General features: G+C 43.9%; 4 protein-coding genes across 13 annotated transcripts; 2 read left to right on the top strand and 2 right to left on the bottom strand.

Moving 5' to 3' along the window:
* Nucleotides 1-32,138: 32,138 nt before the first annotated feature.
* ACADSB (acyl-CoA dehydrogenase short/branched chain) lies at nucleotides 32,139-73,772 on the bottom strand. Of its 3 annotated transcripts, none has more exons than XM_055300449.1 (11): nucleotides 73,649-73,772; nucleotides 51,331-51,490; nucleotides 51,015-51,115; nucleotides 48,339-48,545; nucleotides 47,748-47,918; nucleotides 46,483-46,608; nucleotides 44,860-44,952; nucleotides 42,289-42,378; nucleotides 38,480-38,617; nucleotides 36,318-36,417; nucleotides 32,139-35,625 (listed from the first exon to the last, which is right to left on the bottom strand). In XM_055300449.1, the coding sequence occupies exons 1-11, from the start codon at nucleotides 73,688-73,690 to the stop codon at nucleotides 35,555-35,557; spliced, it is 1,299 nt and encodes a 432-aa protein (XP_055156424.1). In that variant the 5' UTR covers nucleotides 73,691-73,772; the 3' UTR covers nucleotides 32,139-35,554. The 3 variants fall into 3 exon arrangements, with proteins under 3 accessions (XP_055156424.1, XP_055156425.1, XP_055156426.1); XM_055300450.1 differs by lacking the exon at nucleotides 73,649-73,772 and adding an exon at nucleotides 55,316-55,470; XM_055300451.1 differs by lacking the exons at nucleotides 51,015-51,115; nucleotides 73,649-73,772 and having other exon boundaries at nucleotides 51,331-51,469.
* A 178-nt stretch (nucleotides 73,773-73,950) lies between these two features.
* Nucleotides 73,951-91,060, top strand: IKZF5 (IKAROS family zinc finger 5). Of its 6 annotated transcripts, none has more exons than XM_055300144.1 (5): nucleotides 73,951-74,066; nucleotides 75,560-75,708; nucleotides 83,354-83,562; nucleotides 85,588-85,770; nucleotides 86,979-91,060. In XM_055300144.1, the coding sequence occupies exons 3-5, from the start codon at nucleotides 83,430-83,432 to the stop codon at nucleotides 87,920-87,922; spliced, it is 1,260 nt and encodes a 419-aa protein (XP_055156119.1). In that variant the 5' UTR covers nucleotides 73,951-74,066; nucleotides 75,560-75,708; nucleotides 83,354-83,429; the 3' UTR covers nucleotides 87,923-91,060. The 6 variants fall into 6 exon arrangements, with proteins under 6 accessions (XP_055156119.1, XP_055156118.1, XP_055156122.1 ...); XM_055300146.1 differs by lacking the exon at nucleotides 73,951-74,066 and adding an exon at nucleotides 74,264-74,314; XM_055300143.1 differs by lacking the exon at nucleotides 75,560-75,708 and having other exon boundaries at nucleotides 73,952-74,314.
* Nucleotides 91,061-91,544: 484 nt separating this feature from the next.
* Nucleotides 91,545-109,179, bottom strand: PSTK (phosphoseryl-tRNA kinase). Of its 2 annotated transcripts, none has more exons than XM_055346163.1 (6): nucleotides 109,036-109,179; nucleotides 98,873-99,164; nucleotides 98,431-98,629; nucleotides 95,606-95,681; nucleotides 95,049-95,142; nucleotides 91,545-91,766 (listed from the first exon to the last, which is right to left on the bottom strand). In XM_055346163.1, the coding sequence occupies exons 1-6, from the start codon at nucleotides 109,078-109,080 to the stop codon at nucleotides 91,567-91,569; spliced, it is 906 nt and encodes a 301-aa protein (XP_055202138.1). In that variant the 5' UTR covers nucleotides 109,081-109,179; the 3' UTR covers nucleotides 91,545-91,566. The 2 variants fall into 2 exon arrangements, with proteins under 2 accessions (XP_055202138.1, XP_055202137.1); XM_055346162.1 differs by lacking the exon at nucleotides 109,036-109,179 and adding an exon at nucleotides 102,295-104,809.
* A 658-nt stretch (nucleotides 109,180-109,837) lies between these two features.
* Nucleotides 109,838-129,333, top strand: LOC129523352 (ATPase PAAT-like). Of its 2 annotated transcripts, XR_008667099.1 has the most exons (7): nucleotides 109,838-110,239; nucleotides 110,902-111,105; nucleotides 112,254-112,323; nucleotides 116,448-116,654; nucleotides 121,027-121,481; nucleotides 125,943-126,097; nucleotides 126,627-126,742. XR_008667099.1 is itself a non-coding variant. In XM_055346161.1 (6 exons), the coding sequence occupies exons 1-6, from the start codon at nucleotides 110,076-110,078 to the stop codon at nucleotides 126,859-126,861; spliced, it is 1,335 nt and encodes a 444-aa protein (XP_055202136.1). In that variant the 5' UTR covers nucleotides 109,843-110,075; the 3' UTR covers nucleotides 126,862-129,333. The 2 variants fall into 2 exon arrangements, 1 of the variants encoding a protein (XP_055202136.1); XM_055346161.1 differs by lacking the exon at nucleotides 125,943-126,097 and having other exon boundaries at nucleotides 109,843-110,239; nucleotides 126,627-129,333.
* The last annotated feature ends 12,175 nt before the right edge of the window (nucleotides 129,334-141,508 follow it).

Raw genomic sequence — 141,508 nt, 5'->3', positions numbered from 1 at the left:
CTCTTACCCCACCTGGATCCTGCTTCCGTTTCCTGGAGCCACCTAGAACAGGCCTATCGAGCCCACTCACGGGAGTCATTTCTGTGTTTGGAAGTTCAGCGAGGTTCCCCACGTGCCCTCTTCTCCAGAGTAGACAACTCCAATTGTTTCAACAACTTTTTGTGGGACTGGAAAGGGTGACCCAGGGAGACACCAGCATCTGGCCGTGCTTCGTTGAGCAGCCAGGTCCCCAGAGGGAGGTTGGAGGGGTGGTGGCTAGGATGACGGAGAAATCAGGGTCCACGCTCAGCAAACTCGCTCACAGTAAGAACCCCACACTCTCCTAGTGCCTCCAGGTATGAGTGCTTCTAAGACTGCACTCATCGGCCCCATCTTACTGACAAAGAAACCACACAACGTGGGGCAGGCCCCGTGGCACGGAAGGGCAGAGCTGAACTTGATCTGTCTTCCAACCCCAAAGCTCTTGCCTTTCACATGAACTGAAAGGGGGATAGTTTGTCCAACAAATGAGGGTTTGGACCCCATTAGGTACAACCAGACCCATGGCGGGGAAATCCATCAGCCAAACTTCTCTTTCCATGTAGGAAAGGAACAGGGAAATGGTTGTGGCTCTTGCTCAGAAACCGTTGATTAATGGAACGGATATTGATCTGATTGGTCATCAATTAACACCTCACTGCAGGCCACGCTGCTGGACTTTCTTAACGGAGGCTCAAAGGGACGACTTTGTCCAGCAGCTTAAGTTGAAGAGAAAGAAAAAAAAAAGAAAGAAAAAAAAAAGCAGGAAAAAAAAAGAGGGGGTGGGGAGGTGAATATACAATAGCATGTTTAAAAACCCCATGCCCCCTTCTCAAGTGGAATACATAAGAATGTGGTGAAAATTTTAAGATAAATTATCTCTGATCACATTTCTCTATTGTACACTGGGTAAACATTTACAGTAAATCGTTTGTAAATTTCACCCTTGGAAAAACTACAGTGCAATCATGTTCGTTATTTCCCAGCTTCTAATACAGTCTTTGGTGGCAGACTTATATTTCTCGCATTACCTTGTTCCAAATGTGAGCTGGGGCAGCTGGCTCTTTTTCTTTCCTTACATTTTCATGATTTATATAAATACTTTTGCTGCTGTATTGTATTTTATTTTTATCCTTTGCATTTTATTGGTACCAAACTACTCGTGCATTTCCAGGGCTCCCATGCGAATATTCCTATTTATTCCATGATTATTTATTGAAAGCTATCTCATGCTCGGTTACTTTGCCACTTTCTTTTGCTTTAAACATTAAACAGATGCAGTATATTTTCAAATAATTTAAACAATACTTGATGAGTGAATTTTCCCTTTTGCCCTGCTAGGATTTTGTTACTTCTGGTCAAAATGGTAACATCTCTGTCTTTGCTGTCAGGCTGGCTGCAGTGTGAGAGACCCTCCCGATCTCCTATTTGGCTGATGCTAATGAAACAAGCTCGAGTTTTTGACCGAGAGAGACTTTTGGCACATGGAGAGGAGGGCAAGCTGAGAGGAGGGCTCAGCATGGTCCAAGAGGACTTTCTGAGGTGACAGACATGCTGCGTTATCCAACACGGGTCCACCAGCCGCAAGAACGGAAAAACCGAATTTTTAACTGGATTAAATTTTAATTTGCTTTTCGCAAATTTTTGCTTTTGCTTTTTAATTGCTTGTGGCCACGTGTTCCATGCTGGAGACAGCACTGGTCTAGATGGTCCTGTTGACGGGTTTGTTGGGCTCTGGGGGTGCTTTGGTGAGGAAAATGAGCTTCCGATGCACACAGAAGATCCAGGCTGGCCCAGCTAGTGCGGGGTGGGGGCCCTGGGACCATCGCCAGCTCCGCCCCTGCCCCCTCAGTGATCACACCTCAGCCCGGAGACCTCCTGGAGCCCTAAATTCCTCATCAGTAAAATAGTTATAATAGTCACAAACTCACATAGTTACCATGAGGATAAGATGTGATTAATACAAGTGAAAGTAGTTCTGAGCACAAATAAACTGTATTGAACATTTAGTGTCTGCTGGGTGATCTACTACTGCTACTGTGATTACAATGATCACTGGTCCCATTTTCGAGATAAGGACACTGAGGCTCTAAAACGCCAGTGATGCCCTCAGTCCCCCCCTCCCCCAGTTAGGAAGTAGGGGTGCTGCTTCTTGGGCCCGGGGGCTTTGCCACAGTGCCAGATGACCTCAGCAGCGAACCCTTTAGATGTCAGGCGTGATTAATCACAACACTCATTTCCAGTTGCCATAGCGCCTTTTGTCTTGAGGGATATGGGAACCAAACCCTCCACTGGAGAATGCCGCAGCTTCTGGGGTGAAGCGTGCTGACAATGGCACCCATCGACCAAGTGAAGCAGCAAAGCCCCTCAGCAGAAACCCCCACCCCGGAGTCCTCATCAGGTCCAGCTCCCCTTCTGTGCAGAAAAGTAACTTCCTCCTTTCTCGGTTTCTTTTGTTGGGCTGTGGTCATATTTCTACAACAGCATTTCTGGAAACTGGACGGCTCCCCAGAGTGTCCAGTAGGACTGTGGTCTGTGTTCCTTCACTGTCTCTGGTGGCCCCCAGGCCCAGTGAGGGGCGTCTGAAGGGATCTCTGCTAAGCCACGTCATTCCCCAAATCAGACTTGACCCTATTCATGCCAAAGAGCAGGCAAGCGGCACGTATAGCAGAGGAAGGTACTGGACCGGTTGTAGAACCTGCGGGTGGTGGTAGGTGAGCACAGCTCCAGCTGACTCTAGGTGGCAGGGGGTGGGCACTCGCCGATGGCAAAGATGGCCACAGCCTGTCTGCGGTGTCCCCCCTTTCTTTGAATGGCCCTGTCGATAGGCACATGAATATTTAACCCCGTGGGATTTTTGAGGCCACTGATAAAAGCACATGGTTGATTTCAGTGAATGACCATCATGTGACTGAATTTTGCCTTCAAGTAAAGACAGAGAGGCTGGATGTGCAGGCGGTGGCTCTACGCCCCATGCATTGGGCTTTCTGAAATATCCGTGTCACAGGGCTGTAGGCGGTAGCTTATGAGAGTGAAAATGGGGGCGTGAGGACAGATGGCAGGATGCCTGACCTTGGGGCCCTGGAGTGCAGCGGGAGAGGAGTGTTGGGGTGCTCAGTCAGAGGGCAGGATGGGCAGCAGTCTCAGGCAAGCGGGCTGCCAGTTCTCCTCTTCCTTCCCTGGGGAGGGGGGCAGGTGCGGGTGGTGGGGGTGGCAGGGGCTCTGGGTAGCACATCTGCCCCTCCAGTTCGTAAAGCGGGTTTCCCTCGGTTCCCCTGGGTGATTGTCTCAGCTCCCGGGAAGGCTTGAATTAGTGTCATCCCAATTTGGCAGATGAGGAAACCAAAGCCCAGGACAAAAATGACTCACCCGAGACCACCCTGCTGGCTAAGGAGCAAAGCCAGGACTCAGATACAGGTTTCCTGACCCCAATGCACTCATGTGGAGTCAAGTAGGTGAATTTCCCTACTGTCTCTTAGGGGACAGCAATCTGGTGGGGAGTCTCCAGCGCCCCAAAGGGAGCTCTGAAGGTAGTAAAGGTGTTCCCCGAAGCTGCCGATTTCATTGTTCTTATGGAAGGTTTGTGTCTTCTCTGAGCAGTTCTGGTTGTGCTTAATTTAATTTTATTTACAACGGAGCATTTTCACAGCCCCCTAGCAAAACTGTGTGTAATTACAGAGTGTAATGATGTAGGACTCCCTGAAAATCCTCACAGCAGTCCCTTCCTTGGGAAGGCAAAATTTCCTGAATGAAGTAGCCCACTGCTTCTTCATCAGGCCCCCCCCATTAGGGCACATTAAGGATGCAATGCCCGTAAAATTGGATTGTTTAAAAATAATGAAACTTTAAGCAGCAAAGGAAAAAAATTTTAACAATTAAAGATTTTCAAAGGGTGATTAAGAGAAGATTTCCTTCCAGTTCAAGCTGATTAAAATGCCACCGAGGGAAAAAGAGGCTGGGAAGGAATGACAGGGGCACCTTCACCCCTAGAACGTGGGTGAGACCGTGGGGAGCCCAAGACAGGGTGAGTTGTGAAGAGCTGGTCTCAGAAGCCTAGAGTGTGCCAACCATCGCCAGTTATGGTGAGATTATGGGTTGAAATATGGGTGCCAATTTTTGAAAGAAGCCTTTAGGGCTTCTTTGAAACATGCCTTTGGGGCTCTCTGTTTTAAACACTGGGAAAAATCAATGCAGTGCACCCAGCATGCCCAGCCTGGATCCATCACGCCAGCCACCACCCCTCTCGGTCCTGTCTGACCCCCAGGCACAGCCATCATCGTAACCCGCCCTGCATCACATCACGGTGGCATCTGGTTGGTCTCTTGGCCCCTTGGATGTCAAGCTCAGGATCAGAGAGAGGGAACCTTCCTCACAGCTCTGCTCCAGCAGCTTCTGAAAAGCTCTCTAGGGGGCCCCAGAAGTCAGCCCCATGAATGCTGAGTGCGGAAGAATGGGGGCAGGCCTGCTGCTCAGAGAAGGACTTCACTTTCTAGCTGAGGTTCCTCCTGATTGGGAGGTCCCCTCCTCGACCATCGTGCAAGATTGTTCTGGGTCTCAGCGGTGTTTTTATTCAATCACACATCCATTCACTCATTCACTCTTTGTGGAGTGGGTTCTCTGCGCAGACTCTGTGGGTACAGCTCTGAGTCCTGCACGCACCTACCTTCTAGAGGGAGAGGCAGACCATGGACAAGGGGAAAAATGCATAATTTCAGGCCGTGATTGGTGTCGAGAGGAAAGCGAGCAGGGATGATGTGGACGAGGCTGGGCTCCAAGTTCGAGAGGCCTGGGAGGAAGGAGTGACTGGGGGCCAGGAGAGGACCCCAAGAAGGTTTGCTGCTGGGGAGCACAGGCGTGTCCATAGTTAGGGTTCCTTCGCCGGTGGCAAACCCCGCATGTTTCCTGGCCCGATCGCCCCCAGGGCTGGCAGTGAGCAGTGGCTGGGGAGCGCAATCCCTCCTCTGAATCAAGCTCTTGGCTGGGAGGGCAGTGCTGCTCATCCCTGGGGGGTGGGATCAGGGGGACAGGCCATTCAAGGAGGCCCGGGCCTCTGGGAAGCAAAACACAGCCTTAGCGACATTTCGTAGGTAGCAGGGCCTTTCCAGACCAGTGTCCCCCAGGGTGTCCCTGGGTACAGCCAGGGGGAAAGTCCAGGTGGGAGCTGGTGCTCTGCTGCTGCTCCCACGCATGGCTAGGCTGCTGCCGGGGCCCCGATGTGCATGTGAACCTCTGAGGCCCTTGCAGAGCTGTCTGGGCCTCAGAGAACTAGGCGCAGGCGGGCGGGATGGGATTGGCTCCATTCCCACCGCACAGGGGAGGAAACTGAGGCTCAGACACCTGCCTGGTGTCCAGCTAGGACCCAGCAGGTACTAGGACTGAGTCCAGAGTTTATTCTCTTACAGTTCTGGAGGCCAGAAGTTTGAAATCAGTATGACTGGGCCCAAACCAAAGTGTTGTCAGGACCATTTTCCAGGCTCTAGAGGAGAATGCTGTTCCTTGCCTTGTCCGGCTTTGAGTGGCTGCCACCATTCCCTGGCTTGTGGTCACGTCACTCCCATCTTCAAGGCCAGTGTCTCTCTGCTCAGTCTTCATATTGTCATCTCGGTGTATAAAATCCCCTTCTGTCTCCCTCTTACAAGAATACATGTAATTGTATTTAGGGGCCACTGGAATAATCCAGAATCATCTCCCTATCTCAAGATCACATCCTCAAAGACCCTTTTTCCTTACAAGGACATTTTGCAGCCTCCAGGGACGGAACCTGATGTACTTGGGGACCATTATCCAGCCCACCATACCCTCCCACACCGCGGAGGCCACGACGTCAGAAACATCTTCCAGCTCCGCCTCGGCTTTGAGCTTAGGCTGATTTCCCCAGCAGCCATCCAGTCCTATTGGGTTAGGGCCTACCTCAATGACCTCATTTAAAGTTAAGTCTAGACCTATCTCTAAACACAGTCCCCTTCTGAGATCCTACAGGTCAGGACTTCGGCACGTGAATTTGAGGGGAAACAATTCAGCCCATAACATGACCTCGCATGCCCTTCCCTTACCCATGTGCATTTTCCCACTTGACCTTCAAGGCTCAGTTCCATTGGGGCACCTCCTCTGTAAAGCTCTCCTAGAATTCCTCAGTAGAGGTCTTCACGGCAGGTTGGTGTTCACACTGCTGGCACAGGTCCCACAGTGCATCTCACAGCTGCTCACAAGCCCTCAGGGCCTGGGGCCCCTTCCCCTTGGCCTTACCTCAGGGCTCCTGGCTCAGGGTCTGGTATGGAGGACATGCTCGCTAGACATTTGCCAAACAAAATAAAATGCCAGATCCTCTCCTCTAGACTCCACGCTCTGGGGTCTCTCTCCTTCTTGACTATGGTTCTGGGTGGGAGTTCTGTACACATTCCAGTCTCTGGTGCACCTCTGAGAACCTCCAGCTTCAGCATGGGTCATGGGGTATCTGAGAGCTACCAAACAGAACATTTAGGGGAACATGCCATCTTGTCTATTGCCTGCTTCCATATTGGAGGCTCTCTGATTTATTGATGATTCTGCTTAATGCAGAATTAATTACTACAGTGCTTCAGTTTAATTGTTCTCAAAGAAGGGACACAGTGACATGTGATGATTCAGAACGCTCTGGAGGGCATGGCAGCCCTGCAGGGCCACCACAATGCTCCCTGGTTATCACAGAAGCCACGTTGAGTGGCGTTTGGTACTCATGGTCATGCTTGGCAGGGGCAAGGCCGGCTAAGTCCCATTTCCCTGTAGCACTTAGACTCCTTACCCACAGCCTTAGCCCACCTCTTCTCCCCACATTTAGCAGACAGTGACCTGGCTCTGCTTCTACATCCTGAGTGACCTCAGGCCAGCCTAACCTCCCTGTGCCTGGAACATCTTCCAAACAGATCATCACACTTGTCCTGAGGCTCTCCTGGGCCTCTTGTGAGGGTTCAAGGAGCTAACATACACAAAAGAGCTTTGAAAACAGTTGTTTGAGTATGTGATTCAAGATCATCATGATTGGGAGTGGCCGGAGGGCAAAGTTGGTTAAACGTCTAACTCTTGGTTTCAGCTCAAGTCATGATCTCAGGGTGGTGAGGTCGAGCCCCACGTGGGGCTCTGTGCTCAGCATGGAGTCTGCTTGGGGTTTTCTCTCTTCCTCTCTCTCTCTGCCCCCCACACATGTGCTCTCTCTTTCTCTCTCTCTGAATAAATAAAATCTTTTAAAATATCATCATAATTGTGAGAAATCCCCACATAACCCGTGCCCACACCCCAGAGACCTGCGAGCTGCAGGAGAGAATCCTGCCCTCAGAGCCAGGGCACCAGGCTGCAGAAAGACACACCTCAGACTCACAGCCTCTGTGCCCACTTGCTCAGTCCATCCCGAGACAAGGGCTGGACCAGGCAAGAAGGACCCCCTGTCACTCACCCGGGGGCCTGGAGCGGAGCTCTGGGGTGAGGCCATCTGCATGCAAACCCGAGGACAGATGAGACATTTAAATTTTACCAGCTCTCGGTTATGAGCTTGACATAGAGAAATGGCTGCGATTCTTTTTATCAGCTGGGAGAACAGGCATTAAACGACAAAATATTACCCAGGGTCTGGATTCAGGGAGCCCACAAGTCAGATGGCCGCTTCGTGGAACGTGGGCTGGAGGCTGGGCCTGGCCTCCCAGCAGCGGCGCCTTCCCCGCCTTCCCCTCCTGGTCCTGGGTAGCCATTGTTTCCCCCAACCACTTTCTTCATCTGTCTGTTGGTGTTCACTCATTTTTTAAAAATTTTAATTCTTATTTATAGACTGACCTTAATAAACTCTCTTCAAGTACCGCAGATTTGTCACTGTCACGGATGAAAACGTTATTCATGGCAGGCTTGGTGACCGAGGACGACAGCTGCCCTTTGCGCTCCCCGCCGCGGCCCAGACTGCAGCAGCCCGGCTGGGGACAGGCCCGTGGTCGATGGGGCCGGGGTCAGCCAGGGTGGCCCGTCATTAACCGGCGCCCTTCCCAGCCGCACACCAACCCAGCCCGCCCGCAGGTGGAGCGTTCTGCTCCCGCCCTGGTGAGCCAACCCCAGCGTGCAGGTGCACCGAACACTCACAGCAGTGACCCTGGCCTATTTGCCTAAAATAAAGACAAATAAATGGGAAGGGGAGGCAGCCAGTGAAGAAGAATGAATCTGATGTCTCCCCGAGGTGAGGAGCCAACGGGGAGCATGGGGAATGATCTGGGCCAGGTTCGGGGTGTGCGATGCGGGACACCTAAACCCTCTCCCATGAGCTGCCACAGCCAAACTGTCCTGGCCTTAAACAACAGGAACTCCTAGGGGTGCCTGGCTGGGTCAGTCGGAAAAGCATGCAACGTTTAATCTCCAGGTCATGAGTTTGAGCCCCACATTGGGTGTGGAGTTTCCAAAAAAAAAAAAAAAGAAACGTATAAAAAAAAAAAAAAGAAAGAAAGAAAACTCCTAAAGAAAGATTTGAGGCTTGGATCCTGCTGCCCAGGTCAGGGACAATGTATGCTTCAGGCCCAGAGCCCAGGGCCCACGGAATGTTCTCATGTCATTACAAACCAGAAGCAGAAGCAAAAACATTAATAGAACAGTAAAAACTACATAGTCGTGGATTCAGCCTAGATTTTATTTGTCTTGATACCAATGTACTCAAAAAATATAATTAAAAAATATATATACTATATACTTATAGACATATGCTTTTATATATTTAAAATTATATATCCATAATGGAGGAAGCAGCCCACAAAAGCAAAGGCACCTATGCTTTTGCATGACCCGTGAAAGTCCAAATGCAGCCACTGGTCCAAGCCCCGGGTTCCAAACTACATCTACACTCCTCTTCCCATAGGGCAACCCGTGATCTCATTAAAAGGCATCCCCAGCTTTGCGGCCTTCTCTTGTTCCCCGAGATAAATGTTCCAAAGATGCTGGCTTGGCAGGGTAGGAAAACGTTGCGTCAAATTGTAAATCAAGGCTGCTCCCATTAGCCTAAGGATCAGATATTCCTCTTTTTATTTTTTTTTAAAGATTTTATTTATTTATTTGAGAGAGAGCGCGAGAGAGCGAATGAGCTGGGGGAGTGGCAGAGGCAGACTTCCCGCTGAGCAAGGATGCGTCCGCAGGGCTCGATCCCACCACCACCCGAACGGAGCCGGAGGCAGACCCCTAACCCACTGAGCCACCCTGGCGCCCCGAGATCAGACATGTCTATGTGAGGTGTCGGGCCCCTTCGTAACGTGCCGGTCACGAGTGGGACTGAGTACGGAACCGGCTGAATCCTTCCTGCTGCCAATCTGCGTGAAATATCCACCTGTTTGCCTAGCAACTTAAAAGCTGCCAAACCGCGATTGGGCCGAGTTATCTCACACAGCCCTTATTTTCCATCTCAGCAGAGGCCTGCCCTGTCCGGTGACACGACTGGGGCGTTAAAGACCCAGCCGAAGGGCTAGCTAAGTCGGTCGTGGCTTCCCCAAGCGCACGGCCACTTGGACGAGGGGAGTCCTCCCCGGCCACCACCGGGCCCGGAGCCGGCGAGGTAAATCACACCACGTCCCCATTAACGTCTCCTGTTGTCGCAGGGTGGTAATTTTGACAGCAAAATAAGCCACGAAACTGCATATGCTATTGGGTGACATGTAATTTTAACTTCATTCAGGAGCAAGACTTTTGAGACATTGTTACCTGCGGGAGCAAGCTATAAAACAAGGATGTACAAGAATGTGTCAAATAGAGGACCTTCCTAAATTACGCCGGGAGGCACAGATTAATACATTTAATATATTCTGGTCATGAGTGAAGTGCTCATAGCAGAACAGCTGCTCCTTCAGCGATATCATTCATGGGAATGAACTACAGTCGCAATGACAGCCTGGAAAAATGCCCCCACTTTTCAAACTGTACAAATGGTGGTTGGACACAGTAACTCAAAACTGGACACTTCATTTCAAGTTTAAAGCTAGTGGCCCAGCCACAAACTATTACTCCATCTTCTTTATTTGTGGTCCATGGTTTTGTACTCTTTAAGAATCAAATAAATACTGGTGTAATGGTTAGCAACTGCCAGTTCAACGAAAAATACTGCTAAATTCACCAATAAGTCTTTTTTCCACACACACAAATTTATGCCCCAAGAACAGAGCCCGCTCCTGCCACAGGGTCTGGAGAGTTTTTTAATGTAGAGGGAGACTCACTTTAGTGATAAGAGTTTAAACCTGAACTCCTTTTTCCTTCCCTCTCGCTCATAGATCTGGCACTGGGAGCAGAGGGAGGTAAACGATCAATATATGTAAGTGGAGGCACATTAACTCCAGCCACTCACTGCCGGGCAGGCGCGGCCAGGACCCCTCCCCACCCCACTCCCAGCTCCACTTGGCTTCTGGAATTTCAATCGATGCTGGGAATCTTCCAGGGTGGTAGTAGCGGGGGGCATCCTTGGCGTCCACCATGCACCGGATCCTGGCCAGCATCAACATTGGACAGTATTGCTGTTGATAACAATGACTCTCGTTTTTCAGAAAGCCTTTTTTTTTTTTTTGCTTTTAAAAACCAGTTTTGTTGAGGTAAAATTCACATATCATAGAATTCACCCATCTAAAGTATACAGTTCAATGGGTTTTGATAAATCTGTAGATATGCGCAGCCATCACCACATTTTAGAATGTTTTGTCACCTCCAAAACCACAGTGACTGTGACTCCCCATTTCCTCTCCACCCTCAGCCCTAGAGAACCACAGATCTACTTATTGTCTCTGAAGATTTGCACATTCTGGATATTTCTCGTAAATGGGATCAAACAATGGGGCAGCCCGGGTGGCTCAGTGGTTTGGCGCCACCTTCAGCCCAGGGCCTGATCCTGGAGACCTGGGATCGAGTCCCGCGTCGGGCTCCCTCTGCCTCTGTCTCTGCCTCTCTCTCTCTCTCTCTCTCTCTCTCTCTGTCTCTGTGTGTCTCTCGAGAATAAATAAATAAAATCGTTTAAAAAAATGGGATCAAACAATACGCGGTCCTTTGTGACTGGTCCCTTTCACTGAGCATGTTTCCAAGGTTCATCCATGTCATAGCATGTGTCCGTACTTTATTCCTTTTTTATGGCTGAATGATGTTCTATTGCATGGGTAGACCACATTGTATTTACCCATTCATTGGGACCAGAGTGCCCTCCAAGCTTCCTTCCCTCGATTCCTCGCAGCTGGCCTGCTAGGCCTGCTATGTGCCAGAACGCAGCAAAGCCTGTGTTTATCCACGGCTTTGAGTTCTTGCGACATACACCAGGCACCCCACCAGGTACCATTAGCTCCTGGTTCTTTGACCAAAGCATCTCCAGCCAAGGGAACTGCCTCCTCATCCTACCTGGGGCAGCAGCTCTGAAAGGGACTTTCTGTTCAAGGATCGTTCTTCCACACGGGGGTTGATATGCCCTGAGCGGGGGCAGCCTGGTGACCTGGGAGATGTCAGCCTTAGGGAGGGAGGGAGGACGGTGGGCTGCTTGTTCTTCAGAAAGGTGGCCTCAGGGGCCCCCAGGGCTAAGTGCCCCGCAGAGGTCATGCAGGGTGAACAAGCTGCAGGATGCACAGATTTGGGGTTCAGCAGGGCTCCTCTCAATACCCACCCTTGGGTGAGGGGCTGGCTGTGACTCCGTCACCATCCTAAGGGTAGAAATCCCATCAGAGGCCAACGGAGACCGAGGAAGGGCTGGTTCTGACAAGGAAGCAAAGCAGAGATTTGGGTACTGCGGCCCTTGCTTCTCTGTATGCTGCACACAGGGAGCTGAGAAACCGTGCCCTGGGTAAAGGCTGTGTGTTCCTGTCTGACATCCATTCTCCCCTTCATCCTCTTCAGCAAAACCCTGACTACATCCAGGCATCAGGATGCCTGCTCAGAGACTACATTTCTGTGAGGGCTGGTCAGCGAGCAAACACAAAAGTTGACAAGGACCATCAGAACCAAACTTTCATTATGAAAATCTTCCAGCATGAAGATAGAGGGAGGCACCTGGCTGGCTCAGTCCATGGAGTCTGTGAACTCTCGACCTCGGGGTTGTGACTTTGAGCCCCATGTTGGGTACAGAGATTACTTTAAAGAAATAAATCTTAAAAGAAGGGAAAGAAAAGTAGAGGGACTAGGGTAATGGACATCCATATATACCCATTACCCAGATTCAATAGGTGCTAATAGTTTGCTATATTTGCCTCTTTTTTTTTTCTCAAAGTGATTAAATATAATTATAGACATGGGGCACCTGGCCGGCAGGTGGAGCATGCAGCTCTTGATCTTGGAGTTGTGATTTCAAGCTCCACGTTGGGTGTAAAGCCTACTTAAAAAATTATAGACCCCAATGACACTTTACATGCAAATATTTTAGGATGCATCTCCAAAAAAAGGATATTTTCTTTTTTTTTTGGATATTTTCTTATATAACCACAATACCTATCACATCTAATAAAATAAACAATGATTCCTTGTTATCTTCAAGGAATCAGCCCATATTTCAGTTAGGATATCTATTTAAAAGAGGCTGACTCTGATGGGAGGCAGGTGTCCTTTTGATCCTTCTCCCTCTATCTTTCTGCTTTTCTAAGTCCCAAACATGAAGGCTGGTGCTCCAGCAGCCATCTTGTGACTCTGAAGTCAACTGGAGGAGAAGCCAGGGGTAAAGTACCACAAAGTGGAAGGAGGAAAGGGTAGATTGCCAGATTAGCAAAACCAAACAAAAAACAAAAGCAAAGGAACAAGCAAATACACTAGCAAAAACCTATAAAATACCAGTTTAATTTGAATTATTTATTGTTTATCTGAAATTCAAATTTAACTGGGCAGGCATCCTGCATTTTGTATGGCTACTGCATAACGGACCTGTGTTCTTGGTGCCTATAGAGCTGCCACAAAAGCACTGGAATGTTGACCTTCTTGTCCTTGCATCTCATCTAATTAATTAATTTAATGAGCATCTATTTAAGCCTCTAGGATGCACTAGGTCTCAGGCAAAACCCTGTGGACACAGGCAACTGAGCACATAGAACTCATAATCTAGTGCGTAATACAGATATTAAGGCAAATGCCCAGGTACTATGAGATGAGCAATAAAAAGGGGGCGAGGGATTCTCTCCTCCCCCATACTCATCCTAACTGATTACTCCCAGGTCCCTGGTTTGTTTCCCACCTCTGGTTTCTGCCCCTCATTCTGGGATGTTCTCTTTCCATACAGCTGCTCCTTTCACTTCATTCATTCATTCGGCAAACTGGTGAAGCACCTGCTGTGCCATGTTCTGGGAAACAGAGGGCCTTGGCCTCTGGGGCTCACAGGCTGACTGCCCGTTGACAGTCTTCTACCGAGGTACGATGAGGCCAAGCAGACGAGGTCGCCGCACCCTGTGACTGGTCTCAGCCACGGCTCCTCCTCTCCTCTCCGTGGGGAGCCGGTCAGATCCAGGAGGTTTTCAGGTCTCCCCAGGGTACACAGAGCCCTGCCAGGGAACCAGACACCGTTTGCCTGCCTCTTGTTACACCACAGTCACATCCTGAACCTGTTTGAGCAAAAGCCCATCTGGGCGTGTGAGTCACCTGGTTGAGTGTTGTTGGCCCACTACATAATTCTCTGCAAAATGAGGCTGGAAGGCCCTGAGTTGGCACATTCTCCAGTCTCCTCTGCCATTTTTGGAGGCTTCCAGGCCGATGCTGGAAGGGATCTTCGCTGTGATCTGGTTCAACCACCCTCTTAACGGATGCATAAACAGAGCCACCAACGGGAAAGAATTTGCCCAAGGTCACATCCTGCAGCCTGGTCCAGCTCAGCTCTGCAGGAACCCAATTTCCCTGTCTTCTCATGTCCCTGCACACAGGTCCTTCCAATGGGATCTATGACAGAAATTACACCCAGTGAGCCATATATATATATATATATATATATATATAATATATAAAGATACCATCCATTTATGAGAGAGAAAGAGAGAGCAAGAGAGCCCACAAGCAGGGGTAAGGAGGGGCAGAGGAAGAAGGAGAAACAGGCTCCCTGCTGAGCAGGGAGCCTGGATACTCTAGGATCATGACCCAAGCCAAAGGCAGAGGCTTAGCTAACTGAGCCCCCCAGGAAACCCCCACCGCCCTGTGAGCATTGCAGCCCACTGTTTAGGGCACCCCATCAGCAGTCGGGTCCCTTTACGCACGGCCAGCTCTCTCAGGCAGCTCAGCGTGGTGACTGTCCGGAAGCACCAGCCACCTTAGAGGACGCGGACTGTGGCTCCGGAGCTGGCTGACTTTAGGAGGGGCCCCTGGCAGAGAGCCAGGGCATCCTTGACCCCTGCCCCCGGGGCCAGGGAAGAACCCCTTTCCAGCCTTATCTTCCTTTCCTTCCCCTGGGACTTGTCCTCCAACCCAGCTGTGGCCAAGGCCGGTTCTGCTGAGTGAGGGGGGAGGCAGATTTGGGGTTGCAGGCTCCTGGGGGCAGAGTATTCCAGGGCAGGCCAGGAGAGCGCGGGGTGGGTGGGGCTGCTTCCCCGGGCTGGGCTGCTGGGGAAAGGTGAGGACCAGGTGGCAAGGTTTCCTGGAGGGCAGCCCTGGCCCGGGGCTTAGAGGCCTCTAAAGACCTGCCCGACAGTCCCTGATCTCCGGACGAGGCCAGAGAGGACAAGCACCCGCAGACGGCACACAGCAGGGACCCCCGAGCTCCTGCCTCCCCCCTTCTCGGCCTGGGCTCTACCTTGGCCCCGAGCCCCGAGCCCTCGGGGAGCGCCAGCACCCCGCAGCCGGCCGGGCCATGGGAGGCGGCCCGCCTTCCCCGGCGCGTGGGGCATTACCCTTCATGGACTCAAAGGTTAGGTGCCGATTCCACCTTGCGGCGGGTGATGAAGAACACGGAAGACAAATGGAGGCTGCTCCCACTCCCAGGATGCTAATCCCGCTAACCAGTGGACCAGGAAATGGCCGGTCATCTGCGCCGGCAGGACTCCGGAGGCCGCCTCCAAGCGCACTTGTCTTTAACAAGCGGGCCCCCGTCCAGGGTCCCCGGAGCCCCTCTGCAGAGCCGCGACAGGAGGCCCGGGGCGAGTGACCTCAGTGTGGACCTTCGAGGGGACCCCAGGCGGCCCCGGGCCCCCGCACAGCCCCCTGCTCCTGTGCCCCTGTGCCCCCCCCCAGGGCAGTGGCCGGGACCAGGGGGCCAGGGGGTGACGGGGCTGCATCCAGGGCCGCGAGGCTCCTGGAAAAGACCAGAATTGCCATTGCCTAGCCTCGGCCCAGCGGTGGCCCCTGTCACCAGCTCCGGGGGCAGCAAGGCCACCCTGTCCTTGCAGATCTGTTTTCAGACAGTGCCGTGTGCCTGACGCCGAGTGGCTCCGTTCACTGTCCTCACTGCCCCAGGACTGTGGACTCGAGCCCAGTCCTTCTGGGCCCCTTCCCTCCTCCTCCTCCTCCTCCTTCTCTTCCTCCCCCTTCTTCTTCTTCTTCTTCTTCTTCTTCTTCTTCTTCTTCTTCTCCTTCTCCTTCTCCTTCTTCTTCTTCTTTTTCTTCTTTTTAAGATTTTATTTATTTATTAGAAAGAGTGAGCAAGCAGAGTGGGGTGGGGGTGGAGGGCAGAGGGAGAAGCAGGCTCCTTGCTGAGTGGGAAGCCTAGACACGGGGCTCGATCCCTGGACCCTGAGATCATGACCTGAGCTGAAGTCAGATGCTTGGCCAACAGAGCCACCCAGGCGCCCATCTTCCCTTCTGACCCCGTCACAGAAGTTTGCGCTGAGCCACCCGTGGGAGGCCCCCCAGGCTGGGAAAGCCCTCCCTGCCAAGCCCCAATGGCCCGCAGAGCCTGCCCCCCGGGACCCTGGGGACGAAAGCTCGGGGTGCTGGTTCTGCTGTGTGTGCTTCTCCGATCACTCTGGGCAAAGGCACGTAGAGAAAGGAGCTCCGCAGCTCCTGATGTGAGGGATCACCCGGGGTACGCGAGGGCCATGTCATCTTAGGAAAATTGGTGCTCGAAAGAGGCAATCTTAAATGGAGCTGCTTCAAACCAGGAACTCCTTTCCTGGCAATCGTGGTAACAAAAGAGGCTTGGAGGTGGAATTCATCTTAAAAACTTGAATATAAGATTTAAAATTTGTATGATGACTTATTAAAATAAATGTATCTTGTTTTTCAAATCCGGGCTGTAATTGCATCTATAATCTTAGACGGAGCAAAGAATGAACCCAATGTCGATTGGGGGATGTACGTTTTCAGCACAAAATTGTGTCATGCCTTACTCTGTACGCCTTTCTTTGTGGGTGATTTTCACAGCGTGGTCTTACAAAGGGTCGTTTTTGCGAAATTATCCAAAGGCTTCATGCATCTTCATGAGCGCATGTCTTAATCCCTGACACTCAGATCGTTCTTCTTGGGCTGTGCCCACGCCCTTGCCTATTTTTCTCTTCAAATCAAGAATGGCTAGATCCTCCTCCGCCAAGGGCCTTGCATTCGAACGCTTCCCCGGCACCGTTTTCACGTCTCCATGAAATCCTGCAATATCGTCACAGGTTGCAATCGATTTATACTTTGCAATTAATTGATAGATGCGGGTTTGCACAGGTGAGCAAAGGTGGACACTCGAGCTCAGCGGGAGGGGAGGTGTGGCACGGGTGGGCACGACTTTTACAGGTGGTCAGTTCCTTAGTGAACAGTGTGGTGATCACTTCTGCTGCCCCAAGGAAGCTACGTGACCTAGAGAGAGACTCAGGTACCGAATCCTAGGATAGTGAGGACCTATGTGTGGTGCTTCTCCTTTTCTGTATCCAGATCCTTTTCCAGACAAGAGGTAGGGGGTGGGGGCAACATGCTTCATCCTGTCTTATCTCTGCTGGTCCTTTATGGACCATATCTGAGACGCATCCTGAGAGAGGATAGGATCGTGCCTCTGAAAAGGATCAGGCCAGGTCTAAACAGCAGAGCTCTGTCAAAGAGAGCTCCACACACGACTGGGACCTCCTCCGATTGGGTTCCGGCAGCTTCTCACCCTTGGACAGGGCACAGGCCTCCATCTGAGATGATGCTTCCTGCGTCATTGTCCGGGAGCGACAGGCAGCGGGACTCAAGGACTCGAGGAGGCGATGAGGAGTACTTTGTACTTTGGGAAACTCACTTCCCTTAACACCAGTGGTCTTCCAGGCCATAAGTAATAATAGCAATAAATAAAATTTACTGAGTGTGTACTATGTGCCAGGTACTGCAGTAACCACTTTGCAAGTTTTATCTTAGTTAACACTAACTATACATTCAGTCGCACCCCTATTTTACAGTGGAGGAAATAAAGGCATAGAGAGAGGATTTTTTTTTCCAGGTCACACGGGTGGTAAATTGCAAATTGAGGTTTGAACCCAGGCAGTCTGACTCTCGATCTCATACTCTTGGCTAACATCGTACTGGGAAGTAACTCCGCTCTTCTCTTCTGTATTTGAATGATGTGGGGTGGGGGGCAGAACTGAGGTGTTGAGATTGTCTAGCCCTGCACCCTCATTTGATAAATGCAGCCTCCGACACCCAGAGCAAAGTGCAAATAAAAACCCAGGGTCTCCTGAACTAGTACGTGTACTTTATATTTAATCGTGAATCCATTTTGAAAAGTCTATGCGCAAGTCAAGAAACAGTCTGTCTGTCTTTTAGGAAAGGCGCCCCCAGAAAAGCTATTGTCGCCCAGTCTCAACAGGCATGGGAAATATTTTCTTGATGCCTCGTTTCTGGAAACTAATAAAATAATTGGGCTGAACATGCTCCATGCAGGCTTTCCCCTACCAGCGAGCTCTTTCACAGCCGCTGAAAAGTCACTTTTTGGGGGGCTCATTATCCCTCAAGATCTCGTGCTGCTCATTTGCATATGAAAGAGGAAGTTCATAAAAGCCCTTTCTTATTTTCTAATACGAGTTCAAATCAGGGGCCATTATCACCCTATAGAAAGACCCAAATGGCATATGGATCATTCTGGAGAAGGGTGAGCTCCTTTTAAGAGAATTGTTTTAGTTTTTGCAGGAAATTAATCAGAGGGATGGGCTTTGTGGAGCGGGAGCAAATCTAATCTGTCCTTTGTTCGAATTTGCCTTGCTCCAATTCCTAGCAATTGTAGACAACATGCTCTTTTGTTCAGGAGACACTTGTTACATGCATAATTAGAGACTGCAGTAGCTGTGTTTAAAGAAAAACTGTTTTCCAATGTAATGTGTGATCTTGATAATAGTATTTTCATCAAAGGTAGCAATTACATTCATTAAGCTGGGACTGGCGTGGCGGGCAAGGAAATTAAGTGGAAAGCGAATAGAAAGCTCCCCTCCCCCCTTTGTTATCTCCTTCTCTTTATAAGTTGAAATGCACCATGGTGAGCTGGGACTGAGAAATACATAGTGAATATAAAAAAATAAAGTCCTCCTTAACCTTTCTGAATAATGACCCTGCAGATATCCTAGGGACAGCAACTGTAGATGCACTTTTCAAATTAAAGGGCTTTATTCTACCTTAATTTCCTATGCAAGTTTTAAACGAGCTCAACATATGATTCAGGTCTTCAAAGGCTGCAGGGCTCTTTAGGATTAATTCACTGTTCTTTGCACCCATAAATTAATAGTTTTGTGTTCTCGAAAAACCCACAACAGGGCATGCATCAACCAGTTTAGGAAAGAAACAGGGCTATTTGCCTATTTTTAATTAACTATTCATTTAGGCTCCTTACACTTTACTTTTAAGGATTGCTGTAAATGAAGTCCACATATCGAGGTGGGACGCACGGCAGGGGAAGGGAGCCCCCCAGCCAGGTTCCAGAATCTCACTGTGTTGCTGTGAGAAATTTATTCTGGAAAAGACAAAAAAAAATGTGCGTGTGTGTGTTTGAGTGCGTGTATGTGTGTGTGTCTCCACAGATGCTCTGTGTCCTTCCCCCCCCAACCCATCCCCGATTAAAAGTCCTGCTTGAAAAATGTCCTTGCAATGCCTCAAAGGGCTTTGATGATTTCAATTTTATTCAACAGAGCACAATGATAGCCAGACATTTCTGGGCAAAAGTAGATGGAAATATGCCACCTCCTATCAGCACCCCAGCTCTGGCCAATGTTTGACCTGAAAAGCTTTCTGAGAAAATGAAACCAGTCCACAAAAATCAATTGGGGACCCCTATTTCTTGTGATTGGACACGCACAGCTCTGCGGCAAGAATCATTATCTCTAAATTGATTGACCCAAATGTCATGCAGATCATCTTGGAGCGGAAGCCAAAGTGCTTGAACAGGCTCCGCATTTTCTGCTGGCTGCACAGCCAGATGCGGCAGTGGCCTTCATGCCCAACCTCTAACCAAGCGGGTCAGGGTACTTCATCCTTGGCTGAGGGACTTGCTATAATTTGGGAGAAAGTGGGACTTCAGAAGTTTTCAACTCTACTTTCTGACCTGCTCGTTAGCAGCTGGTTTGACTTTATGAGGCAGGAGGAGCCAGGAGACCGGCTCGCGTTCCAGCGGGTAGTAGGAGCTAACCTTTTGCAGAATGGCCTGCTATACGCCAGCCGCTGGGCTAGGGGCTTACGTGCACTGTATACCTTCTTCCTGACAGCAAGCTTTCGAGCATAATTTCCACTTTGCTGCTCAGAAAACAAAACGTTAAAAAAAGAAAGAAAGAAAGAAAGAAAAAAACATTAGGGGAGTCAACTAAGCCGTCCCAGTTGTACAATTAAGTTGGGAGCAACATCCATACCCTGCCAGGCTGCTATCAGGGTCCGAGCTTTTGGTCATCCCTGAGTGATCACAGGAGCACAGGCCTTCACCTACCCCTCTGGGCTCAGGTCCCCTCGATGTGAACGAGAGGGGAATCACTGCCATGTCCCCAGCATCCCAAGTAGCAGCTTAGGACTATGAGATTTTTCAGAAGACTTTCCAGGTTAGCTTGTCCAAGCAGTTAGTTTGCTTTGGGGGGTCTCCCCATGCGAAGTCTCTATGGTGGAGAGACGAGGGAGCACAGGACCCAGGGTTCACAGGCCACTGAAGAGGCCGGGAAGTGGTCCAAAGACGCGGTGTTGGGTGTGCATCTCTGTGCACCTGCGCAGGTGAGCAAGAAGGAAATCGTGCATCCCATTTGTTTTGATTAGGACGAGCTTCTTGAGTTGCAGCATTTGGGGATCTTTTCTAATAATCATTCCCAATGACCCTGGACCCAAGACCTTGCTTCCGCCAGGGCGGCAGCTCTCCTGACAACAGTAGCTCTCAGCTCAGTATGAGAGCGTCTTAGTCACTTTAGGTTCATTGAACAGCTGGGTTCAGTTACGGCTTAGCTCTTGCTCATTTAGAAACCACAGTCTTGTGTCTATTTTGTGCCATGAAGTTCAGCACTGGCCATGCCTGAATGTGGCTCTAGCAGCTTGGTGTGTGTGTGTGTGGTGGAGCAGAGAGAGTGCAGGGTGTCTTTTGACTTTTTCCTTTCCTCATCCGGTGCTGGGGTTGGTTGTGGTGTCGTGGAGGAGTGGGGGGGGGCGGTAGACAGACACGTCTTCCTGTGGCCGGGCAGAGCGTCATCCCTCACCCACCCTGCTGGGCCAGGGCTTTCTCTGTGCACAGGTCATGAATGCGTGTTGGCTACAGCAAGTCCTGCTGTCAAGGGGACTTGTTTTCTGGGCCCTGGGCGGGGGGTGTCTCTCATGAGAGTGGCTACACTTTACTGCTGGCTGTATGCTTTCCTCTTCTGTGCAGACCTCTCTGTCCTCAAGATCAATGTTCCAGGAAGATGGTGGCGCACAATCGCATCTACCTCCGGAACTCTCAGGCCTGCAGGCACACGCAGAATCCATCTGCCTTCACTTTTTGGAACCAGGAGCTCAAGATAGGACAGTCCTGGCTCTCTCTGAGGGTTCTTTCACCGTGCAACTGTTTCTCTCCTGCTCTCAGGGGAAAAATCAACACTCCACTGGCGAAGCAAGGCATCCAACTGTGGGCAGGCTGCCTTCCTTGTGTGGACCTTCAACCTTGGCTTTGGGGAGGGAAAGCACCGGCCCTCCCCTGTCAGCCTGTGCTTCCCCTACATTGATGATGGCTTCTGGAGCTGAGGCTTCTCCGAGGCCTAGGAGGTGGTTTTCTGAACTTAGAATATGAGGTATGTAGGTATGTGACCTTCTAATTTATTGCCCAAACTGGGAGGCCCTTTTGAAACTGAAAGATGGCCCATTGATAATTAATTATTCTGAGATGATGGGAATCAACTGGGACTGCCTGGGGAGACTGAGACACGTGGTCCCCCAGTCCTGAGCACCTCTAGACTCCAGGTCTGCAGAAGGGAAAACTCACACCCCACACCCTGTGTGCCACCAATCGGTGTGATGTCAGCTCTGAGTTCCATCCCAGCAATTTCAGGGTGGGTATCCCCAGAGTTCCGTGTGGGTTCTGGGGTTTCCTGCAGTGACAAATGCTTCTGTCCTCTACCTCACTGCCTGCCTCCACCAGAGAGGTCTATCTCCTGGCCCTGGGCACTTCCTCGGGTGGCTTCTCTGCTTTGTCTAGTACATGCTTGAGATCAAGGCCAGACAGAGGTCTCTGCCTGGGACCCAGTCTCCCTGCATCCCCTACACCTTGTCCTGTGGCACACAGAGTCCCAGGGTGCTGGTCTAGGCTACATGTGGGACATGAAGACCTCTTTCTTCTCCCAACCTGAGAAATTGCTCTTTAGTTGGAGGCAAATTCCCCTCCGCTCAAGCCTTATTCTCCACATTGGATTTAGGTACCCTCTTGCCTTCAAACTCCGTTTCCACTGAAAACAGGAACAGAAGTCAGGAAGTGCTGCTACCTGCCTTATGCGAGGCAAGGAGCATAGAGCCTATTTGAGTGAGGAGAGAAAGGAGAAAATACTAAAAAACAAAAACAAAAAAAACCTCTGAAAATAATCTTGCTATACTGCTTCAAAGTCAAAAGTTCTTAGAAAATAACAATGTTTGCTTAGGCAGTCTGGACATCCTTTGCTCTTTTTCTTTTTTTTTAAGATTTGTTTATTTACTTTTTAGAGAGTGTATGCATGTGTAAGCAGGGGTGGGGGAGAGAGAATCTCAAGCAGACTCCACGCTGAGCACAGAGCCCTACGTAGGGCTTGATCTCATGACCCTGAGATCATGATCTGAGCTGAAATCAAGAGTCGGACGGCTAACCAACGGTGCCACCCAGGTGCCCCTCGCTTATTCTTTTGAGGGAGCAGCTGCTGCATCTTCTAGAGCAGCCCAGATCTATAGAACTTTCTGCGATACTGGAAACGCTCTGTATCTGTGCTGCCCAGTGTGGTGTGAAACCACAAACTCCAAGTGAGTGCTTGGAACATGGCTAGTGCTACTGAGGAATCAAATTTTAAGTTTTATTTATTTTTAACTAATTTAAATTTAAGTAGCCACTTGTGGCTAGTAGCTATCATATGGGACAGCACAGTTCTAGAAAAATCATTAGGAGGAGAGATATAACCCAACTTACATTTAGAAGATTGTCTCAGGTCGATTGGTGGAAAATAGGCTGGACACTGGGAAGAGAGGAAGCAGAGCTAGTTAGCAGACACTGTTCCCAGATGGAGGTCACACCTTGGATCGGACTAAAGTGTTAAGAGAGATGGGAAGATGTATAGATGAAGAATTGTTTTGGAAGCAGAACCAGTGAGGGAGGCCCACTGGTGACTAGGCTTCCTCAGGCCACTCTGAGGACCACATTTGCAGCTAAACAGATCCACTCTCTAGAGAAATCACTCTAGAACCATGCATTAGTCATCATAGAGGCCCTGGACACACGACAGGTGTCAGTGGCAGACATGGCTGGTTACCACATGTACCAATTTGAATGGTATCTCCCAAAATCCAGCTCCACAGAGAACCTATGAGTGTGAGCAATCTTATAAAGAAATGAGGTCTTTGAAGATGTCATCAAGATGAGATCATTGTGGGTTAGGGTGGGCTCCAAATCCAACAGGACTGGTGTCCTTAGAGGAGGAAGGAAATTTGGACAGACATTCACTTGGAAGGAAGATGGCCATGTGACAATGAGGCCTAGGTTGGAGCTGTGCTGCCATGAGCCAAGGAACCCAAGGATAACTGGCAGCCACTGGAAGCTAGAAGAAGCAAGAAGGATTCTCTCCTAGAGCCTCCAGAGGGAATATGAACCTGCCAACACCTTCATTTCACACTTGTGGCCTCTGAACCGTGAATGTATTTCTGTTGTTTTTAGTCACTTAGTTTACGGCATTTAGTTACGGCAGCCCTAGGGACATAGATGCACTGAGCCAGCATCCACTCCCTGTTTTCTTCCCAGCAGATTTTATTCTGGCAACTACCCCTCCCCCAGTAGCCATGGATCTGAGGAAGCTGACCTTTCCTGGGTGGGTGCCATTGACCTAGAGGTAGTCCTTCCTTCTTGCCAGGGATGATTTTGGAGTAGGCATGTGACCCAACATTGGCCAGGAGTATATGAAGAGGAGTCTGTAGAGGCCATCTGCTTCCATTGGTTCTAAGACAGTCTTCTTCCCTTGGACATGATTGTGTCGATGGGCAACACCACTAACTGTTGCAACAAGCCAGGTACCAGCCTGAGGATGATGTCCATGGAAGGATGGCAGAGCATAGAAATGGGAAAGCCTGGGCCTATTGACCTCAGTAAGCTCCTGAATTAACTGGCCCTGAGTCCTGGGCTTACACCTACATGGTATAACCCAGATGAGGCTCCTCTCTCCTCCATCCAACTGGTTTATCAAAGTACAAACCCAAAGAGTATTGGCAAATACCATTGTTTCCATCTGGCTGTTTCTCCAAATGATGTTTTAGCATCTCCAGCAATTCCCAGCTGGTAATATCCACCTCCTGAGTGGAAACAATGAGTAAAAAGAAAGGAGAAATATTCACTAAGCTGCTACTCTTTAAAAAAAAAAAAAAGCACTAACGAGGGGCACCAGGGTGGTTCAGTCGGTTAAGTCCAACTCTGGATTTCAGCTCAGATCATGATCTCAGGGTCACGAGATTAAGCCCCATATCCAGCCCCACATGGGGCTGGATGTGGAGCCTTCTTTTCAGAGTTTTGGTTCCTCCCTTCTGTCCCTGGCTATCCCCAAATTTTCTCTCATTCAGAGGTTAAAGAATGCATCCCGTAATTTCAAAAGACTTCACAAACCACCTGACTTTTAATTCCGCCAACTTATTTTGATGTCTCTCTCCACTTTTTCTCCTAAGAAGAGGCACTCATTTGTCCTTCAGGCTACATGAGCCCAGCAACCTCACAAATTCAGGCTCAGCTGCAGGCACACAGATCATTGCCTGGAGTCTGCCTTGGACTCTGCCCTGGAGACTATGATGCTTCCCCAGAGCCCTGACTGTTGGAGGCCTTCTCTCTACATGTGCTGCTCCCCCGTCACCTCCACAGTCAGCATCTCGGGGCATCACCTCAGGCTGCCTCCTTGTTTGTTAAGATTTGGGCTTCCCTTTCACCCCGTACTTGAAAGCCACTTCTCAGATACTGCTTCAGAGGTAAGGAGGATTTTCTTGGGAAAAAGACAAATTCACTGACTTGTCAAGTCCTTCCTCTCAGGTCACAAGAGTGCAATACATTCTTGGCAAGGCCAGTGGTCACCTCCCAAAGCACTGAGCTTCCCCTTTCTGGCTCCTCTGTGTTCCCATGAGCAGTTCCAGAATTTTCCATGAATCGGCATGGCTTTCTAATAGTTCTACGTGGTGGCTGACATTATATAATGTTAATAATTCACATGACTCTTAACTTTGATTATTTATGTAGGTCTAGATACTTGTATGGCACGTGATACCGATTCATTACATTAGCCGACAGCAATTGGATGCTAGAATTGTGAAGGGCCTTTTCTATAAAAAGTATTTAATAAATAATTAAAATTTCAAAAATTAAAATTAAAGTCTTATAGTTAGAATTTTATTTTGCCTTTTTATATTAATGACTTTAAATACTTTAACTTGTGAAGACAGATAAAAATAATTTAATTGAAACATTTTCCATTACCTTTAATTTGCATTTTTTATGAAAATACATTCCACTTTTGTACACGGTGAATAAAATTATTTTTTTAAAAATCCTGTGGCTCGTGAGTACCTATAAGATCATAGTAGGAATAGAACATGCAAACCTAAAAGTCAGAAAACACAAGAGCTAGAAAGAAATGAGAGAAAATCTTCATAGAGTTGCTCCACTTAATAATAACTCATAATAATCAAGTGAGCACAAACATTACACATTCTTTTTTGTTTTTTAAAAGATTTTATTTAAAAAAAATAATAAAAGATTTTATTTTTAAGTAATCTCTCCACCCAAGGTGGGGTTCGCACTTAAAACCCCAAGATCAAGAGTCGCACGTTCTACCAACTAAACCAGTCAGGCACCCCTTACATATTCTTTATTTAATGAAGATTTATTATTGATCAGAACAATGAAAATGTATATGAAAAACATTTTCAGCGGATTCACCTGAGAAAAAGGAAATCCCTGCAATTTTACCCTCTTCGTTAGTTAAAAATGTAATTACTGATCAAAGCAGTAAGACCACAACTGGGCTTCCATTTGTAGGCTAGCTCCAGGCCCAGGAACACTCAAGACTGGCCTGCTCAACCTTTAGAGGGTATTTGCAGAGATGCTGAGGGGTCCTGAAATTTTACCTTTATTAGCAAGATATTTAATGAAGAAACTACTGATTAGATTACCTTAGATTCAGTACTTTAATTCTAACAATTTTTCTTAGAGAGAAATTGATTTTTTTTTCCTTTTGGAGCTGTAAACTAACAAAGTAGGGCATGCTGAAATTGCCATGGGGTCTCAGAGGGCAAACCCAGAGTGAGGTAGTAACAAAAATGGTAGAGGAATAGAGGCCAGAACTGTCAGAAGTTAAGGGCCTAGGACAATTCCCGAAAAATACAAGAGAAATGAGTCTTGAGACAAATGACATAGAAGCCTTAAAACTAACCAGCCAACCAACGAACCCACCCTGAAATTGTGTTGTTTTTTAATCTAATGAGTTTTTTAAAAGATTTCATTTATTTATTCACAAGAGACAGAGAGAGAGGCAGATACACAGGCAGAGGGAGAAGCAGGCTCCAGGCAGGGAGCTCGATGTGGGACTCGATTCCGGGACCCCAGGGCATGCTGAGGCAGACACTCAACCACTGAGCCACGCAGGTGTCTCAAGAGCATGTTCTTCTGCTGGGGATTAACAAGGAAGTGTGAGGATTTTCTTTCAGGAGAAACTCTTTTTAGATGTCTGTGGAACAGTCTGGTATTTGCATAATAAGGTGCAATTCTTCGAATGCTGCAGTCTTTGATTTAGATTCAGGCTCTTTTTCATCTATACTCTTAGTCAGAGGTGATGAAGCAAACTTTTTGGAAATTTTTATTCTTCTGGAAAATTACCCTGAGTTGCTGAGGCCCAGTACAAATTTCAGATTAAAAAAATCAGCTGGGATGAGACAAACATCTCTCTAAACTTGGGGTCACCTGAGGTGAGAAGTGTTAACCCAAAGACAGCATGAATATCCATACCCAATGAGGACCTGTCTTGCAAGAACAAGACCAGATGAACAGAGCCAAAATTTCTTTTTACGTGATGTTAAAAGGAAGGAGGAAAAAACCCCAACCCACAGTTTTCTGTATCTGGCAACTGTTTGAACATTGGGGCATTTCAATCCGAGTAATTCCCAAGACTTGCCCACTGGGTAAGTGCAGGATTGTCTCAGTCTCAAAATGCTCTTTATTATAAAATACACTTAAAATGAGCATAGTGGCAATCAATAAGCATATCCTTAGCCTTTGTCTACTTGGAAAAATCAATTGGGTTGATCAGATGGAGTATTAACATGTGAAGGAACCATACATACGTTATATAGGAATAGGGTTCTGTTACATGACCGGGTGCAAAATAAAGCAAGACTCAAAGAAACTGTCCACTCACACAGATGTACTCCCTCGGGGCTCCCTGACCCTCCAAAGGTGCAAAATCTTATAACTCCGGAATTACTTTGTTTACATCTCCAAGAGGAAGATGAAAAAAAATATGCATTTCTCTCTAAGAAAAATTATTAGATTTAAAGCACTGAACCTAAGGTCATTTATCCGTAGTTTCTTCATTAACTCTTTTGCTAATAAAGGTAAAATTTCATTAAAGCCAGCCCCCGCCGAGCCTCCTATTTTGGGGTGAGAGAATTGTGATGAACACATTGACCTAAATTGCTTTTGGTTCCACAGAACTAGGAAAACAGCTGGTGCATAGCTTCTCAATAGCACATTAGGAGAGAGAATGGGCGAACTGTAATGAGCCAGTCACCTCTGAACTCAGGAGGGTGAAGGGGAAGGTGCCCTGTTCGCTCCACCTTCTGCTTCTCTGTCCTTCTAACCAGGTGGGGGGTTAGGGAGTTCTGGAGTTTCGTTGGGTGGTTCTGCTCTCCCGGGGGCGCTGGGAAGTTGGAAAGGAACATAGACTCTGGGGCTGGAATCACCAGAACCCTCAACGTTTAGTGTGCAATGAAAAATCCCCTGAGGGATTCTGGAACAGCTAGAGTCTAGGCCCAATGATCTGACTGGTAGATCAGGATCTCAGTTGACTTGAGGGCGCAAAAGGCCCATGAAACGTCTGTTCCACTGTCCCTGAGGACTTCATCAGTCTTCATACCATTATGAACTCTGTAAGACCCCCAAATCTCCACCTCCCACCCAAATCCTTCTCAGGTGTTTTAGACCTGAATTTCCAAAAGCCTGCTGGGCATCCTGCCGGGGTAGATCTGAAAATAAACACCAGACCTAAAGGGCCAGCAAATTCTGGGGATGGCCTTCCACAGTCTGCACTTTTAAGATTCTCCAAGTTATCCTACAACTCAGCGAGGGCACTGGAACACCGGAACTTTTAAGAGGTACAATGGTAGGGTCTTGATAAATGGTAGAGTTTCCATTTATGAGAAAAGAAACCAGTAGAGTCAGTCAAAATTTGGTGTTGTCAAAAAAGCAAAGGAAGTAGAGCCTTAGAAGGCTTTGGTTTGGAATGGATATAATAAGTCACCAGTTAAGGGTAAAAAGGTAACTTTTTAAAAAGATTTTGAGAGCGACCAAGAGAGCGAGCACAATGGGAGAGGCAGAGGGAGAGGGAATCTCAAGCAGACTCCCCGCTGAGCACGGAGCCAGATGCAGGGCTCGATCTCATGACCCTGAGTGCATGACCTGAGCCAAAATCAAGAGTCAGACACTTACCTGACTAAACCACCCAGGTGGCCCAAAAAGAGAACTTCTGAGAGCATCGTTTAAAACTGGTGACAAACATGAACAGCAGGTAAGAAGAGATGAAAGGAGCAGACCCTGAGAGGAGGGGTGGCTGAGGTTGGCGACCTGTCGGTGCTGTGGGGCAGTGGCCACAGGGAGTTCTATTTTTTAAGGACAGGAGACTGGAACCCTGTTGTAGATTGAAGGAGGGAGCCAATGGGTCCACATAGGCTACAAATGAAATTGAGTGAATGACCCAAGTTCCTAGGGACGTTGTATCTTCCTTTATTATTTATTTTTTTTTGGTGTTTTCCAAACAGCCTAACTGACTGACCTTCTCAGTAGAATCTGATTTAAGAGGCAATAATTTAATCAGGGGCTGGCGAACTTTTTCCTAAGGGCCAGACAGTAAATATTTTATGGGCAAGAGGCAAAACTGAGGATATTATGTACATATTTATATGTCATTTACATGAAAAAAAATTTTCATTTGCAGGTCATAAATATTATATTTGGAGATCTCAGGTCAAATCCCCTCAAATCTAATTATGACAAAAGACAAGATACTAATCCCAAGACCAGCATAGATGGCCCAGTCTCTACCTGAACGTGAGAAGCCATCCCGGTAAAGTCCTGCTCATCAGAGCAAGACACACATGGCTCGTGTAGGACAGCTGGTTACACTGGGCCAGTGTGAACTGCCCACAGAGGCCAATCCTTCAAGGGACCAGGTTTTAGATCCCTTTTGGGCCTCTTGTGTCAGTCCAGTGTCCTGCGTGGCTGGATGGAGCTGCCTACTTGGCTGTGGCTAGTTGAGAAAAGCAGGAAAATCAGTAAAAGGTAAGACGATGCACACAAGTGAAAATTTTCAGCAACCCTACAAGTAGCTTTAATCTTATTGTCAATGACACAAGTATATTTATATAATTACAATTATACAAGTATTATACCCCTGTTATAAAAATTCCAACAGTATGGAGGATTGCCAATGACCTCCAGGGCCACCTTTTTTTTTTTTTTTCAGGGCTACCTTCTTGACCCCAGTGCCAGCACCAGCCCTGCACACCCTCAAGGCAGTTATCAGAGTGGCCACTACACTTCCTGAGTTTATTCTAAAGATTTCTATACATGCTTGGACTTACAGAAATACATAGATTGGTACCGCTGTGCAAAAATATTTGATGTTATTTTTTTAAACAAAAAATTTGGTGAGTATTTAAACTCAGTATATGGATTTTATTTTTTTTAACATTTTATTTATTCATGAGAGACACGCAGGGAGAGGCACAGACATAGGCAGAGGGAGAAGAAGGCTCCCTGTGAGGAGCCTGATAAGGGACTCGATGCCGGGATCCCAGGATCATGACCTGAGCTGAAGGCAGATGCTCAACCACTGAGCCACCCAGGTGGCCCTGGATCTTAATCTTTTAAACTCCCACATGGGATGTATAGTGTGTAGTTCCATCAATTATTTATTCTCTTAAGCATTTCTAATTTTTCACTATTACAAACTTTGCTGCCTTAAAGTCTAGGACGCTCCTTCTTGTCTGTCGTTCCATAAGTGCTGCCCCAAGACAGCTGGGCTTCCCACACCTTTGTTGACAATCTGTAATCTCTATTTTTATGTTTGAATTGCCGAAGTTATTTAAAGGTATAGTTAGCTTCTTTGCATCCTACCTTTTGCTGTGTATTTACTTCCCACTGTGTACAGTGAATGTTGCCTATTAAATTTCATGTATCTTGGGGGAATTTGTAGAAATTTCCAAGGGCCGTTCATTTGCATTTGGAAACAACGTTCTCCCCCTAAGACCTCAAACTTGCTAATTATGCTGTCCCAACCCTCCGTGTCCTGCTTACCTGTTTCCACTAGGTTTGTTGATTTCTGAGTCAGCGCCCCCGATGATGGCTTTGTCAATGTTTTTCATCGTATTTCTATTTGTTTTGCTCTATATAGTTCCCAGTTATGTTGTTAGAGACATAAAGTTCATGACTACTGGGCCTTCTTGGTGAAATCTTCCTGTTTGCTCGTGGATATCCTTTACAACTACCTGTGTCTTTCATTCAGCGCCGGCCCCTGAAGCAGTCCTATGATCTTCCTCGTTCCTTTCAACTCTCCCGTGCTGCTGGGTTTTGGTGTTTTTAACTGTATGTAGCTCGGATTTATATTTTCCCTTTGTCCCACCTTAACATCTTTTCCATAGGTGAGTTTAACCCATTAATACCTCTAAGCACTGCTATGTTGGGCTGTCGCCCTACCTTATTTTGTTTCCTACTTACCACAATTTCTTTAAAACCAAGTCACTTTTGTTTTTGTTTTTCTAAGATTTTATTTGACAGACAGAGTGTGAGCACAAGCAGGGGGAGTGGCAGGTAGAGGGAGTGGCGGGCAGAGGGAGAGGGAGAAGCAGACTCTCTGCTGAGCAGGGGGCCCGACACGAGGCTCGATCCCAGGGCCCTGGGATCATGACCTGAGCAGAAGGTAGACGCTTAACTGAGCCACCTGGGTGTCCACCAAGTAGCTTTTGTAAAGTTAGCTTTTTTCCTTTATATTGCAACTATCCGTACAAATAACTGCAGATTGAACATCCTGTACCACCCACTCAGCTTTTTATCCTGCTCATTCTTCCTGACCACTTCAGAGCAGAGGGGAGGACATTTTCTGGTCCTGCTTCAGTGCCCTTTTTGGTACTTTGCTCTCCTTCTAGCTGCATCTTTCCATTGACCTACCCCCCGCCCCAAGTCTTTCTTCCAAACACACGGGCTCCCACCAGCCCTACTGATTTGTCTTGCAGGTCCTCTTCCCAGCTAGCTTCTCTGTTTGAAAAGATCATGGTGGCATCTTCCTGGAAGCCTCCTGAAGGTTAACAAATGCATAAGACCAGAGGAATGAACCTGGGGGCCCTCATCAGCCAGACTGCTCAAGTTTGCATCATTACTCTCATGTGCCAACAAGCATCTTATTTAACCTCTCCATACCTCAGTCTCTCACCCTGCAAAATGGGCTAACAGGAGAGCGCCTACTGTATAGTGTTTTTGTGAGAATAGGAGTCAAGAGTATAGACTTACTATGCGCCATAACAGCCGGCGCATGGTAAGAGCTAAGAGAGGTAATGTTCAGTGTCATCATTCTCAAGGATCTAAAGAAATAGCTTTGCATAGGGTTGTCCTTGGTACTTTTCTATTCAATCCCTGTGTGAGGATGTACTAATGAGAATATAAAAATGACACCTGAGATTAACAACACACTTCAGTAGGTATCTAGGCTTTCTCGTCTCCGTATTGCACTTTAGACCCTTGGACCCTGTGAATGCTCGGCCCATGCCACTGAAAGACAAAAGAAGAAAGGGACTGATATCTAGATTTCTAAACTAATGTAGGAAATAATGGGGAACAGATAGGCTGAATTCTCCGATGGCATGAGCCATAGTGTATCGCTGGGTAAAAGGCACAATAATAGAAAATTTCCAAAAGTAGTACTGTAAAACACAGGCATAAACATCAGCTAGATAAAATCTATACTGTGGAGATGTGCTCAAAAGAAGTGGCCTCTCTACTGAAGAACTGCTTTATTTTGCTTTTTTTTTTAAAAAAGGGTCCTCCAGTAAAATTTTCTTTAGCATCAGAATTTAAACTTGGTCTATATTGTACGACCTCTTCTCTGAAAACAAATGAAATTGGCTTACATGAGAGGCAAGCCATCAGCACGGGAAACGAAGGTGTTATCTGTTTTGTAGGAAGATTACATGATTTTGTTACTTCATCTGTATGTGAAGCAAACAACTTTGCTTTGTCAGAGTAGCAAGGATCTCTAGTTAACTTAGTGCTGTATTTTTTATTCTCCATAGAATATTGATTTCGTAACACTGGATAACATTAAAATGAAACTTGCACATCAAGAAAGATCAGCAAGGATATAAACTAGTACATTTATTAATATATGTCATAATCAAAAACCCCAATCATACACGGAAATCTTCACATCTGACATGCCAGCTTTAACCTATGGGAACTAGTGTCTTTGTCAGGTGATAAGTATATAAGCAATGACAGTGGTCAATCACGACACTTTTGAAATGTTAACTCTTTGTCAGTTAAGCCTAAAATAAATCTACAAGAATACTGAAATATAACAAGAATGAAATCCAAAAATCTGTTGAACAGAGATGATGTCAAGTAGGAGGAAGAGCACTGAATTGGGATCCCGTACATTTAGATTCTTGCCTTGTTTTGTCCCTGGGAGATGACCGTGGTCAAATATTCTAGGCTATGAATCCTTCACTTTTAAAATGAGAGTTGGCTGGATAGTTCTTTAAGGTCTTTCTAGGTTTAACTTTCCATGATTCTAAAATCTCTGACACTGATTCATTTTCGTGTTGTATAATAAATCTCTAACAATCCTGACTTGGCACTTGGGCTGAATCCAGCTCCACCCACACAAAGACAGCCAAGCGTTTCCTTGGTGTTTGGGTTCACCAAGAATCACGGAGGCCTGATCCTCAAATTAACAAGGAAAAATGACAGTCTTCAGGAGGTGAACAAGCTCATCCTGCACTAGACACTAATTCAGCATAGACAGTTTTAAAGACCCCAAATTCATGCTTATTAAGAAAAGATATAAGGGTTGGGTGTGTGGGTGGCTCAGTTGGTTAATCAACTTTTTTTTTTGTTAAGGTTTATTTATCTGAGAGAGAGTGAGCAGGGGCAGGGGCAGAGGAAGAGAATCTCAGGTAGATTCCCTGCTGAGAGTGGAGCCCCCCTACATGGGGCCCCGATCCTGTGACACTGAGACTGCGACCTGAGCTGAAATTAAAAGTCAGAAACTCAACTGACTGAGACACAAGGGTGCCCCAAGGGTCTAAACTCTTGATCTCAGCTCAGGTCTTGATCATGCTAGCCACAGAACCTACTTAAAAAAAAATAAAAAAGGAAAACCCCACAACATCCTCTTTGGCAAAAGGTAAAATAATGATGATTCATTAATAGTAGGTAGATACATTAACTATAACATATAATTAATTTTTAACTGGCTTTTGTGAACATGCACCACATATATACAGACCATTAGATTTTTATCAATACTGAATATGCATTCGAGGTCTGGATATACACAAGAGTTTTTCCAATGCTACTAATTTGAACACAAGGTTTATTCTAGTTTCACATATTTATAATTCCACAGGAACCAGCTGGGATTTTTTCTTACTAATGTTGGCTTCTATTGCATTACTTGTAAAGCCCACCTCTTTTTTATATAATCACAGACATTAAAGATGTCCAGCTCCATTTTAGGGCAATTCGTCTATTCCCCTACTTTCCTTATTTAAATATTCATCATTCATTCGAGGTGGGGGGAGAGAAAGAGCATGCATAAGCTGGGGGGAGACGCAGAGCCTGATGCGGACTCGATCCCAGGACCCCAGAATCATGACCTGAGCTGAAGGCAGACACTTAACTGAGCCACTCAGGTGCCCTCCCCTACTTTCCTTATCTAATCACACTGTCTTTTTGTTTGGAAAGACTGAATGAATGAGTTTCTATCATCTCCCTATTTGAAAGTCAAGTAGACTTTATCTCTTTTGATCCAAGGTCTAAATCTGTCTTTATTTCTTCCTGATATTTTAAAGTAATCCTAGCTCTTTGTATTTACCAATTCTGAATATTTAACTGTGATTTGTGTTATAGAAATTAAGCCAATTCAAGAAACATCAATGTTCAAACCAAAATTACTTTTAAAATGTCAAGTTTTCTTAATAAACATGATCCTTTCATTTACGTACTAAAATGTTTCCCATTTGCACTGAACCTTGAAACATTTGAAAAATGTTTCTCTAACTCTCTAACATCTCTAACTCATGACACTTTTTCAGAAAATATAAAACTCTAACCACTCTCTTGTCCACTTCCCTGGGTGGGAGGGCCAGGGTCCTCTTCTCCTGATTGAGAATCCCCAATACCGAAGAAATGGCATCACCTACTATGTTTTGTTGAGCTTTGCCTTTCTATAATTTGTACTGTGAGACAATAGATTTATTTTTGCCTTCCTAGATATAAAATAATTTCTCTATTATTTTTTACACCACAGAATATGCTTTTTCAAACTCTATAGGTCCCGTCTCTCTCTCATTCCTTATAAGATTTTGATATACTTCTTTATAGGAACAAGACTTCTCTCTCTCTCTTTTTTTTTTAAAATTTTTATTTATTCATGAGAGACACAGAGAGAGGCAGAGACACAGGCAGAGGGAGAAGCAGGCTCCATGCAGGGAGCCCGATGTGGGACTCGATCCCAGGTCATGCCCTGGGCTTAAGGTGGCGCTAAACCGCTGAGCTACCTGGGCTGCCAAGACTTCTCCCTCTTGAGAGTCATGAACCAAAACATTTCTGCATTACTTTATCAGGCCCAATAACTAAGTTTGATGAAACATTATTCAATTCAAATATGGAAAGAAATGATGTTGAAAAATAACAGAATAAAATATTATAATATTGAATATGTTCTGATTATGAAACCAAGTTGTTTAAACTTTATGCTCGAAAACTAACAGACTTGCTTGTAATTTTTTTTAAGTGAGCTTTCTGCCCAACGTGGGGCTTGACCTCACACAGCCCTGAGATCAAAAGTCACATGCTGCTATATTGATTGAGCCAACCAGGTGCCCCGAGAGACTTGTTCTTAAAATGATCTGCTGAAATCATCATGAAATACATCCTTTATGCAGGTCAGTTATAGTAAATTATATTGCTTTATTTTGTCAAAATAATGCTTTCCATCATATGATCCTCAGAACGATACACTTATTTTCCACCTACTTCCAGATATTTAGAACTTGAACTTTCAGAATTTTTAATTCAATTTTCTTTAGATTCTTCTAAATGCATTTTCAGTTTCTACCTAGTTTAGAAACTTAGAATTGATCTGTAGAATTGCCAACTATGACAAAAGCTTCTCTGATTCCAAAAAATAAAAGATGTAACAGGAACATAAAATAGCCACGTCTGTAAGTAACACTCCAAATGTATTTTTCCAAATGCTGACAGAGTGAAACTTCTGTCTTACCTGAAGCTAGAATGTGTACGCAACTTTAAAAACAGTTCTAGAGAAAATATGGATGCGTTTCTTCCCAAATTTGCAAAATGATTTCCTGTGCCTATTTAATGCAGACTGGAAAAACAGATAAGAGAGTAAAGGTCTACCCCAAGAATCAGGAATAAAGGGCTTCAACAGAATACTTCAGTGCTGCAGAGGTTTACTTCCCCAACAAGGCACGATAGTTTAGAATTTTATACCAGCAACAAGGGGGAGAGGCCTCATGCCTGAGGGCATCAGTATTCCGCATCAATGCACTTCGCGATGGTGTTCAGCTGGATATTTGAAGTTCCTTCATATATTGTGCCTTATATAAAAGGGAACAAAAAGAACAATGAGAAGGGCACCCAGAACTAGCGTCTACATAAGAAATCGCTCTTACACGTTACCTCTGTAGTCGTTGTAACACTGTCACCAGAGACATCTTTCAATGTCCCTGAATGTGGGGCTATGCGACAGTCATTCTAAGAGATGAGAAGATTCCATTTGGAAATTGGATTCTGATTCCAGAATCAGTATGAAACAGGTGACATCTCTCATTCCTAAACTATCGATGCATAAGCTTTTCAAAGCCCCTCGTTTTGGTCTTCCTATCTGGCAGTGGAGCACCAGACGCTCAGGCTTGACAAGGCACGAGGCTTCTGAAACTAGAACTTCCAAGGAAGCTAAGATTCACCATTTGATGACTCAAATATATTAACATTTTTAGTAAAAGAAAAATTACAACAGTTACTCTTGTTGCACCTTTACTAAAAATCTGTTGAGGCACTGAACAAGGCAGTTTGAGGTTTTAAAAAGATATAATCCATCTTTTTCTTGGAGGAAGAGGTAGGGGGCAAAATACAGTCATCGAAAAGGAGAGAGCCAATAAACACAACACTGAAGAGATAAAATTGCCTTTGCCTAAGTATAGTAATATAAACTCAAACACATACAGCAGCCCAAACAGCTATAGAGGCAAATAAAGAAAGCAAAATAAAACATACAAAATCTATTTACCAATTTTTGCATCTCGAAAGTATTTTTCCACAGGGTAATCTTTGGTGTAGCCAACTCCTCCCATCCACTCGATGCACTTACTAGTTGTGAGGCCCGCAACCTGCCAAAACCAAGCACCAAATAACACGCTGAAACCAAGTAACTCATGCACCCTAAATGCTCCCGCAGAATATTTTAATAACATTTTAATTCACTGCTGTTGGCAAGTGAAAGGACTGAAGTTACTTGGTAAGATAGCATCGTCACCTAATCTACATCATTTATACAAACTGTCCTATTATTTCACAACATTCCTGTTTTCTGAAGAAAATCAGGGTATTGCTCAGACACAGTCACATGCCACCAGGCACCATCTATTCAGCAAATATTTATCAAGGGCCTTCCTTCTATCACACATTCTGTCAGCGTGGGGTAAGCCATGGCAGGTGGCCACCACCCCATGGTGGCCAGTCACTGCCCTTCTGGTTCACATGTCAAGCCAACAGTTACAGAAACAGATCAACTTTATGGTGCAACAGGAGAGCTGGCTAGAAAAGTGGACGGACTTCAGAGGTGGGGGGGGGGCATGTGAGGAGATGACAGCTTCGCTGAGGCCCAAAGGACAATTTAGGGAACATTTCAAGGTGGGGAACACATGGGAGAGCTTCAAGGGGAAGATGGATTTATCGACCTCAGGGACTGAGGGGGCAGTGGGCTGGGGTCCAGGCAAACTGTGAAGAGAATGGAGAGGCAGGCGGGCCTCACAGGGACAGGCAGGCTCAATACTGTAAAGGCCCCCAAAAATGTCCATGTGCTAGTCTCCACAAACTGTAGTGTTTGTTACCTTACATGACCATGAGACCACAGATGTGGTAAGTTGAGGGCTTTGAGATAAGAGATGGTCCTGAATAGCTTGGGTGCGCCCAATAGTATCACAACGTTCCTCGTAAAGGAAAGAGGGAAGTGGGGAGGGGGCTAGGGTCAGATTTGAACACACTGCCCCGTGGGCCTTGAAGGCAGAGGACAAGACCATGAGTCGAGGAACGTGAGCAGCCTCTGGAAGTGGGGAGAGTGAGGAAATAGATTCTCCCCAGAGCCTCCAAAAGGCAGCTTTGCTAACACTATGATTCGATCCCAGGGATAATTCATTTCAGACTTCTGACCTCCAGAGCCAGGAGGTAATAAAATTGCATTGTTTTAGGCCGCTCGAGTTTTGGTAATTTGTTAAAAGTAGCAACGGGAAACGAATACAAATATTGTTCCCTTTGCTGTGAGAAGCCATGAAGGTTAAGCTGGAGCGACATGGCCACCCGGACACCTATGGAGCAGCAGGGACCTATGGAGCAGCAGGGAGATGGGTGTGCCGTCTGGTCAAGAGATGGGACAGCTAGGACAACAGGGGGCAGTGGAAAGGGAGAAAAATATATTATATATTATAAAGTATTATAGTATTATAAAGTATTATAAAGTATAAATATAAATATATTTATATATAATATACTTGGGGCAGAAGCCTCAGCAACTGATGGTGAGTTCAAGGTGGGGACGAGGGCGAAGAAGGTGACAGGATGGCTTAGGCTCTCACAGGTATAATCGAGTGGGCAGGTGGCATGGACACTGGATCTATTAGTCTGGACCTCAGAAGGGAGGTTGAGGCAGGTGATTGAATTTGGGGGCTGAGAGGCTAAGGGGCTATTCCAAGCTATGGAATGACCAAGGCAAACTGCAAAGGTGGGGACGCAGCAGCCAGTGATTTGGCAAAGTTTTCCAGCCAAAGTCTACTGGGTTAAACAGAAATATCAACAGGAAGCATTCAATGAAAACATCAACAACCTCTTCTTGGGGTTTTCATTTCACATGATCTCCCTGGTATTCACTGTGCCCCAGCCGGAAACCAGGTGTGGGATGCTATCACTCAGATGAGGCTCACCCAGGGACTCATGAAGAGTGTTCTATCTGAATTAAGCGACTCAGTTTCCACTGAAGAGCCTGTGATAGCACTGAGACCCCACAGAATTAAAGCACTTTCCTCCGGAAGCTTTTCTGTTGTAGGAACTGGAAAGTCTCCTATTTTATTTGAAAAACAAATGTTTAATCAATACACCTGAGTGAAAAGGTTAATACATACATAACCAGGGGGTCGGGGGAAGAAGGCTGAACTACATATTTTGTTTGTGTTTTACCTCTGCGGCATAGTATTTGGCCATAGATGCTTCTTTTATGATTGGCTTCCCGATTTCCAAAAGCCTAGCAGTGTTGTATGTTAGCAATCTTGCAGCTTCCAGCTGGGTGGCCACGTGAGCCACTTGGTGTTGGAGTCCCTGTAACATTCAGGCCCACGTTAGAGAATGATGATTTCTGGAAATGCAACTTATCCTCCAAGTCTTGCCTGGAGATGGACCACTGACAGAACAAAAATATACCCCTTAAATGGAATTTACATTCGTTTTGTAGAAACACTTGAAAATCCCAATACTGCAATCCAAAATGAAATTTTTAGAAAACTCAAAGTTCATGTAATTCTTTGTAATTGGCAAGATCAAAAAAAATAATCACAGAATTAGGTTTAAAAATTTGTAGTATTTAATAATTTAAACCTGTTTTATGATCAAAATTAAGGTAAAACTAAGTGTTGGCAAAGCAAAAGTATGAATATAGTTTTTATTCACTTGAATTCAGAAAGTTTTAATTCTGCATACAGCCTCAGGGCATCAAGGAGATGTTGTTAGCTACAAAGTAGTGAAGGAATATATGAAGCTCCAATTATCTTTAAGTAACTTCACTGAAGTAACGCTGCTGCAATATCCCAGAGCAGGTACCAGTCAGGGTTACAGAAAAAGAATAATTAAAAAAAAAAAAACCCAAAAACACCCTGAAAAAATTACTACTACTCTGAAATTTTAGAGGGTAACGGACCACACACTAAATGTTAATCAAATAAAGAAGTGAGCTGGTGAGTGAGGGTATGAATATTAATTTATTTACTTTTATTTTTTTAAATTTTTAAAATATTTTATTTATTTATTCTTTCATGAGAGACAGAGAGAGAGAGAGAGAGAGAAAGGCAGAGACAGAAGCAGGCTCCATGCAGGGAGCCCGACATGGGACCCGATTCCGGGACTCCAGGATCACAACCTGGGCCAAAAGCAAATGCTAAACTGCTGAGCCACCCAGGGATCCCAACATTAGCAGTTTAGAATTGTAAACAATTTTCTGGAAATATGGGCAGAGATACATTTATTAGAAATGGATGTGTTTCCCACGCCTGGTGGCTCTGTCCGCTCAGGTACAGAGTGAGCACCACTATATGCCAGGCACTGTGCTGAGCACTACAGATACCACACTGAACAAGGCAGAGTTCCTTGTGCTCATGACTTAGCCCAGCAGGGAGAACAGACAGTTAAAAACAGTATTGTTTGCAAATACCCTACAAATTGTCCTTCTCCTTCTATAATACTTGATATGCACAAAAAACCCCTGTGACATGTACAGTTTATGAAGCATAACAATAAACTGAACACTCACGAACCTATGCGTAGAGCGAATATCATCTGATTTGTCTTTTTACTTCATGGCATCTTTTGAGGAAAAGAAACTGGGTAAATTCAGCATTACTATTAATTTTTATAATGAATCCTTTTTGTGCCTTGCTTACCAAATATTTCCCTACAATGAGGTCACAAAAATATTCTATGTTTTCTCCTAAAACTTATAATTTTTGCTTTTTATGTATTTAGCATACCTGAAATCTATTTTCCAGGTATGGTGTGAGGTAGGGATCCAGGCTCATTTTTTAAATTTTCTTCCACAAGGAAAGAACAGTCCTACTCTGTGATCTACAATGCTATCTTTATCCCATATCAAATTTCCATACGTGAATCAATCTATTTCTGGCCATTCTGTTTTGTTCCATCAGTCGATTTGTCTATTTTGATGCCAGTATCACTGTTTTAGAATTGTGTATGCAGAATGCAGAGATTCTAATTATTTTTGAAAGTACATTCAGTTCAAATAAACCAACAATCGCCATCCAGGTTGCCTACTCCAATGACATGGAGTAGGCATAAAACAGGTACCATGAGAGGCATAAAAGTGACTCTGGCATGTCTCTTGCTCTAAGAAAACGAAGCACTGCTGGATCCTGGTTCCCTGACTACATTATGAACACAGGGCCTGGCATAGAGAACATTCTCAATGAATCTATGCTAAATAAATGACTGAGAGAAATAAAGATGAAGAGGCCTGATCTCTGCCCAAGGAGCTTGTAGTCTAGAGAAAGACATGAATGAGTATATGCAAAACAAAAACCAAATCATTCTAATGAGATGAAAGCAGTTAGGGAAAACTAATAAAAGCTTCAGATATATGTTATATAAAATGAATAACACTGCTTTTTAAGATAAAATTTCTAACAGTTTTCTTTTAATTACTCACATCAGGCATCTTTAGAAGAGTCGGGATTATACCTATTAGTTCACCTGATCCCGTATCCCTCCCTCGCCAACTCCACAGACACAGAAATGCTGTTTCCTGAGTACAGAGGAGATCTTCCACAAACCGTCTTCATATTCTGTCCCTTTCCTTATAATCTATGTGGCTCTGAGAAAGTACTCTAGTGGGGGCGTCTGAGCAGCTCAGTCAGTTTAGCGTTTGCTAAACTGGGTCCTGGGATCAAGTCCCGCATTGGGCTCCCTGCTCAGTGGGGAGTCTGCTTCTCTCTCTGCCTCCACCCCTCTCCCCTGCTCAGGCTCTCAAAATCAATAAAAAAGTCTTTAGAAAAGGAAGAAAGTACTCTAGTATAATGAAATGAAAACCAGACCTGAAACCAAGATAAAACACCTATCATTTGACACATGACTCCCTGCATGTCTTTGGGAACTCAATCTCTAGGAACTTCTGTCTCCCACGTGTAAGATGCCCTGACAGCACGGGTTGGGGGAGGCCCTGGCCAGGCCTGACATGCTTGTTCTTTCCAGGCTTTAAACTGATTGCACACATTCATTGCACTGAACTGGGTGCACCCAGGCCAGAACTTGCTATGCCTTGAAATATCTAGCGCACATGCAATCTGTGTGTGCCTGTGTGAGGCCAAGTCCTTATTATAGCATCTGAAGATGATGCAGCACAACAGAGCTGGCGATGTAACGAGAAACTGTTCTTGGAGCCTAGAGCTGCTTACAGGGAGGTTTTGCCAACATGTAAAGTAATTACTCTGGATTTTTTAGGTAAAGTGCTTGAGTAAATCTGGTAAGCTGCCACTCCGGGCCTTCCCTAACCTGGTGAGGCCTCAACATGACTGAAGATGCCATTGCCACCAATGGTCCCCTTATCTGGGGAGCCTGAAAAGACACATCCTTAGACCAGGCCAGTATCTTTCTCAGCGCTTGGCTGAGAACACCTCACTTGTACTCACTGCAGTGAACTATACCTTCTATAGGCAAGAAGTGTCAAAGTGTAGTCTTTGGAGGATTACTGTGTGGCTCTGGCCTGCACAGGGGACTCTGGATAAATGCCAGCATTTACCAAGCACTCATTACACTCAGGCAACGTGGTAAATACTCTACACGTCTACCCGATGCAAAGTCACCCTCATATTATCTTTAGTTTAGATATAACAGTTGGGGCTTGGGGGACGGCGGGTAACTTGCCCATGGCTGACAGCTGCTAAGACAGGGAGTTGGGATTTGAGCCCTGGAAGCCTGACTGCAGACCCCATACCCCAGAACTTAGGAAACAGGGCAAAGACAACTCTGAAATGCTCACCAGGAAATCTGGAGTCATGCTACAGGTGGCCCTCAAGGACTGCTTTCTGTCCTTGGAGAAGGTCAAGGCATTCACAGGTATGTGCCCGGAGACCTATTCCTTCCTCCTTTCTACTTCTCCCATTAAAATCCCCGTGAGGAGGCCCCCTCCACAGCTTTATGACACAGCTCTTCATTAACAGGAAGCCACGAGAGTACAGTTCGGTACAAAGAAGCTAATAATGATATACCTGAAAATCAAATATCCTTTTGCCAAATTGCATCCTTTCTTTCATATATGGAACAGTATAGTCAAAGCACCCTTGAGCCAGTCCTAGCATCTGTTAAAAAAAAAAAGGACAATTTCTTATTTTGTTATAAGTTTACATTTTTAATTATTCAGGGTATAAATTCCTTTTATAGGCATATTGAAGAGCTGGGGTTAGGGGCAGAACTGGAGGCATAAAAGGGGTACCTTCGCCCACTGCATCTGTAGAACTTAACTTCCAGTGACTGGGAGAAGATTTGAGCTATTTCATATAAATAGGAATGTATTTAATTCTAGCAGAGGTAAATCCTCCGGCTTGGCTGTGCTCATACAACCAGGTTACTTCTAAGGAAGTTTCTAGTTTAAGCTCTGAGTCTCTAGGCACAGAGCGAGCCATGGCAATGTTGCTCTCAACTAGCCTCAAAGACTGTAGAGAAGCTCCCTCTAGTCCTTCTAGAGGGCCAGCGTGGAAGGTCACTTGCTAACCTTCTATCTTCTTGTCCATTTTGCATATTATCAGGATTAATAAGAGCTTCAGGGAAGGCATTGAACATAAAAGAGCAGTGTTTCTCAACCCTGGCTGCACATTAGGACCATCTGTGGGAACTTGATTTAAAAAAAAAAAAAAAAAGCACGATGTGAGGTCTAAAGAGTGGAGGGCGTGGGTGGCCTGGACCTTAGCGTTTTCAAACCTTCACGGTTTCCTGCAGGGCTACAGTGAGAGCATGTGGTAAAATCACAGATTTATGCATTGGAACAGTCAGGCCATGGTGGCAATCTCAGCCAAACTGTCTCACTGCTAACCACCTATTTGAATCAGCTTGAAGGATTCAAGCTTGGAAACGGTTTCTAAATTCCAACACTAGGTGGCCATTAAGTCAGGATCTCATTATGTCAAACTATGTGGGTTTTACAAAAAGGAAAACGAAATCAATAATGAAAGCTTTGGGGGAAATGCCCACAAACGTATCAATATTTCATTAGTGTTCATTCACATTTTCCTTTAGTCTTTTATTTTGAATTTTCTGGAGAACAGAATTTTGTGCTAAAAGTTAAAGGACACCACCCCCAAAGACCCCCAAACAGGGGGCAGCAACCCCCTGAACTTTTGGCTGAGATAAGATGATGTCACCAAACTCTTATGACTAAAGTTTATAGCTGATAATATCCTACGTTGATGTGAAAATTAATATGACCAGCTGTCAACCACAACAGGCTTTTTCATCTCTGTAAAATGTTTTCACTATCAATACTGAAAAGCTAAATGGTCTTCGGCTGCAGTTTTGAGGATAGATGCCTTCAGTTCGCTGTTCTATGTGACTTTCTCTACAAGGTATCCACAATGTTAATCAAGAAATAACTCCCTGACCTTAACTTTTAATTAGGTTATAAGATAACTTGGAGTAATTAGACAAAAGCCCAGGCTGTGTATTTTACTGCTAGAACATCTATATTATTTATACGTCTGAGAACAAGGAGAGCCAGTATTATGGTTTTTAATGCCACAGCTGATGAAGTTGCATCACAGAAAAACATTAAAAAGAACAGGCCATTTCTCTCATTATCTCGCTTTGTGAGAAATATGGGTTAAGTCTTCATCTAAGAATATTGTTAGCAAATTAACAGCAGCAAAAAAAAAATTTTTAAATCTAGAGGAATAGTATAGTACAACATTTAACTATTCCAATAGCTAATATGTGTAACATCTTCAAAATCTAAACGCTGCAAGTTTTTTATTTTGGGATATTCATTGATTAAAAATAAACAAATATATTCAAAATGACATTTAAAAAAAGATTTTATGTTTAAGTAATCTCTACACTCAACATGGGGCTCAAATTCATAACTCCAAGATCAAGAATCATATGCCTCATAGACTGAGCCAGCCAGGCGACCCCAAAATGACACTGATAAGAAAACCAAAGATGCTATTCATTTTGTTAATCAAGAAAACAACTGATTTCACTTCACAGGAAAATGTAATGTGCATTAAAAAGGGCAAATTTGGTTTTAAAAAATGGAATAGTTCTCATCATATGTATCCACTTAATTGTGGCTATTTTATTTCAAGCACCACACACATACAACTGCCTGATTTTCACATGCAAAACACTAAGCAACAAATCTTTCATTCTTTACAGATTACAGGCCCTTACTATATGTAATATTAGGTATTCTTAATTGAAAAAAATTTCTTCTAGAATGAACTTCAAAAACTGAAAAGGTGATTTTTTTTAAAAGTCATATTTAATTTACAATATATTTGAGAAGTTATCGATCTAGGTATTGGATAATACTTAACGTTCTCAAAGCAGAAAAAAGCGTCACCACTAAGCCATTGTTTGGTTCTCGGGGCATTACATAATTGACTAAAGTGGGAACTGAAAGAAATGAGAAGCCATTCTTTCACTGCACGGAAGGGAAGGGCGCCATCTTGTGTTCACAAGCTTCTAATACTCATCACTTTTATGTATTTTTTCTTTTTCTTTCTTTCTACATTTTAATCAACCCACACTGTGAAAGAGTCAAGCAAAATGGCTACAATGTGACCAACCTGTGCAGCAACTCCTATTCTGCCTTCATTAAGAATCCCTATGGCATGCTTATAGCCGTGTCCAATTTGTCCCAGGATATTGCTTTCTGGAACCTGAAAGGAAAAACGTGCAGTGATTTCTACTTTTAATTTTATACAACTCATTTTGATTATATAGTTTTATATATACAACATTTCCAATTTGTGTGACAGGACTCTAGCCCAGGACTTAGCAAACTCCAAGGTGACTCCTCGCCTCCATCTCCCTCTCCATGGTTTCCCTCACAGCTCTGGGAGAGGGCAGGACTCACGGCAGTGCTGCTTGCTATGGCTTCCGCTAGCACCCAGCACAGCCATGTGTGGAATGAATGAATGAATCTATAAAAAGGGAATCTCATATCGATAACAAGTGAATAACAATTTTCCCCAATTCTTGCCTATATGTTCTAGTATGAGATAGAACATACTAGGAGTTACATGAAACATGTAAGTACTTGCGTAAACCAAGGGCGTCAAACCTTTCTTCTGTGGAGACTATTATTTATGGAGACATAAATATCAACAGAGGTATGTGCACATACATGCACGCATGAGCATACAAGGGAGGGGCGAAAGGAGAGAAGAAACAGATTAAAACGTTTATTTGTAGTTAAAATAATCTCGACTAGCAACAATAAAATAATACATTTAGCCTTATAACCTTAGGAGAGGGAGTGGGCAGACCAGAGAAAGAAAGGGCCGGGGGCATTAGTGAGGCTTGAATATCTACCTGCAAAGTCCCCCATTGCCACACACATGTGTCACTCACGAACCCATGAACTAAAAGATCAAGTTGTAATATGAGTGGTAAGAAACCTGTCACAACCTGTTCCATCTGTGTCAAGTTCTAAAACATTCTGGCTGTCTTCTCTTCGTGGTTTTTTTTTTTTTTTTTGGTTTTAAATTCAATCTAATTAGCATATATTGCATTTAGTTTCAAAGGTAGGGTTCAGTGATTCATCAGTTGCATGTAACACCCAGGGCTCATCATATCACATGCCCTCCTTAATGCCTGTCACTCCACCTCCCCTCCAGCAACCCTGTTGGTTTCCTAGAATTAAGAGCCTCTTACGGCTTGCCTCCCTCTCTGATTTCGTCTTATTTCTCTTCCTCACTTTTAAAAGATTCCACTCTAAACTGTGGGGCACTGCCTGATGGTTTCTCAGGCTCACTGGGCAACATCCCCACCTTGTGGCCTTTGGTATGTCCACAACGCATGTCCATCTCTGAAGTCAGTATCAATAAAGTATAAATGGTTCCTAAGTATGTAAATTTAAAAGTATAAATGGGATTAATTCTCAGCATTGGCTCTGAGGTCACCTGCTGGTCAGCAAGGTTTCCACTCTGCCTAAACTTGTGAAAAGTACATTTAGTCAAGATCTTACTCGAGAACACCATCAAAGTTTTACAAAATATTCTCCTCTGCATGCTCAATATTGTGACACTTTTTTTTGTAAATTTATTTTTTATTGGTATTCAATTTGCCAACATATAGAATAACACCCAGTGCTCATCCCGTCAGGTGCCCATCTCAGTGTTGTGACACTTTTCTTGTGTAAAGCTTATTTCATGCCAGTCTTCTGCTGGAAATCCTAAGATACCCACCTTGACGTTTTCAAATGTTAATGCACAGGTGGAAGAGGCTCGGATTCCCATTTTGCTTTCTGATTTCCCTATGTGAAGGCCTTCAGTGTCACGATCGACCACGAAGCAGGTAAGGCCTTTATACCCCTAAAAAGAGGATTTGAAATGCTAAGAAAAAAAATGCTATTACCACATTTGAACTGGTAAGATCCCTTGTTTCCAAGAGTTGAAAGTTAAAGAACACTAAAACTGAACTTTAGTATTAATATTAGTTGGCTCAGAGCTGCCACGTGTGTATTAGGAAACAAGAAATAATTGGAAAACATTAGATTCACAATTAAGAAGTCTAATTTCTATTACTTGTTCAGAAACCATTATGACTATTAAAATTATTAAGATACCCTAAAGTATTATTCTGTGATCATGAGCATTCCATGTTTTAAATTTAATTTTGTTCAATACAAAGTTTCAAAATTTAATTCAGTGTATGTCAGAGAAAAGACAAAAGAGAAAACATATTTACCTTTTTGCCATGTATCTATTTTCCAACTAAACAAAAAATTTCTTAAAAATGAATGTACTATGTAGGTACTTAAATTCATTCCTAAATAGAAAATGTGAAATCCTACAAAATGAAAGATCAACTTCCTATATAATTAATAATGGCAATATATGAACCTCCAAATAATTACTAATCACATCAACTGCATATATTTGAGGAGATGAGTAAATAAGACATTGAAAAGATGTCAATCATCTAACATTTCAGTATTGAGGAGAATAAGGAATTTAAGACAAAGCTTCATCTACAAAGGAAATGCAGGAGTGCATGAGTGGCTCAGTCAGTTAAGCGTCTGCCTTGGGCTCAGGTCATGATCCAGGAGTCCCGGGATTGAGCTGAGTCGGGCTCCTTGCTTGGCTGGGAGTCTGCTTCTCCCTCTGTCCCTCATTCCACTCATGCTGTCTCTCTCTCTCTCAAATAAATAAATTTTTTAAAAAATAAAAAGGAGGGGATCCCTGGGTGGCTCAGCGGTTTGGCGCCTGCCTTTGGCCCAGGGCGCAACCATGGGGTCCCGGGATCGAGTCCCACGTCAGGCTCCCGGCATCGAGCCGCTTCTCCTTCTTCCTGTGTCTCTGCCTCTCTCCCTCTCTCTGTCTATCATAAATAAATAAATCTTTTAAAAAAATAATAAAAAATAAAAAAATAAAAAGGAAATGTAAGCAGGAAAGAGATATGAAGAGAAAAGGAGAGGGGGGTAAGGAAAAAATTCTGCTTTCAGACTTACAAGGTCAGGGTTGACGTTCGCCATCACCAGGAAGAGTCCTGCATACTCTGCATTGCTGATCCACATCTTCGACCCATTGATGACATAATAATTTCCCTTTTTATCAGCTCTGGTCTTCAAAGCAAATAAATCACTACCTGCTCCAGCTTCTGAAAGGCAGATACTTCCTACCTGCGCGTGCAAACAAAAAAATTCCAAGTTAATAACGGCATTTGTAGTCTCTGTAGCAAAGATTTATGGTAAAGTAAACATGTCGCTTAAGGCTTTAGTCACTTTTAAAAACCTGTACTTATCAAAATAGTAACGGTCTTTCCACAGCATTATTTTCTAAAATATACCCTACTACTTGTCTAAGACAGATTTAAAGACTTAAGCACACATAGTCAATGTTAACTTTAATTAAATTAATTCTAATAATTGCAGTTTTCTAGACATCTCACTGTAAATGAAATCAGCAACAAAAGTATTAATATAATTGGAGCCAAAAAAAGGATTTTTGTGTCTGATGATTATTCTTTGAATTTCCAAGCAGAAATGATGTCATAAGCTCAGAAGAGATCAGATCTATTTCAACAACTCCTATCAACTCACTTTTTCTGTTGCGAGCTTGGTCAAATATGTAGCCTTTTGTTCTTCTGTTCCATATTTTCTCATCAGATTGTTAATCACTGTGTTCTGGATGTCACAAACCAATGCGACAGATGCATCGACTTTGGCTAATTCCTCTATCACGAGGATAGAGGCAAAAAAGGAAGCTCCCGTTCCTCCGTATTTTGTTTCAATTTCAATACCCATCAACTAAAAGGAAAAACAAGGAAACATAGATTAAGAAGGCTCATTTCGATATGGGAAAATTTCTTGCAAGAACAACTTCAAAATTAAATCTTAACCATATAAATTCCTGATTTTAAAACTGTGTACGTGTATTTCATTTTAACTTGGTATGGTTATTGTACAATCCTCTAAGTAGGAAAAACAATAGCAGACACTCTGTATATTTGAGAAGGAAGTAGTTGCAGGCAAGAACTGTCATTTGTTTCCTCATGGAATCTAAAAACACAGAAATCAGTAAAATGCTTTGCAGGAGGATGGAATGGAATCATGAGAAAGTGTCTCAAATGGTGAGGAAACGGAGGAAGGCAGTGGGGCACAATCTCTTCTAGGCAGGCTTCTCGCCTGGACTCATTCAGGCAAGATAATAACTGAAGGACCATTCCTTCTGGGGCATTCTAACAAGTCTCTGTGGTTGGCAGACATCTGGTGGTGTTTCCTGGAACCACCACAGACAAGGAAGAGGTGCCTGGTAAACATGACCAGATGCTGGCCAAGCTCTCGCATGACTGTCTCACTGTTCAGCCAATTCTCCTAAGTCGAGAACATGAAACTCCCATAGTTCTCCATTTTTAAGGGTCCTCATCTCAGACAGAGAATGTGTGTACCTGTAATTCAAGACCCAAAGCTGCTAACAGGTAAAAGGATAATGCTCCTCTCTCTTCTGCCCAGACACTTCTGGAATTGCAGTGTGCTATGGTCTGGGTTTCAGCTGTTATGTTTCAGCTGATGGGAAGCTTAGCCGATATGCAGGTAGAACCACAAAGTGCAGGGAAGACTTAGAAGGTGAGATCCAGAAATGCTGTTCCACCAGGAAAAACTGAAGGATTTGGGCGTGGCTTAAGTCTGAAGAGGGCGTGATAACTGATACAGTATCTTGAACAGTTGTCAGAGACAACTGCTTCTCCCAAAAAGTCAACGATTTTTTTCTGCGTGGGAAGTACCATTTTTATCAGCTATTGCTATGGCAGGTGACCGCAGAAGAGGGACAAGAGGAGCCTCAGAATAGCTAGTGTAGGATGTGCAACCAAGCAGATGCTCCAGGTGGTGTTAGGCTTCCTAAGCAAGGCCAGGTGGTGGGGCTCCAGAGAGCCCTGCCTGCAAGAACCACCCCATCAGGGGAGTGATGCTCCCAGCCTGGAAGCCCAAGACTTCTCAGAGCAGCCCAGGGACTCTGCGAACAATGCAGATGAAGCCTGCCTGGAAAATGGGACTCCCAGATGCCCTCTGACCCGCGGGGGGCTTCACGGAAGATTCTATGTTCCTAAGCAGTTCATTGCTTTAAAAAAAAAAAAAAGAAAAAAGTGGAAAAATCACTAGTAGGTATGGTATTAAAAAAAAAAAAAAGCTGGTCTCTTTACAAGGGGAAGAAGTAAAGACTATTTAGGTTCAGTGGAAAAGGCAATTTTTCCAGCATGGTAACAGACAAGATTTTAGTCAATGGCTCTGAATAGGAGCTACCAGTTCTGGGATATCCCTAGTATTCAAAATAAAAAGTAAACATCACTTCACACCTATGGAGAGGGAGAGATGATGAGTAAGTGCAGTGATTTTGAAAATGTTCTCCTTGGAGCCCCCATGCTGACAACGTAGAGCTGGAACAGTTCTACTTTTGTCTATTTTGTATACTGGGCTCCTATCAAAGGGCTATGTGACTTAGGAAGTTGCAAATCGGTTTCCCTGGTTAGTGTGGAGTTCAGATGTCGCCTCAGCTTCTAAGTTTGCCACATGCAGAGGGACTCAGGTAGAAAGCATGGTCTGCTCTGAGGTTTCACTAACTGAAATACGCTTCTTAATCCTGGTGGTGCTGAGCGGGATCATTCTTTGTTGGTGCCGGTCCCAAACACTGTAGGCTGTTTAGCAGCATCCCTGACCTCTATTCCCCTAGATGCCAGGGTCACCCACGGTTGTGACAACCAAAAATGTCTTCAGAGACTGCCAAATGTCTCTTGGGGGACAAAACAGCCTCCAGTTGACGACCACAGATCTAAAGAAATCATTCTCTTGCTTCTGAGCCCTTTTCTTAAAAAGCAGCATATTTTTTAACTTAAAATGCCCAATCAATTTAAAGGAAATCTGTGACTAGGATCTCAGTCTAGAAGAGAAAACAGAGGGGTTCCTGGGTGGCTCAGCTGGTTAAACATCTGGCTCAGGCTCAGGTCATGATCCTGGGGTTCTGGGATCAAGCCCCACATCTGGTTCCATGCTCAGCAGGGAGTCTGCTTCTCCCTCTTCTCCTCCCCTCCTCCCTGCTCATGCTCTCTCCCCCAGGTAAAAATACAAAATAAAAATCTTTACAAGAGAACACAGCTAATTTTGACTAGGAAATGAAGAGTTCATTATGCCATCGTTACAGTTCCTGAATTTAAAAGCATGCATACATTTTAACACTGGACAGTATTTATGAAAGAATGAGAAGAATTGTAAAGTATATACCCCTTGTTGAAATAATCCTTCTATTATTGATGGATCCATTTTTGAATTTTCATCCATCGTTGACACCAGAGGAGCAACCCGTTCTTGGGCAAATTTTTTAACTGTAGGGGGGAAAAAATACTGATCTGTCTTTATTCTCTTAATATGACAGGCTTTACTTTTTTTCAAAAAAAAAAAGTTTTAAATTAGTGTATAAAAAAAATTCCATTCACAAACTGAGGTGGACATACCCCCCAAACATGTCATGGAACTTCACACTGTCGATCCAGCTGGTAATCAGAGGGATCTGGATGTGACACCCAGCCAGTCTACTCACCGGTGTTCTTTATCATCATCTCCTCAGCTGTAAACATCTGCAGCGGGGCACCGGGCAGCCCGGCATTTGTTAGACCAAGGGCAGCTTCTGACTGGGAAGACTTTAGGACACGGGGAGGAGTCTTCCAAGAAGACAGGCAGGTTGGGAAGCTTCGTCTGAGCTGTAGGAACAGTCCCATTGAAGAGGGGAAACACACACACACACAAAAGATAAAGAGAAGTATCTCAACATCGGCTTCTTTGGGAATAACTTTTTTTTTAACAAATTAATGTTTATTGGTGTTCAATTTACCAACATACACAATAACACCCAGTGCTCATCCCGACCAGTGTCCCCCTCAGTGCCCGTCACCCATTCACCCCCACCCCCCGCTCTCCTCCCCCTCCACCACCCCTAGTTCATTTCCCAGAGTTAGAAGTCTTTATGTTTTGTCTCCCTTTCTGATATTTCCCACACATTTCCTCTCCCTTCCCTTATATTTGGGAATAACTTTTTAACCCCTTTCTTGCCTCTTGTGTCACCAAAAAAGAGGAGCGGGAGACTGGCATGTTTGAAAATTCACTGTCTTGTGAACAAAAACACAAACTTGTTTAACTTTATGTCCTTTATCCAAGCAGTGAGCTCTTCTAATTTTTTTTTTTTGGCTGGGTACAGTATACTTTATTGATGGTACATGACAAGGGAGGGCTCCCCAAGCCCCTCCCCTTCCTCAGGGTCTAGGATATAAACTGGAGGTCAGGAGATTCTCAGTGTGTTGGGGGATTAAGTTGGGGCAGGGACTCCCCAGCAGTTGAGGGCCTCTCTCTTCCTCTTGTTCTTGCTGGGGCTGGTGGTCCAGGAGGCTCTTACTCCTTGGAGGCCATGTGGACCATGAGGTCCACCACCTGGTTGCTGTAGCTGAATTCATTGTCATACCAGGAAATGGAGCTCTTCTAATTAAACGAAACTTTCCCAGATGATTAGCTTTTACCTTCAAGAAAACACTTCTAGATGGACATTCTAGATGGAATTCATTCTCAAGCAGACTCTGTGCTGAGCACAGAGTCCAACCTGGGGCTCGATCCCATGACCCTGAGACCATGACCTGAGCCGAAACCAAGTCAGACACATTCCACCACTTGTCACCCAGGTTCCCCAAAATTCATTCTTAAAATGTCACATTTCATGGACTTCTTCGAAGGGGAAACCTGAATATAAATAACACTACTGGGTGACCACTGCAAAGAGCATTCTTGAGGAGGGTGGGAATAGGTGAGGGAGTGGGGGACAACAAGGTGGCGATGAGAGCCCCTTCTCCTGCCCTGCCCTGCCCTGGTGGCTGTAGATAGCAGTTCTCTTTTGGTTCTCCTGGCTAATCCTGTTTTTTAGCTTCCCCTTAGTCAGACACAGTGCAGCATCAGGGTTAAGAAAACAGACTCTGCAGTCTGAAAGAACTGGTTTCAAATCTGGCATCCGGGATTTATAAGCCACGTGATCTTGGACAAGTGATTTCAAACTTAACAGTTAAGATCTCTTGATCTGTTTCTTTCTCTGAAACATGCAGAAAATAATCTCGAGTTTTCTAAGGATTAACATCATAACCCACATGAAGGGTTTAGCATGCCATCTGCCATACAGTAGGAGCTCAATAAGCAGTAATGGCTATCTCTACTCCGACCCCAAAGGACACAGTGGTGGTGGTCCTAACCGAGCAAGTCCCAGCAGTAGTGACAGTTAAACCACATTGCCATTAGCGTATCTCCCTGATGCAGTGTCCCAGATCCTTCAAGTGTGCCAATTTCTACTCAAACAATGGATTTGCTCCAAGTCTGTTGAAAAGAAACCTTCCAATTTGAAATGCTTGCTATAGCTTTCCAATTTCATTTTGTAGAATTTTATTACAGGGGAAACAAATAAGTTATTAGTCTTTTAGTGAACCTACAAACACGCTAAGTGAAAAAAGCCAGCTACAAAAGATCACATATTATAGGATTCTATCCATATGAAATCTCCAGAAGAGGCAAATCCAGAGTCAGAAGCTAGTGTAGTGGTTGCCTGAGGGTGGGGGTGATGGAAATGTTCTCAATTGGATTGTGGTGATGATCCTACAACTCTGTAAATTTCCTGAAATTCATTGCACTATACACTTTAAAAGAGTGAGTTTTATGGTAAGTTATACTTCAACAAAGCTGTTTGAAAAAAAGAAGTAGTGTTTTCCTTTTATTCAGCAAGACTCAAAACGAATGTTCTGAGCATCTGACAATTGTCTGAGAGCACAGGGTACCAAGGGGAACATTGTAAGGTTCACAGAATAGGCAAAAAACAAAGTCAAGTTCTGCAGGATTAAAAAGCATATGTGGTGGGCGAGCCTGGGTGGCTCAGTTGGTTAAACACCTGCCTTCAGCTCAGGTCATGATACCTGCGTCCTGGGATAAGCAGCATCAGGCTCCCTGCCCAGCGGGGAGTCTGCCCCCCCCCCCCCCCCCCCGCTTGTGTGCTCTCTCTGTCAAATAAATAAAAATTTTTTTTTAAAGTGTGTGTGGTGTTAAAAAAAAACAAATGTAGTAATATATTGCAATACATTTTTTCTCAATAGTTATGATTACACATGGAAAAGCTTATTGATGAAAAGAGAACAAACCAACCATGAATTAATCTGTTAATCTTTCCCAGATTTGGGTCAATCTTTGTAGTTAATGTCCCCATGTAGAGTACTCTGCTCTAGGTTGGGGTGGCGATGTGGGGGGGGGGAGGGGAGACAAACATTGGCCAGTTAGAAGAAAGATACCTATCTCTCAATTTTGTAATTAACTCTGTTTTGTTTTTATTCGTAGGAGGCAGATGGTTTAGGGCAAAGTTGCATGGAACATTCTTTCCTTGTTAAAAGACCTCATGGGGACAGGAAGACTTTAGACTAGAAAGAAGGAAGGGGTGAGGGCATGCACATGAGGTAATAATGTCTTCTCTCTCCCTGATGAAACAGATGGAAGAACTGAGGACAAGAAGAAAGGAGGCAAGAAGTGGAGATGCACAAGGGCTTCAAGAGGGGAGCCATGGTACCAAGAAACGCAAGGACAGAGTGATCATTAGCAGCAAGCACCAAGGACCCGCAGGGCCTGGGAGAAAGGATGGGATGATGAAGGAGGAAGAGAGGGGCATGTGGCATGCGTTCTGCTCAGTGGTTGGTGGGGGGAGTCCTGCACGGGACCCCTCAACAGACTTAGGATTTAAATGAGAGAATGAGCCAACTAATCTTCTCCACAAAATGATCAGGAAACCAGCCTGTTGTTATTTTAAAACTCCAACACATGGCCCAGGATTCCTCTTTCTAGGGGAGATTATTTACTTCACTAGACCCCCCTACAGAGTTCTTTGTGCCTCTGAGTCAATGTGTCACCTTTGTGCTGGAGGTTAACAGAAAGCCCACCACTGAGAGACTTAAGGAGCCAGCAGGTATTACAATAATACCCATTTTTTTTCCTGCTTGACACAATTGTGATCCACTTAGTCTCAAAATTGCTACTGACAAAGTGTACGGCTGTTCAACACATAACAATTATTTTATTTCGTTATTTAAAAATCTCATCTATTCATTTAGAGAGAGACAGAGGCAGAGGGAGGGAGAGGTAGAGGGAAAATCCTAAGCAGACTCCAAATTGAGTGCAGAGCTCGACTCAGGACTCAATCTGACCACCCCCGGCTCATGTCCGGAGCTGAAATCAAGAGTCTGATGCTTGACCAACTGAGCCATGCTGGTGCCCCGACACATAACCATTATTTTGGATTCACAAGACCACAGGGACAAATGTGCTTTACAAAGGAAGTAGCTGCATACAAAGGTAGGGTGAGCTTACTCAAGATGCCGTCATAAAACACAGTGGGTACATGCTAAGTGGACGGAATCCCTTTTTAACCAAAGCACTGTTATTACTGATCCTTTTGGGCAGAAAAACATGGTCCTTTTAATAGGACAATCTTTAATAAAGAAAACATTTCCCTGCCTTGCCTTTAAACGTGAAGCCCGAGGTTTCGATGATGCTTTTCAACTGTCCCCTGCCCTTTGGTGTTGACCTCAGCCTCTGCAGCTTTGGTGTCCGCTCCATCAAAATGATTTTCCACAGTTATAACCCATTGCACCACATCATCACATTTTTTTGTATAGAGCAGCAGTCACTACTTGCGTGGAATAATAGTTATTTATGCCTTGCCAAATGCTTTCCGGAGCCTGAGTCTGATCTGTTTTCTACTCAACGGATCAGAGCTCTGCTGCCTTCAGAAGTAGTGGTGATCAGACCTGGGGTCTGCGGACTCCTGTGGGCAGAGCAATAAAGTCCATGAACTCAGGTGGGGGCAACTACATCTTTGTTTCACTAACCTCTAACTGAAATAAAGCATTTCCTCCTGAAGAAACCTCCCCCCTTGTAAGTAGGGCCAGCCCTAACCCAGAGGCAGCCCATCCAGTCTTCTTCCTGAAATTTTAGCAACTAAAAGCATTCTGTTTACAATAAGAAAACCATTCCCCCCCCCACACCCTGATTGGAATGTCCCTGAATAGGTTCATGTTGACCCTCCCCGAAATCAACCTGGATGCCATGCGACTCCCGCGGTTCTTTTGTCTTTAGGCAGTTTCTTTCCTTTTGCCTTTTAAAAGATCCCTGTAATTGCTAATCGGGGCTCTTTTCCTCCACGGAGGCGGAGAGCCCGTTTGCGCAAACGTTCAATAAACCCTCTTGCTGATTGCATCTGCCGTCTGGGGTCTGGGTCTCTGGGGCGTCCACCGGGCCACGCTGGCACCCGTGAGCCAGGGTCCAACACTCCAATTATGAAATGTAGGCAAACAAGTTAAAGTTATCTGTGACTGCCACGGAAAGAAGTTAGGTATTGTTATATCAAATAACAGCAAGCATCTTGATGTTCAGCACTGCTTCAAAACTGTAGATCTTATTTAAGCAACATATATTACCATTATCACAATTAAAATTATTCTTAGGACTTTTATCATCACTGGTTTCCTCTGTCGTCTTGCATATTTTGCGTATTTTAAAACATTTTGAGAAAGGGTCTGCTAAAGTTCACCATACTGCTGTATACTTTTCATCCATGGCATAAAAAAGGGATGAAGGACCCCCTGACTGCTGAAATGTTCGGGTAGTTTTGTTAAACCCATTAAGTTTAGCTGTTATGTAGTCATAACCCTTCTCCATTACGTTCCAGCATAACGAAATATCATTCCAAACATTCTTAGAGTGGTTCAAGGCTACAGGCTCTTACAATGTTTGGAAGGTAAAAAGAAGACAACCTGCGAACTTGCTAACCTGCGAAGTTCTTCTTAGACTTTTCCAAAGGAAATGTTTTGACGGAACATGGAGGGCTTCACCTTAAATGCCTATATTCAGGGGTTCCCACTAAATGTGCCCCAACCCCTGGTTGTCCTTCCTACATGTGTGCATGAAGCTGTGTATTTTTCCCTGTGTCTCCATTCCGGCACCCCAGAGTTCTGATTGTCCAGTCTTCTTTTCTAACTGGTAACTTCTTTCTGACAGTGAGAAACCTGGCTCTCATGATCTAGGAGGACTCACTTGTTCGAACCTAGTGCACATTGATAGTTTTTTTTTTTTTCTATCAATGGCAAGCTTTTATTTAAAATATAGAAATCTATTGTTTCATTTGAATATTTCCAAAGAATCAAACTCATCCTGGTCAGACCACATGGTGGCTATCCAGAGCACTGAAAAGGGAGCCATTTGGTCACTATGATCCAGCAGTAAATTCTTCGAGCGGGGTTAGGTTTTAAAGTTCTTCATGCTGCTCTTGATCAATCAGCAACTGTGACTGGGGTTCAGAAATCATCCTTAACTCATCTCCAGATGGATTCTAGAATTGCTAACCCATACCACTGTGAGAAACCAGTGTATCCCTTCTAGTGTAGTGCTTGGTTACAGTTCTTTTCATCTTTGGCCTTAAAGGTACTCAATCAGAACACGGTTTCTACAACTTCTTCTTTCCCTTCCCCACCCCCTTTGTGTGGTGATGTGATTCTCTGGTAATAATTCTGGGACCAAGTCAAACATGTGGGTTTTTTCCCCCACACCAGCCGCCTGTCCTACCATTCAACTCAATTCTGACTCTATCTGCCTAGAGATGGCATCGATCCCAAAGGTCAAAGGGGCCCAGTCCCACAAGATGGGCCCCCGGCCCCCATTCACACAACAGTGGCAAGCCCAGGCTGTCCCCCATGCTTCAGACCCACGGGTTATCAACTGCAGGTTCCTAGCACTTGCTCCGTGGGAGCAGTCTTGTTTAGTCTTCAAGAGCAGCTCACAGAACTGAGAGGAATATTTTACTTACTGGATTACTGGTTTATTATTAAAGAATAGAACTAAGGAACCAACACGTGAAGAGATGCACAGGGCAAGGTTGGGGGAAGGTGTGGAGCTTCCATGCTCTCTACTCAGGGGCCCCTCTCCCAACACCTCCCTGTGCTCACCATCCAAGAAGCTCTGGGAACCCTGTCCTTGTGGGTCCTAGGCTTCATTATGTAGGCCAGATTGATTAATTCATTGGCTATTGGAGCCTAATTCAACCTTCAGCTCCCTCTTCCTTCCCAGGAGGCTAGGGGCTCAAACAGAAAGGCCCAACCCCATAATCATGAGGTTAGCTCCCAGCCCCTAGCCCCCACACCCTTAGCTGCAATCCCGAAGTCACCTCATTAATATAAATTCAGGTGCAGATAGAAGGGGGTCTGGTATGAATAACAAGGCACCCATTTCACCTTTGGGGCTCTCAGAGGATTTCAGGAACTGCAAACAAGAGACCAAATATTTTAACAAAAGATGCTCTTTGCTCTCAACTGCCTAGGAAACTCCCAAGGCTTTGGGAACTGTGAGCCAGGAACCCTGAAGGAAGACTCAATAGATATTTATTATAAATCTCAGTATTGCAATGTGTAATACAGTTAGATTCATCTGCCACAGCAGCATTCCATCTTCCCCTTCTATCTGGTTCGATTTTACTTTTATATATAAGATAAAACTGACTAATTGTGGCATACAGTTTAAAGGGTTTTGACAGACATGTATGCCCACCACCACCACCACCACCACCGCTGGCCACCCAGCACCTCCATCACTCCCAAATTCCTCGCGCTGGCCTCTGTGCCATCCACTTTTCCCCCAATCCGTCTCACGGCACTTCTGATTACAACTCGCACTGTGACCGCATCCAGGGCACAGTGAGGAGACACAGACATGCATGCGGCCTCATTTAACTACAAGTTCATAGTCACCGACCTCCACTTGGACCCTTACCCATTCTCTGAAACGATTATGGGATCTCAACGCCTGCCCCACCCCCAGCCCCGCCAAGCTCCACCCCTTACTGTTACCCCTTACTGTTAGCAGATGAGTCACCTTCTACCAGAAAAAAATAAATGTCAACAAATGGGGACAACCTCAACCTGCTGCCACCAAACCCACCTGGTGTCCTGCGTTTGCACTGCTCATCCTTCTTCCCTCCTAGTGCAATGGACATGATGTTCCTCCTCTTAAGAAAGGCCTGTCCCTCTAACTCTCTCTGGGTCCCACCTCTCCCACCTTCCCAGGATCCTCAGCCATCCCTTTGGTCTTCTCACATCTTTCAATTTTTTCCTCTGCTCGAATTTTTAGCATGACAACCATCCTTGAACCATGCAACCATCTTGCTAGCACCCTCTCTCCCCTTCCCTGCACAGTCAGATACTGCTGAAGGTGTGCCTTACTTGCCCTCTTTGCTTCCTTAGGACCTCCACCACTCACCAGCACCCCTCCTCAATAGGGTCTCCACAAACATCTCCATGTTCTTCAGGCTCCAACTTGCTTGCTCTTAGCAGATGCAGTTCAGGTAGGCACACCCCCCCTCCTTCCAAATGCTCTCCTCTTGTTTCTTCCCTCTCCTGCCAGTCTTTCTGCCTCTTGCTCTAGCTTCACTCCCACCACCTGACCCTCAAGTGTTGAAGATGTCTGACAAAGACTCTCTCCTTAACCAAATGAGGGTCAGCTCCTCTGTGTCTCTCTAACTAGGCCCTGACCTTGGGCACTGCCCTTGGTCCACCTAGTCCAGTTTTAGCAAGGATCCTACTGCATCAGGTTAATGAAAACCCCCACCCTTGGTATCTGATCACTCTGGTCAGCCTCTAGCAAGAATCCTGGTGAGTCTGAATCTGGTGAGTGCTGGCATGGGAGAATTTTTTCTACTCTTCAGGGACCTTTTACTTGGACTAAGAATCAAATCGAGAAGAGACAGATTAACAAGAGAAAATCAAATGTAATAGCGTAGACACAGGGAATCCACGCAGACATGGAGACTGCAAAGATAGGCAACATGATGCTTCTATGAGCTGGGGAGGGGGTGGATGTCTGAAGGTACAAAGGGAGAAGACCATTTGCAGGAAGGTGAAAGATGTTTGGAAAACAAAAACAGCCTCTTTTTTTTGTGTGTGAGCTCTACAACCAATGCAGGGCCCGAACTCATGACCCCAAGACCAAGAGCCACATGTTCTATCAACTGAGCCAGCCAGGCACCCCAAGGGTTCCCCTACTATACGGTGAAGTTTCTTGAGTCCAGAGAAATCTCTGTTAATAGCTCTCTTCGTAGTATAAGCAGGTAGGTGAGGGGGAGGTACAGAACTTTTCCTGAACTTGCTGGGTTTGGGATGCTTTGAGTTCATGGCCAAAATGGTCCCTGGTGGGGTGGCCTGCACCCAGCCCTCCCCCCCCCACCAAGAATCCCGCTTAGCCCTCATGTTTCTTCTCAGTGATTTTCTGTCCACTGACTCCGACCCGACTTGCTGGCTATAAATCTCCACTTGTCATTGTGGTACCTGGAATTGAGCTTGATCTCACCTCCCTACCGCAAAATCCCAATGCAGTAGTTCCTTCTTGAATAAAGTTTTCTTTACCGTCTTTAACAAGGGTCATGAACAATTTTTCTTTAAGTGGGAAGAAACCCTTCCATTCTGTAGTTGAGGATAAAAACAGGTGTAATCACGATTTAAGCAAAAGTAAAGATAAAGACATAACACCAAAGCCCAGCAATTCCACTTAAGTTCCTACGCCTGAGTACATGCTTTGCAAGCAGCGCAGTGAGACTTATAAAGACTTATTATTATTATTATTATTTTTACTTATTATTTTTCTTATAAAGAAAAATTAAAAAGCCAATGATCTGTCAACAAAAGAATGGGGGGTAAGTTGTAGTATGCTGATTCTGAAGGGGAGAAGAATTCGCCAAGGCAAAAATGTCTCTTTGACATAAGGATTTTCTCGAGCTGGCAATTTTTAAGAAACAGCAGACAGAGAAGTTCTGAAAACTGAGAAGACATTTATCCTTTTTTTTTTAAGATTTTATTTATTTATTCATGAGAGACACAGAGACAGAGAGAGAGGCAGAGACACAGGCAGAGGGAGAAGCAGGCCCATGCAGGGAGCCGGAAGTGGGACTAGATCCAGGTCTCCAGGATCATGCCCCTCCCGGGCCGAAGGCAGCGCTAAACCACTGAGCCGCCCCTGAGCCGCCCCGGCTGCCCGACATTTACCCTTTTATAGGAGACACTGATCTACAAGCATAGGAGAAATTTCCCCACAAACCAGGAAGAGATGACTAAGTCCCCAGAAACTTATCAATGGAAAAAGCAAGGTATTAAATTTGCATAACCACCCCACTCTTGTTTACTATGCTTTTCCTGCCAACCTCCCATAATTGCACCCCTCGGTCTTGCCCCCCATCTTTTGTATTTAGCTGGTAACAGTATTTAAGGGGATGGTGGCTTGGGCCGTTTCAGGGTCACTCAGTTTTCCTGGGTTTCTCCCATTTATACAGAAGGTATACAAGTTATTAAATTTCTGTTTGTATTTTACCCCGTTAATCTGTTGTTATGGAAGGATCTCAGCCAAGAACCAGGAGGGTAGAGTGCAAAATATTTTTTCCTCCCCTATAATTCAATGGAATATTTTATAGCGGTTAAAGTAAACTAGGGAGCTACATATATCAACATGGATAAGCCCTGAAAATATAATGCTGAGTTAAAAAAGCAATTTGCAAAAGGATTTGTTTGGGATGATAGCATTTATGTACACTTCAAAAACACACCAAATGATAGTATATATTCTTATGGAGACACATAGATGCAGTAAAAGTTTAAACACATGAACAAGAAGCATACACATCAGCGTCAGGATTATGGTTTCCTCTGTGGAAGAGCTAGAAATGTGGAGTTTCTGTAGTGTTTTATTTTTTTTTTATTTTTATTTTTTTAGATTTTATTTATTTATTCATGAGAGGCACACAGAGAGGCAGAGACACAGGCAGAGGGAGAAGCAGGCTCCATGCAGGGAGCCTGACGTGGGACTAGATCCTGGGTCTCCAGGATCACGCCCTGGGCCCAAGGCAGGAGCTCAACCGCTGAGCCACCCAAGGATCCCTGTAGTGTTTTATTTCTTAAAAAAAAAAAAAGTAAACAAACCCAAAACTATAGCAAAAGTGGGTGGTGGGTATAGGGTGCCAGTTATATTGTTTTCTGCACTTTCTATCAGAAATATTTTCTAATAATATTTAATGTTTTGGCTTTTTAAAAGTACATGCAATGGTTTGAACAATGTATGCTCTGGATTTTCAAAGTAGGCTTGCCTTTAAAACGCAAAATGTAGGTTTTAGATAATGTGCTCAGCATTATACTGCAGAACCATTTTATGGATTTCTTAAGAACCTGTCAAATGTAGTTACACATAATTAAACTAAAGAAAATGGTTTATTCTGGAACATTTGCCAACTCTACTGGGATCTTGGAAACAAGTGCCCCTGAGATTTAAATCAGTGGTTGCCATTCTTGGTTACATACCAGATCACTTGGGGAGCTTACAGCAAAGGAGAGTACAGCCCTACCAATTAAGACTGATTCAACAGACTCCAGATGAAGCCCAGGCCTCTGTATTTCTCAAAAGCTCCTCAAGATGATGCTAATTGTAGCCTGGGCTGGCATCTGGTTTACATGCATGATTTGGAAAGTAAAAACTCAACCCCTCCTACAGCAAATATTCAAAAGCCACACCATTCATTTGTCTACAGAAATGATTCATGAATGTGCACCCCTGCTCTCTCCCCTTGCCCACCCTCACCCCCAAAGCGTCTGACTTTAAAATGTTTTTGTGCTGAATACGTAACAAGGCTCAAAGAGACCGTTGCCCCCACATACCCTGGAAAAAAGCTGTTGCCCCATCCCCATCCAGCCCACTTCTCAACCTCTCTCACAGGTGACCACTCTGATCAGCTTATGTATATCTTTATATATTTTTTATATACAAATCTAAGCAAATAGGAATAGACTTCCTTATTCTCCTCCCTGCCCTTTCTAAAAGGTAGCATACTATGTACCCTATTCTGTGCCTTTTGGCAATATATTCTGGAGAGGTTTCTGCTTTAGGACCTAGAGAATACCTTCATTCCCTTTTTTTTATAGTTGCAAAATAGTCCATTGTGTACAAGATCACTCTTGTTTTTAATTAAACCAGGGCTGCTTTAGGGAGCCAAAGAAACTAATCAAAGGGCAGAGATGGGAAAATGCAACCAAAAATCTCTTTTAGTATTATGAATAATGCCCAACGAGGGGAACTCAGGGTCACTGTGTCAATCCATATCTCCACTGCGGACAAGGTTACACAAATCTGTAAGTGAAAAAAACCCAGATCTATACATATATAGTGCATTTCTTGGGAAGAAAACTTTCCTCTACCCACAGGAAGTGTGGGGTAGAGGGGTGGGGAGGGTGTAGCTGAGAACTGACAATAAACAGATTAACAGGGAAAAGTTTCTTTATCCACACTAATGTTTGTTTGTTTGTTTAAGATTTTATTATTTATTCATGACAGACATAGAGAGAGAGAGAGGGAGAGGCAGAGACACAGGCAGAGGGAGAAGCAGGCTCCCTGTGGGGAACCTGATGTGGGATTCCATCCCAGGACTCCGGGGATCATGACTCAAGCCAAACAGAGGTAGATGCTTAACTACCCAGGTGCCCCACTTATACTTGTTTTGTGTTGTCATGGAGAAGTCTGTGATTTTTATGTTGCCCAAATTATTACTTTTCTTTGGGGGATGATATCTGGCTTTTAATTATAATGATCTTCCTTACTCTAAGATAATAAAGGAATCTGCTCATGTTTAGTTTTAGTATTTTATAGATTTTCTAATTTAATGTGCATTTTAATACTGGCTAGTAACAACAGAATGCATGAATAGATTTTATTTTTTTCCAGTTTTTTTTTTTTTTTTTTTTTTTAATGAGCTCTATGCCCACTGTGAGGCTTGAACTCATGATCCTGAGGTCAGGAGTGGCATGTTCTAGTGACTGAGCCAGCCAGGTGCCCCCTAAGACCTTTTGACCTACAAGGCAATAAAAATCAAGATAATGATTCTACAGCTAGGTAGGGTGCTCACCCGTGGTAAACAGATTTTGATGGTATTTTTCATGTCCTTCTGCACTGTTAAAGAACAAAATTTAACCAAGTAAATTTGAAGATTTAATTGCTTGTATTAAACAATTCACGAATTGGGCAGCATCCCATCCAGCAAGCAGAGGGGACCTCCACTGAGCTAAATAAAGAAAGGTTTTCAAAGGCAGGGAAGGCATTAGAAAAAAAGAAGAAAGTAATTTATTATCAAGGAATGCACTGTTTAAGCAAGGCGGCCCTCCTTCCTAAGGGTTGCTGAAGGCGTCTATCAGTACATTTCCTAGCTGGACCAGGAAATTCCAAGTTGATCCGTGAAAGGTTACATTCCTGAGGGGTTCAAACTATTTAAGTTAGGCATTAAGTTTTGGTCTCCTGCCTTGGGGCCCTTAATCTAAACAACACCATTTTGGGCCTCCAGTTTTCTCTTTCACAGTACTCATTCAACTTCACAGACCCAGAAAAGGTAAAATGATATTATTTTATGATACAATTAAATATGTAGAATACATAAAAGAAGGATCTTTGAACCATCAACACACTAGAATCTCTTCTGATCCTGTTGGAAACTAAAAAATATTTTAAAAGCAAACCAACGCAGTGAGATATGATCAGAATGGCTAAAAGTAAAAAAAAAAAAAAAAAAAAAAAAAAAAAATCACAGTGACAATGCCGACTGCTGGCAAATGGGGCAAAACAGGCTCTCTGACACACCATCACCTGGAAACCTGTTCTCCTAAAAACCCATGCCTTTTCTAATAGAACCCTATTGGTTTTCACTTAGAATCAGTTTCTGCCCCTTCCCTTTTCCCTACCAGGATATGTAAGCATTTAAGTTCAACCTCTGAAAGAGCCAGCTACACTTCTTTTGTTGGCTCCCCTACACAGATGAAATAAACCTTTCCTTTGAGTTAATGCTTTTTGTCAGTTGAATTTCCAGATTCTGGCTCCTGAACCCAAGAGGGTAGAGAAGATTTTCCTTCTCTATAAGGGAATATTGCTCAGCAGTAAAAAAAAACAAACTACCGATCTGAGCAACAACTTGTTCAAACCTCTGGAGAATTATGCTGAATGCAAAAAGCTAATCCCAAAGGTTACGGAGCTAGGATTTCATTTATCTAACATTCTTGAGATGATACAATTATACAGAGGGAGAAGAGAACCACTAGGTTACTAGGCCTTTATGTCATGTGGTTAAACAAGAGTGACCCAAGAAACCTTTATGAGGATGGAACCGTCCTGTAGCTGGATTGTGGTGGTGGATACATAAACATACACGTGATAAAACTGCGCAGCACTAAATATATAAATTTACACATGAAACTGGAGATATCTGAGTAAGTCCTATGGATGGTCTCTGTATCAGAACTTGGTTGTGACACTGTACTATAGTTTTTATAAGTGTCACCACGAAGGCGGATTAGACAGAGTACCCAGGATTCTCTCTGTGTTACTTCTGACAACTGCATGAGGATCTACGATTATCTCCTGAAAATAGTTTTAAAAAAAATCTATGGGGATCCCTGGGTGGCGCAGCGGTTTGGCGCCTGCCTTTGGCCCAGGGTGCGATCCTGGAGACCTGGGATCGAATCCCACGTCGGGCTCCCGGTGCATGGAGCCTGCTTCTCCCTCTGCCTGTGTCTCTGTCTCTGCCTCTCTCTCTCTCTCTCTCTCTCTCTGTGTGTGTGTGTGACTATCATAAATAAATAAAAATTAAAAAAAAATCTATGGCACCTCCTCCTCACCAAGTTAAATTAACCAGGTTATGTTAAAATTAGAGAAACCAAATTTTATAGCTTTACCATTACAGAAATTCATACGGTTTATGAGAGTTATATCAACAATTTAGAGGACTGAATGAATAAAAACATTCTATCTCTTATAATTTGTACCTGTTTCTAAAACATGTAAATTTAAGAAGTATTCCAGCAGGAAGCAGTGGCCAAAAGGGGCAGGTCCTCTGCACCAAGATTTCATATAATAAACACAAGGCAAGGTTAAATGCCAAACTGCTTAATTATGCTCACTGCTTGTTATTGCTTTAGCTTAATTAACCTAATCAAATGAAAACAGTGATTTTTTGGTAATGCTTTTATGCTCCTTGGGATATAAGGATCAATATAGCATGTAAATAGTTCTGCAGGTTTATAGGACAATATTTATTTAGTGCCTTATTATATAATCAGCTGGCCACATTTTTCTTCTATTGCCTTAGGCTCTGTGGTTGGCTAAGGCAGATTCCTGCCAAGACAGCTAGTTTCCCTTGCAGCAAAGCAAAAAGAGGAGGAGGCAGAGGTAAGAGGATATACTTCTTAATGCTACTTTATTGATCATGGTTTATACATTCTTTGGTATAGTAGCTAATACATTGTTCCTTTCCCACTCTCTTAGAGAGGACTCCCATCTTCTTCTAGACAGATCTTTCAATGAATTCTCACTAAATCCAAGATACCCATTTTAAGATCGGATTTAAGTATTGCATATCTCACATTAAATTTTAAGTCGATCCTTTCTCTGCTTTCATATCCTTGGGCCAAAACTCCTATACCAGAACCCCTCTGACCTCTGCTTGCTTTCTCCATAAACAGTAGCTTCTGTTCTAGGTATTCTCTGGAACTACTAAAAAGGTAGCCCTTCCCTTCCACCAGTCTCAGGCTATTCCTTCCAAAAGCACTGGAAGTAGTATTACTGGTAGTACTACTGGTTCCGTTTTTTTTTTTTAAGATTTTATTTATTTATTCATGATAGACATACAGAGAGAGAGAGAGAGAGAGGGGAGCAGAGACACAGGCAGAGGGAAAATCAGGTTCCATGCAGGGAGCCCAACGCGGGACTCGATCCCGGGACTCCAGGACGGCGCCCTGGGCCAAAGGCAGGCGCTTTCATCAATGTCAATGTCATTGACAATGACAATGTCATCACTTTCCAGAAGAATATGCAGAGAATGCCTCCGAAGAAGGCAAAATATACTGAGAAGGACGCAGCGCCAGGGAATCTGCATACAGGAGACCTGTTAACCTTTATGTGTGTGGCCATGGCCAGGTCAGTAAGTTCTCTTTCAAAACTACCCCTATTTCCAAAGAAATCTTACAAGATGTGATTATTAATGAAGCTAAAGCAATTTTTTAAAAAACTAAGCTCCGGTGTGAGGGTGTGTGTGTGCGTGCCTGAACCCACAACCCTGAGATCAAGACTTGAGTTGAAATCAAAAGTCAGAAACTTAACTGGTCGAACCACCCAGGTGCCCTTTAGAACAATTTTTAATCGTCAATTTTTAGTTAACTTGGGTCCAACACCTTTATAGATGCTTGGAACGGCCCTCCTCTGCAGCAAAACCAGGTTAGTAGCAGAACAGAAAGAGCAGTTAACATGCAGGTCAACAGACCTGACCAGACCAGGAGTTGTGAGCTTAAATGCCTGCAGGGGCAGGTGGATACTAAAAGGAGAGAAGGGAGCGTAAGACCTAAAGCAGTTCTCTATCTTTAAACAGACCCAGGTCACACCCTGCCTCTATTCCCATTCCAGCATCTTCAAAAGCTGGTCTTGGGTTCTTCTGCTGTATATCTTGTAAATCTCAAAACGTCTTGCCTCTGCTCCCTATGGGGTCTTTTCTTTACTCTATCTGGCACAAGGTCTGCTGGTACTTTTGCTCTTAAGACTGGACTTAAATATCCTTTTCCTTCTTTTGCTCCAGTTCTGAATATAAAGCCTGTTTGTCACAAATGTTCCTCGAAGGGATATCCTATGTTAATTCTCCTCTTTGCTTTGCCTGTCTCCAACATTCCCCCAAGATGGTCCGTAATATGCTCCAAAGGCTCAGCCCTGTATCTCTAGCTCCGATATTTCTCCTAGTTTCCAGATCCCTTTTCTGCTCGGCTTCCAAAATGCTTTCACTTGACACTTTTAGAAGCCTGAAATCTAAAGCAGAATGAATGCTTTTCCTTTCTGTTCCCTCAAACTGTCTTCCCCCCAGACACCCCAATCTCTGCATATCACTCAGCTAACTCCATTCAAAAATGTGGTGTCCATCTAATTCCTCCATTTTTAGATAATGACCAAATCTTCTCAAGTTTTCCTTTGTGAATGAGTCCGCCTTTCTAGCCAGCAGTAGTGTCACCCTAGCTGAGGGCTTGTGTCACCACAGGTGAACTTCTGAAGTGGTCTAAGTGGTCACCTATCCCTTTGGGTTCCTTTTGCAAGCTATTAACCGTTTTTTTCTGTTTGCCTTTGGCAAACAGCAGCTCAGAATCTCAATGGCTCCTGCTGAAATCTGGAAAATCAATTCCTATAGTCAACAAACTGAGTGTGGCAAGTAGTAGTATGATAGTTTTCCACCAGCCTATGAGGAGAAAGGCCACATTCCACCTCCACCTCCCCCCCCCCCCAAGAACACAGGGGCAGCACAGGTCTATACCAGTAGTTCTCAACAAGAGGCATTGTTGTTTTGCCCCCAGGAAATATCTGGCAATGTCTGGAGACATTTTCAGTTGTGTGGGGGTGGGGTGCTCACCATCCTGTAATGCACAGGACAGCCTCCCCACCACAGGGAATCATCTGGCCTCCAGATCATTCTGGACAGGCACTGACCGACAGTGCCAAAGTCAAAGCAATGTAAGCCCAAGAGCAGGCTGGTATGAAAGGATCCTGAAAGAAAGGAGAAAGCATTTTATGGCAGCCAGAGAAGACTGTTTTGGTTACTTAGTCTTGGCACCAGAGAGAAAGAAGGGTTTGGAAACAAAGACCTATTTGCATTTGCAAAAACAAAAAGAAAACCCACAAAACAAAACACAACCACTGCCATTTCTGTACTGATAATAACATTATGAATGCTTGCATTTTAGTCAACAAAAAAGTGCTGTTATCTGGAACTGTGGGCAACCCTAATGAACCAAGACTCACTGCTGCAGGAACAAGTGTGGACCTAACCATTGAACGTTATAGACACCTGTCATTTAAACTCATTCTGTCGGGCAGCCCGGGTAGCTAAGCGGTTTAGCGCCGCCTTCAGCCCAGGGCCTGATCCTGGAGACCAGGGATGGAGTCCCACGTCGTCGGGCTCCCTGCATGGAACCTGCTTCTCCTTCTGCCTGTGTCCCTGCCTCTCTCTCTGTGTGTCTCATGAATAAATAAAAATAAAATCTAAATAAATAAATAAATAAATAAATAAATAAACTCACTCTGTCAACCTGCAAACATCACATCAGCAATCCTAGAATAATTATTTCTCAGACAAGCGCAGTACATTCCTACATCTATACTGTGGTTCACGCATCTCCTTGGCCTATAATGTCCACCAATCTGTTGCTTTACCTAAATCTAAGCCATCCCCTTTTATGATGCACAGTTCCAACCTCTCCTTCCATAAGCCCATCTGTCCAGACTATTTATTTTAACGCTGGCAATAAATAAAATCTTCTACTGTTCCTACTGGCATTTCTTAACACATCTACCTTGTCTCTCCAATTAAAAATGTAATTTCCTTGAGGCCAAAGACCCTGATGTAAACTTGCACACCCCTGAGACTGATCAGAGAGCTCTCTGCATAGAGCAAAATCACCCCACCCCATCCTCCCAGTTACTGGTAATGGATGCTGCCTGTATTAACAGTGAGCCTTTGCTGAGTATTTCCTATGTGCCAAGAGCTGTTTTAAGCGCTTGACATCTAACATCTCCCTCAATACTCCTGTTCTCCCCACTTTGTAGTAAAGGAGACAGAAGTACAGAATGGGGCAGCAGCCTGTCTTAAGGTTGTCCAGCTAAGAGGCGGTAGAGAGGATTCAAACTCAAGCACTCTGGCTCCAGGGACCTGGCTATGACACATGAACAATTTGTTTTTTGTTTTTTTTTTTAAAGATTTTATTAATTTATTCACAAGAGACACACACACACACAGAGAGAGAGAGAGAGAGAGAGAGAGAGAGAGAGAGAGAGAGGCAGAGACAGAGGCAGAGAGAGAAACAGGCTCCATGCAGGGAGCCCAACATGGGACAAGATCCTGGGTCTCCAGGATCACACCCTTGGCTGAAGGCAGCGCTAAACCGCTGAGCCACCTGGGCTGCCCACGTGAACAATTTCTGCTTCTGCATGTACTAAGCTCTCACTGTCCAGAGGCCACCTATGTCCAAAAAAAAAAAAAATTGCTCCCAGCTTTCTTGAATAGCAAGAAACTGAACAAGATATAAATCTTAGTTTAGCAGTTCCAGCAACTAGCAGACCTTTATAGGATTAACCGAATATTACATCAAGAATATTTTTTATGAAAAAAAATATTTTTTATGAAGAATATTTTTTAAAAAATGATCTCTTGCAAAATATCAAGTGGCTTAAAATGTTTTGGAACAAAAGGTTGACCAGGTCAATTCCTCACAAATTTGGTTGCCCGATCAAAATGGACAGGTTAGTTCTAATGCATTTGCAGGGACAACTGAACCCTTCTGAGAAGGCAAGCGTGGTCGAGCGCCCAAGCAGTGGCCTGACTCCTGGGTGACACAGAGCATGCCTACCACCGCCTCCCAGGTCCTCATCTGTGAAATGAAGCCACTGACCCCTGCTTAATAAGAGTCTATCGGGTGGATATAAAATGCTTTCCCTGGTCTTTTGTAAATCCTCAGTAAATTCTTCCTTTTCATTGATCTTATTTTTTTCTTTAAGATTTTATTTACTTGAGAAAGTGAGAGAGCACAAGCAGGGGCGACAGGGAGAAAAAGCTTCTCCCCACAGAGCAGGGAGCCTGACTCGGAGCCTGATCCCAGGGTGACCTAAGCCCAAGGCAGACACTTAACCCACTGAGCCACCCAGTCGCCCTCCATTTATCTTTGAGAGGAACCAAAATTAGCCCTACTTTGGAATTCTCTACCCTTCATACCACCTGCTGTGACAGCAATAAAACTAGATCATAGCTGATTGCTTAGCTCCAAGACTCAAAACCTTCAATGGCTTTTGACAATCCAAAGGATAGACTCCAACACTCCTTAAAACTCCTCAGTCTCCTTTTGTTACCGTGTTTTCCCCAATTCTCTTCTCCTAAAACCTAAACCCAGCTCCTGAAGAACCTGTCTCTCCCCTAATGGTCCTGATCATTGTTCCTTCCTCTGAACCTACAGGCAGACTGTGGAACCCCTGGGGTTTGTACCACACCTACACAATATCAGATTTGTTGGATATAGTTCTAAACTCTCCATTAAAAGAGAAACTTCTATGGGATGCTTGGGTGGCTCAACGGTTTGGCACAGGCCTTAGGCCCAGGGCGTGATCCTGGGGTCTCGGGATCGAGTCCCACATCAGGCTCCCTGCATGGAGGCTGCTTCTCCCTCTGCCTGTGTCTCTGCCTCTCTCTCTCTGTCTCTCATAAATAGATAAATAAAATCTTAAAAAAAAAAAGAAACTTCGAAAAGGTAACTGTTCAAAGTCCTTATTATATCTGCCATATCAGAAGATGCCTCACGCATGGCAATAAGAACTAACATTTAATGACAACTGACCTTTCATCAGGCACGATTTTTTTAAAGATTTTATTTATTTATTCATGATATATATATATATATATATATATATATATATATATAGAGAGAGAGAGAGAGAGAGAGGGTCAGAGACACAGGCAGAGGGAGAAGCAGGCTCCATGCAGGGAGCTCGACGTGGGACTGGATCCCGGGACTCCAGGATCACGCCCTGGGCCAAAGGCAGGCGCTGAACCGCTGAGCCACCCAGGGATCCCCTCATCAGGCATGATTTTAAGTGTCTCACGTCCCCCTATAGCTAGGGGCTATTGTTCTCCCCATTTTATAGATTAAGAAACTAAGAGCCACAGAGATTAAGTAACCTGTCCAAGATTATACTGCTAGTAAGTGACAGAGCCTGTATTCAAACCCAAGTATTCAGGCTGCAAAACCCACATTCCTAACCTGGGTGCTATAGTCAACATCCCATCAATTACATCAGCTAATTAATGTAAACAAGCTTTAAAAACTATGAAGGACAATAAGCCCTAATAAGGTAACCAATCCAAATAAAATAGGTCTCCACTATCTCCAAGGAAGGGGAGGCAGTAGTGCATTAAGGTTAGCATCAAACTGGAATTTGAACACCAGCTCTGCCACTTTCCAGCTGAGAGATGCTGAGCAAGTTACCTAATCTTCGACAGCATCAACCTCTGCAGCCAACAGATTAGCTAACATTGTGTAAGATGGCAGGAAGAAATTAAGTGGGTGGCTCAGTGGGTTAAGCCTCTGCTTTATCACTTGATGGATGAGCACTGGGTGTTGATATGTATGTTGGCAAATTGAACACCAATAAAAAATAAATCTATCATTTAAAAAAAAAGCCTCTGCCTTAGACTCAGGTCATGAATAGAGTCCTGGGATAGAGGCCCCCACGTTGGGCTCCCCGGCTTCTCCCTCTTCCTCTGCCTCTCCCATCACTTGTGCCCTTTCTCGCTCACTCTCTCTCAAATAAACAAAATCTTAAAAAAAAAAAAAGAAGAAGAAGAGGGATCCCTGGGTGGTGCAGCGGTTTGGCGCCTGCCTTTGGCTCGGGGCGTGATCCTGGAGACCCGGGATCGAATCCCATATCAGGCTCCCGATGCATGGAGCCTGCTTCTCCCTCTGCCTGTGTCTCTGCCCCTCTCTCTCTCTCTCTCTCTCTGTGACTATCATAAATAAATAAATTAAAAAAAAAAGAACTGAACGAGATGACACAGGTAGAGCACCAAAAACATCTGCCACACAGCACGTGATCAGTATAACTGTTGGCTCTAAAACAAGAGTCAAATTGTGAAGCCCTGGTAATTATCTTTGCTAAGCCCATAAAAAAAAAATCATAAAACAGTACTAATACCAAAAAAGACTCCCTTCTTTGCAACAATATACTAATTACGACTTTAGTAATTTTCTTAATAGCGCAAGCCTGTAAAGCAATCAAATAACATTAATTACCTCTAATTAAACAACAACAACAACAACAACAAAAAAAAGAGTCCTGCCTCTGGGCACAGCACTCACTGAAACTGTAGTCTGAGGAGCCTTTTAACTCCTCCGAGCGGATACGAAGGAGGTAAAAGTTCACAGCTAAGCAGAGGTCAAGTTGCTAAAGAAGTGGAGCGTACGGAAGGGTGTGAGGGTACTCGGGAGGGTACTCGGGAAAGCAGGCTCAACAGCGGAAATGTCCCACGCAACGCGGAGATCCTGACAAAGGACCCATCAAAGGATCTACGCTTTGGGGGCAGCCGGGAGTGCAGGATTAGGTGCAACAGGTGACTATTCCTGGGAGGCAGGTGTCGAGAATCTCAAGTGCAAGGACGCTGCTCCGGGAATGCGCACCCCCGAGCTGGGGTGAGCTCGCCCATGGGAGATGCCGGGCCCCCGGTCAGCAGACAAGGGGCAGAGGGATCCCCGGACTGGCTGGTAGGTCTGACCAACCCCAGGGGCGCTTCCTAACTTTGGAGCAGGGGCTGCAGGAGGGAGGACAGCAAAGACCGTGCCTGCGTTTCAACTACCTTTTTAGCTAAAATTGGGAGGTGGGGGTGGAGTGGGCTAGCGGGGGGCACGTGGCATCGGAGGGGACACGTCTCTGCAAAATGCCCCCGAAGACCCCGGGCCCCGGGGCTCCCAGGGCCCGACGGCTTGCAGAGAACACAGGGCGCCGCGGCTCTCCGACGCCACTCAGGGCTCCGGCTCCGGCTCCGGCTCCGGCTCCGGCTGCGAAGCTTCTAGAACCGCTCCCACCCCCCTTCTCGCCAGCTGCCCGCCACTCCCGGCCCAGCCCTCCTCACAGGAGCGGGGACCTGCTCCGCCAGAGGCCTGGAGGGAGACCGGGGGCCCCCGGGTCCCGTTAGGAGAAGCCCCCGCCGCCAGCGCACTCACCAGCGCGCCTCCGCGCAGCAGCCGCGCCGCCGCCGCCTCCATGACCCCCAGCGGCCCTGCCAACCCGCGGAGTCGCTGCTCCGCGCCTCCGGGCCCGCGGCCAGCGCGCGGGGGCGGAGCCAGAGCCCCGGCCCGCCCCGGCCCGCCCCGGCCCGCCCCGCCCCCGACACACCTCCCCGGCCCCGCCCCTTCCCGCCTACGGAACCCCAAGAGAGACACACAGCCCCCGCTCCGCCTTTGCCCTACGTCCTGCTCACGCGAGACTTGGAGGAGGCAGCGGGGCGGGAAGAGAGTCGGAGACACAACAAGCATGGCGGCGGCGGCGGCGGCGGCGGTGACGAAGGCGGCGGCGGCGGCGGCGGCGACGGCGGCGGCGTTCAACAAGGCAGTGGGAGTTACTCGGCGCGGTGGTCCGGTGGTAAGTAGCGGGCTTCCGGCTCGGGCGGCAGCGACACAGCGGAGCAGGACGGCTAAGAAGGAGCAGCAGGAGGAGGGGCGAGCCGGGGGTCGGGGCCGGGAGTCAGTCTCGGCGGAGGGTTGGGCGTGGTCGGCCGGTCGGCAGGGTCACGACCCGGGATGTTCCCGCCCGAGCGCGGAGTGTGCTGTCGGTCGGTTCCGGGAGCCCCGAGGGAGCGGCGCCTGTGGGCAGGGGCTGGAGACGCCCGGGTAGGGACTGCCTCTGGCTCCGACAGGTGGTCGTGGGGGGGCGGGGGCGGGGGTGGGGGCCCGGGGGGGGGGCCCGGGGTCGCGTGTTCACCAGGCCCCGGGTCCTGGGGCTCGGCGGAGGCGCGGGGCCCCTGGGTGCTCCGAATCCTGATGAGGATGCTGCCCCGACGCCAGTCTTGGGCTGCCCCTCGGGAGGACTTTTTAAAACCTCGGTCTGTTAACCTGATGGTCCAGCCTGGGTTAGCCTCTGCTGTTGGTGCCCCCTCCAGTTCTGCGGAGACGTGAGGTCCGGGGAGGGCTTCGCAGCAAACACCTCTTCGGGCTCATAAACCAGGAGTGCGGGCAGCCCAGCCGCGCACCCACCAAGGGCTCTGCAACTGTGAATTTGAAATGAAGTTAAAAACCAGTTCTAGCTCCTGCTAACCAACCACGTGGCCCGTTTAGTGCCCGTCCGCCCGCCCCCGCTTCGTGTGCGGTTCAGGAACCCCAGCGAGGAGTGACGAGCGGGAGGAGGAGAAACGGGCGCTTTAAATCGTGACTTCTAATGAAATTTCATGTTCAGGAGAGACAGAACTTACTTGGACACAAAATCGAAAAACGTCCGGACCGACGGTTTTGAAATTCCACTTAATTTCAATCTATGATGTGCCTTCCACACAGCTAACAGGGTATTGTTGGGAAGTCGTTCCAGGGAATGGAGATGTTTTGTGTTTTTGCCCCCAGGGGGGCAGTTCAGACTGGTTTCTGGAAGACCCTGTGTTTGGGATTGCGATAGAAAGCATAATAAAGATGGGAATCAAATGTTCCCTTTTGGGGATGCCCAGAGGTTTTCTTTTTAAGCCTTTCCCACAAGTGTTTCCCTGCAAGGCTAGCACGTTATTTTTATGCAATTCTAGTTGGGCAGTACTGAGGCTGGCCCTGTGAGTGTACGATATCGTGCACAAATGAGATTAATAACTTGAATTTAAGAAAGATACTAAGAGCTTGCCAAAAGTGAAATCTTCACAAATCCACCAGAAGACGGGAGGGGAGTCAGATTGGTGCGTGTTAATATTCTTTGGTGATGCTTTGGAACTTTTGTTGACGTGAACCTGTTGCTCTGTTCTCCGATCACCTGTTATATTAGTTTTCTTTTCCGGTAATGGTAAAATTGGTAGAAGTTCTTTTCTTAGCTTAATAAACCTGTAGATGCGAATTAACTTTTTCCCATAAAGGTTTTGATTCGTGGTGTGCTTTTCTTTGCAGACCTCTGTATGGCTTTTCAATTTTAGTTGAAATTCCCTCCATGGCCTTTTGGAGTCCCTTGGTGTGTCTCCAGAGTAAATTTCGATTACTCTACATTTCATCAATGTTGGAGTGGCAAGAAAAAGGAGGAACTGATTTGGGGTGAAAAGGTTAGAATGTGTAGCTTCCGTTTTGGATATCTTCTGACTTTGTATTTTACTTCTGTGTTATGTTTTCTGATTTCTCAAAGCCTCATAATGTCCCTTTTTTGCGTTCAAGGAATTTTTTTTTTTTTTGGACAGTTCTGTAATCAGAGAAATGTGTTCTAATTGTCTTTGAAGGACCATGTTGCTCTTTATACTAATCAGTCCTCATTTATCAGGCTTTTCCATTGATGTGTATTCTATGGCAGAGTAAATCTTTGAGTGACCATAATTATTGGGCTATAAATTAAGCACACCTATTGAACTGCAGTCACTTTATTTGTAGAGGCCTACCTAACGGCCAAATTAAGCTATTACATAAGTTAGTTGCTTAGTGTTCTACCTTATGGTTAGTAACCCTCAAATGGTAGGTGAATAAAATAGATCTTTTATTCCCTAATCATGTTCTCAGAATTCTCCCATAGCTTTTAAAAAAGATCGACGTTGGGAAGAAAGTAGGTTATAGAGAGTTCCTGTGTCACTGCTCTTTCATAGTTGTGGCTGTCTTCTAATTCACATCACAATGCCTGTTTTGTTAGTTCCTGGTTAAGAGGGTATGTGTGTGTGTGTCAGCAACTTCCCATTTATAATGTGAGATTGAAGAAGTAGTATCAGAAGACTTCATTACAAATAAATCCTTTATCAGAAACCAAGGAAAGTCAGAGAATAGTTTTAAGTTATGTGGCTCAGTGGTCGAATGTCTGCCTTTGGCTCAGGTCATGATCATGGGGTCTGGGATCGAGTCCTGCATCAGGCTCCATGTGGGGAGCCTGGCTCTCCCTCTGCCTGTGTCTGCCTCTCTGTGTCTCTCATGAATAAATAAATAAAATCTTTAAAAAAAAAAAAAAAAGGTGGGCAGCCCGGGTGGCTCAGTGGTTTAGCGCTGCCTTCAGCCCAGGTTGTGATCCTCGAGACCTGGGATCTAGTCCCACGTCAGGCTCCCTGCATGGAGCCTGTTTCTCCCTCTGCCTGTGTCTCTGCCTCCCTCTCTCTCTCTCTCTCTCTCTCTCTCTCTCTTTCGCTCTGTGTCTCTATTTTTTTTAAAGATTTATTTATTTATGATAGACATAGAGAGAGACAGAGACAGAGACACAGAAGGAGGGAGAAGCAGGCTCCATGCCGGGAGCCGGACGTGGGACTCGATCCTGGGACTCCAGGATCGCGCCCTGGGCCAAAGGCAGGCGATAAACCACTGAGCCACCCAGGGATCCCCAATAAAATCTTAAAAAAAAAAAAAGAGCTGCTCAAAGATAAAGAGGTTTCCATGTTCTTCTGGGATATCATGGCTTCCTTTTTATTTTTATTTTTTTTAAAGATTGATTTGTTTATTGGAGAGAGAGAGTGGGAGAAAGAGAGCATGAGCAATGGGGAGAGGACAAGCAGACTCTTCACTGAGCCCGGACCCCAACAATGGGGCTTGATCCCAGGACCTCAGGATCATGACCTGAGCCGAAGTTAGATGCTTAACCAACTGAGGCACCCAGGAGCCCCTCAAAGCTTATTTCTTAAGTACTTCTTTCCTTCACTAGTGTGGGTAGCCCCTGGTTGTTTTGTGAGAACCTTATTTTTGAGCCTTGAATGGATAATTTAGGAAAAACTATTGGTATAAATATAGTTCGGGTACATTTTACCCAGTTTATACAGACATGGACCTACATCCCATGGAATCCCATACTAGACCCAGCTTAACTTTAATCAGAGTAATCACAGGGAGGACTCAGAAATTTTGCCATAGCAAAAGGAATGATAATCATAGAGTATAGGAATAATTCTCTGGTTGGTATAATTAGATATCATTTAGTAGAAAGAGTAGATCCGGCTAGGAATATACCACCCAAATCTGCAGTAAAGTTGGGAGAACTCACATATGTTTCTTTTTCTGATGATATGATCTTAACATATTGAAATTTTATGTGAGTTATTTTTTGGCTAACAGGCTCCAAGATGTTGAATTTGTGGCTCTTGGAAAAGATATCTTTAGTAAAAACATTATAGTTTGCTGAAGTCCTAAAGTAGATTTTTATGGTATGTTTGTAAAGGTTTTTAAACTTATCAGTGTTTTAGGGGCATCTCTGGATTTCAGTTAATTTGTGGAGTTCTTAGATTAAATTCTCAGAGACTAACGATTACTTCAATAAGGACAGGTAGATGGCTTGTATATAAAATCTTTATTTTCTTTTGATATTAGGAAGTCTTATGTAGTTCCACAGTTATTGTTCTTTTTCTACTTATTGTTGCTTGGAAATAGTGACTTGAGGTGGAGATAGCTGGATTTTGAACCAAAGACTATTCAGATTCAGGTAAGGGCCTGTCGCGAGGTGTGTGTGTGTGTGTGTGTGTGCGCGCGCGCGAAAAAGAGATTATGTGAGAGAGATGTGATGAAGGTCAAGTGAGCACAGAAACTGCTTAGGGATGGAATGATGCTTATTTTTTACACTGCAGAATATCTGAGGTTGAAAACCATTTCAATATATTTAAAACTCTTAATTTAAGAACAGATTGTTTTATATTTACAATATTATCTTCCCTTTTCTCATTGGCATTCTTTATTTTGTTGTTGTTTTTTTAAAGTCCTTCATGCATTGTGATTGAAAATCACCGCACAATTTATGGCAGAGAACGCAGTGAAATTTATAATGTGACAATGTGATAATAACCAAGACTGTCAAAATATGCCAGCCATCCTCTGTAATTAGGCTCATTTGTGTTCTTAAAACTTGAGATGCATGTATAAAAATACCATTTTCTTCTGCTTGCTTACTGGCAATCTCCTGCATTTTTTCTGCACTATCACATGTTTTACCATAGCAGTCTTAGGCTTTCTAATCAGAAGTTGGTCAGATTTATCTTGTAATGAAGCCTACCAGAGTATATTCAGATATTTTCCAGTGGAAGCATATCTCAATTTTCTTATAGATTAGCAAGAAGTGATGCTAAGTTGCAATGTAAATACCAGGAGTTCTTTCTTAATTATAACTTTCATAATTAGGACACAATCTATAGGCCTTCCTAATACTCATACCATTTATTTTCTTTTTTCCTTTTATTGTGGAGACCTCTTCCTCTAGTATTATATTAAGTAGCAGTAGTAATAGCAATCATCCTGGTCTTGTTCTTGATTCTAAAGGAAATGCAACTAAATTTTCTCCATTAATTGCTGTAGATTTTCTAAAGATAGCCTTTATCGGCTTGAGGAAGTTTAAACATTCCAATTTGAATAAATGATTAGTCTATTATTTTCTTGCACCTAATTAACCTAGTGTTGCCTTTGGCACTCAGATATCATTCTGATTGTTTTTCTTATGTGAGTGGACTGCCTTTTTTTTTTTTATCTAGGGAGTTTTATATTCTTTTTGTGTTCTTTGAGATTTTAAAATATCAAATGTGTAAGTGGTTTTCTTATATTCTGTTTTGCATTTTATGATCCTTTTCCATCTGAAAAGGATCTTTAATTTTGGAAATTTCTTGATTGTTACTTTTTAAAAAAACGATTTCACTTTTGTTTACATTTCTTATTTTCTGGAACTCATTTTATAACTCTATACCTTTAATGTATATTTTTGCATTGTTTCCCACCTGTGTGTGTTTTGTTGTCCTTCTTTCCTTTCCCTTTTGTTGAGATATGATCTTATAGATTAATGTTAATCTTTTTCTTCTACAGATTATTGTTGATCTTATTCTTAATAATATTTTTCTTTGGAGCTGACTGGCTCACTTTTTCCCCCACTAACCAGAGGGCAAATTTTAAAGGACAAATGAACAGAATCAACAGTAGTCACAGAACAAATAGTAATAAACTGATTAGGAAGCAGAGAGAGTGAGTTCAGATAAGCCTGGTAAGATGAGAAAAAGCAACGGAAACAAATCTGTTCAGAAACCAAAAATAATCCTTAAGATTAAGAAATTTGAGCCAGCCCAAAGAAAGTGATTTAAAAGATGGTACCTAGAAGAGTCAAGTAAGATACGAGTTTGGGAAATTGCAATTTGTACTATATGGATTAATGAGACAAAGGTAGACCATGTTCATTTCATTGTAACTAAAGAACATTAAAACAATCTTTTACCATGCTCAGTTGATGAGTTTGTTGATAGAAAAAAGGGAAAATACTGAATCTGGGACAGAGGGATGTTTTGACCTGAGGTATAACTATTTTTGCTGCAAAAATAGCTGAGAACATGCCATAAGTTACAGGTATTGGGAAATACTTTACATACAGATACTTGTAAAACTTAAACCAGCTACTGCCCATTGGTATTATTATTCCATTTTACGAAGTAAGAAATTACAGCGAGGAAGTTTCTATTCAGAGTCTTCAAGCTAGTAAGTTTGGCATAATACTGTAATACTCTGTTCATTCCAATGATAGACTTTTGGTGGCCTCAGCTTTCTAGAAAACAGTGAAAAGAGGTAATAATAATAATACCTTTTAAAAACCCCTAGACATCTTCCAAGAAGGGAAGAAAAGAACTATTCACAAATGTTGCATTGAGAACAATGAAAATTTGCTCTCTGCACATTCTTATTTCGATAAATATGTTTAGAATAAAGAACAAGTTAACTGTGAACAGAGAGGAAGACAAGAAATACAGAAATTAAATCAACCTGGGGCCAGTAAACAAGAGAAATAAAAAACAGCCCTGTGTCCTTCATTAGTTGCTAAAATATCACTGCATTGTTGTACAGTACTGCATTCTCTAGGAGGAACATAGGGTTAGTATATATCTAGAAGAGTACAGTTTAGTTAGTTGAGACGGAAGTTTTGGTCTTAAAACATTGGTCAAGCTACTGCTGTCAGTTGGTAAATGTGCCATCAGTGGAGCCCTCTCATTTCTCAACTCTACAACACTTTCTTTGGAAAACAGGCTGAAAAGTACCCAGAGTAGTCCAGATATTCTCAAAGAAGAAAAATTTAATGGGTAGACCTAAACGACTGAGATATTAAAATTTTTATTATTGGGTACATGTAATATTAGTGTGAAAGTACACAAAAATAGACCAGTGGAACAATAGAGAATCTAGAAATAGGGTGACATATCTATAATCACCTGATTTAGAAAAGGAAGGTGGTAATAGAGTCTAATGGAGAAGTGCATATTGCTAGGACAGTCGGCTCTCTCTGGAAAAAAGTATATTTTGACTCTTATCTCACACTGTACATACACAAAGCTCAATTCCAGATAAAAATATGAAAGGTAGGGACGCCTGGATGGTTCAGTGGTTGAGCATCTGTCTTCGGCTCAGGTCGTGCTCAGGTCTTGATCCTGGGGTCTGGGATCAAGTCCCACATCAGGCTCCCCACGAGAAGCCCACTTTTCCCTCCGCCCATGTCTCTGCCTCTCCCTTTCTCTCTCTGTGTGTCTCTCATGAATAAATAAATAAAATCTTAAAAAAAAAAGAATCAAATATGAAAGGTAAAAAATAGTAAAGCTCTTAGAAGAAACTGCGGAAGAGAATTTCAAGAAAGATATTGGCAAGGTCACAACTCAATGTAAAGGAAAGAAATGGGTAAATTGGACTATGTTAAGAACTTCTATTTATCAGATTATCTTTAGGAAAGTGAAAAGGCAACCAAAGAGTGAGAGAAGACACGAAAAAGTATATATCTAATAAACAACTCATATCCAGAATATTATAAAGAATTGTTACATATTAATTAGAAAAAAGAAAGCCTAATAGAAAAATGAGCAGAAAACTTTAACAGGTACTGAAAATAGAGGGTAGCTCCATGACTAACATAAAAAGTAAACAACTTCATTATTTATCAAAGAATAGAAATGGGGCAGCCCGGCTGGCTGGCTCAATGGTTTAGGGCTGTCTTTAGCCCCGGGCGTGATCCTGGAGACCTGGGATCGAGTTCCACATCAGGCTCCCTGCATGGAGCCTGCTTCTCCCTCTGCCTGTGTCTCTGCCTCTCTCTCTCTCTCTCTCTCTCTCTCTCTCTCTCATGAATAAATTAAAAAAAAAAAAAAGAAATGAAGACCAGGGTGATACTAACTTGCACCCTCTGGAGTGGGTTCAATGAAGAAGGCAAAAACTACGCGTGTTAGCAAGGTTCTTATTCATGCGGGTAGGAGTGTAAATTGGCATAAGCCCTTTGAAAAACTATTTTGCATTGTCTAAAGCTGAATGTATTGCAAGTCCTGTGACATAGCAATATCATAAGTCAGGGTAGCAGAGCCCTTGCCCTGGCTCTAGGGGACAGTACTGGAAGGGTCCACCAGGGGGCACCTGGAATGCTTGTGACCTGTTCCCATCCTGGGTCAGACTTCATGGATACGTTCACTTTGTGACGACTAGTTGAGCTCTCCCTGTACAATTGATGTGCTCTTCTGTGTGTGTGCTGTGCTTTGAGAAAAAGTTAAGCATAAATGTTGAGAAGTGACTAATCTTTTTTTTTTTTGAAGTGACTAATCTTTAGCTTTAGATTCACTCTACTGGCTTTTAAAGATGAGAACTTTTTAAGATAGAAATTACTCATGAAATAGTTGGAGTTTAGGGAAAAAATAGCAGAAGACATATTTAAGAAGACCTTATACATTTGCATAAAAATATTTCTACTGGAAGAAATTTGTCTCCTAAGTGCTAGACTTTTTTTTTTTTTTATCTTGTTCTTACTAAACAACTTTTTGGTTATTTGATTTCTGAATTTGGGCCATTATATGGGAGGGTGAATTTAGTTTCTGAATATAATATTTCATATGAGACTTTCCTCTACATTAGCATCAGAAATTTTTTGTTTTCTTTCTTCATTACCACCCCCCCAACCCATTCTCAGAGTGAATAGGATCATGGGTAGTGGCAGAGGTGGTGATTTGGGTTTCTAAGGCAGAGGTCCATAAACTATGCCCTATAGGCCAGTCTGGCCCAAGGCCTGCTTATGCTCAATTTGTTTATACATTATTTGTGCCTGCTTTTAGCTATAATGACAGAGTTGAATAGTTGCAACCAGAGACCGCATCACCTGCAGAACATAAGATACTGTGTGGCCTTTTTATGGAGAAGGCTTGCCACTCCCTTTTCTAGAGCACCTATTTCTAGAGTAGTCATTCATGTGAACCCTATGATTTGAGGGCCCTGCTGCCTGAAATCATAATCACTAGCTATATATAGCTATTTCTATTTAAATCAATTAAATAAAATAAAAAAAACTCAGGTCATTTGTATTAGCCACCTTTGAAGTGCTTGTTGTTATGTGTGGCTAGTAGAACTCTGCTGGACAACAGAGACATGTAACCAACATGTCTATCTTCCAGAAAATTTTGTCTGGCCCTGACTGAGCCTTTTTTTTTTTTTTTTTTTAACTGTCTCCTTTATTGATAATCCCTGCTGCTATGCCTGTTTCTTTCATACAGACTTTCTTTTTTTTCAGTCTTTGTAATTTTGTCCATCCTCTTATGACTGAGTTTAAGTCCTAGTTTATTTAAATATTAAATATATTAAATTTTGAAAATTTTATGTCTGTGTTCCCTAGTTCACCAAGAAGATGATAAGATAGTTCAAGGCAGGTACTATATACTCTGTTGCTTTGTATATTGTCTTGCACATAGTAATCTTTGTCACTGTTGTTTTAATACGTACCAGATCTCCCTAAGTAGTGTGAAATTATTTCAGTTTTTTTCCCCCTAGGCATAACAAACTAAACTTCAAAAGAAAAAAGAAAAAAGAAAAAAAAAAAAACAAAGCAAAGATGGGTGAAAAGAAACCAGAGCCTTTGGACTTCGTGAAAGATTTCCAAGAATATCTGACTCAACAGACTCATCATGTGAACATGATTTCTGGATCAGTTAGTGGGGACAAAGAAGCAGAGGCTCTTCAGGGAGGTAGACTCATTTTAATACTATTAAATAATTCATTTCTTACAAATATATTAATGCTTGTGTATAATTTTCCATACAGTGAAGACCACTATTCACTTATGTGAATCATTCCATTCTTACTTAGAAATACACAGGACAATTTGTTTTCCTTCTGAAACATGTCAGATTTTTGTTGAGAGAGAATGAAACTTCCCAAGGGCCTAACCTGATCTAGGGAGGCATTATGGTCCTGTTGGAAGGTTAGGAGTTCTAAATATCCTTCCCATAGTCTAAGTTCTGTGAGCTAACGGTAGACACAAGGAGCCCACAGAGGGCAGAGCATCAGCTTCACTACACAAAGGATTTGGCCATTAGGAAATCTGGATTAGATTAAATCAGAAACCAGAGACACAATAGGAGTTTTTGTTTCTTCTCTTGAAATGAAAGGGCTGACCACATTTCCTTCTCTAGACAGAGGACCAGAATAGAGAAAGCAGAGACCCACTTGGAGCCTGCTACAGAGAGACTTTTGTCTGGTTTACTTACCACACAGACTATTACTCTATTGCTGAATGTATCTCAGGGGTCAACAGACTACTACCCATGGGTCCAGTCTGGACTGCTAATCATTTTTGTATGACCTGCAAATTAAAAGTGATTTCTACATTTTAAAATGGTTGGGGAAAAAAAAATCAATACTAAATTATGGGGGAAAAAAAGAGTAATATGTACGAATTATATGAAATTCAGACTGCAGCATCCATAAATAAAGTTTTAGTAAAACGTAGCTACACTTACTTGTTTACATATTTTCTGTAACTGTTTTTGTGCTGTAATAGTGGACCTGAGTAGTTGTGATAGAGAACAGATGGCCCACAAAGCCTAAAGTACTTAGTATCTGATCCTTAATGGGAGAAGTTTGCTGACCCCTGACATAGATAGTCTATAGCCTTGTTGTACAGGGACTAGCAGCAGAGAGCAGGCATCACCTGGGAGGTTGTTAGAGGTGTAAAATGTCAGTCCCCACTACAGATTCTACTGAATAAGAATCTGTGTTTTAATAAGCTCCCCACATGATTAATATACACATTAAATTTTGAGAGTCACAGACTTGGGAGAGAAATCGAAGATGGGGACACTAAGCCTTGTCCCTCAATACAGTAGTACTATTGGATATTGCATTTGCACCAGCTAGCAAAGTCACTTCACTTCTGGTGAAGGATGGGGCTTGACTTGCTCATACTAGAGCTGCTATTTCCTGGGGTAGAGATGTGTTTTTCCCAAGAAATTGTAGGAATAAAAATCTCCCCCCCTTACACTATAGTGTACAGATTCCTGGACTGGGATTCAGGAGACCAGGGATGTAGTACCCACTGCTTGGCTGCTTTTCTTGGTTATGAGCACTTGCCCCTTCAGTTTCTTTATATGGATAAAGAAGTAGTTGGGTTAAATTAAAAACAAAGGACTAGACAAACATCTTTTAGTTTTCAGATTCTTACAGTTCTAACATTCAGAGGTATCAGATACAGTATCTTCCTTTTACACGCTGTTAGAATTTTAAGATCTTAAATGCATCCCAGAATCTAGAACATGTGTATAAACCAAATGAAACAGTGCAAAGCTCAACATTAATTGCTTTAGACTACAGTAAACTGAGTTAGGATTTGGGGAGATTATCTTGACTGCTAATTATAATACTTGTAGAAGTGGCTAGAATCTTAAACGTTTATAATTTTGCCATTACTGTTTGCCATTACTGCCCTATGTTTTCCACACCTGTCAAATGAGGATAATACCCTCTTCTCTTCTTCAAAAGCATGTTGAGGTCTGATAAAATTTATGTGTAATTGGAGGTTCCCCTATAAAAGGTTCTCTACAGAATACTGCTTTGGTATGAAATTAACCTCTGTTCAGAAAATCTGTATTTTCTGAGCTTAGCTTTTGTGTTAAATTATCAATTTATGAAATATTTTCTACCACTCAAGACTAAAATGCTAAATGGAGTTGATTCTGCAATGCATAATTTCTTTTGCTACACTTTGTTTATAGCTGGAACAGATGGTGATCAAAATGGACTCGATCACCCATCTGTTGAAGTTTCCCTGGATGAAAACTCAGGAATGTTAGTAGACGGGTTTGAAAGGACCTTTGATGGGAAGCTCAAGTGTCGGTACTGCAACTATGCCAGCAAAGGAACAGCCCGGCTTATTGAACATATTAGAATCCACACAGGTAATGGAGAAATGGCTGGAGAAGGCATTTCTTTGGGGGCAGAAGAGGGGCCAAGGAATGCAGGTTGATCTGATGTATAAATAGTTCTGATAGTTTAAAATTGAAGGTTGATAGAAGGTATGATTAAATGGGGAAGTTACTCCATTTTTTCAAAACAGTGCCATAACAACATACAAATAGGAATTAAGGCGCCTTCTGGAACTTCCTCTTCCTTAGCCATCTTCTTGATCCACATAATCTTTCAATATCTGTCTGTCTGCTTCTTTGTTAATGCTGAAGGTAGTGTGAAGTGAGAAAATGTTTTTATCTTTATCCTTACTAAGTATATTTCAGTTGTCCACCAGGGATGAAGCTTTTATACAGCTGCTAATCCCCAGCGCTCATTTTAGCCATCTCCCCTTCTGAGAAACCCTCCTAACTACTTCCTGCTCTGGCCCAGGACCTGATCAGTCCTACCTGTGTGCCCTTTGGGTTTTCATGCTGTGTCGTGGTGGCCTGAAAACATTTGAGGACAGGGCTTGTGTCAGGGCCACGTTTGTGCCCATAGACCCTAACAGAGCATCTGACCCATAGTAAGTACTCAGTACTTATTTGTTACGTTAATGACTCCAGATCTCCTATTCCAAATACTTAACATTACATATGTGTGCCATTTTCAGCTAATGGCACTAAAATTGTCCCTTTCGGCAACTGAAGAGGAGAGAAGGTAGAGGTGAAGCACTAGCCATTTTGAAGGGACACTTTGCATAACTCATACTTGGACTGGGAAGTTCATTTCCATTTTGAGCTTTCTATTTAATAGAAAAACTTTTTAGAAAAGGTTTTTGTATTTTTCCCTGAGGAAGGGGTATTTGTGTTTGTGTGTGAATACGTATGAAGAAGTGTTTCATGTATGGTTGTGTACATAAATACATAACTGAGGCATGCTTTTTATAGTCATTATTATGTAGGGAATATTATTGTCAGTTTTGCTGTTCTTTCCCCAAATGCCAGTTGAAGCCATAACAATTTTTATATTATTGACTAATAGAGTGTATCTTGTATCTGTATATCTCAAATTGTTGCTGATGAGTTCTTAAGCTGTATTTAAGGTGACAGGTTTCTTTGCAAAGAAATCTGATCAATATCTAAGTCTAATGGATGAAATGTGAAACTTTCCATAAATGAACTACTTTTGCAGTTTCTCCCCCATTTTTCTTTTTAAACAGGTGAGAAACCTCATAGATGTCACTTATGTCCATTTGCATCTGCTTACGAGCGTCACCTGGAAGCCCACATGCGTTCCCATACAGGAGAAAAACCATACAAATGTGAATTATGTTCCTTCCGCTGCAGTGATCGAAGTAACCTATCCCATCATCGAAGGCGCAAGCATAAAATGGTACCAATTAAAGGTACTAGGTCTTCCTTAAGCAGCAAGAAAATGTGGGGAGTTTTACAGAAGAAAACAAGCAATCTGGGCTATAGCAGAAGAGCATTAATCAACTTAAGTCCACCTTCCATGGTGGTTCAGAAGCCAGACTACCTTAACGATTTTACCCATGAAATCCCAAATATCCAGACTGACTCCTATGAAAGTATGGCAAAACCCACATCAACTGGTGGCCTACCAAGAGACCCCCAAGAACTCATGGTTGACAACCCCTTAAATCAGCTCTCAACCCTGGCAGGACAGTTGTCTAGTTTGCCACCGGAAAACCAAAACCCTGCATCTCCTGATGTAGTTCCCTGCCCCGACGAGAAGCCTTTCATGATGCAGCAGCCTTCTGCCCAAGCAGTGGTTGCTGCCGTGTCAGCGAGTATTCCTCAGAGCTCCTCTCCCACAAGCCCTGAGCCTCGGCCGTCACATAGTCAGAGGAACTATAGTCCAGTGGCAGGTCCGAGCAGTGAACCAAGTGCCCACACGAGTACTCCCAGCATAGGGAACAGCCAGCCGAGCACTCCGGCTCCGACCCTGCCTGTCCAGGATCCGCAGCTTCTACACCACTGCCAGCACTGTGATATGTACTTTGCCGACAATATCCTTTACACCATTCACATGGGATGCCATGGGTATGAAAATCCTTTTCAGTGTAACATATGTGGTTGCAAATGTAAAAACAAGTATGATTTTGCCTGTCATTTTGCAAGGGGACAACATAACCAACACTGAGAATAATCACATTATGCTTTACTTGGTTTTACGTTTTGGTGTTTTATAGTTTTGTTTATTGTTTATTTTTTTTGGGGGGGGGGTGGGCTTATTCCTAATTAGGTGACTGCTAATTTAAAGTCAATATATTTATAGAATATAAGTTTGACGGTGGAAACGATTTTTTTTTTTTCCATAAAAATCTGGTCAGGCTCATTTATGTATTAGAGCAGTGAGACATATTGGTGTCTATTTTTTCCTTTCACTTAGTTGAGAATTGGAGTGCAATCATAATCCCAACAGGTATTCATTTAAATTTCCCGTATTTATGGTCCACAAAAGCTTCAGAGCTTACTGATACTCTTGGTATTTCAACATATACATTGCAGCTAGATATTATTTCTGCCATATTTCAGCATGGTGGAATAAGTGTCTCTTACAAAATCTGTTAGCAGTTTATTTCAGTGTTTCGTAGAATTGCCTTTAACCTCATTCTTTGTCGACGTGCTGTTTCATTCACATTGCTGAGCATTCGCAGCACTTCATTTCACCTGATAGTCACAGAGCTATTTATTGTAGCAGATCCTTCTTTTTTTCCCTCCCATACGGGGAAATGTAAAACAGGTCATTCTTTTTAAAGTTACAAAAATATGAGGTAAAAGTTTTGAAAAGAAATGAAAACGAAATTGAAAAAGTGGCTTAATACTTAAAATACCTCTTTATTCAATTTCTAGTTTAAATATGTGTCAGTTTTCTATTGGGTTCTTTTTATTCTGGTTTATTGTAAAAAAACCACATGAGAATGCTAGAAATATCAGAGGATTATCTATAAAGATGCCTTTTTTTTTTTTTGAACCTTTCATTTAAATTCTTCACTCTGATATCATTTGTGTCTGGTGAGGTTGATAAGTATACTGAGAATCTGTTCTTCCCCCTATTCCTTTGATGACCAAAGAGGTACACTGGGAGTCCTCCATCTTACTCCTCGGAAATGCAGTCCTTCAAAAGAAAAACAAAAATCTCTGAAGTTTCCATTTCCTGCCTATTTACTGCCTGTAATTTCCAAGAAGAGGCGGTTATAGAAACACATGGGAAAATAGAATGGTGAAGTGTAACACTTAAAAAAAATGAGAATGTGTCCAAAACAAATCCTGGTTTTCCCTCCAGAATTGGCCATTTAAAATATTTTCTGTGAATTCAATTTGTAATGCTTATTTGCAGCTCTCAGTTTTTCATGTACAGAACTATGTGGAGACTGAATCGTCGCCTTAGTAGGAAAGGGTACAAAAATGGGAAAATAGATATAAAATGCATTTAAATGTGATATTTGTTTACAAAAATAAGACTTGCTAAATCTAGAATAATTTTGAATATGAGGCTATTGTTTTTATATTGTGTAATAACTAGCTTACTCTAAAGAGAGCTTGGTCAAACAATAAAATATATTGTTACTAACTGTTGGTTTCTGTGTACTTTACAAAATTTTCATTTTTAATTTGGTTCAAATCTTGAAAGTGTTACTAATTGGCTTCCTAAAGAGAATATTCTAACTATGAAGCATTTATTAAGCAAAAAAGAACTTCACTCAGTTCAATGCTGAAATAACTGTATCTAGTGTGTAGTTCCTATTGTGAATGGAAAGGTAGGCGTCTGCAAAACCCCCATGTGCCAACTTAATGGAGCTCCTGCCCTCTCTTCCAAATGCTAGAAAGCCATTAAAATGAGTTCTCTTTGTTTAATATCAATCGAAACTAACCTCAACAGCATTGTTCAAAGAGCAGCAAGGAATCTGTCCAAACTATAAATAACTCTTCCTTGTCAAATCTGAGGCTTCTGAATCTACCATTGTTTCTCTTGTTGCTTAAATCACTCATTGCTCAGATCAGCTTGAATGCAACCATTTCCAAATGTGGAACTTGGCTCTAGTATTTATTTATTGCCAGATAGAAACAGGTTGCTGTCATTTGGAAGCTTTTGTAATTATTTTCTTCCTTCTCACTTTTATTCTTCACATAAAAGCAATACCCGAAGATAGAAAATGAAAGCTTTCATTAAAGAAAAAGAACCCTCTTGTTAAAACCAGTTTATTAACTCTATATTCTGAGCCAAATAGTGACAAACACTTTTTTTTTTCTGGCAACTAAAGACAGATGTTTTGAAGGTACATTTTTAATTTAAACAAAATATCTTTTTTCGTAATTATTAACTAGAATGTATAATTTTAATTTTCCTATGACTTAAAAGAGCACAGTTGGTATTCCAAAGGTGTCAATGCTTGAGAGCTACAATTAATTCTAAATGCACTAAAGTTTTTGAATCAAATCTACCTTATAAACTTTTTTAGTAGTGTATTTTTAAAAAGATTTTAGGATTTTATTTAAATTTTCTGTGAGTTAAATTTTATACATGGAAAGATACTATCTTCCATTAAGTGTTGAATATGTTTCTCCCATTTTATTTTTAATCAAATATTTTATAGAAATGAGCTGCTAGGAAAAGTTGAACATGAACTATTTATAGTACTTTGCTGTTAACAGGCAATGTTCTGAAACAATGTATTTTTGTTCAGTGAACATAAGTTTAGATTTTTAAAGTTGGTAGATAATTTATCTCCACTAATATTTTTTTAAGAAACTGTGAAGAGATTAACAGGGAATAATTTCATTTCAGATTTTACTAATATAGTATGTAGCTGCAACTTCTTGAAATTCAAGTAAAGGCTAGACTTTTACTTTGAATATTTTCCAGTGCTATTTCATTTTAGAAATAAGTGTTTGCCATTCATCTGCAGAATTATTTGACAAAGGGAATATTACTTTAAAAATGTTGAGATAAACCTCATTTTAAGTTCTACAAAAATATTTATCAAGTGGATGTATTATTAAAAAAAAAAATTCCCTGCTAAGGACTTTTTCATTATATAGTCTTAGAGGGTATATGATTTCTAGAACTTGTTTTTGTTAATATGTACTTTGATGTAAAGAACATATTTTGTATGCAAAACTAAAACTCGAGTATGGTTGCAAAACACTATATTGTTTAGGGATTCCAGAGAGCAGTTCAATGCTGAAATAACTATATCTAGTCTGTCGTTCCTATTGTGAATGAAGCTTTGCTTTTTTGCTTTTGTAATACATAAATAAAAAAAATAACACTTTCTGTTGATCTCGATTTTTCTTCTTTGAAAGCTAGGATCCAATTTTTAAGTAATTTTCCAGTATGTAAACTGCTAATAATAATAATTTAAAAAGCAGGTTTTATGGCTACATTGGTTTGAATTTGTAGAACGCTTTACCCATGAGAATACCGGTCACATGAGTTAAAAACAAAAACGGTTCCTTGCATCCACATCTTGTCTCTTTCCTACTTTCTGCTTTCCTGAGGATCCACTCAACAAGACCCCTGTCCCCACCAGCCCCACCCTGAGGGTTCTGACACACATGTGAGGAAACCTGTTTCTGATGCCTAATTACCCATGTCACGTCTGCCAAGTGACTGAAGTAATTTCTGTTATGACAAATCTTTAGGGTGGAAGGTTACCTTTTTTTTTTAATAAGTCTTTGGCAATTCATGTCACTGGGTGAGAAACCACCTAGTAGCACAAAACAATTTTAGTTCACATAATCTTAACCAAAATTGGACATTTGATTGGAAGTTCAGAAGTTTTAATGTGGCTTTGAAAAATATTTCCGGACAATGTTATCTTTCTCATAATGAAAAAAAGAAATAATATCTGGTATGTGGATGGTTTCTTGAGAGCACAGGTATTTTTTGTTTCCATGTTTTAGATCTTCCAAAAATTCTGCTTTGAGCTTGTTGAGTTCTTCTGCTAGAAGCTTCAGGTTGAAAGGAAGCACTTGTTCATCTAAAATGAAAAGATACTCAAATTATTTGTGTAACCTAAAGCAAGTTGGGCTGTCTAGTAACATCAGGAAATGAATTTGAATACTTCAGACAAACCAATCAGCTTATTCTGTTAATAATCACAGTCAAGTAGAGGTACTATAGAGCTATAGAGACAGGGTCACACTGACGTGACAACCAATCTTTCCAATATCTGGCTATGAAATGCATGAGCAGAAAAGATAAGCCGGAAAGGGATTTTTGTTGTTGTCTGACAAGATAGTTGATTTAGAATCTTCTCGAACTAACAGGTAGGCAAAAAAGGAGAACTGAAAGATGACAATTTGTTTTGAAACTGATAAATAACCTCTAGAGCAGTTGTCCCATCTATAACTTTCTACAATGATGAAAATATTCTGCCCCTATTCAAACCAGCAGCCACGAGTCACGTGGGTAATGTGATTGATTTATTACAGCTTTATTGAGATGAAAGTTGCATACCATACACTTTACTCCTCTAAAGTATGATTCAGTATACCTGCAGATACGTGCACCTATCCCCACATCCATCTGGGAACACCTCATTGTCTCAGAACCCTGCATTAGCTCCCACCCTCCCACCCTGTCCCCCACCCGACTCCAAATCCCTAAGCAACCACTAATGTACTAGTGTGGCTCTCGATTTACCCCTTCTGGGCATTTCACATAACCGACTCAAGCAATAATATGTGGCCATTTGTGATGGCTTCTTTCACTTTGCATACTGTTTTAAAGGTTCATCCTGGCTACTAGGAATAATGCTGACATAAATATTTGTGTACATATTTTTATATGAACATATGTTTTCAATTCTCTCAAGCAGATAACCTGGGAGTGGGATTGCTGGGTGGGTCCCATGGTAACTATGTTTAATCGTGTGAAGATCTGCTTGGCTGTTTGCCAAAGCAGCTATCCACTTTCCATCCCCCCCAGTCCTGTACAAGGGTTTGCATTTCTCCACATTCTCACCACCACTTGCACTTTTTGATTCTGGCTGGCCTGGTGGATGGGCACTAGCATCTCATCATGGTTTTGATTTGCATTTCCCTGAGGACTACTGATGTCAAATGTGTTTTCTTGTGATTTGGCCATTTGTGTATCTTCCCTGGCGAAATATCTATTTAGACCCTTTGCCCATTTTTAAAATTGGGGTGTCTTGAACCCTGGGTGGCGCAGCGGTTTAGCACCTGCCTTTGGCCCAGGGCGCGATCCTGGAGACCCGGGATCGAATCCCACGTCGGGCTCCCGGTGCATGGAGCCTGCTTCTCCCTCTGCCTATGTCTCTGCCTCTCTCATTCTCTCTCTCTCTCTCTCTCTCTCTCTCTCTCTCTCTGTGTGTGTGTGTGTGTGACTATCATAAATAAATAAAAATTTTAAAAAAATTTAAAATAAAATTGGGGTGTCTTTATTGAGTGGTGCAAGTCTTTTACCTATTTTGGATACAAGTCTATGAGATACATGATCTGCAAGTATTTTTCCCAATCTGTAGGTTGTCTTCACTTTCTTGATGGTGTAAGGGAACTCATTTTCTAATTTAAGGATAGATCTAGAAGCTAGTAGCACCTCCTTCACACACACACACAAAAGTTTTTTAATGGGCGGAAAGTGAGTCAAGATACTCACTATGAGTCAAGCTCATAATCCTAGTCCCTTCCCCCTTCTCCCCCTCTCTTCATTTTATTCAGAAGACAAGAAAGGCAAATGGTTGAGAGAGAACTCCTACAACTGTTTTTGTTTCCAATCTAATTGTGTTGCTGTTTCTGTTCCAGGCCTCTAGTTTTCAAGCTTTGGACTGTAACCTACAAGCGAGATGCAGGTTGCAAGCAGTGTTTTTCTAAAATGAAATCAAATAGAACGCAGTAGAGCTCACTACACATGTGAGGGTTTTGTGAAACTTGTTGCTACACATGCATGTGGTCATATACTGGGCTACACACTAGGGTACAAGATAAGATCTGCTTATGGATACAAGATAAAATCTGCTTATGGATCGTGATAAAAAAAAAACGTATAAAAACCACTGTATGGTTAGGGTTCTGTTTCCTTTTTCAACATTCCAAACTTTTGTAAAGGTATTAATACTCAATGCTAGAAGGGTGCCTGGGTGGCTCAGTTGGTTAAGCATCTGCCTTCTCAGGTCATGATCCCAGGATCCTGGGATCAAGGCCCACATTGGGCTCCCTAATCAGCGGGAAGTCTGCTCCTTGCTCTCCCTCTGCCCCTCCCCTGACTTGTGCTCTGCTCTCACTCGCTCAGTGTCTCAAATAAAGTCTTTAAAAAATACATAATCAATGCCGGTGACATGGGAACCTTAAGAGAAAGCACGCACTAAAGTCAGCCTTGACTCTGAACCCAGGCTGTCCAAGTATCTTCAGCCTTTGGCAAGTTACTTGATCCTCCCAGAACCTTCATGTCCCCATCTGTAAAATTACACTCACCTCATGGGGCTGTAAAGACTGGCAATAGGATGTATAAGACACCTGGCATATAAAAGCTCAAGAAATGTTAAGCTGTTGTTAGGTTTTGAATCAAAGTTTAAATATTGCAAAGAGTTCAATATTTAAAACCTAAAGGTTATTTTCTAGAACTAGCCCATACTACATCCAAGATCAGACTGATGATATGCTAAGCTTGCCGATTTGACGTGTGGCCCCTGACCACCTCTTCTGGTTCCTTCGCCTGACTCAATAGCTTCTGTTCTGCTCTAGAACATACCAAACAACTTCACCTCTGGACTTCTGCATTTGTGTCCACTGCCTGGAATGATCTGCCACCAGATAACTATGCTTGCTCTTTCGGTTCATTCATCTCTCGGCTTACAGGTCATTGCTGAGAAGCCTTCCTCGCTACTCTTTAAAAAATATCTTAAGCCAGGAGGGAAGAACGAAATGATTTGGAAGCTACCTTCTACTTCTCCCAACACTCTCTGCTACCTTACCCTACTCTATTTTCCTGCAGGGCATCAGCAGATACTCCAGTATTTGGCTGTCTGCTTAGTATAACATGCTGTTCCCTGCCGATGCCCCGGTATCTAGAATAAAGTCTCACACAGAGTAGCCACTCAACAAAAACGTACTGAATGAATACTTTGAATACTTTGTTTTAGGGGTAGAATTTTTAGTTTTATATAACCAGGCTGCATACTGAAGCTGAAAACATGATAAAAACATTAGGACGGAAAACTAATAAGCCACCCAAAGAGTCAAGGGAACAGGACTAGCAGCAGAGTGGTATCAACTACACCCCATGCGAATATGCAACATACCTTTTGCTTCCTTCATTGTCTGAGAGACAATCCTTCGGAGCATCTGATCAGCTTGATGCAGAACATTAGTTGAGGAAATGATCCTGTCCGTTTTCTATGTGATACAGACATTGTTATAGGAAGTTTTATAAAAGAGATGGCTAATGGGTGACACGTATTGGATAAGACTAAAGGGGGAGCTAAGGTGGCTTTTCTGTTCCAGTTGTCCCTCCCTAGGAGATGGTCCCATCTGGGGAGAGGGTGCTGGTAAATGTCTACTAACGGGCTCTCCAGAAACAACAGCAACACAACCCGTTTCCAGTGTTTGTCAATATCTGTGGTGCAAATATTCCTGTCCTTGCCCGTTTCAAGTTACCAACTCCACCATAATGTCAATCGGCTCTGACCAGCTGGTACACCACTGCAGGCAGGTGTCCGAAGCTGAATGCTGCTGAGATGCCAAGGCAGTGACAAAGCATTTTTCACATTTTACTCATATTTTACACTCCGCTCAAAAAGACCTTCCTTCAAAAAGTCATGCCTTCCCGTTTATACTAAATCTATACTGGAAGATTTACCTTTTGTTCCACATTGTCCTCAATATATGTTACTGGATTTTCCAAAGCAGTAAGCAATAAGCCAGTCAACTTCAGGCTATAAGAGAAGGTGAGATAAAATAAATCCTTGTATCAAACTTTTTTTAAAAAAAAACTTGTATTTTTGAATACTAAATAGCATTCTAGAGGAAAAAACGTGCTATAACCTAAAGATCTTAAGCCAAGATGGAAGAACGAAATGATTTGGAAGCTACCTTCTACATGCAAAATCTAAATGCAGAAGCTTAAAACAAATTATAAGGCAAAAGATTCTCCTTATTTAAAATATACTAATTTCCTAAGACTCCTTTCAATAAGCTTTCAAAAGACATTGTTTTCCCTCATTAAGTGCTAAACTCTAGGCTACTACAGGTCTATTTTAGTCCCTACGGAAGGATACTGTCTGTACTTTCTGGCCTTTGCTTGTTTACTGGATGTAGAGTAGCCACGTTCCTTACTGGTCAAGGGGCCACAGAGCATTGAGGTAGAATTCATTCCTTCATTTAATGAGACTTTAATCAGTATCTTCTTATATGAAAAATATACAACCAGGTAGGTATATGAGACTATGTGCTAGCCTGGGGGAACAGCAAAATCCCTACCCTAAGCCTAGTAATGATTACATTATCGGTCTCAATAATTAAGCAAAAAACTGTAATTTCAGACAGTGACAAGTGGATGAGTGAAGAAAATAAACAAAATGTTGGTATTAAAGGAGTGACGGATTAGTCTAACGAACACTCTTCACGTTGGTTACGATGGTCGGGAAAGTCAATCATAAATAGGTGGGAAGGGTAGGGGGAATCCCAGGTACAAAGGCCCTGAGGCAAGATAAACCTCCTCACATTCATGGAATAAAGGCCAGTCTGGCTGAAAAATAGCAAGGGGGGAATGTAGTAGGATGTGAGGTTGGAAAGTTAACTGGGGTCAGAGCATGTTATTTATGGTAATGAGTACGGATTCTACTCAGAGTGTAGAGGGTGGCATTGAAATAATTTAGGCCAGCCTGAGTGATGAGTAAACACAGAGTTAAATCTCAACCTCAAGATGATCTTTCTCACGCTGAAGAGAGACTGCACGGGGTCCAAACCTTGGGTCTGCCACCTACTCCCTGGATGTGTTATCTTACTTGGGCTGGTTATCGCATCCCTAAAATGGGGATAATTCTATTTATCTTCAAGAGTTGTTTTGTTAGGATTGAATGAGATTATACATAGGAAGTGTTCAGAACATGCCCAATACGCAGTATCTGCTGAACAGCCGTTGCTGTGAGCAGCAACACTACTAGCAGTAATGGTGGTTAAGTAGGAGCATTTCATAAAGGCCCAGAAAAGGTACATTTGTCGGATCATCTTTCAATTTCTAATGCAGGGCCACCAGACTTGCAACCACCCCTTCACTGATGCTGTGACTATTCTGGATATGTGAGAACAGGTAGCCGGGTTCCGAAGACTCAAGACAAAACAGATTATGCTAAGTGTGGGCAATAGCATGGGAGAAACTCACACCCTTTCTTGCTTTTGGCAAGAACTGGCCCTCATTGGTCTCAAAGCATTGGTAACAGTAGGACAGTCTCATGGGATAGATATCTCGATGCCTCAGCCAGCCAATCACTTCCAAAGGAGAAAATGTTAAGTATTCCAGAATGAGTGGCAATCAGCCGGTTATGTGCCCGCTCAAAGGTTCAGGATATTATAAGTCAAAATTAGAAACCTCAGCAGTAGCTTATTTCATAATCCTTATACACTATGGTCACTTATATCTACCTTTTTCTTAGTACGTTCAAGTATATGTTATGAAACGCATGGAAACTATCCTGGGAACTGAATTTTGAAGAATGAATTTTTAAAATGAGCCTTTTAAAAACTGCTGATCCCCTGTGGACAACACTTAGGCAGGGGCGAAGGAAACGTGGGCAATACAGCTCTAGAATTCTGCTCTCTGATACAACAGCCAACAAGCCACAAGAGGCTATTTAAGTGGGAAGCAATTAAAATAAAGTTTAAAATTTGGCTGTCAGAGGCACTGGCTATGTTTCAGGTTCTCAATAGTCGCATGTGGCCAGCAGCTACCACGCTGGATGGTACAAATACAGAACATTTCCATTACCCCTGAAAATTCCATTAGAAATGCACTGCTGCAGAACTCCCAAAACATAGATCGTGAGTGAAAGCATTAGCACTGCAGCCTACCAGCCTCACACGTACACAGGGGATATCAACAGGGAGGTTTAAGGCAAAATTCGGACTCCACCACTTCTACTCTTTTTCTTTCTGTAGCAAAGTTACCGGACAACCTTTTTAGACTGTGCCACTTTAGCAAGAGTTTCAAAAATGCTTCCTACTCTGCATCCCCTGCTCTGATCTCTGTGACAACACAGTCTTAACAGGAGTACATGTGGGCCGCCCGGGTGGCTCAGCAGTTTAGTGCCACGTTCAGCCCAGGGTGTGATCCTGGAGTCCCGGGGTCGAGTCCCACGTCGGGCTCCCTGCGTGGAGCCTGCTTCTCCCTCTGCCTGTGTCTCTGCCTCTCTCTCTCTCTCTCTCTCTCTCTGTGTCTCTCATGAATAAGTAAATAAAATCTTTATAAAAAAAAAAACCAAGAGTACACATCTCAGCCGCCACATGCTCGATGACGCTGGGCAAACTAACTTTCTTACTTAGTGGCCTCTTCTCTGTAAGGGAAAAAAGATAACAATCTCTCTCCCAGACTTGTGTAAAGATTAACCAAGTGGATATGAGTCAAGAAATGAACACAACGGCTGGCTCAGGGAGGCACCCAGCAAAGGTTGGCTCTGTGTGGGATACCTGGCCTCGGAAGAACATGTTGTACTTGGAATTATGAGGCTGTTGTGCTCCCAAGCATTTTTCTCAGGGTTGGGCTTTTCTATCTTTCCTTCCATCAGGTGGATGGTCTCAGCAGGCAGGGCCTGGGGTCTCTGGCCATTCCTCTGTAAACAGGTCTCAAGAGAACAATCTAAAAAGAGCTGGCAAAAACCTAATGAATCTGAAAACAATATTAAACCACAAAATTACTGCTGTGCTGTTTTTTTTTCCAAAGTGTGACATAAACAAATTAGACAAATTATCCTGGTGGCAGCAGAAAAACCATTTGCAACGCTGAACATCTAGCTTTGAAAATTAAGTACATTTATACTCCCTTCCTGATCCAATTACATTCTCACTAAAAACAGTGGTGATTTTGACATGCAAACAAATGTCTGTAAGGAAAAAAAAATATTTTAATTACATTTCCGAGCCAGTTGATAGACTTCGTATCTCATACTTTGGTAATAAAAGTTGTCATCTAGAATCAAAAACAAAGGTCTAGAAACCGCAGTCTTCGTTAAGAGGTAGCAAGACTGGGTTTCCAGCGCAGCAGAAGATACCAGATCTTGGTGCTTCAAGCAAGTTATAAAATCCTCCCACATGGCTGCAGTCCTGTTGGGTGGGGCAGACACCTGACACCCATTAATGACAGCCATCAAGAAGCATTCTAGGTACTTCAACAGTTCTTGTCGAAGCAATTTCCATTGGGATGGCTAGAAAAGATGGAAGAATTACAAGTTATATTAGGCTTTGGCCAGTAAGGTGGTCATGCTTATTGCCACCCACCCCACATGAACATTTCAGCTCACGGTGCTACACCATTTGGAATTCTCTGAGCACAACCTGTTTTGCCATGTCTCCATATCTCCGCCTATACTGTTTCCTCTGCCCCGAAACTCCTACTCATTGAAGTTAGATTTCTGCAATCTCCTCAGACTCAACCACATAGGAGGCAGCTCAGACTCTCCTTTGTCTACAGGATAGCCTGGGTCTCCACTCTAGCAGGGTGTTTAGGTATTTGTTTGCATCTCTCTCTCTCTCTCTCTCTCTCTCTCTCTCTCTCTCTCGGCTAGGTCAATAGTCCACTGTATACCCAGCCTCCAGCAGAGGGTCAGAAACCTAACAGGAGCTCCAGAAATGTAAATGAAATGAATAAGTGACTAGATCAAAGAATGAAAAACTGTGACCATCCAGGAGAAATAAAGAGCCAGAATCAATATCCTGCCAAAATAAAATAGTCTGTCTTAGATATAGCTATGCTCATTTGCCCTTGAAATGAGAAAAGTTGTGGACAGAAAAGGTCAGCTGAAAGGTGTTTGGGGACTTCAGGCTAACAACAGAGTTGAAATGGGATGGGGGAAGATAGAGAAAGTAGACTGAAGGGAAGAGACTGATAGGAAAGTAGACTGTAGGGAAGTTATCTCTAAATAACTTGAGAATACAGGTAATCTTATGCTGCTCAAGGGCTATGGGCAGCAGGGACAGAGTTATGAGGTCCAGGCCGGAGAGAAAACAGGAACATGAGATAAGGATCCCTATCCCGCCTGTCCATCCCTACCGCATCACTGAGATTACAGCGCATATAACAAATACATCAGCTAAACCTACTAAAAAGGAAACATGATCACTTCCTAGAAGGTTAAGATTTCCTACCCATGGTGACTGGATGAGTCCCATGGCCTTTGTCTCTAGGGGAGAGTGGAAAAAATGTAACAATAAAAGTGAGTGAAAAAGCCCAGCAAATATAACGATCCTTCTCAACAATGTTCAGCATTCACCCAAGTGGTGAAAATACTATCATCCAATTAAATCTAGTGCCACCAGGGACTTGATGCTGTATTTATCCTGAAATTAAACAAGAATAGGAAAGTATGGGCAGCCCGGGTGGCTCAGCGGTTTAGCGCTGCCTTCGGCCCAGGATGTGGTCCTGGAGACCAGGGATTGAGTCCCATGTCAGGCTCCCTGCATGGAGCCTCCTTCTCCTGTGTCTCTGCCTCTCTCTCTCTCTCTCTCTGTCTCTCATGAATAAATAAAATCTTAAAAAAAAAGAATAGGAAAGTATATATAAATTTTGCTGGAGCAGTCCCCAATTTTCCATCCACCACATGTACTATATTTATGCATATATATTTACAGAGTGGAATCACATCACATTTACATGTTATTTAGGTGCATCCATCTACACTATGGTATTAAGCCACAAATATTTAAAATTTTCAGAATCTGTTAAAGAGGATTTGCTCTGGAGTGAGAATGAGATGGGAGACATGAATCTATTCTTCCCTGAGTGTTCTGTTTCCATGTGCCCCTCCAAAGGAGGAGCCGGGCTCAGCGTGATTTGAAGGCTTAAAGAGAAATATCCTTGGAACACGTTGGTCACTACACACAGGCCCACTACTTTGTCTGGTGGTCACCTAAGAAACGACCACTTTCTCTTGACTGGCAGATGCAGATTTACCCCGAGATAAATGAGGAGTGAGCTCCAGAAGCCGGGCCCTTCGTTGGCACAGCTTTCTACTGTCGTGGGAGGGACCCTGAGAATTTTGTTATTTAAAAATTCTGTATCCTTTCTCTTAAAAAAAAATTTCCCCGAATTGTATGAACTTGGAAGACCCACAAAGATTCGCACATGGCCAAAAAGACATGAACAGAAATTTCGCAGAGGAAGACACAGATGTGGCCAATATGCACATGAGAACATGCTCTGCATCACTGGCCATCAGGGAAATACAAATCAAAACCACAATGAGATCCCACCTCACACCAGTGAGAATGGGGAAAATTAAGACATGAAACAGCAAATGTTGGGAGAGGATGTGGAGAAAGGGGAACCCTCTGGCACTGTTGGTGGGAATGTGAACTGGTGCAGCCACTCTGGAAAACTGTGTGGAGGTTCCTCAAAGAGTTAAAAATAGACCTGCCCTACCACCCAGCAATTGCACTGCTGGGGATTTACCCCGAAGATTCAGATGCAATGAAACGCCGGGACACCTGCACCCCGATGTTTCTAGCAGCCATGTCCACAATAGCCAAACTGTGGAAGGAGCCTCGGTGCCCATCGAAAGATGAATGGATAAAGAAGATGTGGTTTATGTATACAATGGAATATTCCTCAGCCATTAGAAACGACAAATACCCACCATTTGCTTCAACGTGGAGGGACCTGGAGGGTATGATGCTGAGTGAAGTAAGTCAATCGGAGAAGGACAAACAGTGTATGTTCTCATTCATTTGGGGAATATGAATAATAGTGAAAGGGAATAAAGGGGAAAGGAGAAAAAATGAGTGGGAAATACCAGAAAGGGAGACAGAACATAAAGACTCCTAACTCTGGGAAACGAACTAGGGGTGGTGGAGGGGGAGGAGGGCGGGGGGTGGGGGTGACTGGGTGGCGGGCACTGGGGGGGGGGGCACTTGGCGGGATGAGCACTGGGTGTTATTCTGTATGTTGGCAAATCGAACACCAATAAAAATAAATAAATAAATAAATAAATAAATAAATAAATAAATAAATAAATAAATAAATAAATAAATAAATAAATAAATAAATAAATAAAAAGGTTCGACCACGGCGGGATGTTCAGCCGGCTGTGCTGGAGCTTCTAGGGGACTGCGCCCGTCGCTGCGGGATTTTCCCAGGACCCTACCCCCCGCGCGCTGCCGAACCCCACGCCGCCCTCAGCCTCGGGACAGGCCGCACAACGCACACGTGCCCCAAGGAGGCTCGCGAGCCTCTGCAGCGAACGACTCCAGGACGGAGTCACAGGCCCCACGCCCGGCGCGGCCCCTCCGTCCCCCTCCGCGCAGGCGCCGCGGCCCAGGCCCCGCCCACTCCGTCCTGACCAATGGCCGCGCGCTCGCTTCCTCCAGGAACGCGTCCGGCATGACGTCATCGTAGGCGACGACGCCGACGGCCCAGCCCTGCTCCTGCCGCAGCCGGTGGCGGAGGGCCCGCGCCAAGGTTGACTTTCCTGCTGCCGGCAGGCCGCAGAGGAGACAGAGGCCTATCCTCTGCGGCCGCTCGCCGCGCGCTCCCTTGGCGCCCCGGGCGGTCTTCATGCTGTCGCGGGAGACGGCAGGCGGCTGGCAGCGTCGTCCCCGGCACCGCCCGCCCAGCGCGCACGCGCAGTCTGGCTGCTGCGCCGCCGGGCGGGGAGGCCGGGCGCCGCTCCCAAGGCCGGCGCGGTGCGCGCCCCGCTGTCCCCGCGGCGTCCCCGAGGTCCGCGGAGCCGCCGCCGCTGCCGCCGACCGCTTGGGGGGCCGAGTCCTCGATGCCGGGGACACCTTGGCGATGCACTGCCTGACCCCCGGACATCGCCCAACGGGTCGACACTTGGACTACGTGCTCAGTTAGACGTAGCTTAGCCTCCCTGCTGCAAACTTGCAAGCCCCTGAGAATGGCACCTCGGCTTCGTGAAGGCCACGTCCTTGGGAAATCCCGGAGACCTTGCGCCTCTTCCCCTAGCGGTCTTCGAAGGGTCAGGTGGGGTCAGAATGTGAGGCTGCCGCTGCCTGCCCGACCCCGCGCTCCGCGGCCCCTGCTGCACGTGACGGGTGGAAGGACAAAGGGAACCCACACTTGCAGCGAGTGTGAGAAGCGGGGGCAGGATGGCAACATCCCTAGACCTGCGTTCCAGTGCATGCACTCAGAGGACAGTATTTTGGTGTTGAGAGAGAAATACCAAGCTGGGGAGAGGTATAAAATTCCTTGTATGGGGTTGTGATGTAGAGAAGTTGAATTCATGTTCTGACTTTCACCGTAAAGGGGATTCTTGGTCATAAAGTGGTGAGTTCAAAATGTGTGCAAACGAGGTAGAATGGAGGGGGGCGGGCAAAATGCAATCAGTAACGCGGTGTGAAACCTGATCTAATTGGACCGCTGAGCACGTCCACCTACATGTTCTCTGGAAGGTGAGCCAGGAGTTACACATACTCCTGGTATTCGCTCGTTGGTCCCCTGCAAGAACAAGTAAGGAATGTTAGGACAACGGGGCAGCAAGCCCAAGGTCTCCCAGCTGCAAGGCAGTGTGTGTGTGGGGGGGTGGTTGCTGAGTGCCCAAAGCCCAAATAAGTGACGTCAGCAACAAAGATACAGAACTTTGGGCAGAAATCTAGTCCATTTATTGAGCCTCAGCAGGCAGCTTCTTGGAACTTAAAAAGCTTTGCATACTGACAACGCGTGTCCCTACCGTTTCCTTTCCCTCCCACCTCTGTTGACTTAAGGAAAAAGATGAGTATACTAACAACTTGGGGGAGGGAAAGGACCCAAACTTTCATTGCTGTCAGATTCTAGTATCCGTATCCAGACGGATCTAATCTTTGGCGTCACTGCAGTATTACAGGGGCAACAGGCGGGACCAAAAAACAACCCCATCCCCAACAGACGTTTGTGGCCCATTTTACCTCCCTACAAACGTATGATCTGAAGGGGCACAGGTCACTTGTACTTGGGATGTTAAACTTGGTTTAAAACGCTCTTAGATTGGTGGTCACCGTGACTAAGTGCAGCCTCAGCTGTCATCATTCTGTCCCGTGTAGTCCTCAGAGGCAAGGAGGTTGGCCAGTACCCCTTCATGCTGGAGCAGTCACTCTGCTCTGAGCTTGGGGGGAGACGGCTTGACAGACCTCACCTTCCTAGTTGTCATTTCTGCCCCTCAGAGCCGTAGGTATTGCCCGGGACCTTTGCCTTGCCTACGTCTCCTGACTACCACGCAGGTTTTAGGAGGTGCCCGACACTCAATGCCAATTTTTGCCTTGGCTAAATTGTCCCATTTTGGAGGCTGTTCAATTAGTTTCTTGTCAGGAGAGTTTTCAGTTCACTTTGATTCAGCTGCCTGTTCCAAATACGATAATTGTCCTTAGGGGGAACTGGGAGCAAGTGAACACAGAACTATGTGTGACACCTGGGTTTGTCTCCTGATCCGTATAATGAGTAAGTCCTCAAAAGGGCACTTGAGAAAATCTGAGATTCCACCTTCTGTCACCCTCAGGATCTTCAGAAGCAGGGTTCCTCCTCTGGTGACTTTAACATTGTTTTTTTTTTTTTTGCCAACTCAGGACTTGAGTTCTTCAGCTGCTAACACACCACTAACAGTCTAGCTTGCCAAAGCGCAGATTTCCTTAATCACAGCAACAGTAGTAAAACCTCACCCCTTACCTCTAGCCAATTTCTTTTTGCTTCACTAATTCATAGAGCAAAACCTGGAACCTCTTTCCAGTCAGATTTTTAAAAATACCTTGACCTGGGCACCTGGGTGGCTCAGTTTGTTAAGTGTCAGACTCTTGATTTTGGCTCAAGTCATGATTTCGGGCTCAGGGACTGAGACCCATGGGGTTCCTTGCTCAGCAGGGAGTCTGCTTGACGATTCTCCCTCTGCCTCCCCCCCCCACGAATAAATAAATCTTTACAAAAAATACTTTGAGGTGCTTTACCTTATTAACCCAAATATGGCATTGCTAGCATGGTGTTCATGACTTGTCCAAACTCTATCCCTTCAGCTGCCACATCTCCATGGGCCTGTGAAAATGAACTGCCTTTCTTTGCTTTCCAGTGAGGTGTTTATTCATACCCATTTAAAAAAATCCTGTCAATTTCAGACCAGGGTAAAACTTGTGAGCTTACTGGCTCCTTTTCTATACTAAATATTTACAGTTGGATCATCTTCAAGTCACCAATCATCTTCTTGAGTTTTTTAAAAACCTAACAAAGGTATCCTGAACTGTGAGCCAGAGAGTGAAATGTTACCAGATACTGAAGTAATTTTACAATACGTACTGTTTCTGATTTCGCAAAGACCACTCTGCCCTTAGTATTGTAAGGTGAGGAAATGTGGTATTGTAAGGACAAGTAAATGACATACTATGCTGAAAGTAGGTAGTTAGACCCAGAATACTCTTAACTCTCATTAATGACCACCAAAGTGGCTGAAAAAGACCACAGGTACAGGAAGCAGTTTCTTCTAAGGAGGATCTGGGCCAACCTCTGATTTCAATGTCTTGGGTTTCTTAACAAACTTTCAAAACTCTTGGAAGAAAACACTTCCTAGAGATTTCCAATGAGCTTTCTCATTGTGTCCTTACTTCCTACCACTATTATATATTTAAAATAGTTAAAAAGATGTTTTAACAATCTCAACAGTCTAATAAATGAGCAATATTTTAACGCTATAGAAGTTACTCAATGTTCATTTGGTACCAGATACTGTTTTATGCTGGGTATCCGCCCATAAATAAAGACATCTGCTGTTAAAAAAAAAAAAAAAAGCTCATACTTTGAGAAAATTAAAAATGTCCACAGCATATAAATATAGCCACTATTTCAGAAAATTTGGCTGTTCACATTATATTGTATATAAAAGTACAGCTGTCAAAGGTGAAACTGGTATAGTTTCCCTTACCTGAAATCCATTATAATAACATATCCCTGGAGGAACATTAATAAATACATCTCAAAATTCTGTAATTTTGCATAAACATGGGCAATTTTTATAGGAAGCATGCAATATTCAAAATGAATTAAGAGCATATTATGTAGAAATTTTGATGGGTTACTTCTTCAGAATGTTACAAGTGTCAAACAACAAAAGATAACAAAATACATCTTATGGTTCATTTAGCTTGGATGCTCCTTTCCTTCATTATAAATTTACCAAAATTTATCAAGAAGAGTTGGTTTACCCAGACCTTAAAATTCTAGGTAAACAAGTGAAGTCACCACTGAGTTCCGAAAAATGTGGACTAAAACAATCCTATGAAATGGATGCATTATGAAAGTTTATTTAAAGCCAGGTATTTTGAAGCCTGGAGTGTATTTTTCCATACATACCATGTTACTCATGCTGGTTACCTTTTCAATATATTTTACTGGATCATTCACATCTGTGTACATTACTGCAGCTCCAAGCAGAATATGTTGTTAATTTTTTTAAATTATCAAGGTAAAACATACAAACAAAATCTCTTCGCAGTTTTCAATAATTTAAGGGAATAAAAGAGTTCTAATATCAAAATGTTTAAGAATCTGTTGTAGGGCACACACAGCAACAAGACAGTTACATGATTCCTATCTACCTCATTCCCTAATACCTCTATTTGTATTTTTAAAGAAATCTTTTCCCCTAAATTTAAATTATTCTCTTTAAGACTCTAGGGTAGTGATGGTGGGCAGAGGTAGGGAAGCAAGAAAAGCATGTAACAATAGCATGGGTTCTTTTTAAAAGCCACATACACTATCCACTAATAAAAGTCTACAGGGGCACCTGGGTGGCTCAGCCAGTTAAGCATCCAACTCTTGACTTCGGCTCAGTTCATGATCTCAGAGTCATGGAATCGAGGCCTGCTAAGCACAGAACAGGGCTCATGCGTTCTCTCCAAAATAAATAAAATCTTGAAAACAAACAAAACCCACCTTTACAACTCTCCCTACTTAGAATTTAAATAGTGTTACTAATGGAAGATTATGACATATACTGATGACCACAGTTGTGTTGTGGTCGCCACGGCCACCCTGATTCAATGATTTACTAGAAAGACTCAGAAAAGCTTTAGACTCACGGTGATGAGATATAACCATGTCTTGTTGCTGTGTGTGCCTTAGACTCTTAAACATGAAAGGATGCAGGTTAAAACTAGAAAAGTGGGGATCCCTGGATCGAGTCCCACATCAGGCCCCCTGCATAGAGCCTGCTTCTCTCTCTGCCTCTCCCTCTCTGTTCCTCTCATGAATAAGTAAAATCTCTTTTCTCTTAAAAAAAAAAAAAAAAACTAGAAAAGCAAAGCTACATAGGGCAGAATCCAGGGGAGACCAGATGTCTTCCAGTTGTCTTCTCCAGTGGAGTTGTACTGACAGCACTTAATTTTCCTAGCAACGATATGTGACGACATGGGCAGAATACTGAGTAGTGTCAACCAGGAAGCTCCTCTGAATCGTGGTATCCAAGGTTTTTACTGGGGGGTCATGCAGGTGTGGAGCACCCATGTGTTGACAGTTACTTAGTCTTCAACCCTTCAGAAGTCAAACTAATAGAATGTGGCCCTTCATTATAAATCCTGTTGTTCAGCATGACCTAGAGATGGTGGGACCCAAGGCCCCTAGTTAAAAGACAATGTTATCTAGAAGGATAGTCCAACAGCTTAGAGGATATTTCCAGGACCTTGGCAAGCATCAGGTTTTTGGGAATGTGCAAGTTCTGAGCAAGTTAATCCTTTTACTGAACAAAACAACTTCAGAATAAGATGTCACATAGTTGATATCATGGATGTGGCCACAGATCCACCTCTAGATCAAGAGCTGCTCCATCATTTCCACATTTCCTTGCAAAGCTTGATGCCAGGCTGTGTTGAAAACTGTATAGAGTACAGTAATGTTGCTAACCAGAATAGAGATTATAAATGAGATGGGGCGGGAAGCACCTGTAAATGAGGGTTGGGGGAAAAGAATAGGGAAGTCACTCTTTCCTACACCTTCCCTATTATAGCTGGAGGCAGGGTGAGAAGAAGGAATTCCTGTCAACTGTGGGATATTCCAAAAGCCAGAATCAGAAGGGAGGTGAAGCCCAAGTGGTGGTGCTTCCTGGCAGGTAGTATCCCCCAGGTGCTGTCCCATCATCCCCTCTGTTTCATCAGCAAAAATCCCATTAATCTGGTTTAGCCAGAACTCCCCTGACCCCTGGTGATTCCTCTCAGTAATTTTCCACCACAGACTCCCTACCCTGCTGCTTGAGCATGAATTCCCATTTGTCCACGCTATATTCAGAATGGAGCCTGGTTCTATATGGATGTCTTTCTCCTACCGCAATAGTTCGAGTAAAATCTGCTTTTACCATCCAGCTCTGTTTTTTTGGACATACTTAGAAAGGGCAAGTGTAGTACAGAGAAATTAGTTTAATTCTATAGGAAAGTGGTATCTGTCTGGTTTTGAATCATAAACTGGGTGCTCTCTACTGCCCCAAAAGGGGCATTCCAGGTCAAGGGGAAAATATGTGCGGGGGGTGGGGGGGGAGACAGTAGTAGGTGGGAAGAGGCAGGCAAGAGTCACTGTACAAAGGACTTTGTATGTCATGCTAAGCACTAAAGGTGACGATGATGTGAAGCACCAGAAGGAGCAGAGAGGACTGAATGGAGGTCATGAGAGTGAAGGCTTCTGACAGTAAAGAAACCCTGGGAATCGTCCAGATGAAAGCTAGTGCTTGAAAACAGAAGACCCAGAGATGAAGAAAGATGAGAAAGGTTTCCTTTAGGAAAAACCAAGACCTGCTGATGTACTGAATGATGGGAAGGAAAGAAGGGTAAACCATAAGAGTCTTTAGTTTCTTGCCTCCTAGTCATTCATCCTATTTAAGGAAGTAAAATTCCAGTTGATAACATTGTTCTCCCTCTTTAAATTGAAGATCGCTGTTTTTGAAGAAAAGTGTATTTTCCTTTGGACTCCCCCAAAATGTTACCTTGAATGAAATGGAATTTATGACCACAGAAGCAAGATACATAGGTAGAAATACTGATGTAGACGACTTAGAATGAACCTGGAGTACTGAAAACCTTTGCAAACGACCTAGGCCCTTCACATTTAAGGACTCTGGAACTTACCTGCGAACTATCTTCCTTTTTTCTGTCAAAAGATGAAAAACTCATCTGCACAAGCCTTTCCAGGAAGAGAGTCGGTGGAGGTGGTGGGAGGCACCTCCTCCCTTCAGGCCATGTCGGGTGAGGAAAGCTTTTTTTACGAGAACCCTCTACCCTCTACTCTCGGGGATGAGGCAGATCTGTATTCTCAGGAGGTACATGTCCTCGCGTAACTCGAATAAGACCTTAAGAAACACAGAATCAAAGCTGTCTGGCACTGAAACAGAAGTCCCAGAAAAGCAGATCCTAAAACAAAAGTAACAGGAGACAGAGCGAGACGTCTGTTCTCTAGAGAGGCTGCTGTCAGCCCAAATCCGAAGGACCCTCACGCTCCCATTTTGCTTATTTTATTTGAATCTCATTATCCAGTTTTCTCAAGGTGAGGGTGACAGGAAGACGCAGGGACGCACCTGTCACCTCCCCTCCCCTCCCCCGCCCCCGCCCCCCGCGCTGCGGCCCCAGGGCGCGAGGTCAGCTCCACCGCCCCGCCCGCCCCGCCCTCGCCCCGCCCTCGCGCCGCGGGGTCACTAACGCGGCCGCTGACCCGCGCCGAGCAAATCTGCGCCCGCCCCGCTCCTGCCGGGCAGCGGGCTCTCCGCCCCCGCCCCCCGCCCCCGGGCCGCCCGGCAACCGTCGTCCACGCCGCCCGCTCGCTCCGCCCGCCCACGTGCTAAAACCGCCCGCGCCGCGCCGCGCCGCGCCGCGCCGCGCCGCGCCTGCGCACAGCTGCCTCCGGGCCCAGGTGCCGCCGGGCGCATGCTCCGACCCGGGCTCTCCCCCGCCCGCCGGCCGCGGGGCTAGAAGCGCCGGGCCCAGGGCTGCCGGCGCGCGCATGCGCGTCTCCGCTACGCGGCTTTCCTCCCCTCGGGACCAGGAGCCCGGGCCTCGGGTGTGAAGCCCGCGGCGCCGGAAGTGGCCGTGCTCCTCCGCCTCGCCTCGGCCCTGGCGGAAACTGACGCCCTGGAAGAGAGGTTCCGGGGTTGGCCGGGGCTGGCGGCGGCGGGATGGAGAGCGGGGCCGAGGACGCGGGGCTGAGCCGCCGCCCGGTGCTGGCCTCCTCCTGGGATGCCGCCTGCGGAGCCCTGGCCCGGAGCCTCCGTCTCACCCGCGCTGACCTCGGCGCCCGGGAGCTGGACTGGGACGAGCTGCTGGCGCCGCCTGCCGCGGGGTGCGTGGGGCCGGCGGGGCCTGGGGCGGCGGCTGCGGGTGGTCGTGCCCCGGGGGAGCGGGGAGGGCAGGTGGGGGCGGAGGGGGAGGGGGAGGGGGAGCGGGGAGGGCAGGTGGCGGGACGGGAGGGGGGAGCGGGGAGGGCAGGTGGGGGCGGAGGAGGAGGGGGGAGCGGGGAAGGCAGGTGGGGCAGGGGGATAGGGGGAGGGCAGGTGGGGCGGGGAGGAGGAGCGGCGAGGGCAAATGGGGGCGGCGGGGGAGGGGGGAAAGGGGGAGGGGGCGGGGAGGCGGGGGGAGAGGAGTGGAGACGGGGGTTGGGCGAGCAGGGAGGGCAGGTGGGGGGGAGGGGGACGAGGAGACGGGACGGGGAGGGCAGGCGGGGGGCGGAGGGGGAGGGCCGGTGGGGGCCGTGCGGGGGGAGGGGGAGGGGAGGGGAGGGGAGGGCGGGGTCCCTCTCCGGGGCGCACGGGGAGGCGCCCGGGGAACTTGCTGTGTGGAAATGCGGGGGCCCGCGGGGGTCGCGCCCTGGAGTCCGCGGGTGCTGGGGGCGGGGCCCCAGGGCTCAGGGGAAGGGGTGAGTCAGGAGGACCCGCGGCCTCCCGAGAGCTCGCGAGCGGTGCGGACGACTGGCCCCAGCAACGCGTTGGGCGCTGCTCTTTGCAGCCGGGAGCTGGTGGTTTTGAGGACAAGCCCGAGCAGCCCCGACGAAAAGCCCTGCTTCCTTTACCTGCGATGTGACCCTAGAGCAGGTGAAGAAATCGCTTCTGTTGGCGTTTTAAGTTCAGCAAGAAACTTGGAAGTGTACGTGGGAGAGGAGTACTGTGGCACCAGCAGGGGCAAGAGTGTGTGCGGTGACCTGGACGGCAGGTGGGTGACAGGCCGCTACAGGTGTCGTCCCCAAGCCCTGTGACCTCCCTCAGCTTTGCTGGTACTCAGGACTCCCTGAGCTTGATGCCAGACGCCGCCGGGGGGGGGGGGGGGGGGGGGGGGGGGATACAAACATAGCAGCGGGGGTAGAAGCTTCTCGCTCCTGCGGGTGTTTGAGACAGTCTGGGTCAGCTTTCTCCTGGGTATAAACGTGCGGACCTGGAGCCGGTGGAGGGAGGTGCCTGGGTGGAGGGTCCTACTAGTTAGTCCCACTGTACGTACTGCACAGACTATCATGCATAGTCCTTATTCCTGCTTCTTGGCTTTCTCCATGAACACAATGGTCTGTTTCCCAAAGGTAATTTGGCAGTTAGTCTGGAACGTTGAACACATTTTTCTGGAGGAAAGTCCATTACAGATGGTGCACAGCCTCAAGACTGTGCCACACCCGCCTATGTAACCCACAATTCAGCCTGTTACGGTTGGATGTTTCTCTAGGTTCTTTTTTTTTTTTAAAGTTTTTTTTTAATTTTATTTATTTATGATAGTCACAGAGAGAGAGAGAGAGAGGCAGAGACACAGGCAGAGGGAGAAGCAGGCTCCATGCACCGAGAGCCCGACGTGGGATTCGATCCCGGGTCTCCAGGATCGTGCCCTGGGCCAAAGGCAGGCGCCAAACCGCTGCGCTACCCAGGGATCCCATCTCTAGGTTCTTGTACAAAGACTCGACTGTAATTGAATCTCAGGATTTAAGTAATGGCTTAGAAACAATTTTAAAAAATGTATTGTTTGAGTGTAGTTGACATACAACATTACATCAGTTTCGGGTACACAACATAGTGATTCAACATCTTTATAGGTTAGCTTACGTTCACCACAAGTATAACTACATCTGTTACCATACGATGCTATTACGCTATCATTGACTGTATTCTCTATACTGTACATTTTATTCCAGCGATTTCTTCCCATAACTGGAAGCCTGTGTCTCCTACTCCTCTTCATCTCTTTTGCCCATCCCTCTGGCAACCACCAGTTTGTTTTCTGTATTTTTAGCTGATTTTGCTGTTTCTTTGTTTATTCATATGAAACAATTTTTAAATGTAACTATTAATAATAGTAAAAGTTAAATTCCATTTTATTTTTAGGGAGCACGAAATTATTTTCTATATGAAATATTTAAAATTGGAGTCCTGTAGTCATGCTTGTAAAATAAAGGTAAGTCATCACTAGATTTTAACTAATTTGACGGTTGCAAATGTTTTTGTATGATCTGTAGTTGTTTTGGTTCTGTAATATGGTTAGTCCAACTTTGTTCCTCATTATTTTTATATAAAAATATGATGTCATGAAAACTCTAAGTCGTTTTGGCTTTATTATATCTAGAAAGAAGGGATTTAGGGAACTTATAGAGAAGAACATCCAAGAGTTAAAGAGATTTGGACTTATATCTTAAAAATATCATAGAGGTGAACTTGAGTGATATAACTAGCACCAAGAGAAAAGTTACTAAGCTGGAAGGCATAGGCCCAGGATATTCCTCCTGTTTTGTTGCCTAGTTGGGTGGACCTTGGGCAAATCTGTTTCTTTTGAACTACTTCATGGATAAATTAGAGGACTCCTCCCCACCCCCAAAAAAATATTGATATATACATGAATGTTCATCCATCATTCCTAATAGCCAAAAGGTTACAAAGAAAACAACTGTCCATCACTGAATATGTCAACAAAATATGGTATGCCCACACAAAAGAAAATTGTTCAGCATAAAAAGCATATAGAAACACAAATGAACCTTGAAATACACTGTGCGAAAGAAGTTGGGATCACATATTGTATGATTCTGTGTGTGTATGCGTATGTAAGGTCCAGAATAGGCAAATCCATAGAGACTGGAAGCAGATTAGTTATTGTCTAGGGCTAAGAGGATTGGTGGGATGGGGAGTGACTGCCAGTGGGTATAGGGTTACTTTTTGGGATATAAAATTACAATAGCTAGCACCAAAAACCATAAGATAGCTAGGAATAAGCCTAACCAAAGAGGTAAAAGAGATCTATATTCTGAAAACTATAGAAAACTTAAGGAAATTGAAAAGCACACACAGAAATTGAAAAACAATCCATGCTCATGGACTAGAACAAACATTGTTAAAATGTCTATAGTACCCAAGGATTCTATATATTTAATGCAATCCCTGTCAAAATACCAGGAGCATTTTTCACAGAGCTGGAACAAATAGTCCTAAAATTTGTATGGAACCACAGAAGACCCCAAGTTGTAAAAACAATCCTGAAAAAGAAAAGCAAAGCTGGAGGCATCACAATCCTGTAGTCATCAAGACAGTATGGTACTGGCACAAAAACAGACACGTAGATCCGTGGAACAGAATAGAAAACCCAGAAATTGACCCATGATTATGTGGTCAACTAATCTTCAGCAAAGCAGGAAAAACGTCCAGTGGAAAAAAGTCTGATCTTGCTGGGAAAATTGGACAGCAACACGTAGAAGAATGAATCTGGACCATTGTCTTAACGCCATATACAAAAGTCAATTCAAAATGGACGAAAGACCTAAATGTGAGACAGGAAACCATCAAAGTGCTAGAGAACAGAGGCAGCGGCTATTGGTACTATTGAACTATTGGTACTTCATCAAGATAAAAAGTTTCTGCACAGTGAAGGAAACAAGACTAGAAGGCAGCCTCTGGAATGGGAGAAGATATTTTCAAATAACATCTGATAAAGAATATCTAAAATCCTTAAACAACTTAACAAAGTCAACACCCCCAAAAATAATTCAATTAAGAAATGGGCAGAAGACATGAATAGACATTTTCCAAAGAAGACATCCATATGGGAAACAGACCTATGAAAAGATGCTCAACATCACTCATCATCAGGGAAATGCAAATCAAAAACACGATGAGATATCACCAAACGTGTCAGAATGGCTAAAATTAACACAAGAAACAAGGGGTGTTGATGAGGATGCAGAGAAAGGGGAACTCCTTGCACTGTGGGTGGGAATGCAAACTGGTGCAGCCACTCTGGAAAACAGTATGGAGGTTCCTCAAAAAGTTAAAAATACAGATACCCTATAATCCAGCAATTGCACTACGAGATATTTACCCAAAGGATACAAAAATACAGATTTGAAGGGGTACATGCACCCTGATGATTATAGCAGCATTTTCAACAATAGCCAAACTGGAAAGAGCCCAATGATCATCGGCTGATGAACAGTTAAAGAAGATGTGGTATAAATATATATACAATGGAGGATTAATCAACCATCAAAACAAATGAAATCTTGCCATTTGTAACAACGTGGATGGAGCTAGAGTATATTACATTAAATGAAATAAGTCTTGGCAGAGAAAGACAAATTCCGTACGATTTCACTTATGTGTGGAATTTAAGAAAGAAAACAGGTGAACATATGTGGAGGATGGGGAGAAGAGAGAGGGAAAGAAACCAAAAAGCGACTCTTAAAGGTGAAGAACAAACAGGATTGCTGGAGGAGGTGGGGGGGGATGGGCATTAAGGAGGGCAGTTGTTCTCATGAGCACTGAGTATTTTGTGTAAGGGATGAATCACTGAATTCTGTTCCTGAAACCAGTGTTGCACTGCATGTTAACTAGAATGTAAGTAAAAAATCTGAAAAGAAAAAAATATAGCAAAATTGCAATGGCCACACAACTCTGTGAATATATTAAAATCCACTGAATTATATACTTTAAATCATTTTTTTTGGCATGTGAATTATATCTCAATAAAGCTATTTTTAAATTTTTTAAAAGGAAATAAATCTTTGCTAACTTTTTATCTCAACATTACTTTATACAGGTTATATTGTTTAGAATAAGAAATGATAAGTAATTTCATAGCCTGGTAGCAAATTTACAGAACTGTTTATTCCAAGACATGTTTTATGCAATATATATTAATAGTTTCCAAATTTACTTTAATGAAGTGTTTCATTCAAATACTCAAGTATTTGAATGCCTACTGAGGCTAGATATATGATTAGGCATGTAGGAACTAGCAGTAATAAAATGACTGCCCTCATGTTGCTGACATTCTAGTGTGATGAAGTAGATAATCTGACTCAATGAGTAAACTACGTCCCATATTCAGTGGTGGGGCAATGGGGATGAAAAAGCAGAAAGTAGGTAGTAGGGAGGTTAGAAGGTAGGTATATAAATTGAATGCGGAGTTCCTTAATTATTGAGGACCATCACCTCTTTGGTGCCACACTCAAAGAGTTCTTGCATCATGTGTTCTGACCTGTGTTGTCATATTATATATGTTTTTTTGTGTGTCTCTGAAGGTGTGTTTTTGTTAACTGTTTATGGAAGTTCTATGGGAGTGCTAAGGGGAGTCTCATTAGAGAAATCCTAGGCCCACTAAAGCTTATTCTGGGTCAGTAGTATATGAAAGCTAATAGTTACCCATCTTTTTCTTTTTTTTTTTTTTGAGCACTTAGTTGTAGGTACTGGGAATTTTAACACCTAATCTTCATAACAACCATGTAAAAATAATTGTTACTACTCTCCTTATTTTATTCTTGACTCGGGTTTTTGGCCTTTCCCAGGGACACACAGGCTTTAAGTAGAGACATCACGGACCCTGTCTGATTCTAAATCCTGTTCCTTTCCACTTTGCTACCTTGTTGTCCATGTCACACAAGATATGTCTTTTGGTTCAGAAACCTGGATGATGAAATAAGGCAGCATACAGCCTTGGGCAAGCCACTGCTATAGAAGCCCAAGAACTAGGTTCCAAGCTTGACATTTCCCAATTTGGATAGTCCTTTGACAAATTAGAAAATCACCCCTAACCTCATCTTCACACATCTATGTGTGAACCAGCTGGTTATGTTAGACCATTCTGAATTTCTTTTACAATTCTAAATTCTAAAAGTTGGCTTATTTTTAGTATTTTAGTAAATACTTGGACGTGCTTTTGTAAAACCTTCTTTTGTATTAAATAATATAGCTAACTGTGCTGTGTTAGGTTCTCAGATTGGTATAGCTTATTTTTATTCATTAATTTAAGTGAATGAAACTTTATTGGAGCCCCTCCTGTATATCTGCATATTTTTCACTTTGAAATGATATTCTTTTTTTTTATATTCTTTTATATAAAAAGTTCTTATGAGCCTCATAGTAAATTAGAAGTGCTGATCATTACAATTTTCAGGAAAACTTAAAATTGAAAATGTATTTAAAGTTTGTTTGTGTTCCTAAATACATTATTATTGCTAGTTGATACAGAAAAGTGACCTTAAATAGTGATTATTGTTTAATATCATTTTCTGGAACTCTTTTGTGTTATAATAGTTGCTCTCCTTTGGTGAAAAGCAGTGTGTGTTCATCAGTAAAGTTGTGGTACAATTGAGGCGGGTTTCAGCAAATTCTTCAACAAGCTCTCCTGCTCTAGGATCAAGGATAGACCTGCAGAGGGTCCAAACTCTCATGGAGGCCATGGGGTCAAAGTTGTCACCTGGCGCTCAGCAATTGATGAATATGGTTCGATTTCAGCAGCAGGTAGGTAGAGATGGATTCTCTCCAGGTACTATTAAAAATTTCAAAATGACAGCTTTTTATAAGTAGGTCAAACTAATTGACCTTTGAACTTTTACATTGATTTGTTTTTTATCTTTATTTGCTTTTGTAAACTAGCATTTTGTAGAATTTCTCTAATGCAAAATATCTTATTACAGATCTTCACAATTTTCCATGTATTTACTTATTAATTCAGCAAATATTTATTGAGCACCTTTTTGGTAAATAAGGCAATGTTTTGAGAACTTTAGAAAGTTCAAAGGTCAATTAGTTTATAGCCTATCTTTAAGTGTCTTTGTAGTTTCCTTTTATCTAGGCCTTTAAGGAAGAAGGACAGGACTGAGCAAGTAAATTTGGAGGGATGCAATTTGAGAGCGAGAAAATAGCATTGTGTAACCCTTTAGTGCTAGAAGGAACAGTATATACCTAGGAAATGCCCAGAATGCCCAGTTCACTTCCTGGGGTGAAGAAGTAATAGGAGGAGTTTAGCTTGGGGCTGGAACACAGAGGGCTTTGAATGTTATTTTAAGAGTTCATATATGGTTGTGCCTACATTTTGAGATATTCTAACCCAGCATTACTGCATAAGAGGAATAATTAGGAGCAGTGAATCAGTAGGATGGGAGACTCCAGGGGGAGCAGCTACATGTCTCTTCCCTCATCCAGATAAGAGTTAAGGATGGTCTAAAATTGAATATGTAATAACCTGATACTGGATCATGACACATTACCTCTTTGGTGCCACACTCAGAGTTCTTGCATCATGTGTTCTGACCTGTGTTGTCATATTACATACGGTTTTGTGTGTGTCTCTAAAGGTAAGTGTGTTTTTGTTAACTGTTTATGGAAGTTCTATGGGAGTGCTATAGTGATGGTGCCATCAACACTGGAAACTAACTTGATACTGGTATTGCCAGAGAAGAATAAAGGTGACATTGAGGTTTTGAAGATGGTGATACCAACAATATAAATGGAAACCAGGGGAGGAGACTGCTTGGGAAAAAGGGTGTTTGATTTTGGGAATATTGCGTGGTAGATATGAACCAAATAGTGCTTGAGATGATGCTGCAAGCATTTGGAAGCACTGGTCAGGGTGGGGAGTGGAGAAGCAGAAGGGAGGTTTGAGAGATGTATCCCCAGTAGAGGGCAGGGAAGGTAGTGAAGGGAGAGCCGGAGCCAGGAAGAAAGGTTCATGGGGGAGTCACTATGTTTGGTCACTATATAGGAAGTGGGAAAAGGACCAGAACAGCCCAAGACAACAGTGTGACCAAGTAGCACCAGGGGGGATCTGATCTCAGAAGACCTGACTGCAGGTTGTGGTGCTGACGTTAGTAGTTGTGTTATTTGGCATTGCTTCATCTTTTTGAGGTAAGTTTCCTTGTGTTTAAAATCTAAACGATAATACTGCTAGGATCATAGGATTAATGGGAAAATTTGAAAGAAATGTTGCTTTTGGGTTGCTTGTGTTCTTAAAAGTTTTGTTGAAGATTTTTCTTATTCTGTTTGAAGTTGAAATTTGTGGGCTCTGATTTGGTTTTACTTTACAATTTAGAAAAATTCAATAGGAATTCTGTATCAAAGTGCCTAGCCTATAGCATTCATTTAATGCTGCCTGAATGGAAGGATGCACCCCATTTTTCTCAAAGAAAACATACCCAGTTATGCAGGATTTACATTGTTTACTTTTTTGACCTTTAAAATACAAATATCTTTTTTCCTTGCTTTTTCAAGGTGATAGATACATAAACTTCTTATAATAAAAGTTAGACAATCCTTTCAGATATCTGAAGAAAAATTCAGAAATAAACACTTAATTTTTCACAAGTCTGGGGGTAAGTGTGCACATATATAAAATTATGTATATACACATACACATAGTTCTTTACATATTCGTGTATAGGTGTATGGACATAATTCTGCATGAATTATGCTTTTATATTCTTTTAAGCTTTTATGCTCTTATGGTCTTTTAAGCTACTCTGTGCTTTTTATATAACGTGACAAATTCTAAGCAATACATACATATAAATTATTTTATATATATTGCTCTGCCTACTTTTAAAAGCGTTTGGTGGACCTTGCAAGGCAACATATGACAGCACAAGAAAATTAAGAATAGACTTACCTATGAATTCCTTGATATTTAATACAAAGAGGAAAATGAAATTACCTTAAGAGCTCTCATCTGAGAAAAATATGACTAATTTTTATAATAGTGAATTTCTAATCAAAATTTGTTATATTAGAAAACTTCATATAGCAAATAGCTTATCTGCATTTAGATTTTTTAAATTAAAATTTTTGCCAAATTAATTCTCATACACAATTTTGACATTGATTTCTTGCTGTTTATGCAGAATTTTCAATTTTCTGGGGCACTTGAGTGGTTCAGTCTGTTAAACATCCGACTTTTGATTTCGGTTCAAGTCATGATCTCCAGGTTGTAAGATTGAGCCCCTATGTGGGGCTCCATGCTGTTGGGATTCTTTGACTCTCTCACTCTCTCTTCCCCCCCTTCCCCCCTCATTCATGCACTTTCTCTCTAAAGATAAAATTAAATTTAAAAAAATAATTTTCAATTTTCTGTCATTAAGGTTTTTCTGGACTATTGTACTACTACCAAAAATAATTTAGTTTTGTCATCATGAATAAGGCTCCTTTCTACCAAAGGAGACTATTTAATTTTAAAATTTTGTATATAATTATTTGTGTATTTTATATATACATATAAATTATATAGTTGTTTGCAGTCCAAGGTTTATCCAGAACTTGCATTCAATAGAAGATAACATTTCTTTATAAAGAGTATTCCTCCAAAGTATGATTCAGTAAAAGAAATTTCATGGAGACCTTTCAATTCCTACCCCACCAACTTCCCTGGCTTTCATTATTCCCCTTTTCTCCTTTATTTTTCCTTAAAGTATTTATCCCATCTCCATCCACATGATATATTGCCTGTCTTCCTACTTTCCTTCCTTCCTTCCTTCCTTCCTTCCTTCCTTCCTTCCTTCCTTCCTTCCTTCCTTCCTTCCTTCCTTCCATTGTTTCCTATTCCTGTGTTGGTTCCACATATTGGTGATTTTCATTTGTTTTGTTTACTCACTTATTTCCTATACCGGAAACACAGAGCAGATTTCTGGTAAATATTTGTTGACTGAGTTTTGGGTTGGTTTGATCCAGGAATCATTTTTTAGAGTGTGTAGACAATGTACATATTGAGTTTCTTTAGCTAACCTTTATAATACTTTTCTCAGTCTCTTTCAGTAGGTGTTGATCAACAGTAAGGATGCAATGGCATCTTCCAATTAAAATCTCTAATAGAGTTTTGTGTTTCCAATTTAGGATGTAGGTCTATAACCTAACAGTTTAGTGGACTAGAAGTAGTTTTGCTTTTTTCTTGTGGAAAAATTGAAAAGCATAGCAAGGAGCATTGCAAGAATGTGCCCCTGTATGGGAGACCATGTAACCCCATCACAGAAGTGAGCCAGAATATTGTCATGAAATAATAGAGTATTGCCAATTCAGTTGAGGCCATAAAACATAATCTGTTATCCTACAAATCATTAAAGCAGACATAGCCAAAAGTTGGCTTATTGTCATGCAGATGTCACAAATATACTGATGAAGCATCAGACTTCTAGTATATAAGTTATCTGGTGTATCTTCCATGATAAGCTAGTTATAAAACATTTCCTTAGGGATCCCTGGGTGGCTCAGTGGTTTAGCACCTGCCTTTGGCCCAGGGCCTGATCCTGGGGTCCCGGGATCGAGTCCCACGTCGGGCTCCCTGCATGGAGCCTGCTTCTCCCTCTGCCTGTGTCTCTGCCTCTCTCTGTGTCTCTGTCATGAATAAATAAATAAAATCTTTAAAAAAAAATTTCCTTAGATTAGCTTATATATGAATCTTGATGGATGATATTTAATTCTAAGAAAATCATCAATTACTGTTACTCAGTTGATAGTACTAGATTTAATTAGCATAAATTAAGGAGGCCTTTGTAGTGGAGACATTAATGCTAATGCAGTTTTACTAAGCATGCTAACATTTAATATTTCCTTTAGGAAAAACTATAGTGAAATCATTAAAAGCCTTGACTCTGGAGTTAGGTGGCCTGGGTTCATGTCCCAGTTCTGCCACTTACTAGTTGTGTTACCTTCGCCCCGTTACCTTTAGCCCTTGTTTTACCTTAACCTTGATCTCCTCAATTTAGGATTGGGGTAGTAATCTAATAGCATCCTTCCTATGGATGCTTTGAGGACTGGATGAAAGAATGCACCTTGCCTGACTTATAGCAATTACCCCCAGAGTTAGCTGTCATTACTATCAATAGTAACGTGGATTTATTTACCTTAGAATTGTGTTCCCATTGGAGAGCAGCTTCAGTCGGTTTTGGGAAATCCTGGTTACAAACGCATGATGGACCTGCAGTCGTCATCTGCTTCAGGAACTTTAGACAAGTCACCCTCCACGCCTTTCCCTTTTAGAACTGGATTGACATCCGGATCCCTGGCTGAAGACTTAAAAGCTTATATTGATAAAAGTCTGCAGCCACTTGGTGGAGGAAACATGACAGACCTCAAAGATTATAACGTGGTGCCACAAAACCATTCTCTTCTTGAGAATGACCTCAGAAGTGCAGTTTCTTCTTTCCTACCGAAGAAAGCAAGTGATCACTCAACTCTACCTAACTCTGAGTTGCCGCCTTTTCTCCAGAATCTGTGTAGTCAGGTTAACCATCTCCGTGTGGGACATAACACCAAGTGGCAGGAAAGCATCACTAACGCCAGTGAAGGTGTTGTTGGTGTTGGGTAAGTATTTATTTTGAGACAAACATGGTTTAGATTTCATAGAAGAATCAGTTGTAAGAAAATAGATTTGTTTCACTAACAATTTACTGCCTGAAGCTGTTTCCACAGGTAATCTTTGAAGCTTCCACGTTTTAGCATTAACGCAGTTATAGGGGAAAAATATTCTACAGGGTAGAATGGATCACTTTTGAAGAAGTGCCTAAAACTGAAGGTGTTGGTCACTTCCTAGGCATTTAATGGAAGGAGTACAAGCATCACATAAGGAGTACAAAGTGGTGTGAATGGGGAGGAGCCATAGGAACCATGACAAAATCTGATCTTGTTTGTCCCAGGCTCATTTTGGAGTCATCAAGACATAATGAATAAGCCCTTATCTGCCGATCTCATAATTCCAATTTGGGGGCAGTCTTAGTTTGATTAAAGGGTGGCTGAGTATATTTAGTATGTTTCCCATCCTTTATGTAGATGTGATATGTCAAAATATTGCACTAGACTGAAATTCAGGACTCCAGTCATAGTCCTGGCTTAACTAATTTCCCTTATTGTTTAAACCTTGTGACTTAGATATTTTTCACATGTAAAATGACATTAAATGGTTGAGATTTTCTTTTTTTTTTTTTGGAGATTAATTTATTTATTTTAGAGAGCAAGAAAACACAGGCTTAGGGGGTGCGGGTGAGTTTAAATCTCAAGCCAACTCCACACTAAGCATGGCGTCCACATGGGGCTCCATCTCAGGATCCTGAGATCATGACCTGGGCTGAAATCAAGGGTCAGATGCTTAACCAACTGAGCTATCCAGGCACCCCTGCTTGAAATTTTCTTAAAGTCTCTGATAGGGAAGCCTGGGTGGCTCAGTGGCTGAGCATCTGCCTTTGGCTCGGGTCATGATCCTCGGGTCCTGGGATTGAGTCCCACGTCAGACTCCCTGCAGAAAGCCTGCTTCTCCCCCTGTCTATGTCTCTGCCTCTCTATCTGTGTCTCTCATGAATAAATAAAATCTTTAAAGAAAAAAAAATCTCTGATACAACATTGAAATTTGAGGATTTTAATAAGTTACTGGGAAAAAATAGTTTTTATTCAATAAGGATATTTATTACTTAGTAATATATTTTAGTAAGGATACTCAATAAGGAAAAGTAACTTTAGTCTTCAGTTGTGACAGCTTACGTCAGTGAACTAGCTGGTGTGTGATACAGCAAAACAAAACTACTGAGATTAAAAACTGCTTCTGGGTCCAGCTGAGATTGAATGTCCCCATCCCTCTCAGGTCTGTCATGTAAAGTGAATAAACCTTTTTGAAATTTTAAAGAGAAAGGATGGAAGAGAGTTTTATTCAAGCCCAAAGTAGGATAGCTGCCCTGGATACACAGTCCTCACAAAGAAGAGGATTGGAACAGTGAGAAGGGCGATACTTAGGAAGGGTGATTCGTATTTTTTTCTTCAAGCAAGGAACATGTGTTGCAGGGTGACTGAGACACAAATCATGACAAAGGACATTCCAGAAAGGTACAGATTTTATCATATGTTTTTAGTATGTGTAAGGGTGTATTACATTAATCTTAGGACTAAAGAAGTTTTTTAAATTTTTCTTTATGTTTGGAGTGTTCCTTTTTGATTACTTGTTTTTTTAACAAAGCAGATGGACAATGTGTGCTTGGGGCAGAATTGGGCCTGAGCTTTGAGATTTCACCCAGTCATTTTGACCTTGGTAGAGTGTTAAAGTCAAGCCTTCCTGGAAGCCTAGGAGCAGGGTCATTGAACATTAAAGCTGAAAATTTCTGTTACCAAATCCTCCCTTTTACAAATAGAAAACCATGGATATAATAAACATATAGTGACTGTAAAAGATAGAAGTCAGACGGCTTAGGGACTGTAAGGTATTGTCCCTTAATTCCCAGTTGTCTGAGATTCTTTCTCATCATAAATCAGTGTTGGACTTTGTCAGATATTTTTTCTACATCAGTTTATGTGATCATGAATTTTCTTCTATAGTGTGTTGATATGGTGAATTACATTAATTTTCAAAAACTGAACCAGCCTTACATACCTAGAGTAAATCCTGCTTGGTCATAGAGTATAATTCTTTTTTAAGCATTGCTACATTTAATTTGCTTATATTTGTCAAGTATTCTCATATCTAATTCATGAGAGATAATGATCTGTATTTCCTTTTTCTTACACTGTCTTTGGTTTTATATCAGGGTAATACTAGCTTCCTGAAATGAGTTCTGTGTTTTAGAAGAGATTGATATAAAGTTGCTCTTTTTAAAACTTGTGGTAAAATTCTCCAATGAAACCAACTGGCTTGAATGTTTCTTTCTTGGGAACTTTTTAATTACAAATTCGATTTCTAACAGTGAAGTTGTCAGTTCTCCAACTGATATGCAGGCCTAAAGTAGAGATTATTATGTGGCACAGCGGTTTGGCGCCTGCCTTTGGCCCAGGGCGCGATTCTGGAGACCCTGGATCGAATCCCACGTCGGGCTCCCGGTGCATGGAGCCTGCTTCTCCCTCTGCCTATGTCTCTGCCTCTTTCTCTCTCTCTGTGTGACTATCATAAAATAAAATAAATAAAAAATTTAAAAACAATCTTTAAAAACAAAAACACAAAGCTATAAAACTTCCCCAGTAATATATAGGAGAACATTTGGGGACCTAAGACTAGGAAAAGACCCTTACATGATTCCAGAATCATAGTAATGCTAGCATCAATACTAGATCCTTCAAAATATAAAACTTCTGCCTGTGAAAGACCCTGTTAGAGGATTAAAATACAGATACAAACTGGGAGAAAATATTCAAGTCACAAATTTAACAAATGACCTACATTTCTGTAGCTCCCAAAATTCACATTAGAAGAAAATTCAATTAGAGGATGGGCTACTGAGACATTTTACCAAAAAAGGCACACAGATCAAATAAGCAAATGAAGAGATGATCATCACTGACCTCATGGCTCCCAGGGAAATGAATATCAAAACCATAAGATACTACTACATGGTTATTTGAAGGCTAAAGTAAAAACAGAAAATGGTAGCAATACCAGATGCTGCTGAGGATATGGAGAAACTGGATCTCTTCTATATTGCTGGTGGGGGCGTAGAATGCTATAGCCAGTGTAAGCAACACTTTGGCAGTTTCTTGAAAACTAAACATAACAGTTAATGTGTGATCCGGCAATCCAACTCCTGAGCCTTTGTCCCAGAAAAATGAAAACTTCTGTCCACACAAGGAACTGCCCAGTTCTTCATGCAAAGCCTTATTTCTATGTAATAGCCCCAAACTGGAAACAACCAAAATGTCTTAAAATACGTGAAGAGTTAAAACAAACTGTGGTATGTCCATATCACGGGATGCTAATCAACAAAAAGGAACCATTGACCCACACAGTAATAATTTGGATGGTTCCCAAGAACATTATGCTGAATGACCAAAGAGAATCTCAGGTGGTCACATACTATATCATTGCCTTTGCACAATATTCCCAACTAAAGTGGTAGAGATGGAGACCATTGGTGGTTGCCAGGTGTTAGGGATGGAGAGCGTTAGTGGAGTGGCTGTGACAGTCGGGGTGGCAGGAGGGAGATCCTTGTAGGAAAGGAGGAGTTGTGCATCTCAGCTGCGGTGATGTTCACGTGACTGTGTGTACGTGGGAGAGGGTAGCATACACACACTGCCAACATGAGTTTTCTGGTTTTGTGTTCTGCCAGAGTTAGGTGAGGTGGGACCATTGGGACCATTGGGTGAGGGTACTGGGAACTCTAGCATCTTTACAACTTCCTGTGACTCTAGTTACTTGGAAAAAAGCAGTTAAAAAAAAAAACCCTTATATATACTGGAATGAGGCTGTCAAACTTTTTGGTCTTTACACTGAAAAATAATTGAAGCCTCTAAAGAACCTTTATTTATGCAGACTATATAAAAGGATTCATTTGTTGAAAAATAACAAGTCCATTATATAGGAACATAACAGTTTTTATGAAAAATGTTTTCTAAGAAGCTTAGGGAGAATGGTATCCTGTGAAATACATAGACTCGATAATAGCTTCTGGTTGCATTCTCAGCTGTATTGCCCCCCCCCCCCAAGCGTGTAGCATCAGTAGCTAGGAAGACACAGAAGTGGAGAGAACAAACGGGGTTAATCTGTGAAGAAAAGATTTATGGAAAGTCTAAGAAACAGAAGCATACACAACCAAACCAAAACTTGTGTTAGTCACCTGAGCCGTGACATTACACCTTGGGTAGCCTCTGGAAAATGTCCCTGTATGTTCTTGAGAATCCCGAGGATGAGAGTTCAGATAACATCTTAGTAGTAGCGTGAGCACATTTGCCACTTCATGGAAGCTGAAAAAGTCATGGCGACCCCAGGGTTGTGTGGACCATACTCAGTCACTGCCCTAGTGTTCATTGGTTGTGAACTTGAGAAACTGAGTGCTTTTTACTTTTTTTTTTTTTCAGATTTTATTTATATATGTGTGTAAGTATGTATGAATGAATGAGAGAGGGAGCACGAGCTGGGGGATGGGCAGAAGGAGAAGCAGACCCCCCCTGAGCAGGAACCCTGAGATCATGACTGAGCCAAAGTCTGACACTTACCTGACTCAACCACTCAGGTGCCCCATTCTACTATTTTTATTTCTACTTGCCCATTCCAGTTATACTCATTTTTAAACGTTTTCATATTAGGTTAGAAAAGAATCATCCAGTTATTAAATGAGGTGGTACAAGTGACAAAAGACAAAACTAGTAATTGTAGAGTTGTTGGGGGAAGTTCTTGGAAGACCTACCTGGCGACCTTTAACAACTGGGCGAGATCAGTTTTGAATTGGGGCTCAAAATCCAAAGACCTTTAGTAAAGACTTGTTCTTTGAGGGTAGACATCCTGTCTTCGTTGTTACAGTCTCATTTCAGTTGTATGCTGAGATGTTGAAAGAAAGGTACAGAATGTGCGCTCAGGTCGTGGTTGCCTGTTGCAGATGTATTTTGGCAGCTGGAAATAGGTCATGCGGGGACGGCACAGTTGCCCAGACTGATTTCCGCACGGTACGTTGGCTGCTGGTGTTAGTATAGTTGGGTTGTTTGTGTTATGAGATCAGGGATGACTGTTGTACTGGCCTTTTAATATTTAAAATGTATTTTTAGGATGGAAGAGCAGCCTGTGTGTTCCTACTTGGAAAAGATTCTTACTAAAAACTTGGAACTGATGGAAAAGAGACTCGTAGACTACGTCGACCGGCGACTGTGTAAACTCCAAGAGCACATGGATGCCAAGATTGCTCTGTTAATGGACCTGCTGCAGAGTCCCTACTCCCCACCCCCGGGGACGGCCCTCAGACCCTGTGACTCTGGAGAAAGACTTTCAAATGGAGAAAGATAAGTGCTCAACCTGTACGGTGCGCTACAGATATTTATTACGTATTTATTGCAAAGCCTAAACCCCCAAGGTTCAAAGCCAGTATTTCATGTCATTTGAGGATCATCCTCTCCCTTCCATCAAGTGACCTCCGTGTTCATTTGAACTCTACTTGTTACTGTAAATCCAGTACTGTGCACTAGAATTAACGGGATAGGGTCACCTACTATTTTTGTTTGCAATACTGTTTACTTTTATTTTTCATTTGTATTTACTTTTATTTTTGTTTAAGTGTTTTAACTTTTTAACGATTTGTATTTTAATTCATGAATCTGTTTTATATATGTGTTTAAGTGCTGTTTTAATTTATACAAAGGCCCTATGTTTTAGGTGCGTGAAAAAAGTACAGTGTTTGATATATTTTTGTTTATCTAATTGATTGTTCTTAGAAACCTTAGACTATTTAGGCCTTGCTTGCAACCTTTAATTCCCAGTCACCAAATTACATTTCATATTGTTTATTTCAGATAAAAAATTAACGTGTTTCTGCACCTTTACATCGGGGCCATTAATTTTATGTTCTGTCACATTGAAGCTATACTGTGGGTAGGGGAGAAACATCAAACTGACCCTTTTTTTGTTAAGATTATTACTTTAGATTTTGTGTTTGATGTAAAACAGAAGTTATCTTGTTTCATTTCAGTAAACACAACTTTTTTGAGTTGATAGTGGTTCTTCTTTCCAGAGCCCTTCCCCGGTACGTTTAACATGTGAAGTGCTGAGCCTCTGCATGCAAAGATGAAGGCATATGAATCAAGGAGATTGTGCCTCTGTGGCGGATGTAATTTTCAGAAATTATGACTATTTTATGTGTCTTGAGGGCTGGTATATTTGCATCTAAAAAATAAATGCATGTACTCTGGAAACTATGTGTCTTATATAAATACAAAATTGTTTTGAAGATTTTATTATTTAAGAGAGAGCAAGAGAGCGAGAGAGAGCATGCGCAAGTGCACATGTAGGGGAAGGGGCAGAGGACAGGGAGACACAGACTCCCCACTGAGCAGGGACCCGGACTGGGGGCCTCAATCCCCCGACCCCGGGATCATGACGTGATCCGAAGGCAGACGCTTAACCAAGTGAGCCACCCAGGCGCCCCAGAAATATTTTCATCTAATATTTGTTCAAAATGAAAATGATGTTTTACACTCATTTCATGTTTTGGTGAATATAGTTCTTTAAAGTGAGAACTATTACAGTGTTCATTTATGAATCATTCTGACCTCAGTGACAGGAGGTCTGTATATGACTTTTTTCAAGCTTTTCCTAATTTTATTCACAACCTATGTAGCCAGTAAATAGTATTTCTAACCACAGTCGGAAAATGTGTTGGACTTAAAGCTCAACCCTTCTTTTAATAGCTGTGCAGTTTCTGATAGTTGTGGTCTGTTCTTTGGTTCAGAAATTGCCTCAAAATAGTTACAACTATAACACACAAGGTATGTTTTATAAAATGATTAGAATAATACAATATTCATGACTATAGTACTAGAAATAATTCATATGTGCTTTAATTCCTGATTTTCCATTTAATTTTTCTGTGTTAATGAAGACCTTACATTTTATATGTATTAAAAATTCAGAGGTGTTTATTTTCTTAAAAACTGTTGTGCATAAATGTATGTATTGCTTTATTATTATTTCTGAAAATACTGCCTGAATTTGCTCCGCAGAAGCAGCAGACTATAATACTTACAAACTCTTTATTATTAAGTCTTTTTTTTTCTTGTGAGTTTTCTCCACATATAATAAGCCAAGTCTGCAGAGTAATGTGTGTTCTAATTTCCCCATTTTTACCACTTTGAGCGTCCTTTCGTCTCCTTTCCCATGGAGGCTTGCTGAGGTTTCCATTCCACTTCCATCAGTGGATCGATTGTCAGTGTTTGGGGTGTAGGGCAGAGAGAGTTTATGCCCTGCTGCCCTAGGACTCTTCTTAAGGTGTGGCCACGGAGACTGGCATTGGAGGCTCTTCCTCACTCAACCCCAGCCCAGCTTTCCAGCCTCATCAGCCACCTCCACGTCACCTGCTGTGCCAGCCTGTCCTTTCTTCCCACAGCGCCTCACATTGCTGGTTCCAGCAGAACAGGAATGTTCTCCTCCTCTGGTTCCCACCTCTCCCTACCCTACACTAGCATTCCAGCTCAGCACAGATGCAGCCTTCAGGAAGCCACCCTGGTCCCTCCCCCGGGAAGGAAGCAAGCAGCTGGATGAGTGAAACAGGCAACACAGAAGGCTCTTTTCGGGGCACGGAAAACAGTCTAGGTTGGCTAATGCATAGGATGCAGGTGAGGCCTGGGGAGGGAATGCAGAGGGAAGGCCTGAAAAGGTGGCCTGGCTTTGGCTTTGGAAAAAACCCTGAATGCTCCACTCTGGAGATTTGTCAACACCAAGGAATCAGTGGTTTAAGAGGAGTGACGTGGTCATCTCTAGGCCTCAGAAAGCCAACCAGAGTGGAACTTTGCTCACAAACCCACTTGCAGAATTTCTGGCGTTCTGCTTTGTGCTGCAGCAGAATCTGGGTGCTGTGAATGCAGAACCCCTTAACATGTGATTGCCTGACAAGTTAGGTCAGCATTTCTCATCGTTTGCTCTTCGAACTTTGTCAGAATCACTTGGGGAACTTGTCAAACATGAAGGTTTCTCGAGCCCCATCGCACATCTTCTGAATCAGACCAGAGGGAGAAACGGTCCCTGAACGGGCATTTCAAAGGATCTCAGGGTTATTATAAAACAGGCCAAACCGGGAGAGTCTGCATTGGTCCATAACACAGCACACTCCCAACATGTAGCCATGCGATCAGCCCCATGACCCCTCATCTGGGAGCTGGTCAGAAGGCAAATTCACGGGCTCCATCCCAGAACCAGTGAAGCAGAGTCTTGGGGCGTGGGCAGGAATCTGCTTTCACAGGCTCTCCAGGTGATTCTCATACAAGTTAGAGAACCACTGCTTTAATGAATGGATGTCTCTGAAGAAATAGACCCACAATTTCAAACACCCAAGACAGGTGTCTGTATAACCTTGTATCTGTTGGAGATGCCCTGGACATTTATGTTTAAATGAGAACCAGGAGTTCCAGAATAATAATAGAAGAGGAAGGCAACTCTGACTTCTTGAGAGTCAGAATTTCTGAACCATGAAATGACTCAAATGGAACATAGTTTTTTTTACTGCAGACTTTCCCTAGCAGAGACACCTTGGTAGTTTCCATCTAAAACTTTTAGTGTTTTCACTTTTTTTTTTTTTAAGATTTTTTTTTTTAATTTATTCATAGACACAGAGAGAGAGAGGCAGAGACACAGGGAGAGGGAGAAGCAGGCTCCATGCAGGGAGCCGGATGTGGGACTTGATCCCGGGTCTCCAGGATCACACCCCAGGCTGCAGGTGGCGCCAAACCGCTGTGCCACCAGGCGCATTTCCATTGGGATCATGCCTGCAAACAGAACACATGTGGCTGGAGATGAACCACCAGCAGAGGGGCTCACTGCTTGCATTCATGTCTCAGTTTACAAAGTAAGTGTGACATGTCCGTTTATGTTGAAACCTCTCAAAGACCCAAAAGCCACCACCGCCACAACCACCCTTGTCAAACCACACAGCACCCACTATCTTGAAACAGGCCCAGGGAGCTGAATGGCTTTGCCAATGGTTCTGACAAGTCATAGGGGGACGGTGGGCCTGGAATCCACCTCTCTTCCGTAGGCCATGTGGATTGTGGGGTGGGACCTCCCTATTTAGAATTGATCTCTGATAATTTGAAATCCAAGACTGTTGAAAGGTGAAGCAACTCGTCTTCCATGGCCCCCTCTCTCAAGGTAAAGCAAATTTTGCCTCTTCTACATGCTTTTCTACCATTGTGACATTGTCTCTCTAATGCACCTTGGAAGACATATTTTCAGGATGGCTTAGAGGACAATACACAAGGGTGGACAAATCTGAATTCTTCAATCACCTGCTGTGTAAATTTGGATGAATGATTCTACCTTTTTCTTGACCTCAGCTTTCTGTAAAATGGGGGAATGTCACAGCTTACCTCATGCTGTAGCATAAGGTTTATAATATTATGAACATGACATAGTAGATGTTAGATGGCAAATGTTAAATTTTTCTCTCCCTTTTCCTACTGTGTTCTCTTAAATGGATGTTTCTTAATAGCATTACTATTCTGGAGATTTTGAAGTCCCTCTTCTATATCCTACCTTAGCTGCAGGAGACTCACAATCAGTTCTGTTGAGCAGGGGTTCTCGAGTCTAATTCAGGAACAATCAGCATTACCTTGAAAGTTACTCAAAATGCAGGTTCTCGGACCCCACTTCAGTTACTGAATCAGACACTCTGAGGCCTTGTGTTTCCTGAAGTCCACCTGCTGACTCGAGTGCCCACTCATTTTGGGAACCATTGGTTTATGTCTAAAAGCACACTTTGCAGCCAGCTTACATGAGTTCCTTCCCCCAAACCCCTGCTGACATACCACAAAGCTGCTCTACACCTGGCAGGGGGAAAATGTAGACTTTTTACTAGGATTTTAGACCTCTATGAAATTGGATCCTTGGCTAATTTTTCCGACTGGTGTCTTGCTGCCATTCCCCTTCACGCATCTCACTCTAGCCCCAACGACCCCTTTCTTGTTCCTTGAGCACCCCAAACCCATTGCAGCTCAGAGTTCTGTCATTAATATTTGCTTTGCCTCGAATGTACCTCTGATCTGCGATCTACGTTTTCTCCATGCCTCTGCTGGAGCCCTCAGAAAGGCCTTTCTTGACTATGCCCCTAAATTCATCCTCCTCATCCCTATCCTTTGGTCAACTATTTTCACTTTCCTTTTAACCATTCTTTAAGGGGTAGATACGTTTAGAATGAATTCTATTCCTACATCTGAAAATGTCTCTCTCCCCGTCCCTTCCTGAGGGATAGTTTTGCTGGATATAGAATTTAGGGTTCTTTTCATTCAGTGCTTGAGAGGTATCATGTGCTACTTCTGTCTGGCTGCTGCGGTCACAGATGAGAGGTCTATGGTTTGGAACTGGTGTCCCCCTGTAGGTAGGGTGTTATGTCTCTCTGGCTGCTTTCATGTTTGTTTGTCTTTAGTTTTCAAAATTTTTCATTATAATGTGTCTTGTCATGGATTTTCTTGGGTTTATCCTGTTTGGAGTTTTCTCTACTTCTTGAATCTGTGTTTTTTTTTTAAGATTTTATTTATTCATTAGCGGGGGGAGCAGAGACACAGGCAGAGGGAGAAGCAGGCTCCATGCAGGGAGCCCGACATGGGACTCAATCCCGGGTCTCCAGGATCAGGCCCTGGGCTGAAGGCGGCGCTAAACCGCTGAGCCACCGGGGCTGCCCTCATTTTTGTAACCCTTATATCTCCTGATTAGGTATGAAAATCTTCCAATGAGCATGTACTTGAATTCTAGTAAATGGCATTGCATTATTTTGTTGCATAGCTAAAGCATAAAGCCTAATCAGCCTTCTAAACTGAGCTTTTAAGTGTAAGGGGATTTTTAGTCTCACATTTCCCCCCCTTTTTTTTTCTCATTAAAATCTTGTATCAGCTTTTGAGGAGCAGTCAAATCCTGAGAATCAATGTAAGGGAAATAAGACCTGAAAAGGAAAAGACTTAGAATTAAATGGTTCAAAATAGTCTCTCTTTCCTGAGGGCTAAAGTATACCGGTACATGGGACAGAATTCAGAACTCTGCGGAAGAGCTGCTGTCCTGAGAGCTGATGTCACATCGCTGTGGCATAGAACATGGGGCTGGGCAGTGGCTGTGCTTCAAAAGCAAGTTCTTCAACCTTGGATCTTAATTCCTTCTAACAAGGGTGATTCTATCCTTCTTTCTCAAATTACGGCTTCCATAAAATACCCTGTTCCCTAAATTTTTTTTAATTGTTTTTAATATTTGGCCTTCATCCAGATCTGGACAGTTTACCTCTAGTAAGTATGCCTCGCAGTTACATTGTTTATGCTGCTTTCCTGGCTCACTGTTCCCTAATTTCAGAGCGTCAGATTAAACACTTTGCTGTTTTCAGACCAATTTTCATGGGAGAATTTGGAGGGAAAAATGTCCAAAAGGCCTGTCATCTCCTGGAGAGACAGAATGAGGGACAGGGGCTCCTAAGATGTCCTGAAACCATAATATGGCAGGACAGTTGTCCGTGGGAGAATTAGAAACTTTGTTCCTTTAAAACTCACCACTTCCAAGGTGCGTTTGCATATTCTCAGCATTGTACAGCAGGACACTTTGAAAAAAGACATTTCTTTGTCCTTCCCAGGAACCATTTTAAACTTGATGAACAGCAAGGGGTCACTGTTGACTCTATCAGTGCATGTATTTCATGAGACCCAGAGGTTTGGGACCAAAACCACCTGCACAAGGGTGGGCCTGTGTGGTAGTTGTAGCTGCTCATTGCTGCCTGTGAAAAGGAAAAAGATTCTTCCCAATTTCTCTCCTGATTTCCTTCCCGCCGGAGTTTACATTTCAGTTGCTTTTCATCCACATATAAACCCTATCCCTCTATGGGCCAGCCTGGGCTCCCTGGGAACATTCATGCATGGTTTACACATATGACGCCTGGGGTTTGGGGCTCATGGGTCCCCCGCTGAAGGAAGCTGGGGCCTGGGAGGGGGAGGGAAGCCACGTTCACTGCCTCCCTGCACTCCTCTGCACAGGTGCCTATGACATGCTTGACCTCAAGATCCTGATTGCCATTGGTGGCAGCTTATTGATTGTCACGATTGTGCTGATGGCTGTTGTCCTCTGTCTTTACTACAAACTATTCCGCACATTAAAGTGAGTGATGTGGATAAGACTGAAAATGAAAAGCACCCCCTCAAATAGGATGCTCCCTGCCTGAGCAGGGTCATCCCTTGCCCTGTGCCCACACCCAGGGGGGAGGTCAGGAGCAGCAGGTAGGTCTGAAAACTCGAAGATAGGTGAGTGTGGAATCTTGGGTTTTCCCCCTTCTGGCTTAGGGCTGTGAGCTCATAAGTAGAATGTTCTCAGCGTGGGGGGGGGGGGGCTGCTGCTGTGATGCTTTGCTCCACTACCCTCCCCGAGTGGACCCTCAGCCGGCTTACTCCTCACACTGGCTGTGCCCTCCCTCTGTCCCAGGCACTGCAGACTGTGCGGGAGGCTGTGGGTGAGTCTGTGCCTGGGATTCACTCAGAGGACAGGCTGGATTGACCTCCTCTTAGCGGAGTTGGGGGAGCCGTCAGGGGGTTCTCTCCTTCACGTGCATGGCCCTGGGGGCAGTGAGGTGGGCCTGGAGGACTGTGGGGAAGCTGAGCTGGGTGAAGGTCCCGGGGACACCTGACAGGGGAGTGCAGCCCAGACAAAAGATCATTAACTTTGGGGGAGAGGAACCCTGGAGCCTGGGAGAGAGATGGGTCGTGAAGCCGTGCTGTTCCCGTCCTAGGGAAGTGAAGCCTGTGAGCTGGAAGGTAAATCCCAGAACATGGGGGGTGGGGGTGGGGGTGGCCAAGTGTGGCCCCTTCCCCATCCCGCTCTGCACTTGATGGGCCTGCAGGGATCGGCTGGGTGATCCCACACCTGCGCTTGCTCTCTCTTGTTGGCTGTAACCTGATTTTCCATTTCTAGCAGTGGGAGAGGAAGGGATTGGATAGGAGCTTGGGACAGGGGCCGAGAGCTCTAGTTTCGGGCTGCTGTCATGTATTTGATTGGTCCAGCCCCAAACCTCCCAGATACCCCTGATAATTGTGACAAATGGATGGAGAAGAAAAATTCTAATCCCATGCTCTGTGTATGTCTTTTCTTAAGGGCTTCCAAGGCGTCTGTTCCTCAGACCACCAGCAGTAATAATCAAATCACAAAGACCCAGGCCACAGTCTCCACTGAGTCCTATCCCAGCCTCAAGTGCTATGACCAGTGTAAAGCGTGTATCAACTACAATCCCCCACCACCGTGCTACTATGATATAAACGAGGGACTCTGACTTGGGTGGACACAAATATCTTCATGTGCAGTATTTCTTTTCCAGTAGAATTTATTATTCAAGTCAGGGTCAAGTAGTGTTTACATCATATTATGTGCTATTTAACATTATATTTATGTACTTCTGAATAAATGTGCAATCCTGAAAACAATCCTCTCTGCCTCTGGTATTTTTGGTGGCGGTTATGTACTTAAACTTTTGTACTACCCACTTGGGATCTTGGGGCAACTAGCTTGTTATACTGCGGAGGAGGGGAGTCAGAGGAGAAAAGAAAAAGGCATGTAAACAATTTAACAGGAAGGAATACTGTGCTAGATGCTTGGGATGGAAAAACCAAAGCTTCTGAAAACTAAGTTTAGAGTAAGCTTCAGAGCAGCCTAGGCAGAGAGGGAAACACAGCAGTTCCATACGGGACATACTTTGTGCCGATGCTAAATTCTGCTCGGATTTTATGACATGGAGCCCTCTCTTTGAAACTCCGAAGAAAGGGACATCTTCCTTTGGGTTTTACAAAGATTCAGAACCGGTTTTCAAACCCCGGCAGGTACTAACATCTGAGGGCTCACTGTCCAGACTCTTATTTCTTGCAGGCCCTTGGGCACTAAGTTGGCTCTGCGGTTGGATGGCTCCTGTGGGGAGATTCCCTCCCGTGCTCAAAACTGGACTCTTCTCATGGCAGGTGCCAGGGACACCAAGAGGTTCTCGTTGGTGCAGGAGTCTGAGGGTAACGAGACTCCTGCAGGCAGAGCAGGAGCTGTGGGAGAGGCACAGGGATGGACCTTGGGTCAGATGCGGGGAGCTCACAGGCTTACGCCCGGTAGCCTGGGATCCAGGCTGCTTTCTGCCAGCAGTGATGCCAGTGGTGCAATCCACAAGTACTGGGGTATTTGCAGCCACCTGCCCCAGGGGTTAGCTGCAGGGGATGACACCTGGCAAAATAGGTGATGTGGATCAAAGTCCTGGTGGGTGTGAATTACTAAGACTTTGCCACAGGAAAAAACAAGCCCCTGTAACTGGGATCACATCACAAAGTTCAACTCCTGGATTCTGAACATGGGCCCCTCCCCATTCCTGTTACACCTCGACTTCATCACCCCCAGCACTCCTAGCCATCATGCAGTGTGGATTGGCAGTAAGGTACTGTATAGGACATAAAATGCAACACAGAAAACCCTTCCTCTCTGTAAGTTGCCCGCAGCTGAATTTCTTGGCAGATGCTGCAGCTCAGAGCCAGAGCATTCTAGGTCACAGAATCAGAGGGACAGGGATGGGAAACGAGAACACTTCTGAAGACTCAGAAAGGTCAGGTGGTGGGTGGCAGGGAAGGTGTGGAAGGTCACCGAGCCAGGCCGTGGGTCCTGATCGGCCCTGACTTGCAGTGGAGCATGGACGTCACTTCTGCTCTCTGGCTTAGTTTCCGCTTCTGTCAAAAAGCAGCTCGAGCCACTCTATCTCCATTGGAACTCAAAAGATACTTCCTGAACACACTGGATGGTAGTGAGCTCAAGAGCTGAATGTGAGTGATTGAATGAGCAATGTTAAGTACTCTTAATAGTAATCAAAAGAGTGGCGCCTGGCTGGCTCAGTTCGTTGGACGGCTGCCTTTGGCTCAGGTCATGCATGACCTTAGGGTCCTGGATTGAGCCCTGCATCAGGCTCCCTGCTCAGGGGGGAGCCTGCTTCTCCTTCTCCATCTGTCCATTCCCCTTCTTTTGTGTGCTCTATGTCTCAAACAAAATCTTTAAAAAAAAAATAGTAATTGAGGGCAGCCCCGGTGGCTCAGTGTTTTAGTGCCTGCCTTCAGCCCAGGGCCTGATCCTGGACACCCGGGATCGAGTCCCACTTCGGGCTCCCTGCATGGAGCCTGCTTCTCCCTCTTCCTGTGTCTCTGCCTCTCGATCTCTCTCTCTCTCTCTCTCATGAATAAATAAATAAAATCTTAAAAGAAATAGTAATCAAAATAGTTTAACACAGTTTATTTCTGTGTTTTGAGTTTACTCCTGTATTTGAATTTAAAGGTTTGGGTCAGCAAAGCTATTACCAGATTGACAAAGCTCATTTTGGGGTCATTGCTCATGACACCTAATGGGTTCCAGGCTTTTCTTAGCACTTATTCCAGACAGAAGACATGGTTCCTGCTCTCAGGTGCTCATAGACACCCTGAAAAGAGAAAGCCCACAAAGCACCACACTCCCCAGGATTTATCAACAGGCCAGTCAAGTCACCTTGGGCCTTGTGGGGCCCAGGAGATGAGGCAGTCAGGTCTAAAGGAAGTGTGCCCACAGCCTGGCTCCTTCCCAGTGACAGCGCTCATGCAGGCCACACCCTGCAGCTTAGATGAGGGGTTTTCTCTTCCATCCTGAAGCAGCTGGCTTCACAGAACGGTGGAATGGCCTCTCCAAGACTCGATTACAGCATCAGCTGGGTGGCAGTACCTTGCAGGTCTGGGGCAAGGTTCTCCAGAAGGCTTGTGTAGGCTCTGAATCTGCATGCAGGATACGGTACTATTCCTCTTACAGCCAGGATTCATAGTTCCAGGAATCAAGGGGTGGAAATGGGACTGGCGCCACTCACCACTGCCTCCAGCACCATTACTCCTAGTGAAGTTTTCGTTTCTTATTCCCACACCTTTGTGCTCTGCTGGCCTAGCTGGAGGTCTTAGGTCCAAGGGAGGCACGCTTCTACTCGGAGACACAGTAATGCTTCCACTGAACTGGAAGTGAGGACTGCCACCAGCCACTTTGGGCTCCTTATGCCGTGGAGTTGACAGACCAAGGAGGAGAGTTACAGTGGTGACGGGGGTGACTGATCCAGACTTCCAAAGGAGAAACTAAACTACACAGTGGAGGGGAGGAGGTTGTCTGAAAGCAGATCCCTTAGGGTATCCCTTCAGAATACCATGCTCTGGGATGAAGGTCAATGGACAACAAGGACCCAATCCGGGCAGGATTACTCATGGCCTAGACCCTTCGGGAATGAGGCTTGTGTCATCATGCTAGGTGAAGAATCATGACCAGCTGAGGTTTTTGATCAAAGCAAAGGGAATACAGAATGAGTAGTAGAAGGTAGTTCTAAACCGCACTTACTGCCACGTGACCAATTACAGAAACAAGGACTATCATGAGTATTATTTCCTCCTTATTGTTATGAACATGCTGGTGCATCTGCACATACACATGTCTACATATACCTAATACGCATATTATTAAGCAAATACCTTTGCTTTCTTTTCTTGTTCCTGTATCATGTAACATGTATTGACTTTTTTTCTTAAGATTTATTTTTTCATGAGAGACACTGAGAGAGAGAGAGGCAGAGACACAGGCAGAGGGAGAAGCAGACTTCATGCAGGGAGCCCGACGTGGGACTCGATCCCGGGTCTCCAGGATCAGGCCCTGGGCCAAAGGCAGATGTTTACCCACTGAGCCACCCAGGCGTCCCATGTATTGACTTTATATCAGTACTTAAGTAGTATTTAATTTTATATCACAGTATTTAAGTTACAGGCTCTCAGGAAAACAGTAAACGTTACTGAACTATTTACCTCCTCTTCTGGGGAAGGAATTAGTGTGCTTTGCCTCTGCCCATGCCCTCCCTGCTGCCAGAGGAATGACCACAAGGCTCTCACACTCAGTGACGGTAGTTCAGGGCTCGGAGCTCGGAAATCATGTTTATAAGAGACTGGGAAAGGGTGCGGGAAGAAAGGGCAGGTGTGGGGTAGGATGGGGGCGTGTGGACACAGCTGGGGGTGAGTGGCCCTTAGTAACCAGAAGGGTCCCTACCCTATACTCCTGCCCTACCCCTCACTCTCACACCAGGATGTCCTGTCCCCACCTGGCACATGGCCAGCCCCAGAAGTCTCTGAGGTGACAGGAACTGAGTGGGGCTGTGCCAGGTGCCTTGGTGAGTGTCCTAGCTCCTTGTGAGCCCGACTTCCCAATGTCACAGGTGCTGGGCTTGCCGCTATGGCACCGATATGAGGCCAAATATTTCGTCCAGGGACTTAACTAGGAATGGATTCCCCTGAGTCACAGTAGAGGCTTGTGCCAATCCCAAGAAGCCCAATATCCTCAGAGCCCAGGGATGGGTTCTGGGCTGCAGACTGGTCAGTATATCACAGAAGGCTTGAGGGCAACCAGAAAGGGTTTCGATCTACAATATCCAGTCTATCCCTACTGCTACCTCCACAGAAAATCCTTTAAAAATTAGTCACATCATCCTCCTGCTCAGAAAGTTCCATCCAAAGCCCTTAGCTGACCTACAGGTCCTTGAGCGTTTGCTCCTTGTGCGCCTCTCCTTACCTCACCTCCCACCTCCCTTCCCTTCACCGACCTCCACCACCTGGCCACACTGCCCTTATTTTGTGCATGTGTTATGTAAGCTACTTGCTGCTTCCTCAGGGCCTTTGCACTTGCTCTTTCTTTTGCCTTAATGCACCTCTCTAGTCCAGACCACACATGAGCCTCCCCCTTATCTCTCTGCTGAGATTTCATACTTAAGAAGCATTCCCTGGCCACTCTAATACGGCATCTCCCCCCACTACCGAGGCAGTTACTCTCTATCTCCTCACCCTGCTTTATTTTACTCCTAACAACTCTGTTTGAATTTTTTATTTTTGTTGTCTATCTGCCCCACTTAGAAGGAGTTCCATGAAGGCAGAACTGTGCCTCTCCTGTTCAAGTATTCTCAGGCCCTAAAACATTAATGAAACCTCTTTTAGTTGAGAGGAAAAAAAGAAATGAAGGAAAGGAGGAAGGAAGGAGGGAGGAGAAAGAAGAGGGCCATGCCACACACTCACACACTTGATCTTCCCGGTCTCACTGTGGACACTGGGATTCCCATTGTCTGCAAAACGTCGTGCTCAAGGGACTTTGATTCACCGGCTTCAGGCTTTCTGGACATAATGGTTTGAAATCCCTGGCCACTGAATCTGGACTTGCATTTCTTCTTTCTCCCATCCTCTGCCACCCCCCTCCTCAGCCTCAGCAACCTGGCAGGTATCTGAGCAACCCAGCTGGACCTAGTTTGTCCAGGGGCCACACTACCTGCCTTCAGAATCCAAAGGCTTTCATTTGGGGACAAGAGCAGCGAAGGTGTAAGATAACAGTAGCGCCACCTGCTTTGAGATCTGAACAAACAACAGGGCGAAGGCTCAGCTACCGGTTGGTGCCGTGAAGGATGACTTGGTGCCCACCGTAGGCCGGGGCCTCGGAGATCCCCAATGAAGAGCTTTAGCTGGGAACTTTGTGTAGACGTTCCTGGAATGGACTGGGGAGAGCGAACACTCACTGGAGGGATTGCTGATAATCAATCAGGCACACAGCTGCTCTCTTCTCACAAGAGAAGTTTGGCCCTTGCATGGTCAACCTGACACATTTCCCTGAAGGTCTCCAGAAAGCTCTGAAGCCAGATAGGGAACACTTCTGAAAAGTATAAAATTCTCTGCTAACCCTTTAGGGAGCTTCCTAAAACCCAGATTCCCAGGCTGCACCCCATACAATTAGCTCACAATTCTAGGAGAAGGGACCCGGCCTCAGTGATTTTTATTTTAAATTTTTTATTTTGAAATAAGACACTCACAAAGTGAGTGCCCAGGTTATGGCAGCATGAGGACAAGCTGAGAACGGGGCACTGCACTACGAGAGTCCCTGGAGGCTTCAGGAGAACTTCCTCACTTAATGCTCTCAGCAACCCTCTGTCTAATCCCATTCAATGGGTAGGAAATCCCAGAGAAGTCACTTAATGTGCCCAAGTCACAGACTAAAACGGGTGGGAGAGGACCAGAATCCAAGCCACCTGGCTCCAGAGCCCAAAGTCTTACCCATCCCAGTGGTTCTAAAGCTGCGGAGTATCAGAAGCACCTGGACCTGGAAGGTTTTGCAATCGCACAATTGCCGGGCCCTGGGCCCAGGTCCTGATCCAAATGGGGCAGCTGGGGCCTGAGAATGTGTGTGCACAGGTGACAACCTCCCGGGGGCAGTTCCTGATGCCGCTGCTGGCCAGGGTGACACACTGGAGTGTGTGGCCCCACACCACGGGAGTCGGAAGGGACTTCTGAGGGTGACCTAAAGGAAACAAATTCCCTACTTCCTAGAATTCTCGGGCCCCTAAGAATCATGTACATTGTTCTTGGCACGTAGAGAAAGAGGACGGCAGCGGGGCAAGAGGGAGGGAGGGGAGACGAGCATCTCACAGTTCTTACATGCTCCCTGTGTGCCAGGCCTGTGCTAGGTGCTTCCTGGTCAGGACATTATAAACCTCACCCGGGACAAAAGCTGGGACAGCCCCAGTTGCAGAAGAGAGAGGAAAGGGAATAGTAAGCCTCTGGCCCAAAGTTACACAGCAGGTAGGGAACTATGGGGAAGGAGAATCCGGGTTTGTCCGCCGCGTGGTTCCCTCTCAGGCATCTTGGCCCTGGGTCGTAATTCTGAGGGCGTCTGGAGAGACCATCAGAAGGGGCAGAAGACAGCACCCTGGTGTGCCCTGTCCCACGTGGGGCCTGGGACCATGAATGAGGACACAGGGATGTGAGGGAAGGGAAGGGGCCATCTGGGAAGAGGCTAAATTTGCTTTACCTGGAGAGGGGGCCAAGGAGGAAGGGCTGCTTCACCTTTCAACAGCCTCGGAATTCAAGTATCAAGGGGAATGAGTTCTAAATAA

This window comes from Nyctereutes procyonoides, unplaced genomic scaffold (assembly GCF_905146905.1).
Source record: "Nyctereutes procyonoides isolate TBG_1078 unplaced genomic scaffold, NYPRO_anot_genome, whole genome shotgun sequence".
NCBI lineage: Eukaryota > Metazoa > Chordata > Mammalia > Carnivora > Canidae > Nyctereutes > Nyctereutes procyonoides.
The sequence above is the reverse complement of the archived record's forward strand: the minus strand, read 5'-3'. Positions and strand labels throughout refer to the sequence as shown.

Bases quoted from the DNA above. Each gene is read 5' to 3' on its own strand.
- ACADSB (XM_055300449.1), bottom strand. From the start codon at position 73,690: ATGGAGGCGGCGGCGGCGCGGCTGCTGCGCGGAGGCGCGCTG. The intron at 51,116-51,330 runs GTGAGTAGACTG...TCCCCCCTACAG, and splicing joins GATGATGATAAAGAACACCG to TTAAAAAATTTGCCCAAGAA. The intron at 35,626-36,317 runs GTAAATAGATTT...CTTTTATATAAG, and splicing joins CTTTCGAGATGCAAAAATTG to GCACAATATATGAAGGAACT.
- IKZF5 (XM_055300143.1), top strand. From the start codon at position 73,959: ATGGCGGCGGCGGCGGCGGCGGCGGTGACGAAGGCGGCGGCGGCGGCG. The intron at 74,315-83,353 runs GTAGGGACTGCC...AAATTATTTCAG, and splicing joins CAGGGGCTGGAGACGCCCGG to TTTTTTTCCCCCTAGGCATA. The intron at 85,771-86,978 runs GTAATGGAGAAA...CTTTTTAAACAG, and splicing joins ACATATTAGAATCCACACAG to GTGAGAAACCTCATAGATGT.
- LOC129523352 (XM_055346161.1), top strand. From the start codon at position 110,076: ATGGAGAGCGGGGCCGAGGACGCGGGGCTGAGCCGCCGCCCGGTGCTG. The intron at 111,106-112,253 runs GTGGGTGACAGG...TTTTATTTTTAG, and splicing joins TGCGGTGACCTGGACGGCAG to GGAGCACGAAATTATTTTCT. The intron at 112,324-116,447 runs GTAAGTCATCAC...GTGTTATAATAG, and splicing joins GTCATGCTTGTAAAATAAAG to TTGCTCTCCTTTGGTGAAAA.
- PSTK (XM_055346162.1), bottom strand. From the start codon at position 102,510: ATGAAGACCGCCCGGGGCGCCAAGGGAGCGCGCGGCGAGCGGCCGCAG. The intron at 95,682-98,430 runs GTATCCCACACA...CTTCTCTTATAG, and splicing joins ACATGTTCTTCCGAGGCCAG to CCTGAAGTTGACTGGCTTAT. The intron at 95,143-95,605 runs GTAAATCTTCCA...TGTATCACATAG, and splicing joins AGGACAATGTGGAACAAAAG to AAAACGGACAGGATCATTTC.